This window comes from Kogia breviceps, chromosome 16 (genome assembly GCF_026419965.1).
Source record: "Kogia breviceps isolate mKogBre1 chromosome 16, mKogBre1 haplotype 1, whole genome shotgun sequence".
In the NCBI taxonomy this organism is placed as follows: domain Eukaryota; kingdom Metazoa; phylum Chordata; class Mammalia; order Artiodactyla; family Physeteridae; genus Kogia; species Kogia breviceps.
Window position 1 is genome coordinate 16,008,688 of NC_081325.1, and position 121,896 is coordinate 16,130,583.

Genomic DNA, 121,896 nt, shown 5'->3' on the forward strand with positions numbered 1-121,896 from the left:
CTTCAAAGGTCGGCCCCAGCCTCTCGGGGCCCGCACAGCCTGTTGACCTCCGGAGGGAGCCTGGCGTGATGGAAAGAGCGTGGACTGGGGAGTCTGCATCCTTGGCCGAGTTGCTTCACCTGGGCCTCCTCCCTTGAAAGTGAAGATGGGAACATCTACCTCGTGAAGGAAGTTAAAAGAAGGAAGGGTGGGAGCTCACGCTGCCCGGGACTAGACTCTGTACAGGGAGTTCACTGTCACTGTCATTTATTGAAGCCTCACAACAACCCGGAAAAGAACGCATCGTTATCTCATTTTATCAGGGAGGAGAGAAAGGCCTGGCTGGGAGAAGGCATGGGCCCAAGGTTACATACCTGTGTGTGGAGGCGCCAGGACTTGACACTGAGTCTGAGAACAGACCCCAACCCTCCAACCACTCTCCCTACCGCCTGCCACCCAGCTCCCCTCTCTGTACACAGAAAGGCCCGAGACCGCGCTCGTGCCGGGACGCGGCGTGTTTTGGTTTGTTTGTTTTTTTTTTTTTTTCGGTACGCGGGCCTCTCACTGCTGTGGCCTCTCCCGTTGCAGCACAGGCTCCGGACGCGCAGGCTCAGCGGCCACGGCTCACGGGCCCAGCCGCTCCGCGGCACGTGGGATCTTCCCGGACCGGGGCACGAACCCACGTCCCCTGCATCGGCAGGCGGACTCTCAACCGCCGCGCCACCAGTTAAGTCCGGACTCGGCGTTTTTAGGTCTACACTAATCCCCGTGATTTCATGACTCCCTAATCACAGTGACACGGAGGAAGGGGTGGCAGAGGCCGGCCTAATCTCCCTCCCTAGTTTTGTTACCAACTCTCCATGAAGGAGTTAGTTCTAGTGTCTACGGTGGGCCCAAGTCAAAACACTAGGCTCCCAGAAGATAAAGGGATATTTATTTGGCATCTAGAGGTCAACTCCTGGAAGGAGACCAATGGTAATTCATCTCTTCAGAAAATTAATTAATGGAAGGGCTGCTGTCAACAGAGCCTCCAGAACTGAATATGCAGAGAGCTTACGAGTTTACTTTTCACAGTACGTGCTGTCTCACTGCTCGAATTCTTCAAAGCTGCAGCTCTAGTCTCAGGACCCCAAGGTTAACCTAAGCCCAGAAGTCCTGCAGTACCTGATCTACCTCACAGCTGCTGAGCTTTAGAGCTGTCGTCAGACCGGTCGAACACAAGCAGAGCCAGACATCCTCCCAGCCGGCGCGGCCCTGCTCCAGAGAACCGAGTGTCATGGTTTCCATCACGCCCAGCCGTGAAGTCCCACTTGAGCTTGTCATCCCTGGGAGCCAAGTGGCTGCTGGCACCTACCTGGGTGACCCCTGCCTCTTCCCTTGACACACGGCTTCTCAGCAGAAGGACCACAGTCACTGGCTACAATGAGTCACACGTTCCCCAAATCTCCCGACCCGGTCGGGAGCAAAAGGAAAGGCGCAGCAAACAGGCCCCGCGGGGGGGCTGTCTAGCCATGACATAAGAACCCAGCACATTTCTTCGGAGGAACATTCATGTCCAAATCCACCCCCGCTTTGCGGGGGAAGGTGGTGTACGGGGGAAGCTCCAGAGACAGCGTTCCCACTGGGCGTGACAGGAAGTAGGCCAAGCCCCACACATCCCCCGGGGACACGCCAGACGTTCAGCGAACCCACAGAACCTTCCCAACAGCCCAGGACCCAGTGACTCTGTCAGGCCAACGAGCTGACTCCCAGGACGTGAAAGAGCCTGACAAGGAGATGATTCTGTCTCTGAGCAGGCGGGGTTCCACGTCACAGCAGCAACCCCTGGTACTGTGAGAGAGTCACAGAGCAGACAGTAGCCAAGGACAGAGACCTGGGGCCAGGCCTGCTTCCCAAGTGACCCGGCGCCCACGGAACGGACCCCCCTGTGCAATGGGAATCTCACCCGCCCCTCGGCACGCACGGGTCTCCCGGTCGTTCCCCCACTGAGGCCTCAACCTACACAAAGGCCTTCAAAATACGCCGTCTGTTCCCGCACACCTTTCGTTGCTCTCGAGGCAATGGGGACAGGTTCCGATGGTGTGTCCCTGATCCCTTCGGTGGGTGAAGTCTCCCCACGCTCGGCCAGGGAGTGTTCTCAACAACCTCCGCCTGGCTTCCGGCCCTCCACCTACCGCCGCGAGGGGCCTGGCCTCCGCCATTCCTCTTCGAGGCTCTGGAGCCCCAGCCAAAGCTACCCACTCACTCTTTTCCGGCCCTCTCCCGCCCTGTGCTTTGGCCCAGACTTTTAAAAGACCATCCACCTTAAAAGCCTCACCTGCCCAGCCCAAACATGCACATCGAAATTCTCCCAGACTTTAAGGCCCAGCCAATCTCACTCCCTCTGCCCAAGAAGGCACCCTGACTCCCCATCCACGTGCTCCGCCCAGGTCCATACCTCCCACCTGACGGCAGGTAATTCCATCCCTCCACCCCAGGGGGGGTGAACTGTTCCTCCTTAAACGGTGGCCCTCTAATTTACCAGATCTAATTTACTAGATCCATCAGTGGATCTTCCTACAATAATTACTATGATGATATTCTATCGGTAATCTTTATTTCCCTCATTCCTTCCACATTTATTCACTAGGATTTTTCTGTAAAGAAGGATTGTCCCTCCTCCTCACATATTTATTTATTTCAGTCACTTATATTGTACTTATCAGTATTAACTCAAGGATGCTTACTTTATATACAATTAATATTAAATATAATTGTGCTATATATTACATTATAGAATATATAATTATATTAAATTACAGTCATTATAAATTATGTATAATGTATCGTCTATAAATTATATTAAATTATATAAATTATATTAAATATAAATACTATCGTGATTTATCTTGTTGCTCAAATTGTTCTAGCTTTGGTCAGGGCGAGCTCGTCTGGATTGCTATAATTTGCTTTACTAGATTAGAAGCTTTTTGAAGATAAGAATCATGTCTTACTGGTCTTTTTGTTCCCACAGTCCCAAACACAACATCATAAATATAGTTGCTTCTCAATAATAATACTTAATATTATATACATTTCAGCTTTTCAAATGTTTTCAGGTCAATTATCTTGACTCTTACATTGTTAGAAGAATGTATAAATGAATAAGGACCAGACTAATTCATGAACGATTTTTGTGTATATCCCAAAAAGCTACCTAAATTGAACTCACTTAGGAGCTCAACTTTTATCTGTCTTTCCTTGTTTGAGTCTAGAGCCGCTATTAGGCAAAACACTTGATTATTTTAGCTGTGTCCAGCTGTGTCCACTGACTCAGACCAACTCTGTAGAGGGCTCTTACGAGTAGATCTTAGGTTGTTTTTGCTTGCATGTTTGTGCTTCAAATCAAGCTGAATTTCCCCTGCCTCTCTGCTCATCTGGACAATGCTGATCTGCTATGGTACACAGGTAGAGGGTACTGAGATACCTGTCTGAAGTGGACAGCATCCCCAGCCATCACACCCTCTTTTTTTTTTTTTTGGTGGTACGCGGGCCTCTCACTGTTGTGGCCTGTCCCGTTGTAGAGCACAGGCTCCGGACGCGCAGGCTCGGCGGCCATGGCTCACGGGCCCAGCCGCTCCGCGGCATGTGGGATCTTCCCAGACCGGGGCATGAACCTGTGTCCCCTGCATCGGCAGGCAGATTCTCAACCACTGCACCACCAGGGAAGCCCACACCCTCTTAATATTGTTCTCGATTGTTGGGCAAAAGCTTCTGGAGTAGTATACCCAGCTGTGAACATCTGGCCTCATTTTGTAGGACGGCAACTCAGATCCATGTGGACAGCCTTACGTGGAGCAGGTTCGTTGCTACCTTCTTGCTAATAAACGGGCTTGAAATATGCTGCATCATGGTTGACTTGAAGTGGCTTCAGATGAAAAACATGTTTCCTAGTTATCAAAAGTAACAAGTCTGAAGAAGAATAAGGTGGCATTCTCAGTCTCCTTGACCATATCAGAGGAACAGTCATGAAACACTAGTGATTCTTTTATTCAAGAAGAGCCAGGAGGTCTTTTGCTCAACCTGCTGACTCTAATCTTCATTCCCCCTGGGCTCACTTCCACCATTTCAGGGCTGGGCCTAAAGGAAAGTAATGGGTGACTAGTGAGTACAGGTAACGTGTCCACAGGATGTTCATCTACACCGAGACACTTTTGAAAGGGAAAGAGAATACTATTAATAACGACAACTGGGTGACAGTCATAAGTTGAGGCTATCTTGGAGGAACTGGGGTGTATCCTCATTCTATGTAAAACAGAATTCCACCCTTAAAGCAATGGAGACTGGTCAACTTTTACTAAACATATCTGTATCTTCAGGAAAGCCAACAGCAATCCTCAGTGAAGTTTTCGGGGAAAACAGATTGTCTCATAATGGAGTTAAATGTGCAAAGGGATAGAAACTGCTGGGTATGTGGAGGATATTTTTGTGGAAGGAACTCAAAGGCAAGGAAACAGAAGGAGGCACAAGCAGCTGAATACACAAGAAATAATCCTGCTCCTCGAATCAAGAAAGAGAACGCAAACCTCTCTGCCTATGACCCAGCTGAACGGTACATCCCAGCAGAATGGACTGCTATGTAGCATAAACTCATTAGTCTTTCAAATCTTAAACACTTTCTTCTTTCAAGTCAAACCCTATTTTATGTATTCTGTTTAATAATTTCCTTCAAACATCTAGTCACTTAGATCATTTCCTCTTAAAAGACACGAAGCTATAAAGAAGGAAAAATGGGGGCTCTCACCAGGGAAGGTGTGTTCTCTGGGATGTTTTTCCATATTCATTTGGGAGCAGTTACAGACCTCACCATCTACCCAAGCTGTCTCCAGTTGGTCTCTAGTAGGAAACACCTCTTTGGCAACAAGTCATGACCCAGTATTATTTTTTCCCATTCTACCAAGGAGGAAATGGAGCCTTTGTAAGGGGCAAATGATGTGTTTAAATTTCTGACTTGAATCAGTAAGCAGCCAGATTTGGGATTACTCATGCTGTAGCCACAGCCCTTCTCTTTCAACTTTAATGGGAATAGTCAACATCCTATTATGTGAGTGTTTGTCCCGAGTTCATATTTTTTCACGCAGGGAAAGGCATTTAAGGATATAAATCTTTTTAAACCTATAAAGTTAAAGGAGGAGGAAAGTCTTCCACATATCCATAGTGGAGACAGGGGCCTGGAAGATAAGAGATCATCAGATAAGTCTGTTATCTTCTGGTAGAAGCCATGAGGATCTATGAGTAACAATTTCCAACTCAGAATATCTGATGAGTGAAATGCATTGAGTGCTTAGGTTAGAACCTGCCCCCAAGGTGCTCAGCATGTAGTGATTATTATTGCCCTTGTTGTAACTATCAATACGCAGCAACTTCAGCCTAATGCCTTGCGGAAAATTTAAATCTAGTGACACAAAGCAGATAAATAACTCTAGAAACACTGGCATTCCCAGAACTACTCAAGATAAAGTCCACAGGACATCCATATCATTACTGCAGGGAAGTCTCTTCACTGAAAGTTTCAGCTAGTGAATTTAGAAGAAATGATGGAATATCACCATTTTATGACCCTACTGAAATAATCACAATAACAACGATGGTCAATGGCTGCTAACATCATACAAAAGAGACAGAATCAAACACCATATACTTCCAGCCCTATGTATTCACAGAATACTATGAAGTATTCTTGACAAAAATTGAGCCTAAATATGATCACACCTTTAGATTAGTTTTCAGGATACACAGGGGATGAGAAATATAATAAACAACCCCATGAAGATGCAATCTGCAAAATCCAAACCGTGGGACACTCTACAAGTGACCCAGTTTCTTCAACAGAGTGCAAAAAAAGTGGTGGGGGGAGATATATATAGCTTAAGAGAGATTCTTAGAAACATATAAAAATAGCAATATATGAATGTTATTTGCATTCTGATGTAAATGTCAAAAACTGTAAGGAAAAATCAGAAAATAATTGAGAAAATTTGAACAGCATGCTGACTGGATACTTAATAATATTTAAAACATTTTTATTCTTTATGTGTAATAATGGTACTGTGGTTATGTTTTTGTTATTATTTTAGTTCTTGATCCCATGTATACAACAAAGTGATTAGAAGAAAACATAAGAGAATACAGGGGACTTCCCTGGTGGCGCAGTGGTTGAGAGTCCGCCTGCCAATGCAGGGGACACGGATTCAAGCCCTGGCCTGGGAAGATCCCACATGCCGCGGAGCAACTAAGCCCGTGCACCACAACTAGGGAGCCTGCGCTCTTGAGCCCGCAAGCCACAACTACTGAGCCCGCATGCCACTGAAGCCTGTGTGCCTAGAGCCCAAGCTCTGCAACAAGAGAAGCCACCGCAATGAGAAGCCCGCGCACTGCAATGAAGAGTAGCTCCCGTTCGCTGCAACTACAGAAAGCTCATGCGCAGCAACGAAGACCCAACAACGAAGACCCAGTGCAGCCATAAGTAAATAAATAAATAAATTTATTTATTTTAAAAAAGAAAAAAGAGAATATAGAAGTAGGTAAAGATTTCTTGGTGAACACACAGAAAGCACAAACCATAAAAGAAAAATGAATATAAATTGAACTTAAAAGTACTATTCATCAAAAGACACTATCAAAAAAATAGGTAGCAGATTGGGAGAAAATATGTGCAACACACATATCTGGATGGATAGATAGATGCATAGATAGAACATCTATATCTTTTTTTTTAAATAAGTGTCTTTAAACAGTCACACACAAAACAAAGTTATGTATTGACTGGTTGAAACACCTATATCTTGTATCCACAATACATAAAGACCTCCTACAACTCAAAAATAAAAAGACAACCCAATTAAAAAATGGGTAAAATGCTTGAATGGACACCTCACAAAAGAAGACATACAAATGGCCAATAAGCAAATGAAAAGGTTTCACCATCACTATTCATCAGGGATATGAAAATTAAAATCATAATGAGATACCACTACACACATTAGCATAGCTAAAATTAAAAAGATGAAAAATACTAAATTTTGGAAAGGATGTGGAACAATCAGAACTCTTCATATCTTGCTGGTGGGAATGTAAAATGGAGACAGTCACTCTGGAAAACTATTTGGCATTTCTTAAAAAGGAAAATCTGAGAGAATCTGAGAGAAAATACATATATACACTTTGCCACACACCCGAAACTAACACAATATTGTAAATCAACTATACTGAAATAAAAAAAGAAAAAAAAAACCCCAAAACAACAACAAAAAAAGGAAAATATACCTATGACCCTGCAATTCCATTTCTAGATATTTACTCAACAGAAATGAAAATATACGTCCACAAAAAAAGCCCTGTACAAGAACATTTAGAGCAGCTTTGTTCATGCTCGTCAAAAACTGGAAACAGTCCAGACGTCCATTAACAGAAGAATGGATCAACCAACTGGCATATCTATACGATGAGACACTCCTCAAAAATAGAAGGGCTCAAGCCACTGAGGCAAGCAACAACCTGCATGAACCTCAAAGTAACAACACACTGAATGCAAGAAGCCAGGAGCAGAAAAGTACAGTATATGAGCCCATTTATATGAAATTCTAGAATAGGCAAAAAATAACTGGCAGCAACAGAAATCAGATCAATGGTTGCTTCTTCAGGCAGGGCACTGACTGAGAAGGGGCACGAAGGGATGGGGTGATAAAAACATGCTGTTCCTTGATTTGCAGCTGTCCAGCTGACTGAGTGTGGTACACAAGTTCTAAGGATCTGAATGTATGTAAATTATGTGGCCAAAAAAAAGTTTTTAACTTAAAAGAATTCTTATCTATATAATTATATACATATTTTTTAAACAAGTGAAATTATGTGATATATGGGGTTTTCTTCAAAATAATCCAGATTCAAGGGTGAGTATACATGAAACAAGTTTGGCCATGAGTTGATAACTATTCAACCTGGGTGATGAGTATGTGGAGATTCATGATACTTTTTATTCTTCCTACTTTTGTTTATGTTTGGAATTTTCCATAATAAAGAGTGAGTGAGAGAAAGAGAAGGGAAGGGGTGAGGGGATGAGGGAGAGAGATGGAGGGAGGGAACGAAGGAGGAAGGGCCCAACCATGAGATCTACCTCAAAGCACTGAGGATGAAGCCATCCATGCAGGACCCTGTGGGGCTCCTGGGCATGACAGCCTTTCTGTGTCCCCCATATCTTGTTTGTAGGGAATAGACTCCAGCTTCCATGACCTTCCCTGAGTTCCAGAGGGCAGATTCAAACAGTTGCTAATCAGGGAAGGGAGGGGATGCAGGGACAAGGGAGGAGCAGTCAAGAAACAATAGTGCAGCCTTGGGGCAGGGTCCTGGTTCCGCCTCAAGGAATACACATAAAACAATATCTTTGAGCTCTTCTACAGAACTAAAACCCCCAAGAAATGGAAGATGTTAGCATTCTTCATTCCACAGAAGATCACAATTTGATAACCTTGAGAAGCTCATCAGAAGACCACCTGAAGCCAGATTAAAGGACTGCAGGCCCTGCACCCTGATCCTTATCAGCCACCCTGCCCTTGAACCATTGCTATAAAACTCTTCACCAAATCCTCCCAGGTTGGGACACACAGTTTTGAGGGGGCATGGGCCCGCTGTGCCCCGCTTTGCCTGGCAAAGCAATGAAGCTATTCTTTTCTACTTCACCCAAAACTCTTTCTCTGAAATTCAATTCGGCACCCGTGCACGGAGGCCAAGTTTCTGGCATCAAGGACACCTCCAGACATCAACTTGGCTCAATCATAGATATGCCTGGAATGACACTGAAAAGGTCAAGCTGAATCGGATATGGTTCTTTTTGCAAGAGAGACTCATGTACTACTTTGGAGGATATTTTACAAACAAAATAGAAAAAGTCCAGGCAACCACAGAGGCGGAGACGTCCAGTGATCTGGAACTGTTCCCTTGTCTGGGGCAGAGCTCAGCCTGAGGACACCACCCAAATGAAGTGTCAAGGTGCTATCATCACGGGGGCAACTGACCCTGCCCCAGGGCCATGGCTGCTGTTCCTCACCAGGGTTTGGAAGAGAGGCTCTCCACCCTGGAGCTCTCCACCCTGGAGCTCTCCCTCCCTGGAGCTCTCCCTCCCTGGAGCTGCGCAGGCTTGGTCCAGGGGCAAGGCGGTGTCGGCCCAGCCTGGCTTGGTATTGTAAGCTCATCTCAGCGGGATATCTGGGTCCAGCTTACATTCCTTCAAAAATCTTGCAAGATGAGCTGTTTCTCTCCTGCAGCTATTAAAAAATACAATTAAATTGGTTTTTTTAAAAAAAGCTTCATTTCCAATGGAAAACTGACCCTACACAGACTGGGTTATTTTCCTCAGACCTGGATGCACTTAGCGCTGCCCTTTGGTCAGTAGGGATCAAATTGGCTGTGATTCCAGGTCTGCCTCTTGGCTGAAGCTACTTCAGTGCCACTCCACAGTGTTACTCAGGGATGGATCCTGGTGCTGGCTAGAGGCCAGACCGGGCCTGGATTTGTTAGTACCTCAAGGACAGAAGGCCAGTCTCCTCAACTAGTTTATTCAGCATGCCCTGCAGGTTAGGCAGGTAAAAGCCTTTGATGGATGTTGGAAATTTTAGAGTTTCAGAACCAGTTATCCGGCCAGTATTCTACCTGACCCCAGTAGCCTATTTTTAAAGAATACTTCATGACGTCTTTCTGGTAAACCTCACTACACGTCTGAAGAGGGTAGGAAACGCAAAGCCTCATGAAGGCAGATGACGGGTCTGTCCTGTGCACCACACAGGACATCCCAGCACTCTGCAGAGGGCCAGGTACACAGGTGCTCAGGAGACACGTAACTGCTGAATGAATGAATGAATGAATGAATGAATAGCAGTTAATGTTGCAGTATCTCCAGAGACTGGTGGTGGTTCTCAAATTTCAGTGTTCACAAAAATCACCTGGAATAATTAAAATGCAGATTTCTCGGCCATCATACCCCCCCTTCCCCCCATCCCAGATTCCTGAATACATAGGTCTGAGGAGGAACCCAGGAATTTGCATTTTTACAAAACTTCCCAAATTATTGTTGCCCACAGTTGGTAGTTTACACTTTGAGAAACACCGTGTCTTACTTCAGCAAGTTTCCTCGGGGTCTCTAGACATCTTCCCTAGTCTGTGATCCATACAGAGTGGCTTTCCTCTGCTCATTTTAATTCAAAGGGAGGCTGAGGAACTAACTTCAGCAGATGCTAGGTATGGCACATGCAAAATGCTACTAAGGGGGCTTCCCTGGTGGCGCAGTGGTTGAGAGTCCGCCTGCCGATGCAGGGAACACGGGTTCGTGCCCCGGTCCGGGAGGATCCCACGTGCCGCGGAGCGGCTGGGCCCATGAGCCTTGCCCGCTGAGCCTGCGTGTCCGGAGCCTGTGCTCCACAACGGGAGAGGCCACAACAGTGAGAGGCCTGCATGCGTACCGCAAACAAACAAAAACAAACAAACAAAATGCTACTAAGATCACAAAACCTTTGGGAGAAACAAACCTTTCCTAATAATCCACCCACTTTCCTTAATTATAGTTTTTCTTCCAGAAGTCTTAGAACTGCCCTGGAAAATAACATTGGCTCATTTCTCAGAGAAGCATTCAATTCCAACACTTTTTTTGTGCTGCTCAATGACCAGCCCTACAGCTTTCAAACACTCCGTATTTGGAACATTCACTCTCTGGAATCTAGAAGGTGGCAGGAGGCCTTCCCCTTCCCCACGTGGGCAGGCTCTCTGCAGTGGAAGCCGGCAGTTCCCTTCCCAGGTGGGGACATTTGAGACAGAGTCAGGCTTCATCTCAAGACGACTAGGTCAAAACAGCATCTTTGGGACCCAAAGCTGATTCAAACTTCTTTTTGCTGTCAAGAATATTAAGAAAGTCTAATCCCAGAGGGAGTATTATTGTCCATAATAAAGACTGAATTTTCATTCATTCAACTGATATCAGTTTCTCTGACACTCAGATCCAGCAGGGGGGATGATGGCTGGGTTTTGAGCCAACTCTTGGAGCAAAGTAAGGTAACTCAGACTCCAAAAGTATTACACAACTGAATGCCCAAGTCTGGAAACATTCCGAAGCCTTTTTTTAGTTACCCAGAAATGACAAAGGAAATTATTTACTCCCCGAAGGTTTGCAGATTGGTGTGGCTAGGGGATCCAAGAATGCATTTTTCTTATGTCTTCCTCCCTATTCCTACTCCTGCCAGTAACCAAGTGACAAGAGAATTATTGCTAGCCATCTATTTTTTTAAATCATGTGATTTTCTTACAAAAGACAAGGACAATTGTTGTTTCCAAAGAAAGGCACATGATAGTTACATGAGATTCCATACAGCTGTTAAATGCCTCCAGCCAGTCCAATCCAGGCTTTTGAGAATTATTCATGCCTTTAATGGAATATCAATTAAGACAAAGAAGAAAAGGAGTCAAAAGGGAACTGGAACGTTAAAGATAATACTAATCTAAAATACAGCCTATAGGGCTCTAAGAACTGTTGAGATCTCATAAGATACTTTCTTAAGAATAAATGAAAAATTTTCTATTCAGGGTGTGTTTTATCACAACTTCACACGTACTTCTAAACAGAATTGCCTGACTTCTCCTATCTACCAAGTCATTGTTTTGGTACATGTGGTGAATTAAGGTAGGAAAAACTGTTATCTTGTAAAGGAGAATGATTACGTTCCTTTCAGAATAACACTGTATTTCAAAAAATATTTGAATATTTCAAATTAATTTCAAAGTATTATTTTATAATCAGAATGCAAAACCCACCTATTTTGTCTAATTCCTTTCGGTAGGGGAAAAGTGGAGACAATCCAATGACACAACACCAAGGCAAAAATTACAAATGACAGTGTCTTTCTCCGGCCAGGTTCTGTGAACACAAGTCAGCAACTATCTCAGGGTGACCAGCTGGGCCTTTTTTTTTTTTTTTTTTTTTTTTTAAGTGGAGAGGCTTAGGACTGTTCCAGGATTGACACAACCTAGCCATTTCTATAGACGTACAAGCATCCGGAGGGTCAGCAGATAAACTTGGCATTCCAGTCTTGTTATTGGCAATTTTGCAGGTAGGAACTAAGCAAAGGGGACTGACCCTGGTCCCTGAGCCCAGAGAGGAGGAGTACGGAAAGGGAGGATTCAGCAGCCTGTGGGGATGGCTGGCTGGAAGGAAAGCCAATGATCCCATTCCATCATGGGTCACATCCCCTCTCTTGCCTCTGAACTTTCCTTGGTTGAAGAAAGTGCATAGCAGCTCCAGGCTTGTCCAAATACCTTGGGCTTCTTGGTCTGCTTTTAATTTGTTGGAATGTAGGCAGACGCAGACTGGCTCACCCCAGAGGAATGCCTTTGGCTGTGTCCAGTGGCAAAGCACTGACCAGTTGCTTTAGCCTCACTGGGAGCCTGGTGATGACCCGAGTCAGTCAGGCTGGGCTCTGAACTTCTCGGCAGGGCGGCTAGAGGGCTGCCTAGGGAGGACTGTTGAGGATGATTACGATGGAGCCGGAGCTGAACGAAGACACATGCCTGCATTTGGAAAAGGAGTCCCGAGAGCCATCTAGCCCACCTCTGCAAAGGAACGACTCTGATATGACGGCCTGGAAGGGCAGGAGGAGGCTTTGAGCTGTACCTTGTTGACCAGGAAAGGAGGAGAAAGGCATTCCAGACAGAATCTTCCAGCATGTGAAACGGCTGGAAGCATAAAAGGGAATGGCTGTTGGGTGTGACTGGTACATAGGGTGGAAGAGATGAGAATGCGGAAGAAGGTAGGGAAAGACCTTGTACGCCTTAGGTTAACCTATGCTATTCAGACACCAGGCCAACATTCCTTTAGAAGAAAAACCCTCCGGCCAGAGACGGCTTTTTCCAGGGCGACTCTTGGTATGTCCACTGCGAAGTGAGGGTTCTAGGAAGTAATTAACTGGAAAACAAGTCATTTGCTGATAGATCGAACATGTAATTAACCACCCAAACACTTGGCAAGAACAGCTAATAATAATTGTGCTGGGCACAGTTAACAGAAGCCTGTCTTGGCCAAACCAGAATGGCTGGTCACCACTATTTTGTGAGCCCTTTCTATGTGCCAGGCACTGTGATAGGCTCTTAACTCGGGTCATTTGTTTCCCTCAGTAACTCCAGTTGAGCAGGTGTGATTATTTCCATTTGGCAAACCATCAAGAGTCCCCAAAGCAGAACTGGCATCCTTTTGTATTCCTTTCCCAGCTCCAGAATCTTCCCCTTCCACCCTCCTGTTTCAAAAACTTCTGCTGGGGAATTCCCTGTCCGTCCAGTGGTTAGGACTCTGTACTTTGACTACCGAGGGCCCGGAGTTCGCTCCCTGGTCGGGGAACTAAGATCCCGAAAGCCATGTGGCATGGCAAATAATAATAAACTTTAAAAATTAAAAACCTCTGTCGATGCTTAGGGCATTCAGCTACTCCCCTGTGTACCTTTCCTAGCCACTGACATCTACGTGCCACTTGGTTCCTCCCCCAGATGAAAGGCTTGGGCACTTGAAGTTGAGACTTCCTCTCCACCCCGGCCCTGCAGTCTCTTTTGTTGGCTCTGAAGTCTAGTTTGCACGCCCCATGCAATCTTCAGGCTTCCTCTTCCCCGACCCCTTCCACTCTAGGGCCCCATCCTCACTGCCTATCAATCACCGAAGGGCGGGACCACACCCTGGACCTTGAGACAACTTCCTGTACTCTCCCTCTCTCACTGCCATTCCACCTGCTCCCCTGTGTCATCCCAACCGCCCGTCCTTTAATGCCTTCGTTACACCCGCCAGTGGTGCACTGATCAATGTTTAACCTGCTCCGTGGACTCGGCACGGAGCTGCCAATATAACATATGCCTGCATGCGTGTATATAAGTTTATTACGAATTTACTGATATAAAGAATATGCGGCACACAATCTATAAATAATAAAATATACAACAGCCTTTACTGTAAACTCTATCAGGCCGATTGATTTCTGGCAAACTCTTTTCATCTGTAGCCAACATACGGCGCCGATGGCGATTCAGCCAGGATTTGACAACGGGACTTGCATCCCAATCCACTAACTCTTTTCTTAATAAACGTTTTCTCTCGGTAAATTCAACTGACATGGGACTTCCCTGGCGGTCCAGTGGTAGGGGTCCGCGCTCTCACTGCCGAGGGCCCAGGTTCAATCTCTGGTCGGGGAACTAAGATCCCACGAGCTGTGCAGCACGCGCCCCCCACCCCCCCGCCAAGAAAAACACAACTGATAAGATTTATTGCTAAGCCATTTCCCCCCCCTCGTTCAAACTATATTTATTAAACTGAAACTTTGCTCCGCTTCAGCACCAACAGTGGGGGCATCCCTATCATAAGATACAACCAGGGCAAATATTTACTTCAAGAGCAGACAAGAGCCACGTGTAGTTCACGAGGACATGATGAGTTTTGAGTATTTACTGCCTTTGTTTTCTAATGTAACTTAGTAAGTTTATCTAAGTTGATTGCAAATGATGGTGCTGTCTGAAATCGGCTCACAAAACTCCTGCACACTTAAGCATCAGTGCCTGTGCAACGGATGATCGGGCCCCAGCACACCACGGGGGCCCCTCAACCTCAGCCTAGCCCTCTCCTCTCCTCGTTCCCTACCTTACAGGTTAGCCTATAAGGGCACATGGAGCTGACGTCCTCCACAGCCTCTGGGTGAACATGAGCAGGGTGAGGTCGAAGTCAAATAGTCTACAAATGTCTCTCAATTTTCTTAACGTAGGTCCACTTGTTCTTGGGAAACGAGCACTTCGACTAGTTTGTACCGGGCACATAATGGGCTTACAACTTACTAAGTGCTTCGAGAGTTACCAAGGAGAGGTTATGGACTCTCCTGGAGTTTAGGTCTGGGAAAATGTCTACCCACTCCCCTGTGTAAGAGATGGAGGCCTGCAAATGGGAATGCAGAAAACCCATGGAAATGAGCCAAGGAGCTCTTCCACTTACCCTGCGGGGAAATGCTGACTGTCCAGAAGCCCCACCAAGGAAACGAATCTCCAAGGCCTACCGTTACTTATGCTGGCACCAACTCCTAAGCTGAGGCTTTTCCCCTGACAGGGGAAGTCATTTGCAGACACTACCTCATCCTCCAACCCTCACATCAAACCGGTGAGGCACGTAGAAGGTATCCTCAACTTACCTCATCTGTGGGGCAGTCACTGCCCACGCATCAGGGAAGCTCACTGCTCTGCAAACACTCCGAGTGTCCCTGCCACCTGCACAGATTAAACAGTGGGCATCTCCGGTTTGTTCTCGAACCAGTTTGCACCCAATGTGCAAAGTGGACCGTCCTCTATCCCAATTCCCCAGAGAGAGAAATCTGTGTTAAAATGGCCCACTGTGAGCTCTGTTCTAAGCAGCTAAGGTCACTTCACTGGAGCAGCAATTTTGGTAATGTTACACTCCCCAGAATGGGTTTGCAGAAACTCCAGCAAGTGGGTTACCATCTTAGGCAATTTTCAGTTTTATGGGAACTCTGAAAGTTGCTTGTTGGGGATTGGAGCTCGTGGAAGGAAGGGAATGTAAAGAATGACTGACAAGCCCCCCCAAAAGTTGCCCTCTTTCTTCCTGGAGGATGTAAATCTCTACTTTCCACCAGTGGCTGCCAGTGCAAACAAGACTTTCACTTATCGAAGACATGAACGTGATAAAAGTACTAATGCCAAGAAGTTTCGACTTTGCCTTTGAGTTAGTTCACGGGCAGTAGGGTTGAAAACAGTACCCTGCTACCAGTCAAGCTGAGAAAAGTTGGCCTCCAGCTCCCTTTTTTCTCCTTAACAGGTGAATGCCTTCTCAAGTGTGCGGCTTCTCCCTCTCAAACAGTCACGCTGGCGAAGCCTGGGATCTGCATAGAAAGCCTCCTCTCCCAGCCAACTGCAAAACTAGCAGCTCTCTCTTGAACTTCTAGATGCCCATGCCACTCTGCAGCTTCCTCTGGTCAAAGGATCCAAAGGCCTGCCCTTCACCTGCAGCTCGTACCTCGGCTGTCTCTACCTCGCATCCGGATTACCCACCACCCCCCAGGACTCCCTGCCTTCCTCATTCTTTCACGCCAGCACAGACCTCCCTTTCCATTCCACGCTAACTTCACTCATTTTCCAGTTACTTAAACTGGAAAACATCCTAGAGACCATGTAACCATGTGATCACCAGGGTAATTTTCTACACGAAATAAGTGAGAATAAGGAAACCTAACATGAACACACTCTCATTTTAGAGGTCACGGCCCAGCCTGGCTGCAGGCTCACGACCCGTGACCCACTAACAGATGATACAGCGTTCAAGGTCTACGCAACAGTGACTACCGCCAAGCCTGCCACTTAGTGCAATACATCTCTTGGAACAGCCTTCCACCTGCCTAACCACACCAACGGGTGTAAGTTTAACCAGCACGATCACTGTCACAGTAGGACAGCTCCAACGTGGAGAAACAATAGCCGAGGCAAAGTCCTTCAGTGTGGCAGGTCCACAGGTCAAGAAACACTCCGTCAGTCTCTGGTCACAGCAGGGGCCTAGATACTGTCCGAGGAAGGAAGTTTCTCCCTCCATGGTAACCATCAAGCTCCAACCATGGGATCTGTCGCTTCCCACTGTGTTGCTTCCTCTTATCAACTGATGTTAAAACATGGGAACGGGTCTTAATAAGTGACATTAGGTGCGTGATTTTATGTATGTGGTACAGAGGGTTTTGAAAGGAGCCTGCTGGTTTGAGTTCTGGTGGTACAATCAAGGCGGTTTTCTGCATTTGGACTAGATCACTTTTCAAAGTGATCTATGCACAAGACCCAGGTCTGGGGGTAGATGCTTTTATCTGTTCCACACTCTGGGCTTCTGACTACTGTGTCTTTTTTTTTTTTTTTGCGGTACGCGGGCCTCTCACCACTGTGGCCCCTCCCGTTGCAGAGCACAGGCTCCAGACAGCACATGGCTCTCCATGGGCCATGACTCACGGGCCCAGCTGCTCCGCGGCACGTGGGATCCTCCCGGACCGGGGCACGAACCCGCGCCCCCTGCATCGGCAGGCGGACTCTCAACCACTGCGCCACCAGGAAAGCCCAACTACTACTGTGTCTTTTAAAGCAAGGGTTCCATTGCTGAAAGGAAGAAAGGAAAAAACAAAAACCTCATCTTCCAGTGTCTAAACAGACAAACATTAGAACGACCTATTTCCTTTTTCCTACTCCAACTCATTTGATGTTCCCTTGCCTAGCAAAAGAGTCAGAAGCATGGAGAGACGGGACTTAATCCTGGTTTTAATCCTGTATTTAACCATCATTAATCTAACCCCAGCTCATTCCTCGGGCATTTTCTGAAAAAAGCAAAGAAACCTCCATCTGCAGCAGCCACTGAGTGGAAGGCACGACGTCCCCTTCATGTGGCCTCGGGAAGCCACCGCTCCCACCACACCACCCATCCCTGCTCGCTGACCTCCTAGCCAGGGCCCTCCCCAGCCTGCCCTTCAGGTGTTTGTACCTTCAGCTCCACCTATTCCAACACAAGATCTCATATGCCTGGTCATTTCTGTGCCAGGTGTAGTGTGAGGCGCTCCACAGATGAAGTGCTCCAGGGTGGTTTGTTACGAGGGAGCCTACTTGCTCTTCAATTCTTGGGGACTATAGTTTGGTCCCAGAGGGACTGTTTCCACCCCCCCCCCGCAAAGAAATACCAGATTTGAATAAACCATGGCACCATGGCTGACAAAGTTTTAACTCACGTGAGAGCAAAACACAGAAAAACAGAAAAACAAAAAACCCCCCATGAACCTAATAAAGAGCTTATTCTGCACAACTAGAAAAGAATGACACCAAACCATTTAAACATAATTTATGTACATTTATGGCTTTATACAGTAACAGCAAAGATTGTTCTTGTGTCTGTAAGTACATCAGCATCATCAGGCACTTCTCAGAGGGTATGGGAACGGGAACGTGGAACCTGGTACTAAACTCGAGTAGCGAAACGTGGGCGGGAGTGACTGCGTCCCGACGGGATGGACGTGGCCGCACCTGGCCACGCCGCCAGGCTGTCAGCCCCCGGCCCCCGTCAGGGAGGAGGCCAAGAGTAATGCTAGGCTGTTCTGTTTGCATAAACCACACTGCAACTTTTACTGAATGGTTACTCCCAAACTAAAACCACAAGAGAAACTTCTTGTTTAAAAGTCAGTTATGAATGAAGAACTCTTAGGAGCTGAATGTTAAGAATTTCCAGCTGGGGAGTGGTGGGTGGGAGGGGAGGACTGGTGACATATATTCAGCAGCTGAACGAATCCAAATCGTATATTTTGGGGGAACTGTTTCCATTTTAAGTGTCTTTCTCCTCTTTTGGGGGATGCTTCACTGATTTACTGCTCACTGGGATACAACATTTGCTAATGAATTTAGACTTTGTCAGTTTGTCAAAGCAGAACTTCCCAAGTAACACATCTATGACCTAAATATATTCCATACATCTATATTACGGAAACAATACTTTATATTTAAAATATCTGAATAGCTCTATAATACAATATGCTTTTAATAACAGTACAAACCAGAGGAAATAAATCAAACAAGGCTGCATAGGTGATGTCATCTGCACATTTCACGAAGCAATCATGTACAATAACTGATACTCAGTACTCCAGAAAGTCAGTATTCTTACAGAAAAAGAAATTACCAGAGGTCACATAATGTTTGTTTTCAAAATAGACAAGGTGCCTTTCACTGGACTTCACTGTACCCCGGAGAGCTACCCAGGAATCCGGTTAGAATTCCAACACACAGAAAAATTTGAAGGAAAAAAAAAAAAAAAGATATTTACACAGACTCAAGAGGAAGCAACATCTTTTTAAAAGTCTCTCTACGAAGTAGTAAGATTTTAACAGTGATCTGTAGCTACGGCTGCCTCTTCAATGAACAAGGCTGAACAAGGCGGGGGGCGGGGAGGGGTGTCTGGGAGGCGGGGAGTGGTGGCAGGTGGGCCCAGAGGGGAACACGAGTACTCTGGCTCCAGCGAGCTCTAGCCCATGGGCAGGAGGCACTGCTCAGAAGAACTAGGGTTTCTATGACCAGACTTACTCTGGAGTGGCCAGCAATGAACATGGCTAGAGAGGCTGCTGTTTCGTGGATTTTCAGGAGCACAGGAGTCACTGCGGGAGCTCACAGCAGAGCCTGTCTCCTGGAGGAGCGCGCCGCCAGAACACCTGTGTTCTTGTTACACACGGAGGAAAAACCAAGCCAGCGGAGACGCAGCTCCCAGGCCAGACACGGCAAGCGTGAAGTGGGCTGGGTTCACGGGAATCAGAGCCTTCTCAAGAAGGCCAGAGGAGCGTTTTTGTGCACCTGTTCCTTGCATTGCGCGGATGCTGAGCGGTCCACGTGACTTGAGCACACCGATGGATTAAATGGCACGCAGAGCCAATTAACTTGATCTGTCCGTACAGGTCATTGGAAAGTATCAATATTGCAACATCATGATCAGAATTATAACCGGGGTTGCTAAAGGCAGAAGAAACTCTCCAATTCTTAACTTACGCTAAGGCTTTTAAAAATAAATTCAAATAGACAACTTACAGCTGGTTTGCTGGTTTTCAAATCCATTGCCCCAATTTTTAAGCAAGTTCTAATTCCATTTGGTAGCCATCTGCACTCATGAACACAAAACACTCTAAAAATCACTCAAGTGCCGCTTAAAAATTCCCCGCTTCGACTTAGCCTTCTACTCCTTGCCAGGCAGCCCAGGGACAGAGGGAAAGACGGACGAAGCATGAATGTGGACCTAATTCTTCAAGGCAGAGCTCACAAAACCAACCTCCTCCTAGACCAGGAAGAGCACAGTATTACGAGGGAAAACTTTTGCTGAAGCTCAACTCAAAAAGGTTAAGTTGACCAAAACCCCCCCAGCTTGAGAAAGGAGCACTGTTTTAGAGGTGGATCTCCCCTTCTGATCTACAAATATTACAAGGCCCCCCGCCAGGAGTATTTGAAACAAAGAGCATACGGGCATCAGTCAGAAGAGTCAATGCTGTGTGGTATGCTTAATTCACAGGATAGTAGAAGCGGATGGAATCTTTTAAAAACACATACATAAAAACATATCAAGTTCTCCTAAACGTGAATGTAACACAAAATGTTCAAAACTATACATCACTCTCCTGCCAAGACAGGGCCAGAAATGTCGAGTGTGCAAGTACTAATTACAATGATTGTAAGATTAGTCAGAAACGTCACCAAGTAGCATCCCAAAGAGTACAAACCAGTTAAGCACGTATAAAATTAGTACTAATCCAGTTAGAAATACAAAATGAAAATTACGGACGCTGCTTCAAATATCTGGGATTCCACAAATTTACAAGCAGACTATGTAACAAAGTAGACTCTAGTTTTAAGAAAACATTACAGTTCAATATCTATTCCAAAAATGATCTCAAGTCCCAACAATAACATCAAAAAATCATTCATTTATCTGGAAATTAGAACCATTTAAGTGTTTGTACAAATTTGCAAATAACAAAATAAACAAACAAAAAAAAATAGAGAAGACTTGTACAAGGCTGGCGGCGTTTAACCTATCTTCTATTTTTTTTTTTTCCCAAAAGAGTTCTGAGAAGTCCATTAATTCAGCAGATGGAAACAGGCTATTGGTTCTCCTGTGAATTATGTGGCAATGTGAACAGGTCCAGAGCTGTTCAATGGAGGTGCAGAATGGAGAGCTTGGTTCTTTGTCATTCATCAGTTCAGCAGAACACAGGTCGTACAAACAAAAGTTTAACTTATCAAGGACATGAGACCATCACAGTATTACAAAAAGAGTAGAAACTTTCCTTGGACCAAATGAATATTTTAAAAAAACAAAAATGCACACAAATACAATTCCGTAGCTACGGCTATATACAAAACTTGAAAGCACACCAGGATCCAAAAGTCTTTTCTGCAATTATATGGTGTAGTGAGTTTGGCACTTCATTGTAATGAAATTTCCAATGGCACGGTCCTTATCTACAGCAGCACGTAACCTGCAAACATCGGGCAAACATCCTGTACAGGAAAAGTGTCTTCGCTGCCAAGTCTGACGAAAGGAAAAAAGAAACACTTTTTTCTTTTTCTTTTTTTTTTTTTTTTTAATCAAGAAAACGAAAAGGTAGGGTGAAGGACATCTTTGGACTGCTTCTCTCAGTTCCTGCTGTCAGACAATCTGAAGTACTTTTAAGTGTAGCCTAGGAAAGAAAACACACACACACACACACTCATTGAATATACAGCCGAATTAAAATCAACTCAACTCAACATATTAGGGTGACGGACATACTGCAGGGTGGGCTGGACTTCCTCAAACAGCTCTGAAATCAATCAGTGGGAGAAAATTCCACTTTAAAGAGCCCTTCAGCATTTGATTTGTATCAAATGCATTCACTTATTGAAGAGTTACTAAAACGATGCAGCCGTCTAGTCTAACTGTCGAAAGAAACTCTTTAAAGCAGTTAGTTAGAGGAAAAGCTTCCTTATGTTTTAAGCTCCAAAGGAAAACTTATGAGCTGCAAGAGGGGCGGAGAATGAATGATAAAAGATGCCTCTGCAAGGGGCGGCCAGCTGCCATCCGAAAAGCCCCGACCATGGAAGACACAAGGCAAGGTACCGGGTTCCTCTCTTTTAAGTGCCGTTTTCAGAAGGTCTTTTGATATCAGGGTGCTCTTACCTGCTCACTCGCTCGCGCTCAGCCCGACACCCAGCTGTGTGTCGTCGTCTTGACACTGTGTGGGAAGCTTGGGTTGGGCAACACGTTGTCAAAGTTAAAATCCAACGTGTCTCCATCCATGAGGTCGTTCCGGATGATGGACTCCATGTCACAGTCCAAGCGCTCGATAAACATGCCGTCCAAGTCACTGGGCAGCTTCTCCTGGTGGAGAATGCCCATCCTGCCGTAGCCGTTGCAGCTGCTCACGGAGGAGTAGCCCCCCAGGGCATTCATCTGCATGGGGTGGGGCAGAGGCACTTGTAAAGCTGTCTTCACGGGGGCCAAGCGGCTCAGACCCGAGGTGTGGGGCATGGGGTTCACCGCGTGGGGCAAGGCACGCCCATTCACCGCAGACGTCGACTGGGCGTGTCCAGGGTGGGTGTGGGAGCTGGGGTTCATCATTTTGTTATGAGATGCCTGGCTGCCGTAGGCCGGCATGACCGAGTTAGGGCCCATCAGCACGTTCTGGCCAAGGACGCGGCTGCTGGGCTGAGCCACCCCAGGATCAACCGGCGTCATGATGTCGCTATGGGGAGGAGAGTCGGAAGTCAGTAACTCCTTCAAGAGTCCCGGGGCACAGTTATACTGACTCATGCCTCCGTAACTCGATTTGCTGTCCTGAAGCGTTTGCATAGGCATCTGGGGCAAAGGGCTCATGCTGGACTGGCCGTACGTGTATTTTTGGTAGTTTGGGCTGGGTGAATTCAGACTGGTGTTTGGCGGCGCAAACGAGTAGCATGGCGCCTGCTGCATCATGGCGCCTGGCGAAGACTGGGTTGAAACAGTTAATGACGTGGGTGATGAGAGAAGGTTGAGATTATCCAAAAGGTTTTCCATGTTCTCAGGACTGCTTATCTCAGACAGACTGGGCAGGGTGGAAGCCATCTTGGCAGCCGACGGCGGGTACACCATAGCGTGCACGTCCCCGTCTCCAAGATCATCCTGCTCAGTCAAAATGGGGGAAAGCCTCCCACTAATAGTACTAGCGTTCGAGCTAGTTCGAGGGCGAAATGTACTCCAGTTATCAAAGTCATCATTGCTGTGAGAGCCAGGGCTTGCAGGCCACTTAGAAAACTGAGATCCTGGGCTGTCCCCAGCGCCCTCCTGGCCAGATTGGAGGGATGCTTTTTTCTTGGCAGCGCGGCCTCGGCTCTTAGCAAATTTACTGTTGTTGTCCATGGAGGCAGCTCTTCTCCTGGGGGATTTCCCACTCTTGCCTCCCTCTGGATTAAGCATCCACCAGGAACTTTTTCCAGTTCCTTCATTCTGCACTCGAATAAACTTGCTGTGTAGGGACAGATTATGACGAATTGAATTCTGTAAAGCAAAACACCATGTTAGAAATACAATACTCCTCCAACTGGAAAACCCACTGTTCAATACAGACACGTATCACATGGAAGACAAGTCAAGTTTTGAAAGAGTTTATGGTATAGATTTCAACCTGTACAGTCACTACGTGAGAGCTCACATCAGTAAAGGAAAAACAGTAACGTATCTTAAAAACAGTATCTGTGTCTTAATTTAACGAGGGGACAAAGTTAAATGAGATTATAAACACCTTCTTTTATATAGCTCTATTTTGCAGGGAAATTACAGGAACTGGTTTTAAAACCACTTGGATTTGCTATGCAACTAGCATTCCACAACGAACTGTTATCAAAACCCCTTTCCACGCTGTCACGCCTATAACTACTGCAAATTCTCTTCGGATGGCACATCTGCCACTTACACAAAGTGAGAAGTTTTGTATTATGGGGCCCACATGGAAAGGAAGGAAAGAAAGGAAGGAAAGGAAGCAGGATATATTCTTAGTGAAGAATCAAAAGCCTGAAAACTAGTAAGACATAGATTCATTGACATCCTTAAAGTCCGTTAGGCAGATATAGGTGAATATAAGGACAACTGGGCTGTTGTCGTTTAATTTTAGAAAGTTGAACTACCAAAAATACAAGAGAGGAAGGAAGGGAGGGAGGGAGGAAGGAAGGGAGGGAGGAAGGGAGGAGGGAGGGAGGGAGGAAGGAAGGAAGGGAGGGAGGAAGGGAGGAGGGAGGGAGGGAAGGAGGGAGGGAGGGAGAGAGGAAGGGAGGGAGGGAGGAAGGAAGGGAGGAAGGGAGGGAGGAAGGGAGGAGGGAGGGAGGGAAGTAAGGAAGGAAGGAAGGAAGGAGGGAGGGAGGGAAGGAGGGAGGGAGGGAGGGAGGGAGGGAGGGAGGGAGGAAGGAAGGAAGGAAGGAAGGAAGGAAGGAAGGAAGGAAGGAAGGAAGGAAGGAAGGAAGGAAAGTTTAAATCCAAACGTTGTTCACAACCTTCTCCTCCCAGCAATAACCAGCAACACGCACCACCTAACTCAGCCTCTGACACCTGTCAAAGGTTACACTCTGGCCAAAAAGCCGGTCTGGGAGGGACGGAGTGGTGGAGAGGACAGAGAGCTGGTGTCTTTGATCCACTGAGTACAGCTCCACAACTAAATCGCACGCCCCCTAGGACAGTTAGTAAAGAAAATCAACTGTTTTTGGAGCACTTAGGTGGCTCTGCTACTCACTGGCTACAAACCTTGGGAAACTGCTTGGCCCCCATGTACCCTACAGCCCCTTTGGGGCTGTGCTACGGATTCCACGAGATAAGGTAGGTCAAATGCTCAGTGGTGTGTGCAACATGGTAAGCGGTCACCAAGAAGAAGGTGTTAGATCCCAACTTGGTTGGGGGGTGGGGAGGAGGGGCCCAAGGCACCGCCCATTTCCCTCCCCCTAGTCACTGGGGTGTCGGTAGGAGCTTACGGGTATCACAGACAGAAACCCACCACTCCGAACACGCTGCAACGGGAGCCAGAGACAGTCGCAAGCTCCAGCAGAAGCCGTGGAGCCAGGCGGTGAACAAAGAAGCCCGAATGCAATTCCCCTACTGGACACACGGTGAGACTGACAGCATCTGGAGAGCCTCTGGGACACGTGGACAAGGAAAGGGGGGCTCCCGAGGAGGAGGGAGCTTCTCTGATGGATTTTTTTGCCCCAGCACAGGACAGGGCACGCAGCAGACTCCGTCATCAGGGCCCTGATCCCAAGTCCAGGGGAAGGGACCTGGGGACCTGGAGCAGGGCTGTGTGCGCTGTGTGCGTGGCCCCCAGACTTCCCTGGCTTCCTCTGCCGACTGAATGCAAGGTTCAGCCTACCGAGCCCCCCGAACCGCTGCGGCCCCCCCTCCCTGACCACGGAAAGGCTCTGGCTGGATTTGTGGTTGCCCAGGATGCAGCCACGACACCCACACCCTCACACCATCGCCGTGGGACGCAGATGCCCGAGTGCCAATCACTGCGCCAGAACAAAGCCTTGGCACACAGCAGGGCAGGCGGGGGCTCAACACAGACTATGAGTTCACAATTTTCCTCACTAAAAGGAGGTAGAAAACAAAGGAAAAAAGATCTCACTTTCTAAAAGGAGATGCAAAAGTCAGAGTGAGGCCGGACAGTCACGGCTGAGAAATCCACATTTCAAAACGCCCTCTGACCCTCTGTACTACATTCCACCCAAGGATTGCAACACAGCAGCTCCGTGATGAGCCCTTCTGCCAGGCCCAGGCGAGTGTGGGTCAGCCGCGGCCCTGAATGGGGACTTCCAGGCTGGACGCTGGGCAGGTGTGTAAGTGGATGGCAGTGAGGGTTTCCTTCTGTTGCCAAGATTCTCCTCTTCCTTCTCACCTACACATCTATCCCCAACTCAAGACTGGCTCTGAGGACTTTGTGGACATACAAGAACCCCCTAAAAGAGGACGAGCACTGCAATTCCCCACTGTCCTATTTCATACCCATAAGACTCCCCAAACCCTCTGGGAAGGTTTCACTTACGTGCGCGCGTGCACACACACACGCACACAGTGTGCTCTCAATATTCCATCATGACTTGACTGCTTTGTTCTTTGAACACAACAGAAACACAGATAAGCGACGATGAAATCTCTGGAGGAAAGAAAGCTTCACTCCTGTCCCTGTCACGTTTAGTAAATGATAAAAGGGGAAGATCTTCCTAGACAGTGGCTTCCTGGCTGTCTGCACTGCCTGGGGGAGGCGGTGGCACAGCTCTATGATTCACATAATTAGATCAGATCATTTGCAACTGCAATTGGGGGACATTTTTATTTTAATCTTATTTTTGCATGGAAGCCATTCCTTCTCTTTTCTTTTTTCTTTTTGGCTGCGTTGGGTCTTTGTTGCTGCGCACAGGCTTTCTCTAGTTGCGGTGAACGGGGGGCTACTCTTCGTAGCGGTGCGCAGGCTTCTCAATGTGGTGGCTTCTCTTGTTGCGGAGCACGGGCTCCAGGTACGCGGGCTTCAGTAGTTGTGGCACATGGGCTCAGTAGTTGTGGCTCGCGGGCTCTAGAGCGCAGGCTCAGTAGTTGTGGCATGCGGGCTTCAGTAGTTATGGCACATGGGCTCAGTAGTTGTGGCTCATGGGCTCTAGAGCACAGGCTCAGCAGTTGTGGTGCACGGGGTTAGTTACTCTGCAGCGTGTGGGGTCTTCCCAGACCAGGGCTCGAACCTGTGTCCCCGGCATTGGCAGGCGGATTCTTAACCACTGTGCCACCAGGGAAGTCCCTGGGGGACATTTCTAACAAGACTGCAGAATCTGTCATGATGAAATCTTTAAAAAGTTCAGGAAGCATTCACTAGCTCGGATGGGACAAATGCTGACTTACCACTTAGATTTACAAAAAAAAAAAAAAGGGGGGCGGGGGGAGTGGGTGTAGAACAATCCCTTACTTATCAAAACATTATGCTACATATTTTCCTAAGAGGACATTTCAGGTCTCTCTCTCTCTGAGCAACAGAGCTGTCTCCTAACTTTGCCAACAATTAAAAAATTTTTTTCCGAACAGGAAAAGGTTTGCTGCGCAGGGCTTGTTACATAAATTCCTGTTTTTCACACAGCCGGCAGGACATTAAAGAAGCTATGATTTCCAATGGGGGATATCGGAGCGGAGGGTGTTGAAGAGGTAAAGCTTGTAAAAATACGCGACGCTCTTAATGATGTTATGTCTGCAAATCTCTGCCGGATGCAGCGGACACAGCCGAGGCAGGGAAAGTGCGGTTCCCCGTGACCTGTGCGGAGAGCCACACGCAGACAGCAGTGCTCTGAGCTGTTCAGTTCTTCGACCACGAATAAATATCACGTGAGGAGAGAGGTAGGGTGAGAGGACAGGAGACTCTGTGCACTGCAAACCACTTACCTAAATCCCGAGGTTCTGCATGAGACCATCAAGAGAAAAAGACCACTCGGCAACTTTCCCCTCCACTAGCCGTAGTCTCCGCAGCCCGGGCTTGCCCTCCTCTGCACACGCCCCTCGGCCGCCTGCCCCTCGACTCTCCCTCGCCTTCTGCATGCCTGGCCACCCCGAGCAGGGCAGCGGGTTCTTGGGAAGCCTGACCCAATGGAAGTCTGTGGATCGTGGGTGGTGGGGGGGGTGAGGGGGGGGCAGCCTGCACCCGGTGTGCCCTGGCTTCCTCAACCTGCTCTGCCAGCTGTTTCGAATGCTCGGGTGTTCACTTTGTGCACTCTACAGACCGGATTCCAAGCTTCTTAAAGGGCAAGGGGCTGGAGTGTGTTTTTTATCGCCTAATCTCAAAGCCCCTACTACCAGATGCTCTACACACACACGATACATCCAATGAACGTTTGTTGACTGACATCCCAAAACATCACACAGGAAGGTGTAATGCCTTCCACATCTTTTCTCTATCCATTCATGTACCAGTTCATGCCAAGTACCTTTTATTGGGACTGATTTATGCTGGGTCGAGTGAAGGACGTCAGAAGGAATTAGTCACAGAGTCTGCCCTCTGGGTGTTTTATGATCTACCTGGGAAAGGAACAAGTCCACCTAAATAAATGGCCACTCAGGACAAAAAAGGATGTACAAAGGACTGTCCAGGAGCCTCGACTTTTTCCTGCCAAAGGTCACCACCACCCCCAACTTCTGTCTCAGCCCAAGCGTCCCTTCCTTCCGGAAGCATTTCCTGAGAACCCCATCCCAGCATGCAGCTAACACAGGACCTGATTTACTCACCACAATCATGACTCTGCTATGTCTGCCTCCCCACTACCCCCGAGAGCTGCATGAGCTCGGGGACCTGGGCTGTCCTCTTGGGCGCTGTATCCTCACAGCTTCACCACCAAGCAGACACTCAAGTATCTGCTGAATGGATTAACAGGTCCTACATGTACAAGGCTGTCGTGGAGATTAAGTGAGATAACAGATGTCCTTACCTCAATCGATATCGGTGCTGTTATTATTAAGATAATGGCACCTATAAGAGAATATGTCTGTGTTTTAGAGACTCACCCACATTACAAACATTGGTCTCGTTTCTTTATAATCGTACCTTGTACTGTTCCCACTAAGACGAGGCTTTTACATGTTAGTTACTGGGAAAATAGACCAGTTTTGCGGTAGCAGTTAAGATATTTCCTCTCTGCACTAGATAGTGTCTGCTGTGGGCAGGGGTCAGTGAAGGAATATTAGATACTACAGCTGGTCTGTTAACGCGCATTCTCAGAATCTTCAAGGTGGCCGCCAAGCCTTGTGTGTGGGCTCCGCGCTCTGCGTTCAGCTGGCGTGTGACAGAGAAGCAGCAGCAGGTGTTAGAGCAGGGCCACTTCCAAGGCCACAGGCTGGTGTGTCTCCTCGGGGGACGGTTGTGACGGAGCTCTGCGGGCCCACCGCCCTCCTGGCTGCAAGAAGCCACACTCCAAGGCTGGGCCCCAGAGACCCTGAAGACACAGGGCAGGAACTGCCCCGCCCCTGGACGCACTGAGCCTGGATGACTAAAGCAATAATTGGACAGCCATCAACGTGCAAGAAGAAATCTTTACGCTTTTCACCTACTTTACATTTTTATCTCATTTTTTAAAATGAGGATGGAGAAGTTGGGTTGAGAACTAAGTTCCATTTCTCCATTCCTTAGCCACTGAATGAAGTTTGTCTGTTCCAGCCTCAAAAAAAATTAAGTAAATAAAAATGAGCAAATGCATTATACAATATGTTGGTACAGTATAAATGAATAAATGTACCATCAAAAAGAGTGTGATTTTTACAAAAACGTTTAGTCTCTTACAGTCAACTTCCAGTCTACTAGAAGCCCCAACAAACAAAGAAGACCAAGGGAGCAGAAGTAGACCTCTGTCAAGTCTAACGAACTCTTTGGTCCCCCAAGGCCTGGGCTGAAGAAACGGCTCGGGGGTCCAGCCCTCGGATCGCTCCCCCCTCCTCCCCTGCCCTCCTGTATCCCGCCTTCAGACCTGAGCTCCCACCCGGCTCCATCCAGCCCACCCACGAGTGTACGTGGAGACCACCACCTCTCAGCCACCACTCTAGCCCCATCACTGCTGCACCCTACTTTCTGCTGGGCATTCTAAGACTACTCTGGTCTTTGTGTTTAACCAAGAATAAAACAAAACCAGCAACTTAACCTGAATACATCCTGCTCAGGATCCCCTGGCCTTCACACTTGACACGTGGATTTTACCTTACAGTTTACAAATGGCTTTCAATACATCATGTCTCATTCCATCCTTGCAAGAGCCCTATATAAGGCAGGTATTATTGGCCCCATTTTAAAAACAGGATAACTGAGGCTTGGGAAATGAATCTCATGCAAAATAACTCTGCACACAACACCACTGCCAGCTGGAGAAACCACTTTTTGGCTTCACCATCGTTAAGAAGAATCAAAGGAACATACCTAAGACTGAGGTTACGTGTGTGCATCTTGAGGGAGCGGAGATAATTCCGTTTACAAACACTAGTTTAGAAAACTCGTTTTCTGCCTCAACGGGTAATAAATTTACAAAATATGACTTGCTTTTAATTCTAATTGGTTACTCCTTGGGGAAGGAAAGCAGAGCAGCTGAAGTGTTCATTTCAAATGTGAGCACCGCCCAGGGAAAGCCTGTGCAAAGGGGCTGTGAGGACCCACGAGGGAAATGGAAAGGCCCTGAGAGGTCCCACAGCCTAGAACTGCCCGTCGCCCTGTGAGAGGGTGGGTGTGAGCTACAGTCACCGAGCCAAACAAAAAGAGCTCCAAACTAAGGCGCTGGAACACGTGACTAAATGAACTTGTTGTTCTAGAAATTCTAGAAATTCTTTCAAAATGCTAGACCAACTAGGTTTTTCCAAAAGCATTTTATCTAATTTCTGTGAACTCTGTCAATGTGTGCTATGGTTTCGTAGGCTCCCAGCATAGACTCACCCCCTCCTCCTGCTTCCTCTGTTTTACACATCCCTTCCTGCAGTTCCAAGAATGAAAACAAACTAAGGAGAAAGTAGGAATAATCTCTGTTCAACAGAGTTCCCGTTAGAGGTGCTAATAAAACAACAACTTGGTAAAATAATGCATCTTGCTTGCAAACAGAAGGAAACATGTGACCTTTTGCCCGTGCTTCTTTTTTACAGGTGATGTCAAAAGACGCATGGTACCAATCGACAGCATAAAAATTCAGCTTCAGAAAGTGTTGTAATGGAAGATTTGCTGTGAAGAGCTTGATTTACATGCTTACACATTAGGCCCTGGCATCCAGCTCTTCTTCTGTAAAAACCTGATTTCATTTCCCCAAAACCTGTCCTTCTTGCCTGCACATCAGTGACCCCCCAAAGGCCACTCTCACCCCCAGTCTGTACTAGGGCTCAGGCCTCCCTGGGAACCCCTGTGGACGGAGGACTCGAAGCCTCATAAAACTTGTGAGCTGGAAAACCCCGGGAAGGTCACCTGGCCTAACACCCTCATTTTATATTAGGGAAAAGAGAGTTCAGAAAGATTAAGATGCAGGTGAAAGGTTTATGGGTGTTCATTTACAAAAAGCAGAATCACGTGGGGCTTTAGTCCTAGAAGAACAAGTGTCAAGGACATTCAATGACCCTCCCCCAACCAAACCAACACTCAGCTACAGATCTCTCCGGCAGCTACAGACAGACACACATGTGGCTCGAAGCAGCTCTATCTCCGACTCAAATCATTTCCCAAGGAAGGAAAATATGACTGCATTCAACCAGCTTCTACTGAAGAAAGCACATCGGAGACCATGCTCTCAGGCAAAGCAGAACCAGAAAGACACATGCAAGACCTCATGCGAACCTGCGTGTTTTCACGCAGGCAGTGGGGAGGCGGATCCCAAGGTCAGACTGTGGGACCCCTGAGTCGGCTGGTCTCCCCAAGCCCCGGTCTTGACATCCGTGACACAACACCAACCGTTACGTGGGATCGTTAGGGGCGGAACGGCATCACCTCCACGCAAAGGGCTCAGCGCGTCACCTGGCACAAGGTGGGCGAACACAGGTTGGCTAATTTTGTGATGGGAAGTAAAAGAGATGTATACACAGGAATTTTTTTTAGCCATCGTGAATGGTCACAAGCTGACTGAAAACCATTCATCGCACACTTCCTGTCCAACAGGCAGCCAGCCTTCCTGAGGCTGTTTCCATGTCCTCACAACTGAGCTGCAAAAACCCTTCTTTGACAGAGAAATTGTTCTCGCCCTTTAAGAGGATTTCAAAGGTTAAAAAGTCTGGATCCTTTGACTAGCACGTCCCGTCAGCTCTGGGGGCGACCCCGGTCGTAACCTGTGTCCACGAGCTCGTCCGAGGAGCGGGACGTACCCCGGTCGGCCAATGAAGAGCTGGCATCCAGGAAGGCGATCTCGAGAACGACGCACAACGCACAACGCTCTTCCTCGTCTCTTGCCACACAGTGGCCACCCGCCGCTGCCCGCTTCACAGACAGCAACCCCTGAAAGGGCCCCCGAGGGCCGGGGGGCAGTTAGAGCCGACCGCAGGGCAGAGGGCTGGGTGAAGGGGCTGCTTACAGAGTGAACGGGACCGTGGCGTCGGGAAACAAGGCGCGCAGACGGAAGCACCCCCGGCCCAGAAGGACGGCCAAGGAGGAAGCCTTGTGACGGAGAAACACAGACAGCGCTCGGCGGCTCGGCCTCACCTTTCATAAGCTCTCCTGTTGGCCAAAAGCCTCCATATTTCAGGGTAAATTTTCAGCCAACAACCCCAGACACTGAGGACTTAAGAAAAAAATCTTCAGGGATGGAAGGGAAACTTTACTTAATGATATTAAAAGTATCCCAAGCTTTTGCTTCTCAGAAGGTCGTAATTAAAAAAGAAGCACCATGTTTCCCCACGCTGTGTCCCATCGGAAAACCCTGTATCAGAGGAAGCTACATTTTATGAGAGCAAGGGCGAAGCTCTTAATTTTCAGGATGTGAAAACCTATACCATTTCGTGCCCTGTGTTTTACACACTATCAGAAACCAGGAACTCCGAAAGACAAAACCCAGAACAACGCAGGTGAGGCTGAAACAAACCTTCGATGCAAGCATCTTGCCTTCTGTTCCAGATCATGAGGCATCTGTCTGAATCACTGTCCTCGTACAATCTCCGTGAAAGTTGCTACTGTGGAGCCCTGCTTTGTAAAGTCTGGAAAACAGAAACTACCTCCCACGGCTATACACTTGGGCCTGATGTTGCCATATACTAGCCACGGAGCTAACTCTCAAGTGAATGTCATCAACCCTGGCTAGGAAGGTCCCCGTAATGGATACGCAGAGACTAAATTTCATTTAGCTCCAATTCTTTTCAATGCCTTTTTAAAAAACAAAATAAAATAAAATAAAAAGGATGTGTCGGCTGCTAAGGATTTCAAAGTGGAGCTTGTTTCTCCCGGGATTTAGCTCCAGTACGGCAAGCAGGCATCCCTGGCCACCCTTTAACCCAGTCACTCCTTCCCCAGGGAGGCACAGAGACCGGCGGGCACTGCCAAGCCCACAGCAAGGAGCCGCCACTCCGCACCCTGCCCATCAGCTGACCTGAAGGAGCCTATCCTTTGCGAAACTCCTTTTTCATTAACTGCCCAGAATACAGACTCTTTTGTGCTCTTGCCTAATGACTGCCTCAGACACAGAAGGCCCCACCAGCGCAGAATATTAAGAGGAAACTCGTTTGTTGAAGTGATTCTGCCATTTTCCTAATGAAAATCTTTGTCTATTTTACAGGCCATACCATTTTTCGAATCTGCAGTGGCTTTAGAAACACACTGCTTTACAGTGCAATTAACTTACCTTATGTATTTGGCTACCAGAATGAGGCAAAACAAACTAAAAGCCAAAAGCAAAGAACACATTAGGATTTACTCTCTTCTGATGAAGAACTTAAATTAGGCATAAAATGAAACATAGCATATATCAATAGTGTGATCCATATTCAAGTTTTCTAAAGAGAACTCAAGTGAATTTTAAAGTATTTTGTCAGAGTTAGTGATGAGCCCGTTACACCTGTTTAGTAAATGTTTATTCAAGGTTTGCAACCAAAGTGCTTACAAGAGCCACAAAAAGCTTTACGAATATGTAAAGGCAATAAGGCTGAAACTTGGACAGATTAGAATCTCTAGGATAAGATCCCACCCAGAGGACGTACTATCTATAATTGCTTTTTATCCTAAATATGTTCACTGTCTGGAAAATCTAGGGAAAGATGAATCCACTGAATGCATAAGCTATTTACCAAAAACTGCTACGCATGGTCAACAGAATTAAAAAGTACAAAGTCTAGGTTTATGTGGGGTTTGTTTTTTTTTTTTTTCCCTGTTTTGGAACCCAAATACGATAAATCCAGATTACAACAACAAATTGCAATAAAATATAACACTCTGAATTACACATTATTTGCAATGTACGGTTTTCTCGGCTATACAGAATCTTGAAACCAGCCTTCCTGGCCATCATTCTGGCTAAGGAACCTAATGCAACAATGATTTGTTAGTAAGTACACATTGTTTTAGGGCTACCCCCTAAAAATTCTTCAGAGTGTGTCCCAAGTCAAATAGTTACAAATATTCACTGACTGACCCAATACTAGCAAAACCATTTGGGCCCATTTACTTCATGATAAAGCAAAGGGCCCCCTACCGTGGGAGACTGGGCCAGCCACGGCTGTCCCCAAGCGTCCTGCAGATGGCAGGGATCCACCTCAGTGAACAGACCACAGACACAGCAGGTCTGCTGCACAACAGCCCTACTCTCCACACCTTCCTTCCAAACAACAAAGGCTCCGTCAGTACCACCGGGACACCCACGCCAGTTCAGGGACTCCAAAAGAACCCCCAAAAATGTTTCAGAAATGCAGCTTTATTAAGTTACCTAAAAGCCTGCATGTCTCTCGAGGCCTTTCAGAATGTGTCCACCTTAAAACCACACCTCCTGGGCTTCCCTGGTGGCGCAGCGGTTGGGAATCCGCCTGCCGATGCAGGGGACGCGGGTTCGTGCCCCGGTCCGGGAAGATCCCACGTGCCGCGGAGCGGCTGGGCCCGTGAGCTATGGCCGCTGCGCCTGCGCGTCCGGAGCCTGTGCTCCGCAACGGGAGAGGCCACGACAGTGAGAGGCCCGCGTACCGCAAAAAAAAAAAAAAAAAAAAAAAAAACCACACCTCCTCACCAGCACAGCCCCTTCCTGTCCCACACACGAGGCCTGCACCTCACTTCTCAAGCAGTATTTGTCCACGGCGCTGTCACGACAACATGATGCTCTGCTTGTTTGTCACCTATGCTATGAACAGCATTTTCACCTCTGAAAACGGCATCAGCTGAACGAGGAAGGAGCCTGAGAACGGCTCCCTCACTGCTGCATAGTCGCCGGCGCTCCACCAGAAGTGACACATTTATTAAGTGATGCCCACGAGGACCTGCAGCCTAAACCAGGTCTCAGGTCAAGATGAAGGCCAGCTCTGGGAGAACGTGCTTCGCCCCCATCACTCCAGGGCGCAGGGGATGCTGGAAGGCTCCGAGCTGAGTTTGCCCTGGAACCCGATTCAAACGACCTGGGGACATCTACTATGACTCCCGTGGGTTCCATTATGTTTGAGCTTAGCCCCAGGGTTAGGCTGGCCCACATTCCAGAGAGAAAGGAGGAAGAAAAGCCAAGTAGGACCAAAAGGATCCCCAGATCACCTGAGGATCCCCAACTGAGCGATCAGCAAACCTCCCCCATCTGGAGAAGTTTTCCTTGTATTAGACTTTTTACTCTAATGCTGCAGTTTGAACCCATAACCTCTTTAGAAATATGAACAACATTGCCAATGCACCGGCTACACACAACACACATTCATTGTTCTGGGCTGAGAAAACAATGAGAGAGTTTTGTTAAAGCTCTATTTTAAATCCTAGAGGGAAACTAACACAGAAAGAATGAATAAATGACTATATGAACCATGTCTCAGGATGATTCAAACCAATGGAGAATTAGAACTTCTCACCTGAGCCCAGTCTGTGATGGTACACACTGAACTCCTCTTTGGAGCTTCAGTGCTCACTGTTTTCAGTTTTATCACTTTGAATTTTGTCCAGAATGGAACTGTGAATAGCAACCATTGTGGCTGGAATCTTGCACATGGTACAAATGTTCTGTATCTCTTCCGAGCTACTGCATTCAAGGATACCCTGAACCACTGCTACAATTTCCACCACAATATATTAGTATATACATTTTGGGGTGCCTTTTCTCCACTTCCTTAAAATGATGCATTTGCCCAAATGGTTCAGTGTTAAGGGTCTTCCCAGAAGAGGAAGGGCTTACTTGGGTGACGCCCTGTGCCTCACCATCATACAACCCAAAGGAGTGCGGTGAACGCTAAGTGAGAGTGCGCTCGGAAACCACACAGCATTTTAAAAATGTGGAAGACACTAACCATTTCAATCTCTAGAAATCCTTGGTATTCTAAAACAAAAGCGGGCTTTTCTGGAAGAAGTCATTAACCCTATGACCACAGATACTTAAACAACTATGAGCAGTGAGGTCAGTCTAATTTCAACTCCTCTCACTTTGTTCTAAACAACAGGTAGTCGCTTGGGTATTAATTTATTTTCTTTCTTTTTTATTACTCGGAAAAGTAACTGAGACAAATTCTGACAACCTAAATAAGACTGTAATTGAGCATTCAGAATTGTTAGCGGGTGGACAAAGTTTCAGACAATCGTTCTTCGCTACAACTCTACCCGCAAAGCTAAGAAGTTGTACATTTTAACCATTTTTGAAGTCCATGATACAACTCTATCAAACAACTGGTGAAGACAGACACCAATATACTGTGTAACTGTTTCAGTCCTCAAAGTAGCTACAAATTAAACTGGAGTAGCATGCAATTTTAGAACAAAATATTTCCTTCTGAAGAGTCTTCAAGGCTGGGTTATTTAGTTTTTTGTTTCTTTAATTATAAAGACACCCGACTGTTCCAAAAGGACCCCGGGGTCAGTCAGGGCTGGAGCAGAACAGATCCCATCAGCAATGCCCCAGCCAGCACCAGAGACTGTTCTGGTCTTGGGGATGGAGCGGGGCGGAGGTACCAGGGATCTCACAGAATCTTGAGTCAGTCATTTTTATTGGGAATACAAACAGAAGATAAACTTTTACCCTCATTTTCATCACTGAAAAATCCATCCAAAATCAATCAAGAAATCAAGCAAAGCTCAGTTGAAGTGGGTCTAACATAAACTATTTAAATCCAGACAATCTCAGAAATTAATTTATTTCCATTCACATTTCAATAACATAAATCAGGGTCTCTTAATGAAAAGCAATCAATGTCATTTTCATTCAACGGGTACTTATTGGGCCCCTACTGTATACTAGGTACTGTTGAAACAACTAAGTAACATGAGGCTCTTTTCCTGCCTCCCAGGGTCGTATACAGATGGCTGACAACACGAAAATGAAAGGTGGCACATGCTCGAAACAAGAAAGGAAAAGACCCTAACCTAGAACTGAGGAAAGGCAAGATTCAGATCGCTGGATGAAAGGGAAGGGAATTGTCGATGTGAGCGCAGAACAAGAATAAAAGGTGATGGGTACACCACATAACGTGTTCTAAAACCCGAGAGACCTGGATTCAAATCCAAACCTGAGTAATCCTGGGCAAGCGACTTACAATCTAACAGTACTTACCTTACTGAACCACAGTACTAAATGCTCAGTGTGTACAAAGTGACCAACAAATATGAGTATCAGTACATGCAAGAAAAGTTTGTTAAAAGCACTAACAAGACGGGTCTGGAGAAGAAAGAAGGGGGGTAAGAGTGGCTGTATTTGAGTTCAGACGCAAAAAGAGGGGAAAACAAGGTGGGAGGGGACTTTTAAAAATGAGCTAGGAGCTTGTATTTTATCCCACACGCAACACTCAGGAGAGCGAGAAAAGATCAGAATAAAGTCACGATGTGGAACCTAGAGGAAAGGGCCAACCTCTCTTCCCACGAGACAGCAGGGAAAAATGGAGAGACTGTGTCCTGCTCGGAAAGCAGATATTTTCGATTATCCAAAAACTTAAGTATGTGCGATGTCTGTGTTTTCGTGTGCATATAAAGTGTTTGCTGATAAGCAAAAGCACGTCAGGGAGGTGCTGTCTTCAGTACGGTTCTTCCCCACCCTGAAAGGTGCCCTTTGTTCAAATCACGCCCCCAACAGGAGGCTGCCACAGCTTGTGTGGAGAGGCGGGTGACAAGTGTCCCCTTGAGAACTTCATGCATCTCTCGCGCTGAAAATGATGGGGTTTTATGTTAAAGCTGCTGCCGGGCTTTTGTCTCATGATTCAAACGCTACTTGGTTGTTTTGAAACTCGTGGCATCATATCTGATTTTTTTCATAGTCAGAGGAGAGCAGGAGACTGGGACCATTTGTTTTGAAAACAAATTCTAAAATTCGTGAAGTCCATCGTTCACAACAGTTGGCACACAAACCCCGTCCTTATTTTAGAAAAAGGTTTATTTTTGTTTCTTGAGGTCATTGTCTAGGCTCAACCATAACATCTTTCAGGTTGTTTTGAAAGGCTAAAGGGAAATTAAAGGAAATAATGCCCTACAATGTAACCATGGACTGTTGCACATAAACAGGGATAAAGCAACAACAAATCACTCCGTTACTCAGTACCCTAGTAGAGGCACATGAGATCCAGGGCTGAGACTGGCCCGTGGCTGGACAGCAGTGGTATGAGGATAAACTGAGATGGCATTTTCTCCCCAGTAACCGCCCCCACACACAACACTCCCTCCACCACATACACACTTCCGTCATCCTGGAAGGCACCACACACGCACACACACAGGAAAGAGGTCTAAATCTTGGGAACTTAACTTTTAATGGCTGACTATCCCATCAGAATTTGATGATAAAAGCATGATTGTGGGTATAAACCCTATCCCTCAGCAGATCCCATGGACCTTTCCTCTTCCACAGCCCAGGAGCCCTGGCCTCTATCTGCTTCCTTTCCTTTCTGCCTGCAAAATAAGTTAGCGCCCTGCAACTTACAAGCAGGTTTAAAAGTCACAGAGTTACTAGCAAACAAACAAACAATCGCAGGCAGTTCGAACATTTTGTAAAAAGAAGATCTCACAGTCTAATACTTGGTCGGATCACTCTTCCGGAGAAACGCTGAGGAAGACTTGCTGAGACACCACAGGTTATTAACCTCCCATCTATTTCGCAGTGCTTTCTCCCAACCATTGCTCCTATTAGGATCCTTCTATTCTCCCCACCAAAACAAATAAAACCCAACAAAGCAGTTCCATTAATTCGGGGAGGGGAGGAGAGGGGAGGGCAGGAGAGGACATCAAGTGCAATGCCCAAGATCAGTTCTGAGAAGCTGGACTTGCTTCCTGTTTGAGATTTCAATGCAAAATAATAAATCATTTCTGCCTGGCTGGAACAATTCACCTCAAAATAAAAGAGTTCTGTGAAGAGGTTCTGCTTCCCCCAGAGCAGAGGGCTGACTGATGAGAGGGACGCAGAATCTGCCACTTGCCCCTTCACCATGCCCCCCCCACCATAATCAAGCAATCTAATGAGAGTGACAAAAGCAGCAAAGCTGAATATTAAATATTAAACAAGAGCTGGGGGGAGGGGTGTTGATACGGACGGCCCCGCTCGGGGAACGTGCCTGCTCAAACGCCCGCCAAAAGGAAGCACTGTGCTGCTCTAGGTCCAAATTTCTTAAGTCCATCCTCGCCAAACAGCGCAGCTGCCACCCGGGCTACAGGGCATGAATCTTTACCTAACAACTCTCGACAACCGTTCCTAGAACTCTGGTCCTGTTGGCTGAGCACCTTCCTGCATTCCGGTTAAAACCCTTCTCCACAGAGCTCCTGCTGAGCTGCTGACAGTGACACAAGGACAGGACTCCCCCATGGCCGGCCTCCCACCCCACCCCACCCCCGGGGTGGTCTCTATTACCAAAGCATCTCCAACCACCACCCATGTGGATTCGCCCTCCAGGTCGCCAAAGGTTAGATCTTCCTCTAACCACTGAGGTCTCCTGGAGCAGCTCCAAAGTAAATCCAGGACAAGGCGGTGCATTATGGCCGAGGAGAGCATCTCCAACATGCGCTCCATAGAGTAACGGCTCCCTCCTCCTAGGGTGAAAGGAGTTCACTGAGGAAGTATGTTTGGGATATCTGGCCACACCGACTCAAACAGGACTCCCAACTGCAGGATTCTTAGAGCCTTTAATACACTAACTTCATGTTAACATACAAAAGCAAAAGCAAAGCAAAACACAACCCCCTTCACTAACTTAAGATGTTTCGTTCTGTTTTGTGGGTGTGATCCCATGCACCCACCACGTCTCTGACACCTCCTCACAGACCATACTGTGGAACCAACGTTTAGTGGCACACACTTTGGGAAATGCTGGTCTAATGGCAAGACAGTGGGGTCAAGAGAGTGAAGACCTAGGTCTGGCTCTATCTTTGTATGTATGACTTTGGACAAATTTTATATCCTGTGTATCTCCGCTTTCTTGCCTATAGAGTGGAAAAAATAACGCTTGTCCTAACTCCACAGAGGAGCTGTAATGGATACAACCTCTTCAAAAAGCATAAATAGAGTACTGTGCACTTGTGAGATTTCATGATTACGCCCAGGGTAGAAGTGCAGGCTACCTGAAAGCTGCAGGCCTATCCACACTTCCTACCAAAGAACACACCTGTCCCAGGTACCCTGTTTAGCCCAGGTGCTCTGTGAACCATGAACCATGCCCTCTCACTCTCTGAAGGACGAAGGAGACGCAGACTCTCCAAGCAGGTCAGGTTACTCAGGACGAAGCAGGTCCCGCAAAGGCCTCTCACCCGAGATCTCACCGTAAGGGCCAACATCAGTATCTTCAAAAATACACAAGGCAGAGTTTCCAGGGGAGAAGAACGGGCCCACTGTAATTTCATTTCCAAACCTCTCCCACCTCCCTTAACGCTTCTGTGAGAGGAAGGAAGGCAAGCAAGGTGCGGGAGGAAGAAGAAAAGGGGAGGAGAAGGTAGGAGAAGAGTGTGGTAGGTTGATTTGCTCAGACAGCGGAATGAAAAAAATGACTGTGATTCCTGAGACACCTCCTAGGTCAGGAAAATACTCCAGCTCTGGCCATGACACCACACACTGTAAGAACTGCGACGTGAGCAGGGAGACAGTTTTCTAGGGTCATGGAAACAGAGCCTGGGGGAGAAGGACCTGCACACAGGCGCTCCTCATTAGTACAATGTGTAGCAGAACCACTGTAGAACCAGACTGGGGAAAAACAGCAGCTAGGACTGGAAAGTTTACTTATATACAACATTTGACAATGAATGTCAATTATCACATTCCCGAAACCTCTAGTGCATGAGATTTGTAGCTAATATAAACGGTGACCTTTATTACCAGTTACATGGGATCTGTATGGTCAATTATTTCTTTTACAAGGCAACCTCAATGAATATAATGATGAAGTCTCTCGGTGGTGAAGGCAATGGGGTTTTTAAATTTCTAGTTGTACGTTGTCTTTTTTGCTGTTGTTAAAAGAAAGAGCACGAATAACTTTTAAAATCAGAATAAAGCTACTTCCTTGGCGGGGCGGGGCGGGGCGGGGGAGGGGGGACCCAAAAAGAAAAAAAAAAAAAAAAATGTGCCTGTTCCTCTTTCATGTGTTCATTCAAAAAACTGATTTCCTACCAAGCGCCAGGACCTGTACCATATAATACACACACACACACACACACACACACACACACATTTACATAATCAAATAAGATGAAGTTCACAAACTATATCCTGATTTTTTATTTTTTCAGGAAATAGCTCTTTCCTTAATCAGAAGTAGAAAAAAACAATAGTTTTACACAAAACTATTATGGTGGCTGAGAATCATGAGCCTGTTGTCAGACAAGCCTGGATTCTAACCCAGTCCTGGTCCTGGCACTTAGTGAATGTGACCTTGGCTGAGGCACTTCAACTCCCCATGCTTTAATCGCCTCATCTGCAAAATGGGGACAACAGTTGCCACTTTAAAGAGTTTTTATAAGGATTAAAATGAGACAATCACACAAAGCACTTATAAACACAAAATGTCAAGCAAACGTCTAGCCTCTGACTAAAGGCAAACCTTAGTTTAGGTTTAGGCAAACGTAAACCTCATGTCGGCACCCTGCACAGATTCCAAGAGAGCCGAGTGCTGGTACCATTTTTAGGCAAAACACATCCCTGGGCACTGGGTCTTAATGTTTATCCAACCATTATTAGCAGTAGCAACAAAAGATGCTGCCACTTGAAGATGAAAGTCATCCAGGGCACAATCAAACAAAATAATTTCAGCCAGAAGCTCAAAGACACACCAGTTCAAGACCGTGTCCAATGCACTTCTCTTAGCCCTCATCTACACACAGACATACAAGGGTGATGCAGTTAGGGAGATATGGGCACCAACATTTTAAAACCCAGCAGGAGAGGGTGTCGGAAGAAATAAGAAAAAAAAAAAACAGAATAAAATCAAATGCTTGGGCACGTCCTTGGAGAATACAGAAGGGAATTGGGGTTTTTCCAGGGAATAAAAGGTGTCTGGAGTGGACAGAGCACCGGTGAAAATCTCAGCTGTGTTTTGTGACTCCTTCCCTCATCGTGGATAAACCCTGAAGAGAAACCGCTTAAAGGCAAAAAAGGTGAACAAAAATAGAGCGCAACAGCCTTCACACTTTGCTGAGACACATTCCTTCACCTTTGAAAGACAATCATGAGAACTTGCGGAGGGCTGTCTTCATACAATAGCACAAACTGTGTTTAAATTGGGAAACCAGCTGTTCCTTGATCAGTCACCCTTTTATCATCAACAGAACTTTAATTAGCCCCCATCTGCTTCCTGTTTTATGCCACAAATCTTAACTTTCACCTGTCTGGAACCAAACTGCAATAACTACACCCATAGTAAATGAAAACAATGAACTTTTCATACAACGTTCAATTAATTCTCGTTGATACTGGGCTATTCAAAACAGTGCCTGATTCAGATTAACGATTTTCCCATAAATGACAAAGTTCTATACTAAAAATTCAACAGAAACTCTCTCCCACTCACATCTCCTTGCACTTTTTCCATTAAGAAGCTTTTCAAGCTGTCTGGCTTCCATTTCCTGGCTCTACAGTATGGGGCCACATCAGGTCATGTAATAACAATGGCTAAAACTCAAAAACACCACGCTGACTTTAAAACAGTTGCAGAACGACACCTACACTGACAACACTTACATAAATGTAAAGGGGCAGGGGGTGACGACAGGGGATTTATGGACCCGCCTGTATCAGCCCAGCTGGGGATGGGGGAGCGGGCTTCGCTAAAGGAAAGGAGCCCCCAACAGCCCACCTCTGAATCAGTGACTGCCTCTGGGGAGACAGGAAGGCTTCAAGCGAGATGGGTGACATTTGTTAAAACCATGTGGTAGCATGTGCGTACCAACTGTGCTCGCCTCTGTGCGCTTCTACATGTTGGGACTATTTCATAAAGCTGTAAGAGAAGACCGGGCAGGGCCCCACACCCAGGCTCCCCCAAATGGTCATGCCACACCCCCAAGCTCATCCTCCGGGAAGGCTGAGTAGCAGCAGTCCACATGCCTCAAGGGCAGGGACGCCACTCACTCATCTCGAAACTGCCCAGCGCTCACCTACGTAGCCAGGACCTGAGACACGAATATTACTTGAGTGAACCAACAGCCGGCTATCAGAAGAGGAGTTCTTGTGCTGCTATCTCGTAGCCCCATCACCAAGCACACCCGGTCAATTTCCCTTTCCTGAGGGAGTCTGAAGAGGTGAGTCGTTACCACTCCAGACTAGTGATCGTGGTCTTCTAGGAAGTGTGGTGAAAACTGAAACCCTAAACCCATTGGCTTGGAGGTTGGGGTTGTGTGGCCCCAGGTTCCATATTTTTAAAAGTCATAATAATACTGAGGGTCACCAGGTTTGGGAACACCTGGACTAGCTTCACATCCAACATTCCTTTCAGTTCTAATATTCTAAGAAAATAACTCAACTGTCTTATTCCATATAGAGTCTGACTCAACAGGAGGAGCGTGAAGTCCCAGAATATTCTTAACAAGTATCTCATCTGACAGGCAAGTTTGAGAAACACTGTGTTAGTGGTACTTGTATGGGTCATTAACACCAAATAATATAAGGCAACTTATTAGTATGATGTTATTTAACAAGTAGTTAAGAAAGGATGTTTAAAAATATAATTATAAGCGGGGCTTCCCTGGCGGCGCAAGTGGTTGAGAGTCCGCCTGCCGACGCGGGTTCGTGCCCCGGTCCGGGAAGATCCCACATGCCGCGGAGCGGCTGGGCCCGTGAGCCATGGCTGCTGAGCCTGCGGCGTCCGGAGCCTGTGCTCCGCAATGGGAGGGGCCACAACGGTGAGAGGCCTGCGTACCAGCAAAAAAAAAAAAAAAAAAAAAAAAAAAAATATATATATATAAATATATAATTATAAGGTTATGGATAAAAGCCAGTTTGTTCTGAGATCAAACTTTAAACCATCATTGTTTTTCAGAAAGAAAAACAGAAGCATCGTTAGGGAATGAGGACGTGTCAACCTCACCTTTCAGTTTCCTGGAATTCTCCTCCCCCGCTTTCCTCTTTAATATATAGTATTTCCTTTGGACACACACACACAGCCAACGTCACAATGAAGTCTTTTACAAGATCACTGCTCCAGACACCAACAGGCCAGCCAGGGACCCGGCGGGAGGAACACTACTGCAGCTTGACCCCACCAGCTTCCACTGCTCCAGCTTTGGCCGAGAAAGGATTAATCATTTCTTATCAAACACTGATAGCACCTAAAATTCCTTTACATTTCTGACAAGCCATCTGACTCCAGGGTGGAGGGAGACTTCACATCTGCTCTGGAAATTAACAGTGGCAAGTACTTCCATGGGATCAAAAGTTCTGAACACAGCTCACCGTAGGTCAGGTGAGCCTGGCCCAGATTAATGCAGAAGGAAAGGAGAGTGAAACCCCATGCAACAAAGTGGATCCAAGCAGCCGCCAGTTTTCAAGGGTCAAAAGCAGAAGCTGAATGACAAAGATGTCCAGAAAAGTGCAAAATTATCCTGGCTAGTATGTCACATAAGGCTTGGCTCACGTGGCATCAGACATCTTTGAGGGTGTTTAACTTAGTACATAGTTTTAGCAAGATCATGTTTGAGAGAGGACCAATCCAAAAAGGGTCTACTTCCTTCAGTGTGTGCCCCAGGGAAGTGTGAACCCCTCCTCCTTCCATTCCATGACTGAAGGCCAGTCTTCCACATAGGGAGGCATCCACTTCTCCCCTAACTCCAAGGTTACTGTGACACGAAGCTCTTTTAAGAATAAATGTGGGAAAGAACCTCACGCTAAAAAAAACTCTGGATCACAATCCATAAAGCAGCGAAATCCATCTAGAGGTTTGAGGCCAGCACTTTTTTTTATTAACAAAATAGAAAGCTTTCCTATTTTGTAAAACTCTTATATCACGTTTGTGCACATGTACACTGAGTCATACTGGAAAATGGATTTCTTACTATGCATCGGGCTGGGGAAAACAATGAGAAAGCCACAGAAACAGAAAGAAACGTATTACTTCCTAGAGGACATGCTTTCCCTCTCTAGGAAAGGCCTAATGACAAAGCCCAATGAGACGGAGCACAGCTCCATCCCCAGGGTTTCCGGAGATGCCCCAAAACCTTCAGGGAGCCTTCTTCTCCGCCGTCCTGTGAGGCAGATGTACTCACCACCATCCGGGACAGGGAAGAACACGGGCTGGGAAGGGGTTGTGTACTACCATGTTGGACAATTTTTTTTTTTTAACCAGGTAACTTTCTGGCCAAGTTACTCTCTCGTCAAGAGAAGAAACGTGGTATGCTAAACCTTCACATCTTGGAAGTGTGATTTTAAAGAACTATTACTTAAGTCTCCACCTTTCCTTTGGGTGGGTGCAGAGTCAGCACAAGGAAACCGTGGCTCGGGCAAGTGAGAAAAATGAATTTAGATTATGTTTACAAGCCAAGGAAAGGAGAAAAGAAGACACGTTGAACAAATCCTCTACTGGAAACATTGCTAAAGTGTTTTTAAACTGAAGATTATACCACCACTTAAGATATTTTTTCTCTACTATTTTGCCCAGCATATTACAAAACTGCATCTAGGACTGAAATAGCAGATTGCCTCAAGAGCAAATGACAATATTTGTACCAGAAATGTTGGCAACCAGCGGCACAGATGGGTTTCTGCACAGCAATCTTCAAAATGGGGCTCCAAGAATAACTCCACCTACTGCACCAATGCTAAATTGCTGAATCCAAAGTCAGAAGGGCTCATTATTGCATATTTTTCCCACCTCCTCCTTCCCAAATGCACGTGTACCTGCCTGACCTCCTCTGCCTGGGAAGCAGGGCTCAGAACAAAGAAGAAAAAGAGAGAGAGAGAGAGAGAGAGAGAGAGCAGACTAGAGTGAAAAGGTCCCCAGGCATCAACTGGTAGCCAATGGTCAATTATCCACAAGAGGCAGGAACACAAAAACAATGGAAAAGTCCAGATAAGCCCAACAGTTATTTACATGAATAGTTTTCATCTTCCCCTTCAAATACAAATTTTTAAGTATTTATCCAAATTTCATCTCCTCTCCAAGGCTGGGTACACCTTGGTCATTTTTGTTAAAAGAAAGACTCGAGCACTGAGGGGAAAACTTGTACTAACCATAAGAATTGCTCTCCTGCACCTACAGCACAGCTCAAATCTCCTTCAAGAACTTGAAGAAAACAGCCACCTTTAAACAAAGGAGTTGGCACCTCCACGGCTGCTCTCACCGCCTGCCAACTACAACGTGCTGTTCTCCCTCCGTTCCTCTGCAATTTCTACCAAATGGTCTGGAAAAGCAAATTAAACAGAAGTCTTCACTTAAGGAGACATTAATTATGAAACCCATCCAATTAAAGTGCTGTCTTTGGCATTCACAGTATCCTTTCCGTGTCTTTGAAAATGGCCAGGGGACTGGCAGTGGAAATGGGTCTTTGCCTCTGTGCTATGTAAGGCTGGCCTCCAAGCAAACCATAGGGTCCCTCCATACAAAAGAGAACAAACATACAAACTTTTTCAGGTTAGGACAGTGCTTTTCAAATTATATAATGCAGAGTACAGAACACTGCATCGTGTTCCATATCCCCACGTGTCCTAAGGTACAGGTGGTGTAGGAGGCCTGGAATCTCACAAATTAAACTCAATTAACAAAAGGTTAGGAGTTCAGTCAAACAGAGGGTCTACATTTAAACAACTGTTAATTTCATCCTCAAGAAACCAAGAGTGGAGGATTAAGGGCGTGCTAAATCTCCCACCTTTCCTCCCCGAATGATTTGTGTGTCCCCAGGACAGGCTCTGGTGGTTAATTCCCTGAACTGTACTTCTCAGTGTGAAGGTCAGATGTATCTGGAGAAAGGACCTCTACGTTCGTTATCACATCTTGATTCGGCTGAAGCTGGATATAAGCCAAGGGATGCCGCGAGTGAAACAAAGCTGTCTGCCTAGCTTTTCATTTTCCACCGAGTCATCTAAAGTCCTGGTGAAAACGAGGGTGTTAAACCCTCCACAATCGCCACTAGCCGGAGCAAGCAATGTTCACAGAATCCCAAAGTCCAGGAAAAAATACTTTTAAGCTTTAATACATATCTTCATCCTTCTATCTGAATGAGTGTATCAGGTTTGGAGGGGAATTTATTCCAAGCCAGAAAGTCACCTAAAGAAGCCCCCCCCGCCCTGCTAAAAAGGAGTCGGGAAGCTACATGCTCATTTCCCCGTTATCCATCGCCCCTCCTTACTGGTAGAAGGCACCAGCCTCATTAGAGCAGTCCTCAACCAAACCTTCTCTAGAGAATTCAGACTAAGCAACGAAGAAGCCCTCCTTGGTGCAATAAAGGGCAGGTCCTTCACAGGTCAACAAGACAGGGATTTAGAAATGTCGCTGATGCCAGCAGCCCCTAGACCGTCAGTCAGGGCAGATCATCCAGAAATGACCGCAAGAGCATCCGACACTAAAAGAACCCTCAAACAGTCCCGGTCTCTTCTCACTAATTCTAAACAAGAAGAGACTGGCATGAAATTTACATTTTCTTCCCAATCAAGACCTTCCTCACCAACAACATGGAATTAAAAAAAAAAAAAAAAAAAAAAAAAAAAATCACATAAGCACAGTCAGTATTATTTTTAGAAACAACTTTCATTTCCATTTCAATTTACTTAAAATTCAAAACTTGCTAATAATAGCAAGGATTTCAGTTGTCACTAAAACCGGAAGTTGCTGCAAAATAAAATATGGTATTTCAGAGTCAAACTCAAGGATCCGTGTTGTAAAATATTTGGTCGTTGTTACTCCCTCAGCATTCAATTTGTAAAAGGGAAACATGTTCTCGTCTGGTTAATTAACCAGTAACATAAGTCAAATAATGAACGCTGCTGCTTCCTAAGTAAATCAGAATAGATTAACAGAATCCTTTTGAGTTTATTCCGTTTCAGAACACATTTCAAAGCCATCACCACGGTGACTCTGCCTGCAAGTTAAGAAAGAAGGCATGTGCTTCTGTATGTCAGCAGCAGAGGTGTTCAGAGCTGTTCGGATTCGGCAGGAAGAGCCGCCAGACCTCTGGGGCTGGTCACCAGGGCGTGACTGGACACGAGCAGAAGTGGCAGGTGTCTGAGGGGGTGCCTGGAAACAACAAGGTGAAGATGCAAAGACCAGTAACTTGGAGAGTGACAGAGGTCTTACTCTCTGCCAGAATTTGCAGTCGAGAAGTTTTAGCAAAAGTCTGCAATTCTGTCCTGTGGCAGCAGCCATCCTCTCCCTCCTGCTCGTGGCCCCTGCCCAACTCTTCCCAGTAACAATGGTGTTATTTTACAAGCCTACAGCAAGTCTGAACATGTAACAGATTCGAAAGCCATCATCTGTCCCCGAATGACTACTCCAGGACAGTGTCAGAGAAGAGGCTCTCTCGGATAAAGAGAAAACCTGTTTTCACAAAACAAGGGATTGGATTAGACTAGTAACATCTAATAACATCTGAGCCAAAGGATGCAAACAAAACACTATGAGAGGAATTTACACCAGAGCATAAATGCCACAAATGGGGAAATCTCCTCCTTGCTGAGACTCCTGGGTCCCTTCTTACATAATAACTCCTGGCTGCTAGTGGCGCTAAAAGAGCTTTCTTTCCAAAATGACCATTATCCAAATACCCACCCCTTCCAGAATTAAAGGGACTCAAGTTTGAGAGAAGCATTTGTCTGTCGAGGGTGCAGAATGGAGACAGAGATTGCCTTCAGTCTACATACCTTCCTTTAAAAATAATGCTGTTGGGAAAATGGTGCCAGTGGACTTGTTCAACAGAGGGTTGCCACAAACCTTCAGCCTGTGAAAACGCAGTATCTGTGAAGCTCAGTGTAGAACAAGGCACACCTGTATCCCAAGTGGGAACCTAGCCAGAACTAAAAGATAAGATACTCAAAACCGGAACTAGTGAGATCGAAAGATGAACCCAGAACAGCACAAACCCAGAGAATGCAGCAGATAAAGCTGAGTTTTCCTTCTCCGCAGCGGAGGTTAATCCCAACAGTCTCAGAGTCTGGCTTTGTTAGGTTGGCTCAGATTTGCTGCGAACGGAAGTGCAGTGTGGATGAGGAGACCTGCTGAAACGCCAACCCTGTTTAAATAACACTCCAAGAACTCTATTAATGCCTTCTGTGCAGCTTCTTTTTTTTTTTTTTTAAAGAAAATCAAATTACTTTGAGGAGTGGAGTGGACTTAAATTTAACTAAACGTTTTGCCTGGCACATGGCCGTTTTTCATTTAACATTCCACTTCACGAGCTGCCCAGCAAAACGCTCTTTTACTTAATGTCCACTCCCCTCTTCCTTTTATTCCCTTCTGGTTTTCAAGGTGGTAGGTATTGCTAAAAACGCCATGCGTAGGTTCCAGAAGACCTCTGGAGGGCTGGAGCACGCCTGATGGGTGCAGGAGGAGCGGAGGCCAAGAGGACTAGAGTCCCAGGCAGAGAGGAGGACCACTCAGCGAGTTCATCAGAAGTCCATCACTTCTGCCCTGCAGACCCACTGAGAATCAAAGGAGGCCCTTCTGCCAACGAGCAAGGAGGACGGAGGGGGAACAATGAGAAATCCAAGAGGGAACGCAGACTTTGGAAGAGGGCAAGGTGGCAGCTTGCTGCTGAGGGATGGCACTGATGTAGACAGTTTCCTAGTAGCTCCCACCTTCCGGACACAGAGCAGCACTATGACTAGGTCAAGACATGGCCCCGCAGACAGTGGCTCATGTGGAGAAGGCAAGCATCACAAAAAGAAGAAATCATCGTTGGCACTGAGCTTCAGCCACACTGGGCAGAACTGCAAACTGGATGGAGGTGAAAGAACGTTGAGCAACTGAGCCAGAGACAGCCAGGAAGGAAGTGGAGGGAGTGATGAGGAGGTTAGTACAGCCAGCCAAAGGCCCGGAACAGAGATCCTCACCCTTCCGCGCAGCAGGCCCAGCACGCAGAGCACCCAGGATGGTTGGGTAGGACAGAGAGCAGAGGGGAGGAGGACAGAGGAAACCCCCAAAGGGGCGTATGCATGAGAAAGTGTAAAACCATTAAAGGACAGTCACTTTATAGTTTTACTACTGTTTCCCTGTAATAAGTGTTATATTTGATTGAAAAACTGGATGAAAAAAAAAAAAAAAAAACGAGGAAAGAGTTTCTTCTCCTTCCTTAGAGGGCAGAAAGAAAGGTACTTCCGTCCAACTGTCCCTCCAGTCTCAAGGCCAGTCTGAAGAGATTCAGAGTACCTGAGACCCCACATGGGAAGGGGTCTCTAAGATGTCACAGGCTCTCCTCCTGATATGCAGGCCCTGTGTCACCTCCTCCCCTACAGACACCCAGCTACACTGGGCCCAGGATTCCTCACCCACAGAAAACTGTGAAATAAGGGCTGTGTGTTATTTTAAACCCCTACGTTTTAGAATACTTTGTTAATCAGCAACCGATAACAAAAATATCCTATTTCATTAAAACCTTCAATATAAAAATTGAGGCAACTGAAACTAGCATTTCCTTAAGTACAAAGCCAATATTCAGCGACTTTTCCCATCTTTGGGTTCAAAGACTTCATTCGGGCCAGGATCATGAAAGAATGACATAGCATAGCCAAGAGCTGACACCATATATTCTTTTCCTGAGGATTTATTTTTAATGTGGAAATATATGTATGCGGTACAAAATTCAAAAGATTTGAAAGAAGACCTCTCACCATTTCAGGTGTTTGTGTGTTATCCTAATAAGTCTACCCTGGAACTCAGGATCTGCCCCCTCTCCTTGCCTGGCTCTTTTCCAAAGCACTTGGCACCATGACACACTTCTTTCGCTTTACTTATCTAATTACTAGTACAATTATTGCAGTCTCTCCTGCTGGGGTTGTAAACTCTGCATGGGCATGAATTTTGTGAGTATTGTCTACCAGTGGGTCTCCAGTCCCCGGGATGGTACCTGGCACATATTAGATATTCAGTACACACCAACCAGGTGAATAATAAAGGGAAACAGTAAGAAGAGTCTCTGCATATCCTTGACATGGCTACTGTCATAGGAATTCATACATGAAAATGAATTTACGATACTTTTCCTCCTGGATTTGTTAACTTTTGATCTCTTCAAGATCTCCAGAAGAAACACAACTTGTCCGGAAACACTGAATGCGGCCCTGCTGCATCTGAGTGAAAACAGCTGGAAGTGAAGGCCTTTTCATTCAGTGACCTTTGTGAAATTCTATTGATAAGAGGTTTCAATGCATACTTCACCTTAAGTCAGAATCAACACAGATACTTCAAGGTGTGACTGCGTCATCTTCCCAATCACTTTATTGTTTAACCAAGTCTTTTATGGAAGAGACTTTAAAGTTCCAATTAACAGGAGGCTGTGCACACCCTGCTGTCGTGGGCTGCCGGCTGTTTGTTATTTCCTGGGGGCAGCAGGTAACTTAAGACTACAGCAAAGACTATTTGAAATTTTCGGTTGCTACGGCTCGGTAAATAACTTAAAACTTTGCAAGTAGATTAAATGAAATAAATCATTAGGCTGAATTCTCACACACCGGCATCTTCACCCATCAACATTCCATAGCCACATACGCTTCGCTCTTCCCAGCTGGGTATATCATAGTGTGCGATCCCCATCTCATTTCATCTTCATGCTACTTTCATCTCCGCTTCCAACGGCTCTCAGGTCAGTTACTAAGCTACGGACAAACTAATTTAAGAACCTGTGTACCTGCCCTCCATTAAAAAAAAAAAAAAAATTATCAAAACTCAGGACACAGAGCCAGTTGCTTCCTGCCCACTGCACAATTTGTTTTTGTGAACTAAGCCTGCAGTGTCTTCCCGGGAATTATCTTAAATTTTTAAAAGCAGCAGATCAATTTGTATTTCAAAGATCCAGAACAAAGAACATTCTGTTTTTGAACAGCAGAAAGCAGGGAAGAAGCAAGACTAAACCAGAAGAGTGCCCTGATTACCACATTCCTCGGGAACATTTTCTGAATAGCTCCAATTCTACAACTGGAAATGCAGCATCAGGTGACCCCTGCCTTGGATGTAAGCTCCCGAGGGACTAACGCTCTGTCCGACTCTGTCTTTCTGCAGTGCTGAGCACAGTCAGGAAACGAGACTTCTAATAACTGAGAAGACTCCAAGTTACTCCCTCCTTCTTTCCAATTCCAATAACCGTAATTCCTCTTTTCCAGTTCCTTGTATTACTTTACTGCTTATCAGGGATGGCAGGCCCCTGTTGTCTTGCCATGAAATATTAAAGAAATATATTGGGGGTACTTCTGGGTCTCACATTATTAAACCCAATAAAAAGGTACATGGCTTATGATACTACCAATCTAATAAGCCATCATTTCACCACCTACATAGCAGTTATGTTTATAAAACTTAACACTGATAAAATACCAGCTATGCCCCAAGAATAGAAGGAGGCATTGTGAATGAGATCATTTAACACCTAAGACTCGGAGAGGTACTGATCCTTGGATCACACACATAATATAGTCATTAGAAAACAGTTCACTTCCGGGGTCTCAAGCCCCGGTGTACAATCGTTCCGAGGCGTTACTGTTTTCTACAGTAGGTGATATGAAAAAGCTTAGCAAGATAATTAGACATGCTGCAAAGAAAAGCTATTACCACTGTATAGTGTGCTTTCAAAATATTTCAAGTTCAAGTTTGAACTCTGGTAATAAATAATACAAACTAAACTACTGGACATGCCAACCTATAAAGCTGGTTCTAACTTATACCACAGGAAAAGAAAAGTGAAGATTTAGCTTCCTGTTGTTTGCTATTTTTCCAAACAGCAATTTATTATATAAAGAATCCTCTAGTCTCCAGTAAAATCTACCCCAATATAACAAAAATTCAGGACTTTGGATCCTTCTCTGACATCCTTCTTTGCTCCTTAATTAGATGTTTCATAGACTTTCAAGTGAAACTTAACAATTGGCTCTGAGATCATTTACATTTAGCGAGACATCGAAAGCCGCCCTGTCACCACCATAGAGCGCTGCCTAATGAGGTCCCCTTAGACAAAGGCTCACTTGACAACAACCCACAATTAGTTAATACTAAAGTGATCCAAGATTTCCTAATTCCTCGGAATTTGGAAAGGATTTACGGAACCCTCTTCCCTAAAAATGGGGGGAAAAAGAGATAATATTTCATACAGGGGTGTCTTCTGTTTGAAGGGCCCCCAAGAGAGCTGCACCATTACCAAGTGAGCAGTAATATACATTCAAATACATTCACAAGTTCACCTCCGAGTCCTTGAACAGTAAAGGGACAGTGCACAAAAAGCCCACGCGGTCACCTCTATGCTCTTCTGGAGTTTAAGGAGGCCCAGGAGGGCGGCAGGAGCCAAGCAGGGCACTCAGCGGGTAGGAGGAAGAGCAGGAAGGAGGGTGTCAAAAGTGGAGGGGCAGAAGTGGCCCCGGGTCACGAAGAGCTGGCTGCAGGCGGCGGACATGGGCTGGCGCGGACCTCCGGAGTGTCAGGATCCAGCGCCTTCATTTCGGGGCTGAGGAAACTGAGGCTGTGCTCACCAAGCCGGTAAGCGACAGGAATCAGGCCTGGGTTGCTAGTCCCGCCGCTGAGAAGGCAGGATGCGTGGACAATGAATGATGAGGTTCAAACCGCTTGGTGTGGACCACCTTTCTACGCGTTCACCTCACACTCTCCCCTCCAAGGAAGAGCACAAGAAGAACGCAGCAGAGGAGGTGTGCGGCAGGCGGAGGGGCCCGTCTGGACCACACGGTTGGTTACGAGCTTCTTCTTCGATCTTCAGTGGTACCTACGTGAGAGATCTGTAACTGGGTGTGGTTTTTATACTCTTAAGAAGCCAAGGTCAACTCCTCTCCCCAAATAAAGGAACACTAGCAACTTTGCATTGCAAATGCAGAAAACTGTGATGGAGTGATTAAGAGGATTAATAAACGTCAGACTTTGCTAGAAATGGCAAAATGTCCCTTTGGTGCTCAACAGCTATACTTGAGACTTCTGTTCTTTAGGGCCTGGCTCTAAAAATATAAGGTTATATTCTTGAAACAGGCTTTGTAGAAAAGTGGGAAAAAGCCTCTATTCAATAAGCTTAACCCTTAACTTAGGGTGGTGAGTACCATAAACTCCAGTGCTTCTGCTACTCAATGCGCACAGGAACCGCCAGGGGTCTTACCCAAGTGCAGATTCTGATTCCATAGGCCTAGGGTCAGGCCTGAGATTCTCACAAGCTCCTGGGTGATGCTGAGGCCGCCAGGCCGGTTTCTGGACCGTACTCCAGGCAGCAAAGGCCCAAAACCATGAGGTATGAGAACCACATTTCAAGGCATGTTTATCTCACAACTTGGATTGCTGGCTATAAAACAGTGACATGTGAGTCTCTTTCCTTCTGGTGAGTGACAGGCTCTGCAGAAATGTCAACATAACTTTTTTTTTCTTGGGGGGGCGGGTTCCAAGTCCAACAAGTAAACACAAAAGCATTCAGTACACAGCATTGTGATTATTTAATACAACAGGAGTGGCTCCAGGTTTGGGGGGAAAAAAAATCATAGCCTGTATGTTTGTCAGACAAGAAAGGGAGAGTAAAGGCCGGAGTTAACAGAACCTGATTTAAGTCCTCCTGGGTGGCCAAATGGACCATGTGTTCTTTTGCATGAAAGCTAATCTTCCCCATTTGCACTCAGAATGGGTCCTGTGTTACTTTCCAGGAGTCCTGAGGCTTCTGTTGTGACAACCCACGGGAAAGCCTGGGCTAAGACCGTGGAGCAGGGTTGCTCTAACCCAGGCATACAATCATTTCTCTAACACCTGACACCATTTCCTTCCATGGTCTCATGTGTCTTAGTGGAAATACAAGCTTTCTGAAGACTATCCTATAGTCTTTGTGGGCTATTCCACATTTGAGGAATCAAATTTTCAAAACTAACCTTAGGAAGCAATGTGGCTTTGGAGATCTTGGCTCAAATCCCTGACAGTCACTAGTACTTAAGCTTTCTAAGTCTTTTCCTCAACTATAAATTGAGGACAAGAGCCACCGAGCGAGGTTCCCGCGAGCTCAGGTGCTCTGAGCTCCCAGCAGCTCGGCAGTCGGCTCAGTGAGGCTCAATGGCAGAAGTATCACCGGCACCATCACGGCCACCTTCTCCAGCTGAGCCAAGCAACCCCCATCCACGCTCGACTAAGGATACACGTCACTGGCAGGCTCTGTTCTCAGCGAGCTCACGTCCTTGGCAAGCAACACGTATAGCCACGCCGATTTTTTAAACATCACCGATGACTCCTGATTTCTACGTACTCACCTAAGCACTGCGGTACACAGAGGAGAAAGACTGTAATATTTATTGTCCCCGATGCCATCTCGTCATTAAACCTCCCTGCTTCCCACCACACCCCCCTCATCCTCATTCTGTCTGAAGACAGCACAGCACCCCAAAGAGGAGGAAGAGAGCCTGTCCCCTCACCCCATCATCCCACTACGTGTCCTTCCTGAGCCAACAGCAACTGGTCTCCCCAGCAGCATGTGAGAAAGAATAGACCGCCTTTCCCTGCGAGTTCAGCACTGATCACACGGGAAGGCTACTTATGAAAGCAAAACCCTGGAAGACCCACTGTTTACAAATAAGTGCGTGTGATTAATGTTTTAAAGTCCACAGTCTTTCCATATACATTATCTCAATCGATCCCAACAATAACCCTGTGAAGTATTTAGGACTGCTGTCTTTATTACCATCATTACAGATAAAGGCTTACAAAGTCTGATAAACGAGACAAGTTCATGGCCACCTAGCCTTTGTACCTTCTCTCATTCTCTAAGACAGAGATCTCCCCAGGAAGATGGTGGTGAGGACATTCCAGAACCACCTACGTAATTCAGTTACACACATCTTTCTGAGGGAGACCACTGGAGCCCATTTTATCAGCCTGAGCTACGCCCCGCTCTTACGTTATCAGGATCTGTAAACCACAGCCTACCATCTGTGGGCCCTTAATCATAGCCTAAACAAGGTCTCCTGTGTTGGAATGTAAATGGCAATGCTGAGTCAAGGTTGAAGCCGAAACCCTACATTTTCCCTCGGTGAAGGAAGGGCCCTGCCCTCTGAAGAACCTTCCGCGGAGCTTGGGAAAGTCTCTTCTGCCGAATCAGAGCTGAAGAGAAACAGCCACAGCCTCGGCACCTTCACAGGCATCCCGAGCACCATCTGAGGGCCTGTTCACCAGTGTGAAAGCTGCTCTCTCCCTCCATCTGCCCGCACACCCTTTCTCTGGCTGAAAGGGCCTTTTCAAAGGCATCAGAGGTGCTACAAAATCTCCGCTAAGTAATTTAATAATGAGCGTCTGGTACTTCAGTCCCAAACAGAAAGGAATGTGCCCGGGAGCCAGCAGGCAGAGCCACATTCCTCCTGTCACCGGGCGGGCGGGCGGACAGACGGGGCTGGAGCAGCGCTGGGGACAAGTATTCTGACAGCACCACTTTCCCAACATCAAAGGGTCAGGTCGCGTCTTCAATTTGTAACTTGGATTTTTCTCCGTTTCAAATCACAGGCTGACAGAGGTTGAAGACTTGACAGGGTATAAAATCATTGTGTAGTGAGTCAAGAATATGACAAGCAAAAGGAAACAACAGGATAAAAGAGGCCCCTGTTCAGAGAAGGGGACGGAAATCTACCACACAAGTTGCAGAGCATGAAGTAGTGAAGCTGGCTCTTCAAATGGCACAGGGCACAGCGGCGGTAATTCCGCCAAGTACCGTGCACGCAGCAGTCACAAACAGGCGAAGGCTGTATCCTATGGTGATACTGTTTTACTTTGTCTGGTTTTTTTTGTTTTTAAGGAAGGGCATTCACAAATGATTCCGAGTTATTTCTAAATGTCTTCCCCTAAAAATTCTGGTTGAATTCACAACCATTTCCACTGATACAACATTATTTGCAAGAGGGAACAAAAACAAACTAATGAAATCAACCAGCCTTGCCCACTAGCATGAAAAAACAAAAATCCTGTAACACCAAAACTTAAAAAAAAAAAAAGAGTCAATACTTTCTTGAATGGATTCTTTCAGGAATATTTTTACACAAATGTGGCTCACGTGACCACTAACCACCCAGATTTGAGGAGTGGTTTTTATGGGCTAAGTTGTTCTTGTTTTGCCCTTCAAAATGTCACATCTCTAAACCTGAATATACCCCCTGACTCTGTGCTATTCGAAGTGTGGTCTGGGGACCAGCAGCATCGTCTAGGCACTGGTTACAAATGCAGGACCTCAGGCTTCACCCCAGACCTACTGAGTCAGAACCTATGTCTGTTTAAGATCTCCGGGTGTGTCAGATTCATAGACATATTGAAGTCTGCTAACCACCATCTCAGAAGATGGTTTTTTATTTAAAAATCATTTAAACCCATTTTAACAGCTCTGCTAAAAAGTCTTCCTTGTACTGACTTGTAATATGCCCTCCCATAAGCCCATTTATGGATGCTTCCCTGGTAACTAGAATACTCAGGGAAAGAACTCCAATCTGAAGCCTGTTGTGTGAAATACTTTCTTTTTTTTTTTTTTTTTTTTTTGTGGTAGGCGGGCCTCTCACTGTTGTGGCCTCTCCCTTTGCGGAGCACAGGCTCCGGACGCGCAGGCTCAGCAGCCATGGCTCACGGGCCCAGCCGCATCCGCGGCATGTGGGATCTTCCCGGACCGGGGCACGAACCCGTGTCTCCTGCATTGACAGGCGGATTCTCAACCACTGCGCCACCAGGGAAGCCCTGAAATACTTTCAAAATAAACTCAAAGTTCTTTTTAACTGTGTGCAATGTTTGAGGGGGGAAAAAAAAAAAGTCTCTAAATTCACTATAAGCTTTCCATGACACACCATACTGCCACTATTTCTACTGATGATCAAAAACGTACACAATAAACAAAAATGAAAGCAGATATCCACATGATATCAACAATACCAACTGAGCAATAAACATGGCAATTCAAGTGAAGGAGGTACAGAAAATGTCTCCAAGACAAAATTATTTGCCAAATTAGTCTTGCTGGGGAATATCTGCTATACAATTCAGGGCGAGAAAGACAACTTTTGCCCAACTGAAAGAAACGGGGTCTCCCCCACATGCCAGTGTCCGTCCTCAGCATTTTCAATACAGTACTGAATTTAAGCCGTACCGCAGCCTTGTAAGGTGGGTATGTTTTAGCCTACGTTTTATGGATGCTTAACTTACACACAGCCAAACACTGAAATCTGCTGCATCCAGCTCAGTGAAGTTTTACATTTGTATGCCCCCCGTGTAAGCACCACAGCGGCGGTCCTCGTCACTCCCAGCACCCCAGCAGGAGGCTCCCATGCCCCACAAAGTCAGCAGCCCCTTCCCCCCACAGATATACTAGTTTTGCTTGTTTACTGAAATTCATAGAAATGAAACTGTGCAGAATGTCGTTCTAGAAGGAGCTATCTAGTGTGGATAGGGGAAGGGAATGCCCTGCTGGGGGGACAGAAAGAGCAAAATAACCAGGAGGGAGGAGAATGCCCTAGAGCATGGAAGGCGGAGCTGCTCGAGGAGGAAGTTGGAAGGATGGTGGGCGGCTTTGAATGCCAATAGTGCCTGTGTGAAGGTGCTTGAAGGGCGGAATGATATCATTAAAGTGACATGTCAAGGAATTTGACGTCTCAGCTCACCCAGAGGGGACCGAAGGAGGAGGAAACTGGAGGCCACAAGCACAGTGTGGTGATCCAGGTACCAGATGGTTAAGGACCACAGGGAAGGGGAGGGAGGAGGAGCTCCAAGGAGCCTGCACTTGCCACTCCACTGTAGCGGCTGCAGGTGATGGGAGGAGCTTTCTCCACAGCTCCAGGATGAGACTGCTGAAAGAGTGGTAGGTGCGACTCAAATAATAAATTAGTCAGCAGGGGAAACCAGTTTTAGGGAGGAAAATAAGTGAAGTTTAAGGCCATTTGGTCACCAGCTGGTTGACAAATGAGACTAAAGCTCAGGAAAAAAAGAGGCGAAGATGTCGCGTGGGAGATGAAGAACAAGACAGCAAGAGCTAAACGGTGTCCAGAAACCCATGTCTTTGAATCAAGGCAGCTGAAGCCAGTGAGAAGAGAAGAGACCACCAAGAAACAGCATGAGGTACAGGACTGTACCTTGGGGGATACTCACAGGAAAGAAAAAAAAAAAAAGAGTACGCAAAACAAGGACAGGAACAGGGCAGGAGTAGGATAAAAACCTAAAGACGGTAGGATACCTTTAGTAGCAATTCCTGCAACAAGCACTCAATTTAAAGATCTTTTTCTCAAGTATAACCATTGTAAATGCTGAAATTAGATTCTCTAAGAAAGTGCAAGGTACTTCAGAAGCTTAATTAACTCTTTCTAGCATCTTCAAGGTATTACTTTGCAAATTACTGTCTGCGTATGCTAAACTTAGTAAATTATTGTTTGGGTGAACTAAATAGTAGCCTAGTGCTCTGAAAGAGTTAATGGGGCTTTCAAACCGTCTACTTTACTCCTAAGGTGCTCTGTCATATGCGGAACTCTAACTTGATTCACACATCACCAATGACGACTTAAAGGCAATCCATTAAACTGGGCATTCACATTTCTGTCCAAATTGAAGCTAATAGATTTTTATTTAGACTTCCTAGTCATCATGACAACCAATGCTTAGATGATTAACAACCAATCCACAGTGGTCTTTCATGAAGAAATCTACTACAAATAAAAGCTGAAAAGAGACACCAAAAAACGGCAAAGCTGAAATCAATGTCTGCAGGGTAATGGTGTTTGTAAGGATGAGCCTGAGGTGGGTCTAGTCGAAGGATAAAATTATCCCACAGGCATGGGTCACAGCTCAATCCCCTGTCTTCCTTCTCTGCATTCATCTTCCCCCTTCACCAGATAGATGACAGCTGGTAAATTTGTTTGTGAAAGCCCAGTCTTCAGGAGATATTAAGAGAGAATTCCTAAGGTAAGGTGTGTTTCTTTTCTCTAAACGATGACAACAGATAATATGAAAGGAGGAATTTAGCTTTTAATTTAAAGCTAATTTTTAGGGGGCTTTCCTGGTGGTCCAGTGGTAAAGAATCCACCTTCCAATGCAGGGGATGCGGGTTCGATCCCTGGTCGGGGAACTAAGATCCCACACACCACGGGACAACTAAGGCCGCGCGCCTCAATGAGAGAGCCCACGCGCTCTGGAGCCCGTGCACCACAACTAGAGAGAAGCCCGTGCGCCACAACAATGATCCCATGTGTCACAACAAAGATCCCATGTGTCGCAATTAAGACCCAACAAGCAAGCAAGCAACAAATAAATAAACAAATAAGATACATAAAAATATTTTTTTAAAAAACAGTACTGGGAGTAAAAGACTTTTTTAAAAAAGCTAACTTTTATCTGCTCAAGTCACTTCCAGTTAATGCTGCCAATGGTCGTATTTTACATTATTCCCTGATTAAACTTACTTTATTAATCAAAAGCAAGCTGGCAAATTTATACATAGCATTAAGCAGTGATTTTTAAAAGATACTGCATAGAAAAGAAGAGGGGAACACCGCTAAAACATTAAGTTTTCTTTCATTAAGGAAATATGGCTCTTTTCCCTATTTTTCAAGTTTTCTTTTATGATTATGTTTTTTAAGTTATAAATACAAATTTAAAGTCAAATTAGTTCTCATCAAGTCTCCCAGCAAATCCGAGCAAATCAGTCTTCTGAACTGCCCCAACACACTAAACATTAACACTTCACTAAAATATGACTTTGAAATTCCCATTAAAATTCTCAGTGGCTGAATGGTTTTTTGGTCAGACTTTCACTTTTTGGCACACGTTTTCAAAAATGTTAAGAATAACATCTTTGCTTTGCTATATAGAGCAATAACCAGGCATATCTTTGTACAAGTGCAGCTTAATCATTAATATCTTCATTTGAAAAATACTTTGAAACAGAAGTATCCCCAAAGATCCTCAGTTCAGACCTGTTATGTAATCTAAAATTAGTACCAGTAGAAGATCTAACTACATTTTCAAATATTAGAGATTAAAAAGGTAATTGGAACCCTACACAGAGGTACATATATTATTACTAATAATGAAATTATATATATATGTGTATATATATATATATATATATATATATATATACACACACACACACACACACACACACACACAGCTTTCAGAGCACACAGAAAAATTCACACAGACCTTTGCAAAAAGACAGGCATTCTGGTTTTCTTTTTAGTTACTTTTTAGTTCCATCACGGCAGGAACAAATTAAATACAGTTTCTTTCAAAATTTTTTTTTAACTAAGTGCAAATTAAATAACCAACCTATGCCTTAAGTGTAGGCAGCTTATGCGTCCTCTCCCTAACTCTCTGAAGATGAATCTGAGCAAAGGAACGGGGACATGAACAACCGAGGGGCAGTGAATCTGCACATACTCTCTGGCATTTCAATTGGTCATGTGCAAAAACCTAAGGCAGCTGTACACAGAGAAATTTTCAAAAGGAACAGGTATATGAGATAAATAAAAGCTTTCAAAGGAAATTTGAAAAGCTTTCCTTCTCTTTCTCCCCAGTCTCACTTTTGAGGACAAGAAACATTTTTTTTAAGTTCAAAGCATAAAACTCATTAATACAGATCCCTTAGGGATTAAATGTGGAGGATGAGGGAAGATGCATAACCGATGCACATGTTAATATAAGAGAATAAAATCCATACAAGCAACATAAAAGATTACTTCAAACACCAATGGAGAGATACTTACCCTTCAATTGCTAATAGAGCTTTTTTATAGAGCTTTTTTAATGCTCATGTTTTTCTACACAAAATCATTTGAATTGGGGGGGGGACTTGCTTTAATTTCACCCCAACACAGAGCATTCTATCTAGCAGGCATGGTTTACGTAGCCCCCAACACACCACACCTTTGGCTACTAATTGGCAATATCTTAAGGCTTTTCCAGGATTTGTGAGTAGATTAACAATCTATCCTTTTTAGTTGACAGAAGTAAAGATGGTCCCAAATGCAAAACAAAGCCCCAAACCGCACTACCAAACTCATCTACTTCATAAGCAAAATCGTCTGCACCTCACTCACACTACCATAAAACTGATACAGAGTTCAAGGTCCCAGTGGAGAGGCAATTTTGTGCAGGATGAGTAAGGGACGAATGTGAACAGCCACCCGCAAGTACACTCCACACACGCCCACCCACTCACTGCCTCAGTCACTCAGCAGCTACACCACTGTTGGGGTCATTTCCCCAGTTTTACCTGAAGGCATTGGCACTAATCCTTCTAGTCTCTTTGAACTTCTTACTATGCCTATGCCTTTTATTTGCATTTCAGACTTTCCCAGCACGTTCTTGAGATAATCTATCACTCCAACACAAGGTGATGAAGAGAAACAAGACATATCCCAAACAAATGTGGCTTTTGGTGGTTGAAGTTTTTAATGCCACTGACCATTAGGTTAAAAAACATTTGTTACCCAATACAATCCAAACCAGATCAAAACCCTAGCTGGCCAATTAATTTTTTAAAAGGGAAAGTTAAAGTACAGAATTTTTTAAAATTGATATACAGGGGCTTCCCTGGTGGCGCAGCGGTTGAGAGTCCGACTGCCGATGCAGGGGACACGGGTTCGTGCCCCGGTCCGGGAAGATCCCACGTGCCGCGGAGCGGCTGGGCCCGTGAGCCGTGGCCGCTGAGCCTGCGCGTCCGGAGCCTGTGCTCCGCAACGGGAGAGGCCACGACAGTGAGAGGCCCGCGTACCGCAAAAAAAAAAAAAAAATTGATATACAGGGCTTAAACATTAAACTTAAAATAAATACATGTACATGTGCTTGAGATAAGGTAAAATCTTTCCTCTGAGACAAGGTCCAGTCTTTCTTATAAACCCACAATGCATTGTCAGTGAAGATTTACAATGTTGATTTCTTTAAAGTACAGGAATCTACCTGACCACTGCATGCAGCAATCCAACCACAGAATTCTTCATGCTTTCCCCCTAATTTTTATAGGGTCTGACCACACCTAATTTATCGGCAGTTTAAGTCTTCCCAAAGTATTCAACTTAGTTTTCCTAAAGATAATTATTTCACATTCATAGTTAATGGATTCACTTAACATTTAATTAATTTTTTATTAATTGGGAAAGCAGTACAACTGCACAAACATGTCTGAAAAGACACAAATGAGTTCCAAGGAAAACACAACTAAGCTGGTGTACTAGAGGGTAGCATAAGCAGCCAGAGAGGCATTCAACCAGGAAAGGCATGTCACCGAGGGAACGGAGAGCATGTGTTCACATGTACTGGTGAAGCGCCGGTCAACCAGGAGAGCTGCTCCCGCCGATGCTGGTGCTACCACCAAAGTGTACCCTAAACATTTATCTGCCAGACAGGGGTAAAGACAGGGGAGACTACAGGATTTTTTTTTTTTTTTTAAAAAACACTTCATTTCTGTTAAGTGTGACTGAATTAACCTGAAATGTTTCACTTCCTTAAAAAAAAAAAAAAAAAAAAAAACCCGCCACCCAAGAAGTACTAATATTAACACATTAAATGTGTTGAGTTGAATGTTACTTGTTCCTACAAGTCCATCTTCTGGAAAATCTGAATAGTGATATTCTATATGTATGTGCATGTATGTACATGCTAATTAACGTGCATATATGACAGCGTGTAACCCAATTATCTCATAATTAGCTGGGTGCCAGATAATTTTTTTTTAACTCTCCTCGGCTTTTGGAATACATAGTATGGTCTTTACAGAGTTCTCTTAGCACAGTTCATTTCCTTTGTGCTCTCTATATGAGAACTGATTCAGAGGCCTTTAGCCCAGTGTCATACTGGTGGTAAGTAGGCAAGGACACCAAGACGCCCGTGTGGATGAAAAGGCGACAGACACACAGTCTACACTGCAGAATCTGAAAGGTAATGCCCCTTAATCACCATCAGCCTTTCTCTGCTGGAAACTTTCTTCTTTGGAAATGTCATAACAGGCAATGTGGCTCTAAACCAGACAGTTCCGTATTTGCTCACATACTTGCAAATATTACCGTCATCCCTAAATACAGTCCAATATAGAACAAAAAGCCACATACTACTAGGTTAAGATGTTATTTTTTTGCAGACAGAAACCTAAAGTGTATTTACTTAACATAAGAGAGAGCTAAACAGCTGTACGTTAACGCCTTCTTTCTAAAATTCAGCTGGTTCCTATTTGACACAAACTCTTTCTCCTGGTTCTTAAACTGCTTCAGGAATGCAGTTTTTGCTATGAATAATCACATTTATTAAACGCCAGAGACCTGAAGTCTTTGTTTCCAAAATTTAAAAATTGGTGGTATGTATTTCTTGATTTATTAAAAAACAAATAAAACTGGGTAGTAATGTTCTTTGTCATTTACTCAAAAAAGCGTGATTTTTTTTAAAAATGAGATTTAACATTAAAAAAAAAACTTTGAAATGTACACTCTGGGTTTGTAATAGTAAAGGAACTGGTGTCCCCAGGAAAAGTAATTATGCTCAGTTATGTCAAAGTTCTTTTAACAGGCTTAGCTAGGAAAAATTGGTAATTCAAAATTTCCAACGTGATAATTAATATACATATTGCTTGATAAACTATAATCCAGTCCTCATTTTTAGTGAGCAAAACCACACACTGTAGAGAAAAAGATACTAAAAGTCTGTTACCAACACATGACTACAGGAGTAAATAACTAAATAGAAAAATAAAACTCTTAAAATGCACTGCATGATCATATCTTTTTATTCCCTGATCAAGGAATAAGTGGGTATTTCCAGGATAATTCCAACCTGTTCGCAGATGCTCAGTCACAAATCCAAGCAGTCCGGGTTACCATACTCGGCAATTAAAAAATTAATTAACAGCATCATTGTTAGCGATACACGTATGAAAAACTCCCTTCTCAATAGCTCCCAACTGTCAATGACAAATGATGAGGACAAGGCCCTCACTTCAGCCTCATTTCCAGCAATCCATCTCCAGCTACACTACACCTCTCAATTCCAGTAACATGCCGACCCCTCTCCCACCGACACCTCTGTGTTCAGGCTGCTTCTCCCACCCTGGATCTCCTCCCTGACTGGCCCCAAAGTAGGGTCAGCCCGCTGAAATTCTACCCACACTTCTGCACTCATCTTGAGCGTGGGCCATGCTTCTCCTGGTGCTTCCAACTCGATGTGAACTTTCTAGCCCCTGAAACCCCAGTACTCCCTTCTACATTTCTCTCCAGTCGCTTGCCCTTAATATCTGTGTTATCAGCAGCTGTCTAAGCCCTGACTAGCTGTTAGCCTCTTAAGGCAGAAGCTGTACCATCACCGGCTGCACAAGGCGAAGGAATAATACCACTGGTGATCGATGGAGATGCAGGCTGGCAAAAACAACCAACTCGTGTGTGGAAGGGTGCCACAAATTACACCAACAGTGGCGCCAACACTAACCGCTAAGAGATGCCTCTTAGTATCAGTGGACGAGTGTTTAAAGCTAGTTAAGTATGAACCTAATAATCTAGAAGAGGTACATGGATCGAGCAATAAAAACATCAACAAATCTGGGACCAACATAAAAGATATTCTGACACAATGACGTGGTGGAATTCACTGAAAGGCACATTCTACTTAGCCCAAATATTGTAAAAACCATTTTTTCCCCAATGTTAGATTGGGGAAAAAGATGAAGCAAATGTAAAAACCGAAGATCAAAATAACAGCCATTACCTTGGTGACCAAGGTGGTTTTCAAACACCCCAAGTTGACGTTTTACCAAACTGAGGTTATATATCATCCTTCAACGCTGAGACTACACCACACCCATCCTGTCACCTGAAGCTATCTAGTCTAAAACAGATGATTTCAAGGCCTAGCAACACTTCAGAAGCAGTACAGCAGCTTCTGTCAGCGGAGGAAAAGGTTTTAAATGACTGTACATCATGTTCTCTATTTTTTTTTTGGAAGGGCGGGGAGAGAGGCAGGGTGCCAACAGGGACTGAGGAAGGCTGGGGAGGTGGGAGTCTGCCCCTGGGAGACTACTTGTCAGGTGTCCCCTGTTCCTCCATCATCCCCAAGCCACACTTCCACCTGAGGGTCCTGCATCCCTGCCAACGCAATTTCCTCGCGGCCACTCCTATTCCCCACTTTCTGAAAAAGCACATCTGATCGCATCCCTGACCCTGCTTAAAACTGGCTTCCTCCTTCCATCAGGTGAAGATCAAGTTCATGTAACACTCTCAGATCTGACCCTGCCTGCCTCTGCAGCCTTACTTCACCCTGCCCTCTCCCTTCAGACTTTGTACTTGGGCTCCCAAAATGTGTTGTTGTCATTTCATGCCTCCCAGAGGCTCTCCATAAAGCCCTCAAGTCTCTCCCGAGAGCTCCCTGTTCCTCCTGACCAGAGGGCACTGCTGCCTCCTGCACATCTGCCCTGCGCCACGTCCAGGCTTCTCTTACAGAAGGAGGCACGTGGTGCTGCAACTCCAGAAAAACGAGAGGACACTGACTATGTTGTTTTGTCCTGCACCCTGAGTGCCTAGCAAAATGCCAGAGACAGAGTAAGGAGTCTGAGAGTATATGACGTCTCAGCAGTGGCGCAATCCGTGGACTACTGTAACATTCCAAATGCCCCGAGGTGGACAACTGTCCATCCTAGTTACTACCTGTGAGTGCGGAAAACCCACATTCTTCCTGAAGACACTTTTGGGCTACGCCTTCACTAATTTCCCATTTGAGGCTTCTTTACTTCATCCATTTGTTTCCAAACGTGCTCCACTACATGTCAGGCACTGTACTAGGCACTACAAATGAATGAATGGATGAGAGAGAGAGAATGGGAGGGAGGGAGGGAGGGAGGGAGGAAGATAGATAAGGCATTGTCTCCACTCTCAGGGGACTGAGAGCCTCCTGGGGGAGTCTATAACCGCCCAATACAGCATTCAGTAACTAGTCCACATTTTTTAGTACAATACACATAGATAATAAGGAACTACACATTTGGTGCCTTTATTCTCATCCAGTATTTAACCTCCTTTGGCTACTTAAAGCCATTCTGTTGCCCTTGGGTGTTTCCCAAGTTCTACACCCTTATGACACATGGCAACATAAAGGTGCACTGGTGGTACCAATAAATGAAACGTGCAGTTACAGACAGGGAACGAAATCTCAATCCTAGTCGTGTTAGTAACTACAGAGACAGACTAGCCCAACAACTTCATTGTACAGAACAAGCAGCCCAAGACAAATTACATCAACTGCCTGGGGTCTTCCAACAGGTTACAGCTAAACCTGACTTAGAATCGAGATCTCCTGTCTCAGCTCCATTCTCTTCCTCTGTCTTGCCCTCACCTGACAGTAATGCATCCCCTGTGATGTGTTAAATTCAGATCACGGTCATATGAAAAGCTGAACTGGTGTTTCTTGGGGCACAGGAAAGGACAAAAGGCAAAGGCAACAAAGTAGCACCACATAATCTCATAACCAAACGCTTCCTCCAGCTGCCAGCGTTTTTCGAATTTGTGGTAAACAGAATTGTTGGTCCCGATTGTTCCGCTGTGGTTATTTCCATGGCCCCTTGCTAAAGTGCACTTCTCTCCTCCCTGACTTCAGGCTTGGCCGTATGGCTTATTTTGGCCAACACAGGCTGGAAGTGAACTTGCACTGTAAGGCTCCCCCTCTTGTGCATCTGACATCATCCTGAGAAGAACGTATCCCCTTCCAGCCTGGGCCTCAGAGTGAGCTGCCCTAGGCAACTTCATACACGTGAGCAAGATGTATAAGCACACATGCTTATAGGTGTATGGCACTGAGACGTCAGGGTGATGCGTTATGCAGCAAAGCTGGCTGACACGATGTCTCATCTATCCTTCAAGCCAAGAATGCATACTTGTGGTTATCTGTCAATAATGCATCTCCTCAGAGTGTCAGCGTAAGTAGAAAGTATTAGCATAAGTAGAAACTGACTTATTCTCTTTTACTTCCATTTTGCTAATTTCTTGAGGCCATCTCTTATTTGAATTATCTTCAGAAAAGAACCTGTCCCCAAATTAAAGTGTCACCTCCAAGTGCTTCACTGACTCTTATGGTAGATATTATATAAGTGAGAGAAGAATGTATCCTTTCAGTACAATCTCATGAAATGCCTCCTTCTCCCTTCAAAGCAGTAAGATTTGTCATGATCACCATTAATTTCGTAAAGATAATTTTCAGCTCCTATGACAGATCCTACAGATAGATGGGAAGGGAATACATGTATCTTTCAGGGCAGGTACTAAAAAAAATTTTAAAGGCTGCTTTAAAGCCCTCAGCTGGAATAAATGTTAAAAACGCTGATTTTTTTCTTAATATTTTTAAAGGCCCTCCAAATCAGGGTAACATTAAACAATGACACTCAACATAAACGTCCTTTAATTTAGGCACTTGCTTATTCCGGCACATACCCTGACGTTGTTGTTGGTTTTTTGTTATTGTTATTTATTTATTTGTTTGTTTGTTTGGTTTTGGCTGCATTGGGTCTTCGTTGCTGTGCACAGGCTTTCTCTAGTTGTGGCGAGCGGGGGCTACTCTTCTTTGCCGTGCGCGGGCTTCTCATTGCGGTGGCTTCTCTTGTTGCGGAGCACGGGTTCTAGGTGCGCATGCTTCAGTAGTTGTGGCACGAGGGCTCAGTAGTTGTGGCTCACAGGCTCTAGAGTACAGGCTCGGTAGTTGTGGTGCACGGGCTTACTCCCGTGCATGCATAGTTACTCCGCGGCATGTGGGATCTTTCCAGACGAGGGATGGAACCCATGTCCCCTGCATTGGCAGGAGGATTCTTAACCACTGCGCCACCAGGGAAGTCTCCCCGATGTTGTTAAAACTACTCCAATGTAATGAATTATCATTTGTAATTTTTAAAGCTCAGTAGACTTGAAATAAAATTATGTTTGGATGACAAAACACATCACGCAACAGAGTCATCTGGAGAGTAGAATACCAAACTGAGAATCTACTGCTTATTTTTCCTTCTGCTTGCCATGACAAGGTTAATTTGTTTCCTTTCTATATTCTTCTTTCCGTCTTATAAAATGAAAAGGATATACTTCCTTTTGAGAGGATGTAGTTTCCACTTTATAAATATATATATATATGTATAAAAAAAAATCCCTCAAGGCCAAGGGTTCTTAACCTGGAGCCTATGTATAGAACTCAAGGGATTTAAGAAATTTAGATTGGGGGTGAGGGGGGGGAGGCGGGGAGACGTACATTCTGATATTTACTAACCAATCACTGAAATCCAGCATTTGCTTCAATTATGAAAATAGGCAGTGCAACACAGTATCAGCAGTACCTGTGACTCTGACACCTATGGAAATGGATCTGTCAAAATTCAAAAGATTTTTTTTTTTTACTTGCGATGAGTAATTACCTCAAAATTACGGTGACTTGCCACTAAATCCTGTTATTGTACTGTACTGATAAAGAAGCACACGTCTTACCAAGGGGCGGCGACGCTGATAACTGTATTCGCTGTAACTGGTGTGCTCGCCAATCACACGCGCTGCATCCCCCGCCTCACCCCCCAGGCCTTATGAACGGAGGAGCCCGTGGCGGGGGGCGGGGGGGGGAGACCAGCACTCTGCGGAGGGGAGAGGAGAAAACAACCTGTATGTGCGTGCGTGGCAGGGAAATTAAAAAATGGTAGTTATGATGAGGCTCCGGTCCATCCGGCACCATCTAAAACCAGCAAGCAAGTCACTGTACACAACAAGGGGGTGTTTAGTGTGTGAGGTTTAGGACACTGTGCCAGAAGACCTGAAGCACCCAAGTTGTAAAGCACTGTAATAAGCAGGTAATCCTAGGCCCAGCGTCCAAGTTTCTGCCCTAACCTGTTCCTTATGGTTACGATTTTTAAAACATCACAGTGTCAGCAGGTTCACTGTGAGTCAGACCTGAAATAATAAATGGCTTATTTTCCATCCTGATGGAGGAAATACATCACGGCTCATTGTGGCTCACTTAACTGAGGCTGTTTTTACAGGAAAATATAAAAAGTCATTCTGCCTGACCATTTTTATTTTAATTTTTTTTTTATTCACAGAGCTCTTTCTTTACTACATCCACTTTAAAAAGAAAAGGCATGTTTTCAATATAAGCTATAAAAACAATGCCCCACAAACATCTAGAAAGGAAAATAACATAAACATCCAGAAAGAAAAGTAAGTTTTTGACCAACAAACACCCTGGTGGGCCAAGATAACCAATTAAAGGTATTCACTTCATCAAGATAAAGTGCCGCTTATTTAAACTGTCAACCATGGGATAATGCTGTTAAATGACAGCCAGAATCTTTCACCACCGTTTGCTACGGTTGCCAGGTTTCATAAAACTGCATTTATTTATACACAAATACAGACACACATTCCAGAACCCAAAGTCTTAGCTACTGCCCCCGCTCAGCTAGAAGTTAAGGGAAAGGTAACATCTTCACCAAAGGTGGATGCTTATTCAATGACACCTATAATGCATACAGACTGTAAAACCCATCTTGTCTGTGGATAAAGTAACTCCAATGAGCGAGCAGTCTATTCTAGGAACAATGAGTTTGTTCTGTCCTGCCATTTCAACACATTCTACACGACCTTATGGGGTTCTAGAGATCACTGATGCCACCACTTCAGAATGTAATCTTGCTGGTTACCCAAAATTGTGCTACAGTAGGTTCAGTATAAAAAAAAGAAAAAAATTAACAAGATGACACGGGTGCAGCTAATATTAGGGACATACGGTGTGATTTCAGGATTTGCCCAATAAATTGAGAATTACTTATAAAGTACTCAGTGTATATAATACATGTGAAGACAAACGAATTCATAGCTCTGCTGACTCAATACATGAAGAGAGACAGTAAAGCCATCACAGTTCCATTCCATCGCCTTGAAATGGTGCTGAGAGGTAGAAAAACCTGCTAGGAGTTCCCACCGACTTACCTGCCCATTCCCTTGCCACCTGTGGCCCTGAACACGGATGGGGAAGTGGGGAGAGGAGACATGAAGGCAAACAGCAGAAACTGCTTGTGTGTTGTTCTTCTGATTTTCAAATATGAGTTTTAAAAGGCAAAAACTCTACATACAGTCTGTCACAAGCCCTCCTGTCGCTCTCCTCCCATCACAGCTGTAGTGTTATCTACAGTTAAAAAAAACAAAAACAAAAACCTAAGAACCAGATTTCGCCCTGCATCCTGCAGGGATTACCAAGGTTGGTAGAGGCGTGGTGGGAAAAAAGGCACTGCACTTTGAGCGTTCCAATTCTCCCTTTTCTATTTCTTAGTTGTCACACCATGGAGACTGACAAAATCTGGCTTCACCACCTCTCCCACCAGGTCCTATAAAGCTCAAATGGGATGGAGCATGGCAAGCACACAGCACATCACAGACACTCAAATATTAAGAGATCGTGCCGTTCACGAGGGGAAAAAGTGTTACAGGGGTTCCATGAACCTGCAAAATTAAGTATCGGGATGATACCTCAGGTTTTCAACGTTAAAGGAAAAAAAAAAACAACAAAAAAAGAAGGGATTCTTTTTTATTTTATTTATGTATTTTTGCTGCACCACGCAGCTTGTGGGATCTCAGTCCCCCGAGCAGGAATTGAACCCCGGCCCACGGCAGTGAAAGCGTCCTAACCACTGGACTGCCAGAGAATCCCCCAGAAGGGATTCTTGACATATGTGTTTGCATGTGTTACTCATACATACACACACACAAATACAAGCACACGCGCGCGCGCACACACACACACACACACACACAAATACACAAGTGCAAACATACCTAAACAAGATTTCTTTCAAAAAGAAAGCTGACCCTATGATTTCTGTGGCCAAGAAATCTTAAACTCCCAGGCACAAAATTTCTTGGTTTTGTGGTGGTTGTTTTTTTTTTTAAGTCAATTCCATGACTGGTATATCAATCAATCTAGAATTTTAATGGCAACTTTTTAAAGAGGAAATGACCCACAAACTCTGCTTTCCCTTTCTCCATATTCCTTTCATCAGCAACACAGAGGCAAAGAACCAAACGTTTACCAGCCACAATTTTAAGAAACCTACTAGATGATCCCAAGTATTTCAACCTTGGATCTTGGCTAAAAAGAGCACCTAGCATACATAAACTCTTATTTCCCCATCAGGATTACCACTAGGTCAATGAAACACAGCCAAGTGTAAGAGTCCTCTTCCGTGGCAGGTGGTGGGGGTGGTATGTCTGTTGGGGGCAGGGTAGGGGCGGGGAATGGCTGTGAGTACAAAGAGAGAGTGAAAAGGTCAGGGGTCTGTCATCTCTCTCTTCCTGAGGCATATAAGGATGTGACACAGTGACAATGTGGTTTGCAAGAGGTCTCCTCCCTTTATGATCTGCTTCTCCACCCCATCCCCAATCTAAATCAATTTTTATTTTCAGTTCGGTGTTTAAACAAAGAGAAAAAGTTACCACACACAGAGGGGCTTTAAGTCTGAGACTTTAATCACATCAGAGTGTGGAACCTCAAAGTTGCAGTTTCCCCAGCAGCAGGAGCTCGGCTCCCACGTGCAACGTGAGCGTTACTGTACACGCTAGTACCTCTGACTGGAGACCCTGATGTGTGCGTGGGCAGCGTGGCCAAGTCACAGACACCGTGAATTTGAATATCCTGACTCTCCCTCGGTTGAGTTTAAGCAGGTGATTATGGGGTGTTAGCATCTGCATTTAAAACAGGTCCCCAAAGAGGAAGCACATTCAGGTCACTTGAACAAACATGCCACACCAGAACCATCTGACTGCCTGCCTGGCAGCCCCGCCTCTTCAGCTGTACAGTCTTCCATCCGGGTCCTGTGACCAGGACTGATGGGACGGCTCTCATAGGATTTAAAGCTGGACCCTCATGGCTGGTACCATTAAATGGCTCATTTTTCTAAGAGCCCGAGAAGAGACTTAACAGACAAAAGGGACAGTAAATCAAACCCCTCTTTAAAAAGAATAAAACAGACGGAGAAAAAAAAAAACAACAACTAGCATCTGACCCAGCATCTGAACTACTAGCCGATACCTTTCCTCTACCAAGCAGCAGAGTGGTTTCCAAAGGTATTTTCCAGCAGTCCTAGTTCCTGATTTCAGTAGCCACTCTGTTTCAGGAATAAGAACAAAATTCAATACAGAGACGAATGCTGGAAAAGTCCCAGAGAACTGACTTGGCGCCAGTGGTTATGTGCAAGTTCGCCCAGCCGTGCCAGGATGCTCCCCAAAGTCTAAGTGTTTGCTATAGGCTTGGGCCCCACTGTCCCCATCTCCTTCAGTGGCTGGAAATTTTGAGGCCAGATACACTTAACTACCAGGATAGGATATGAGCTAAATCCGCTTTAGGAAGGCAAGAGCGCTGCCGGGAATATGACTCTCTGTTTCGAAGCATGATCCTGCAAAATGATGGCACCACACTTGATTCATCTGAAAATGATACCCAGAAAGTAGCCTACGTGAGTCAAGGTCACTGGAATTGTAAAAGACCTGAAAATACAGTCAGTCCACCTCGTTTTGCAGACAGAACACTAAGGAACAGAGGGGACAAATCTTCATGTAGAGGGTTTTCTGTTACTTAGAATGATGCTAGAAGAATTTTGGTGTTGCACAGCCCTGGACCCTGCAGAGGAAAAAGTACAAATACAGCAATACGCCTCGTATCGGGTGGTCAGCCTTCCAAAAACCTCAACCATTCAGAAAGCATTTCGGCTCTTTGAACAAACATGAACCAGAAAGTCAGGTCAGAAAGAAAATGATGAAAGCAGAGTACTAATCCACAGAGCACAGAGACCCTCTGAGACCCTCCAGCGCCTGCTGGATCTAAACTTCGTATAAAATAAGGTCAGTTACTTAACATATTATGCAGGTTGTACTATGCAGGTTCTCCTGAGATCCTCATTCCTTCCTAGCTAGAAGACCATTTTTAAGTAGCTGAGAGACCAGTCAATGCACAGTTGAGAAGAGATGCTTCAATAGTCCCAGAAGACATGACACAGGTGGGAAGTGGAAAAGTAGATATTCCCAATGATCACCCCAAGTCACGAAGTAAGGTAGAGAGCATACGGTGAAATCAGAGGTACAGGAAAAGTGCATTCGTGCAACCAACAGTTGCTGGGCATCTACATGTCCTGGGTTCAAAGGAAGGAACAAATGAAACACACAGAAAATGCTTGTCCAAGCAGAAGCAAAGGACGGTGCCAAGGCCCTGAGGCAGAAGGATGCTTGGCCTGCAGGGAGGTCAATGTGACCAGAGGGACACGAAGGAGGAAATGAGTTCAGAGACATGACTGGAGGTCAGGCAGCGGGAGGAACCACTGGAAGAACCTTGGCTTTTACATTGAGGGAGCCAGGCAGCCGGGGGAAGGCTGTGAGCAGAGGATCACGCTGGGGCTTCTGGGAAAGGGCTGAAGGGAAGCAAAGGCAGAGCAGGAAACCAGTGAGGAGACCCAGCAAGCAACCAGGTGAGAAATTACACAACTTGGATCAAGGGGGTAGCAGCAGAGGAGGTGAGAAGTGGAAGGAAATCTGGATATATTTTGAAAGTAGAGAGGACCAAAAAAAATAAAATGAAATAAAATAAATTTTTTTTTTTTTTTTTTAGCTGCACCACATGGCTTATGAGATCTCAGTTCCCCAACCAGGGATCGAACACCTCTGCAGTGGAAGCGCAGAGCGCTAACCGCCGGACCGCCGGGGGATTCCGGGAGATGACCAAATTCGCTGACAAACTTCACGTGGGGTGGGTTGGGATGGGAAAGGAAAAAGGTCTTCTGAATTCAAAAGTGCTTTAAAGTTACTTGAAAAATTTACTTAAACGGAACACAAATATCTTCAGCAGACCACGCTGAGACAAGAAAACTGCACACGTGACATATAATGAAGTCAGAGATCTCTACAGAGGGGCTAATGTTTGAAGAAACGTCTCAAGGAAGGAAATGGAAGAACCAAACAGGTACTTCTAGAAAGTCCTGCAGAGGAGATGAGTCTTGAGGGTGAGACAATGTAGGTTTAATGAGGAGCGTGGGAAAAAGAATTTCAAACGAAGGCTCAGCAGACGGCAAGTGGGCAAGGACAAGAAGTCAGTCTATCAGTAAAATCACGGGTTAGAGGAGCAGAAAGGGCACTTGGTAACGGGAGTCACCGAGTGGGAATTCAGTTCCAGCCAACGGAGACACGGAGCCACAGGACACAAGCCTCAGCAGGCCAGCACCCCTGCTGTCCTAACTTATATTTGGGTGAAGGAACAAGAGAAACACTGTCAAATGAGTTGCTCGGCTGGGGGGCAGGGGGCGGGCAGGGATCATGATCTTTCAAATAGGAGAAAAAGAGTCAAGTTAACAACGCTGAAGAACAACTAAGAAGAAAGCAAAAACAGAAGCAGTATTTAATTTTGACTTCAGAGTTTCCTACGCAATTAAAGCAAGGGTATTCTGTGCCATACATGGACACAAGAAATGAGAAGCATTCCATGTGAAATTCTCTGCAGAGAATGAAAAGCTCTAGACGGTAAGTTAGGATTACAATGAACAAGAAATGAAGTCTAGTCCTGAACACGCTTGAGGCCACTGAACAAAAACAACCACCTCAGCCTCATTCTTTCACTGGCAAAATAGAAACCAACAGGTGACACGCCTGTCAAAATTACATTATCTGCATTTCTGGATATTCCTTCCCGAGTACTTCAAGATTTAAGAACCTTCAATGTACGTGTACAAATACTAATTCATAATAAAATAAACACTCTTCACACTTCCAGTCTCCCAAGAGCTGTGTTCCATGTGACAGGATTAGATCTGGGTGGGTGATTTTGCTAAACTGGTCGAGGAAGCAGAGTGACTGTCATTTGATTGAAGAGCTGAGTGACCAAACTGAGAAAAGAGCAGGAGTTACAACTAAGAGCCGAGGAGACAGACAGACCTGGATTTCATTCCAGGTGGTCCTTTTCATTAACTATGTCACCTGCCTAAAATAGCTAAGCCTCACTTTCCACTTGGAAGAAGGGGAACAGCAACACTGTCTACCTTATGTGGATGGAATTCAGAATTAGAATCGCGCACAAGATACCTCATAGTACTCAGTAAAAGGCAGCTAGCTGTCTTATTAGCTTGTCTCCAACTTAAGCTTGATTTTTATTTCTACTGCCATTCCAGAAGTAGAAAGCTATACGACAACGGAGTTCTTCTTACTCCTTAAAATCCTGAAAAAGAGACTGGTGGTTATCTGCATATGTTTGAGCTCCTCAAAAGATTAATACTACTCTTCAGCATTATATAAGTATTTGCATATAGTGTTACATATGATTTGTATAATTTCTCCTAATTACTGAGCTTGACATTTCTCTTATGTAACAGCCTATATTCCATTACTTATCCTTCATTTAAAAAAAAAAAAATCTCAAACATCACAACTATGGAAAGAGCTAGACTTACAAATGGGGGGGTGTTTGTTTAAAACAAAACCAAACCTTTGACTGAACTGGCTGAGTCTCAACATGACACCCTGAGCTATCACTCCTTGGGTGCCTGGTCACCTATGGGGTTTCTTTTCTGGCAGAAGGCAAATGTGCCTTTCCCAAGTCAAAGATATCTAAACAAAAAATATCCAAACCTTTTGCCAATTCCACGTAATTCCACTGTTCCCTGCGCCCATTTCTTCTACTATGAAACAGGGTTACATAGCAGGTAGTTATTTCAGGACTGTTGTGATGATTAAAGAAGATAATACATGCAAAGTGTATGCCTGGCACACAGAGTGATGAAAAACAAACAGCCCTTTGTCGTTATTATTAATGTTAATGAAAAATTCCAATCCTGTAAAAATTATTTTCCAGTTTACTCCTATTTTTGCCCATTCCCCAAGAATTCCTAGAGGTAAAAGCTAGCGTGAAAGAGGAAGGGTGCTACGTGTCCAGCTAGGAGACTCCTCAGGACACTATCTGCTTGGAGGGTTAGAGTCACAGATCTAAGCCTATGCCAATCATTTCTTATGGCTTCAGTAGGCTGATGGTTGACACATTTATTTATACAGTCAAATTCTCAGCTGAGAGTACCACTAAATCAAAACAAAACAACCTAATTTGCATTGATCCACCTTTCCTCTAATCCTCCAATGGGAGAGTTAAAAAACAATGAACTACAGGTAAAGGGGAAGAGAAACACTGGAAACAGGAAACTGGCTTCTGAAAAATAACACAACCATTATATTGAAATACATTTTTCCAACTATCAAAAATCTGACCATAAAACATTAATCCACAGGAAGGCCACTCTACAAACACAGGCTTTTTAAAGCGGTACTGGGAATCATGCGGGACATTAGCTCTTACTGGTGCCGACTTATTAATAAAGCTCTTTTTACTCTGTATGTATATCTGTGCATCAAACGATAACCCAGAAGGCAGACCAGCAAACTTGCCAATGACAAGCAGCAAAATGAGATAAGCAAGAAAATCAACAACAGAGTTAAATTACACTGACAGGGTTAGAATGCTGAGTTTAAAATCAAGATAAAATTGAAAGTTCAACAGAGCTGTAAAAAAAAAAAAGATGTGAGATATGATATCACTTATGTGTGGAATCAAAAAAAATGGTACAAATGAACTTACTTATAAAACACTAAAAAAATAAAAATCAAAGGGAATTCCCTGGCGGTCCCTTGGTTGGGACTCTGCACTTTCACTACCGAGGGCGCAGGTTCAATCCCTGGTAGGGGAACTAAGATCCCACAAGCCACGCGGTGTGGCCAAAAAAAATTTTTTTAATAAAAAATAAAAATGAATTTAAAAAGATTGAGTCACAGATGTAAAAAACAAACGTATGGTTACCGGGGGGGAAAGGGGTAAACTGGGAGATTGGGATTGACATATACACACTACCATATATAAAACAGATAACTAGTAAGGACCTACTGCATAGCACAGGGAACTCTACTCAATACTCTGTAATGACCTATTTGGGAAAAGAATCTAAAAGAGAGTGGATAAATGTATATGTATAACTGATTCACTTTGCTGTAGAGCAGAAACTTAACACAACATTGTAAATCAATTATACTCCAATAAAAGTTTTTTTAAAAAGGATGTGAGAAATTGGAGGAAATGTGTTTGGAGGTAGTCAGAGATATGTTTGCTGACTACAGGCTTCAGCCAAACTATCGGAGTGATGCAGATCCTGAATAAGCTGTTAAGATACAGGCTGCAGAACCAAAGTGTAGTTTCCAGATCACAGGAAATTAAAGTCCCATGTGCTCGGAAGAGGCCACGTAATAGCTAGAGGATAGGTGAGCTCTTTATTATCACACTTTAAGAAGGACACTGATAAATGAGAGCACATCCCAAAAAGAGAATGGAAGCCAGTTCTGCAAACTTGGGTCAATGAAGTCCCTACCCCTGGAGAAAAACAGGGACTAGGTGACCCTCTGCAGGAGATGCTGAGAGGGGATGTGACCTAGTCTCAACTCTAAAATTTCAAGCACCTGGGAAACTGTTGCCATATCACAGCCTGATAGCACCATCAACAAAAAAACAGATCAGTAATGTGATCAAAGCTGTCAGCAACGAATATTGCTGCAAAAGCAGACCACTCATGAAGCTCCTAAGACCGTACAGAAATAATGAACTACAGGAGCTTCCCCAAAACTTACCAGAACCCACAGCAATGCCCTACTTCCTAACATCTAAAACTTGTACCAAAAAGGAACAACAGCCAAATCTCATTTACCGGCTATCGCCCACCCTACCCTACCACTTATAAAATTCTAGCACTGATTCACGCTCTATCATGAAGGTGGTACTCTGCCTAAAGGAGCGGGTGGGGAATCACAGGGCCCCAGCAACCTTCTCATCGTAAATTAAGCAGGGGTTAGCCGGGCAAATGGCAGAAGGACACTGTGTATGAGTCTAATATTTTTAAAGCTTATCAACTCCACTCTAAATTATTTTTCGGAAAATGTTAAAAGTGTATGGAATTACCCACTCTCCAAATCTTTCTGCAAACATGAAAAGGAACATATGATTACAACTTTCAGTGAGATTGTTTCAATAATGGAAATAACTATCTCACTGAGTATGCATAATAGTTTTTCACGTATATAGCAAAGAATATTTCTGGCAATCCATTAGGTAGAAAATTTATACCGGTTTCAGCAGTAAAGATTTGTGTGTATACTCTAGAGTCTTTTGCCAACCAATTATAAAACATGGTTTTAAATGCTACTTGAAAAGTAACAAAATGTCTAGTAATGGATAAAGTTTTCATTGGATAAATTTAAGTCAGCAGAATTCATGAAAGCACTGTTTACTGTGATAAGGTCAACTGTTAGTAAAGACAAAACTGATTAAAGCTTTAACGCAATACAATTACCACAGTGAACTAAAAGAAACACAAAACGTAGTAAATTAATCTGGATCCAAACAAACAAAGGTCGGGGTGGGGGGATAAAAGCATTGCTGTGACTACCATAAATGCGGCATGTTGATAAACTGTTTATTATGACCTAGAACTAATCTGACATAGTGCAAATGCACTTATGATTCAGTATAAAATGTGTCACCTGAAAACTCTCACTCAAGGGGTCTCCTTCCTACTTAAACAAAATAAAATAAATATGGTGTCAGCAATTTATACTGCTTATCGTCCCCACTGTTAATGGATTACTTTCCCAACAAATCCAGCGAATTCTGACTATTACTCAGTAAGTATCCACAATTTCCCACCATTAACACTCAGGGGGCTTCCCTGGTGGCACAGTGGTTAAGAATCCACCTACCAATGCAGGGGACAAGGGTTCGAGCCCTGGCCTGGGAGGACCCCACATGCCACGGAGCAACTGAGCCCGTGCACCACAACTACCGAGCCTGCGCTCTAGAGCCCGCGAGCCACAACTACTGAGCCCGTGTGCCACAACTACTGAAGCCCGCGTGCTTAGAGCCTGTGCTCTGCAACAAGAGAAGCCATAGCAATGAGAAGCCCATGCGCCGCAATGAAGAGTAGCCCCCGCTCGCCACCACAACTAGAGAAAGCCCGCGTGCAGCAATTAAGACCTAATGCAGCCAATAATTAATTAATTAATTAATTAGAATTTAAAAACTTAGGACGGAAGAGCAGAAATCCAAATGTAGCCTAATAGAAAATTCTATAAAACAGAGTTTATAATACTTAAATTTCCATTAACTCAGACTCAATTAAAAAGTCTTATTTTCCACACAGAAGGAGAACATAGTTATATGATCTTGTGATAATTCTACACAAGGCATCTGCCTCTTTACAATACTTTAGGTGCAAATTAAAGGAAAATAATGGCTCACGATAAGTACATTGTATGGATACCAACCTTCCCGCTACCATTTGAAGACACATCTTCGCAGGCACACTGTCAAAAGCAATCCAGGACAGAAGAGATTATCATCTCTATTTTAGAGATGTTGAAACTGAAACACGAGTGTTTAAATGATAAACCTGACCAGGGATCGGGGACCTGGGTGAAAAGTCTTTTCCATCTCTACTACTCTATTTTAAAACCTAAGACTATTTTAGAAAATACCTGGTTCTATGATATGTTCTAAGGAGACAAAATACTAGAAAAATCCTAGCCAGCAGATACTCTGATTAATAGGATGTATTTTAAACTAATCCCACCCTTAAAACATTGTAAAAACTCTGAATACAGTACACTCCCGAGTCTTCTGACAAAGGAACCAAGTAAGATCACTGATTTTAGGTAGTTATGATAGTTTAACGTAAGTGACAAAAACGAGTCTTCTGACAAAGGAACCAAGTAAGATCACTGATTTTAGGTAGTTATGATAGTTTAACGTAAGTGACAAAACATTTTACCAAATGGAAAACCTAACACTGTTTTCTATAGCTGTCCTATCAAGTGAGAGATCTCCTGCCCCACCCCCGGCAATGTTCTTTGAGTCACAAGGGTTATAAAAATAATTCCTTGTCAGTTAAGATTCCCAAATTTTCCTGGCTCTACTATATAGAAAGTCCAGAGGTAACTCCTTGCACTTAGTGGACTGTTATACACCCACAGAAATGGTAACTATACTACGTGTGCTACTTAACAAAACTGTAAACTCTACCCATACCTCTCCCCCTTCGAAGCCCGTCCTCAAGGTGACACTCTCCGTGTGGTCTCAGCTGGGGAAAGATGCCTAGCTTCACTTGCAGGGCCCGTGAGCTTCCCTAAAACTTGGTACACCAGACTCAGCCTAAGATGACACCAGCCTTGACTCCTTCAAGAGGACAAACTTCCCTCCATCTAAGGCTAAAGGGCTACCAGCTACCAACGTGCGCCCAAGGGTGACTTCACTGGCACGGGCCCTTCGTGCAAAAAACTTCGATCTGGCCACAGGATCCAAAACTCCTAAGATTTCACAACCTCTTTCTAAACCAGAGGTGTCATGGTGTCCAATAAATATTCAGAAATGTATATATACAATTCAGGGACATAAAAAAATGCCTTCCCAATTTTTCTTTACTCCTCCTCCCTCCTCTTTCATTATTTCTTTAATTTTCCAGATCAAAAGCCTTACTAGGACCCTGCAATGAGCTGTGCTCTTGTCCAGTGCCATGTACAGCCAAGCAATTTTATCAGTATTACTTCCTCCACCCACCTGGCCTCTCGAAACCAAGCAACAAGGCCACTGCCCCTGACGCTCTCCGCCTTCCCTGTCCATCTCACACCTATCTTCCCAAAGGCCAGAGGATCATATTCACCCACCTGCTCAAAGCCCTGACACTCTATAAAATAGCTGTATTCTTCCAAATTGTCAATTGCATGAAAGATGAAAACTGAGGAACTGTTCAAATCAAAGGAGACTAAAGAAGGTAATGCTTAAATGCATGTGTGATCCTTCATTGGATCCTGTACCACGAGAAAAAGAAAGCTGCTATTAATGACATTACTGGGAAGCTGACAAAACTGGAACAGGGGGGGAAAAAGGGGGATAAAAAAGGCTGTATTCATGGTAAATTTCCTGAATGTGCTAGCTGTACGACAGACACACAAGAGGTTACACTTGTCCTTTGAAAATATACACTGAAACATTAAGGAATAAAGCAACGCCACTTATATAAGCTACTCTTTTTTTTAATTAATTGTTTTTATTGGAGTACAGTTGATTTACAATGTTGTGTTAGTTTCTGCTGTACAGCAAAGTGAGTCGGTTACATATATACATATATCCACTCTTTATATAAGCTACTCTTGAACAAACTGGGGGGGAAATGAATGTAGGTCTATACAAATTTACACACACCCATGCATATACACATAAGAATGCAAGCAAATGTGGCAGATGTTAAAAACTGGCAAATCTGGGTAAAGGGTGTGCAGGAGTTCTCTTTATTCTTTAAGCTTCTCTTTTGAGGGGACACGAGGAAACTTCACAGTGATGGTTATGTTCATTATCTTGACTGTGGTGAAGTTCCACGAGTGCATACGTGGGTCAAAACTCATCGAATGGGCACACTAAATACAGGCAGTCAATGAATGTCAGTTATGCCTCAAAAAAGCAGTTTTTTAAAAATACACATTCACAGCCCTTTGAGGGTTTCAGTCTTCGTGGGCTCTCTCATAAAAGCATCTCAACACACCCTGTGCCCGTGGCCCTCTCGCCCCTTTTCTGCACTTTTCATTTTTCCTTGCCACGGTCCTGAAAAACTCACCGTGCTGTCTGAGTTTGTCTTTCTTCCTCTTTTTCGTTCACTCTACTACGACTTGCTGGAAAAGGGACAGTGGAGTTTGGACTCACAAGACCTAGCCTCAAATCTCAGCTGTATCCGGTCACATGCTGGGTTGGCAGCCCAGCTCCTCACCTGTGAAGTGGGGACTAAGACCACCTACGGTCTAGGTGCAGACGTGACCTGGCCTGGTGGCTGAGGTTCAAGTTGAGTGAGGTGGGAAGTGTGAGGGTGCTCTGGAGGCTGAAATAACACAGAACGGTGTCGAGTGCCATTACCTCCTCACATCTAAAGCCTGCAGGCTCAACCTTCTTCCCCTAGTTTTCTCCCAGGCGCCTTCTCTGAAACAGACTCACCTCTCCCCTGAATTCACACAGTACTATAGAGACCACCCACGGCCCACCAGGCTGATCACAGTGCACCCCGTGAATGACGTAAACCTATCTCAACGCCCCAAGTGTAACAGCCTCATCTTGACGTGTCCTCCTTGCACAACGTAAGAGCTCAATATCTGAATTCAATAACATACTGAACTACAATGATGAGATCCTAATCACTGAAGGGGCCCCACCAATAAATGGCACCGAGCAGTTACAACAGTGAGCTCTGAACTGCCTACGGCTTCATTCACAACCTGTAGATGTATGAAGTGGCCAGACCTGGGGCGCACCCACCCGTGGCCCTCTTTTCACATGCTGAGTCGTGAGCCTCACAACCTCAGAGGAGACCACAGATCTAGTTTCCCTGCGGCCATCTGGTTCCACGTGGCCCTTCTGGGCTACTGAGTTCTGTTAAGAGGAAGTTACAGATGATGGGACTCAGCATGATTAAACCAGCAGTAGTGGGGTGAGGCCGCATCATTCTGAAACCAGGGGACCTAGAAGGCAGATGGGAACTGGCGGTCAGGAAGCCTCCAGAAAGAACAAGTAGCCAGGTTCAGGCCTCTCTCAAGCTCCGCACTCAAGCTCATCAACATACGGAGTGACAAGAACTTTTAATTAGTCACATTTAGGATTTTTAACTTAACTCATGGCCACGACTTCAAAAACATTGATAATATCGTCTACCTTTCTATCTCCAAAAAATAAGGGAGGGAGGTTTAAAATGTAATTTGCTAAACCAGGAACCCCAGACCTGGCAACATGCTAGGCATTTTGTTCTAGGAATTCAAGTACTACTAATTTCAACAGCAAGAGGAACCGAAACCCCGCGAATCTTGATTATATAGAAAATCTGCATGTAGTCTATACACGTGCCAGCCAGTGAAATCCTTCAAAACAGCCTGGGCCAGTTTTACCTTTGTTCCTACTGAAGAACAAAAATTATTTGTCAACACTAGAAAAACCAAGAAAGGCTTGTCATTTAATGATTGGTCTGGTAAACAAGAAAAGGGCCTAAAACGATCTATTTATCCCCTCGAAGTGTGGTGAAGGCTACGCGCTTTGGCAACACCACTCTGTCATTTTCTTTGTTTAAATCTTCTACGTTTATTAAATGGGAGGGAAGTTGCCTTGAGATATAACACCAAGGTTCCCTCCTGGCACCACTCTGCTGGAACGTGGTTCACAAGGAGAACAGAAGAACGGACGAGGCAGTACCTCCAACACAGGTGTGACTTCCAACTCCCAAAGAGGCCTGCTGAAGTGCAGGGGAATTTTCTGCCTGACATAAATATGCTGTAGGGGTGGATAAATGAGAAAGAATGAAGCCACGATGACGAATACAGAAAAATGAAGAGGATACAAAAATAACTACTGCCAAAGTCTTTGCTCCAGAGTTCGCAATCCCGCGGGGCTGAGAGGCCGGGCTGGGGGTCTTGCTGGAGGTGGGCGTGGCGGCGCTGCAGTGGAGAAGGGCTTCCGTGCTCCAGCTTCGCAGCAGAACCAAAGTAGACCTAACTGGAGGATAAGTTTAGAGTCCCTATTCCCTAAAATATGAATGTGACCTCACACTATATACCAAAATTCACTCAAAAGGATCAAAGACCCAAATGTTAAGAACTAATGCCATTAACCTCTTGGAAGACAATATGAGCATAAATCTTTGTGACCTAGGTCTAGGTAATGGATTCTTAGACATGACAACAAAAGCACAAGCGACAAAGGAAAATCATACATAAATTGGACTTCATCAAAATTAAAAACCTGTGTACTTCAAAGAACACCACCGCCATTTCTACATCCATGTTCACAGCAGCATTATTCGCAATAACCAAAGACCAGAAGCAAGTCAACTGTCCACTGACGGATAAACTGTACATACGTGGTACATACACAGAAGGGAATATTATTAGTCAGCCTCAAAAGGGAAGGAAATTGTGTTCTACATAACCATATCTGTTTGAAAACATGCTAAGTGGAAAAAAGCCAGTCACAAACAGACAAATATTGTATGAATCCTCTCGTGAGGCACCTAGAGTAGTCAAATTCAGAGACAGAAAATATAATGGTGGTTGCCAGGAACCGAGGTAGGAGGGTATGGGGAGTTACTGCTTAATGAATGAAGAGTCTTCATTTTGCAGAAGGAAAAGAATTCTGGAGATGGATGGTGGTGATGGTCACACAACAATATGACAGGACTTAAAGCCACTGAACCAGATACTTAAAAATGATTAGGATGGTAAATTTATGTGGATTTACCACAATTTTAAAAAGTAAAAGAAAAAAAATATCACACCACCACCAAGTGAAAAGGCAACCCACAGAATGGGAGAAATTATTTGCAAATTATATATATGATAAGGGGTTTGTATCTAGCATATACAAAGAACTCTTAAATCTCAATTTTAAAAAACATGAATAACAAAATTTTTAAATGGCTAAAGAACGTAGGGAGATCCCTGGTGGTCTAGTGATTAGGATTTGGCGCTTTCGCTGTTGTGACCTGGGTTCAATCCCTGGTCGGGGACTGAGATCCCGCAAGCCATGTGGCGAGGTCAAAATAAAAACAAAAACAAAAACCTTTTTAAAAAAATAATAAATAAAATGGGTAAAGAATATGAATAGACATTTCTCCAGAGAAGATATGCAAATGGCCATTAAGATGCTCGACATCATTAGCCATCAGAAAAATGGAAAACAAAGCCACAATGAGGTACCACTTCATATCCACTAGGATGGTCAAAACAGAAGACAGTAACAAGCATTGCCAAGGATATGGAGAAATTAGAATCCTCATACCCTCCTGGTAGAAATATAAAATGATGCAGCCACTTTAGAAAAGTCTGGCAGTTCTTCAAAGGCTAAACACTGAGTTACCATATGGCCCACCTATTTCACTCCTAGGTATATATCCAAGCCAAGAGAAACAAAAAGGTATGTCCACACACCAAAAAAATTATACATGAATGATCACAGCAACATATTCGTAATAGTCAAAAGGTGGAAACAACCTAAATGTCCATCAACTGCTAAAACGTAGTATATTCATACACAACGGAATACTAATTGGCAATAAAAAGGAATGAAGTATGTACGTACAACATGAACGAACCTTGAAAATGTTATGCTAAGTGAAAGCCAGTCACAAAAGACTGCATATTATATGAACCCATTTATATGAAATGCTCAGAATGGGCAAATCCATAAAGACAGAAGCAGATAACAGTTAGGAGCCTAGGGTTGGAAGGTAGGGGGCAATGGGGAGAGACTAGCCACTGTTACCTGTTTCTTTTGGGGTTGATGAAAATGTTCCAAAATTGATTGTGGTGATGGCTGCACTATTCTGTGGATATACTAAAAACACGGAATTATACTCTTTAAATAGGTTAATTGTATGGTATGTGAATTATATCTCAATAAAGCTATTATGAAAAAATATAAATGTGAACGTCTATCCATTCCTTACCTAAAAGATACTGAGACACAGCAACTCTCTGAATGGCAAAGGAAAGAATTCACAAGTCTCCTTATAATCAGTTATAGGAACTCAAACTACCTCAGCAGCCCCCTGGGTAACACTGGCCCGGGCACACGTCATCAGTAGAAATACCTGTTGTATGTATTAAGCCAAGCAACCAGGGTCATAAAAATAAAGCTACAGAGCACTATACCGAGTAAAGCACTTACTATTAAGATTAGAAGCTCTTGAACATCAAAGTGTTTGCCCATGCGATAGACAGGTATGACAGGATACCAAGGTTTGATATTCCACAGCTATGTGATTTTACAGCAAAAGATAAAGCCTCACTTTTCAAATAAAACTGCCCATGACAAAGTCACCTTAGAGTTTTCCCAATGACACCACAAAATCTTGCTTTGTGTTGGGGAAATCTTCAGAAGACTCAGCAACTTAACTGCTTCATCTCTACATGAATACATATTTAATTATCTTGCTATACGGGCAATAACAAATCTCACTTATACATTAATAAAGAAGTCCCATGTTCAATAAACTGAATACAAACCTAAAAAGTTGTGTAGAAAATATATATAATATATATATATATATTTTTTTTTTTTTTTTTTTTTTGCGGTACGCGGGTCTCTCACCGCTATGGCCTCTCCCGTTGCGGAGCGCAGGCTCCGGACGCGCAGGCTCAGGGGCCATGGCTCACGGGCCCAGCCGCTCTGCGGCGTGTGGGATCCTCCCGGACCGGGGCACGAAGCCGCGTCCCCTGCATCTGCAGGCGGACTCTCAACCACTGCGCCACCAGGGAAGCCCGAAAACGTATCATTTTTAAGTCACTCTGAGTATAATTACTAAGAAAAATGACTTTGGTCTTAATTTCTTTAAAAAAACAAAAATGTACAATTGCAACATCATTTTAGCATCATTCACTAAAATCTAAGCCTCCAAACCTAGCTCATGACATTTACGAGTCATAACCAACCTTATGGGGCATCTGGCATTGTTCTACATGCTTGAAATGAAATATTAGACATCCGAAAGGCTTATTACAGAAGAGCCTTTCAATCAAGAAATCTTGGGCTTCCCTGGTGGTGCAGTGGTTGAGAGTCCGCCTGCCGATGCGGGGGACGTGGGTTCGTGCCCCGGTCCGGGAAGATCCCACATGCCGCTGAGCGGCTGGGCCCGTGAGCCATGGCCGCTGAGCCTGCGCGTCCGGAGCCTGTGCTCCGCAACGGGAGAGGCCACAACAGTGAGAGGCCCGCACACCGAAAAAAAAAAAAAAAAAAAAAAAAAAAAGAAATCTTAAGGCCTATTTCCACATTAACTAACCAAAAAAAAAGTTTAGAAAAATATTGCTTCCCATTCATCCTGCTTCTTCAATTCTTCCTAGGAAGAAAGAAGGTAAGGAGTGAATTCAAGATAATATTTTTCTGTAGGCTATAAAATATCTGTAGCTTTACAGAACCATTACAAGCTTCTCTTAATATTAAGAAAAAATTTTAATTGTTTCTAATAAAAAGGCTTTTAACACAGAAGAGCAACTTTTCAAGACTTAATTTACAGTTTAATATTGCGACACATTGGAATGAGGGGGAGGCATTTTATACATTGCCAAGGTTGTTTAAAAAGAAGAAAAAAGAAATTACCATGGTCAGTTTCATTTTTACTCAGCTTCATAATTTGCTTGTCAGACACCAGTGAAATTTTTGTTAATCAGGTTTATAATCCTTAAACACATACCCTGTTAAGACTATAATGAAAATATTTTTACAACAATCCTGGCAGAGAATTTGTGTACAAGAAATGTAGAAGATGTCATGTCTGGGCAATTCCTTGGACTAGATCTCTCACCTCTAACCACTGCCCTCTACAGCTGGGCAGGGCTGGTCCCTTCTGCAGGAAGGGCCTCTGGCAGCCAAGAACACGCTGAAGAGTGTGATGGCTTCACCGAGTCCTTCGCCTTCCACTGGGGGCCCACCCTGCCCAGTCTCAGGGGCTTGAGAGTGGCCCTGTCCTCTGGGATGTGCTGCAATGTAGCTGGGGGACCCAATACGTGTATTTCGCAGTCCCACAGTAACACACGTCTGTGGAGAAAGCTGTGGGGTCAGTTATACCTCTGCCACAACAAATTACACAATCCTGGGCAAGTTCTTCGAACTCTAGGGGTCTCCTGAGGATAATACTTACCTTGAAAGGTTGCTGTGAGAACCAGATAACATCTCACAACAAGCCAAGCACAGTCCCTGCCACCGGGTACAAGCTGAATAAATTGACAGTGATTACAAACTGACATTTCTTGGACGATGGCTGTGCCAGGCACTGTTCTGTAAGCACTTCACACATATTAACTCATACAGTTCTCAAAACAACCCTCGGTCATTATTACCCTGATTTATAGTTGAGAAAAATGAGGCAAAGAGGTGATGAACTTCACTCACCAGTCAAGAAGTCTGGATTCAAAAATCAGACAGGAATCCCAATTTGACAGTCCTCAGCCCTTCCAGCAGGGGCGGGTGTATGCCAACGGCTACTGCTCCTGGTGTAAAAGCTTACAACAGGTCCACGTGGGGATTTCACCCTTGACCCAGGTGTTCCTATCTGTCACATTTTAACCAACCCCAAAATTGTCAGTCTCATCTTTCTTGATTTCTATATATACTTTGTTCTATGCTAAAGTAATAATAGCTGCCATTTATTAAAAAAACACTTCCTACATCCCAAACACTGCCCTAGAATATTTCATATTTTACTGAATTGTCACAACAACTTACAAGAGAGTTACCATTTACATTTTTCAGATGAGAAAACCACAGCACAGTGAGGCCCGGGGGACAAAGATGCTAAGTGCTAGGGGCAGGAGTCGACCCAGGCATGTGAGTAGCAAAGCTGAGCTCTCACCACTTTAGAATATGGACTTCCTCAGCAGCAATTACCTTTATGGGAACAACTGTCACATCCTTCGTTCAGATAACCAACTACAGAATTCCAGAAAGATTGTACGTTTAATCTGTAAATTAACTACAGATGAGAACAAAATGTTTGAAGCACCACACTTCAGGATCCCTTCAAGTTGCAATACACATTTTTACCAACAGTCTATTACTTAGTGAACAGTGACATGGCTGCCCGCTTTGTGTCTTTTTTTAATTCTTGGAATTTCTTTTTCTGCCAGCATAATTCAGCAGCAGAGAAGACTGGAATACTGTGGAGGACTCCGTTCCTTCCTAAATTTAGGAACAGCAGGGACTGGTTTAGGTTAGTACAATGACAGTGAACCAGATAATTTAAGGACCCGGCAATTTAAGAAGCTGCTCTAGAAAAACACGTCAAGCCAGATGAGAACCTCTGGCATCACCATCATCTGACTTACAGAGGAATATTAAAGTGACGCATGAAAATGTAATATGAAAGAACAAAAGAAATTGTTTTTCTGTCCTCATCAAGAAAAATGGAATGTTATTATTTTCTAAATGTCTGTTTCATATCCATTTATGCGGGAGGAACTATACTCAGGTGTTTCCAGGGACCAGGAAAGAGAAGGGAAGAATTCTGCCCTAAAGAGCTTGCAGCCCATGGAGAGACAGAAAGCAAGAGACAAATCCATGAGAAAGCGCACCCATCACAGGACTCAAAGGAAAGAGAGAGATCCCATTCAACTGGGAGGGAATCAGGAAAAGCTTCCTAAAGGAGGTGGGCAAAAGAGGCAGCGGGGGAGGACCAGGCTTTGCCGTCACACACGCGGGGGGACCTGGGATTTCGGAAGGCGGCAACTGTCCTAAGAAAACCCGTGCCCTCTTATGACAGTAACGAGAAGAACTGAAGCAAACTTTATATTCACACCAGGCAGAGGGCAGAAGAAGTTCTGAAGTCACTTAGTAAACAATACATAACGAAATTCTAGTGCAGGAAAAAGAATAATAGAGGGTAATTTTGCACACAGCAAGGCTTCTCAACCTCAGCAGTACTGACATCTGAGGCCCAACCATGCTTTGTCAAAGGGCTGTCCTGGGCACTGCTGGGTGTTCAGCAGCAGTACTGGTCTTTCCCCTCTAGGTGCTAGCAGCAACCCTACCCCCACCCCCAGTTCTGACAACCAAACATCTTTCCCAAATTGCCAAATGTCCCCTGGGGGACAAAATCCCTCCCGGTTTAGAACCACTGGGCTAGTCTTTTATAGGGAATGTAGAAATACAGGCATACCTTGGAGATGTTGCGGGTTCCCTTCCAGACCACCGTGATAAAGCACATACGCAATAAAGTGAGTCGCACACATTTCTTGGTTTCCCAGGGCATATAAAAGTTATCTTTACACTATGCTGTAGTCTACTGTGTAATCGAATTATGCCTAAAAAAACCATACGTACCTTCATTTAAAAATGCTAACCATCATCTGAACCTTCAGTGAGTTGTAATCTTTTTGCAATAGTAACATCAGAGATCACCGTAACAAATATAATAATGAAAACATTTGAAATATTGCAAGAATTAGCAAAATTACAAAGAGACACAAAGGGAGCAAATGCTGTTGGAAAAATGGCATCAACAGACTTGCTCCACGCATGGTTGCCACAAACCTTCAATTAAGAAAAAAGGAAAAAAAAGCAATATCTGCAAAACACAATAAAGCAAAGTGCAATAAAATGAGGTATGTCTGGAGAATTTTTTCCTTTCTCCCTTCTATCTGAAAAATCTCTCCAGATAAAATGGATCGAGGACAGAGGAAACAGTCACCTTTGTCTTCTTATGTGGCAACCCCAATCTCAGCCCTCACAAAAATCCCAGGATGTATTATTCTCATTTTACAGATGTGGCAACCTATACTTAATGTTAACTTGTCCAAAGTTCTGCTAAGTTCAACAAACTTGAATGGATTGGTGACAACACTCCAGGTTCTAAACACTACTTCTCCCAAAAGGAGCCCTTTTACTTAGGTAAACAGAAATTCCATTATCTAAATAAAATATTAATAGCCCTCTACAAAACCCCACACTAAATAAAATGGCACAAATCCTGCCCATCTATTAGGAACTACCTATTCAGGAAAAATCTAACATGCCACCACTTCACACAAGAAACATACACAAAAGCACTTGGCAGAAATAATCACTGTAGGTTGACGTGATTTTTTAAAGGCTGCATGGGAAAGGTAGGGAGGAGGAACACTATTTGGAAGCAGGACCCAAAGCCAAGCACTATTTATCTCTGAAGCCCGGGCTATCATTTCCTCCAAACCACAATACTCTCGCCAAGCAGCTTTCAAAGCAAAACCAAAAGACTGTCCCTCAACAAGCGGAATCTGGGATTATACAGACGGATGAACTATCTAGTAAGGTCCCATCCGTGCAACGGAAACACGGCCAAATGGTAAAGACGACTGACCAGCACTTGGTAAAGTTTGGGTGACAGCTTAACTAAGAATTTCACCTCATCTTGGTCCCTTAAAAGAGGGCTTAGTAGCCTTCCTGAAGCATAAGTTCACCCCAAACAAAGTCTTTTCTGTCCTAATGGGTCAGTATTTGTTCTTTCTCTTTGTTAACCCCAGAGCATCAACAGGCCAAGTCCATCTCCCTGTGACAGGAAGTACTTTTCCTCCTCCTAAGCAGTGTGTGGACACAGTGACAGAGCCCACAGAACATTCTAGCACCCACTCGTCCATCTGGTGAGGAAAACATGGGGCAAAAACTCCTTTTTGCCACACTGTGAGTCACAACTGGGTCACTGGGTCACTTCTCCCAACCTCTCATTAATCATCACCATAGAGGCACTCCTTCCTCTCCTCAGAGGACGAGAAAATTCACTACCCCAAAGGCTCACTATACAATGTACTTTTTCATCTTTAGGAGTCTACTTAACTAACTGGACAAGTCAGCAAAATTTCTGTCTTCGGATTGTCGGTATGTGCATTAATTGTTTAGATTCTGTTAATTAACTGATTATCTACCTGTTAATTTTACCTTCATATCTCCAACTTTAAATTTAAGCCCTAGTTTTTCCTCCAAGATTCCAAAGATAACCATTCTCTCTGATGTAGCAAAGTGAAGTGGTTAAGAGTCTGAGAATTAAGACCCACTGGCTTCTTGGTTCCATCACTTACTGTGTGACACTGGGCTGTTTAACTTTATGCCTCAGTTTCCTTGTCTAAAAAATGGGGATAGTAATGATAGCTACCTTATATGTTTATGCAATCACTTGCTTGAATCCAATATTCTCTCTCTCTCTCTCTCTCTCTCTCTCTCTCTCTCTCTCTCTCTCTCTCTCGGAGGAAGAGGAGGAGGGATTGAAAACCCCAAACTGCATTTTTATTTCCAAAAACTTTATACTTCTAATACAAGTGTTTGTTGCTTAAAATATAAAAAGGCCACAGGGAGATCAGCTCGGTGCTTTGTGACCACCTGGAGGGGTAGGATAGGGAGGGTAGGAGGGAGATGCAAGAGGGAGGAGATATGGGGATGTATGTATACGTATAGCTGATTCACTTTGTTATAAAGCAGAAAGTAACACACCATTGTAAAGCAATTATACTCCAATAAAGATGTTAAAAATGCAAAAAGGCAAAACATAAAGAAAAAAATAAATTACCCATATTTATAAAATCTAAGTACAACACACCAGCTATTTTCCCGTACTATCAGAAGTTCTTGCAAAACAGAAAACAAGTCTCCAGAGCACCCTCATCAAACTTGCTACAGAAGTACTAGGAAAGTTTAGGAAAGAAAGACCTAGTTAGGGGTTTTAGCTTTCTTTGGTTCTATTCTGTTTTATACCTAAATGTATTTTATATAATCAAGAAGCCCAGAAACAAAAAAAAATGAAAGCCCCAGACTCCCAGCTCCTCTGAATTTTAAGCCCAAGCATCTTGGCTAAAACTAAAATGTACAACACGGCCTAATTACCTAGCTCCCTACTGAGCACCTCAACCTGCTCTACAAGTACTCCCCAGTGGGGTCATTAACCCCATTTTACAGATAAAGAAGCTAACACAGCAGTGATGTGACTTGCCTAAATATGAATTATCAGGTTACCAATCTAGAAACAAAATCCAGGACTCCTAACACTTACTGAAAAATCACAGATCTGGGATAGGCTCACGAGGGCATTACAAAAAGCAAATGCTAGAGGGAATTCTTAGAGCTCTGAAATGACCCCAACATCGATTCTCAAACACCCTGGTGATCTAAGGGCATCCTCCCATGGATCTAAGCATGTTTTGTAGACACTGGCACTGGCTGGCCAATTATTCCCAACAATCTGTCATTAAAACAGGACTAGTGTTCCTCTCCCACCTCGGCTGACCCCAAGTGGAGCCAGGTAAGCAAAGTTTCCATTCGGACTGACAAGGAGTGGGAACTCTGCTGCCTTGAACGGAAAAGTAAAAGTTGCTGGGAGGACCAATGAGAAGGCAGTGGTAAGGGTGAGCATCAAATCCAGTGGACCCAGAGAAGCACTCATGATGTAAAAAGATCTGTACGTGAGGGATGTACCAGGCCACACATACAGTATTGGCTCAGGAGCTTCCTAAGTGGTTTACAGGAACTTAGCATCCTTAGTATTGGAGATTCCCCCCCCCCCCAATAAAGCCTGGTTTGACTGGGTCAAATCTCTGTAATCAATAGATAAAATGTCTATCTATGGAATTACTCACCCAAAACACAGGGGCGGCATTCTCTCTCCTCATTAAAGCACAAAAACCATACAACCCTGAGATTTTAATTGCTTTTACTAATGCAGAGACTTCTCCAGCCTATGTCCTCATATTCTCTGGGCCAGAAATTAAAACTTTAAACTTCAGAATGGGAAATCAACCAACACCACCCATCTCAATATTAAGTAATTTCCACATTTAACACAGACGGAGCAGGAAGGGTGCAGACTTTACTAATCCAGACTACGGCTAAAGACAAAGTTCAAGATTCAGCACTGAAAAGCTCAAAGACGCACTTTAGCTCAATAAGAAGAGCTGATGGCAATATACACCCAGCATAACACCGATATGGCTATGATTACTCACATCTTGCACCTTGGTGTGGTTCTCTCTTCCCAAAAGTCAAATATAGGCTAACTACACATCACTGAATGGGATGGCTTTGGTAGTGCAGATTCAGTAGAAATTTACATGTATACATTTGGACTATCCCACATCCAAAAAGCTGTTTGTTTCCTTCCTTTCAAAACCCTGCCTTGGGCTTCCCTGGTGGCGCAGTGGTTGAGAGTCCGCCTGCCGATGCAGGGGACGCGGGTTCGTGCCCCGGTCCGGGAAGATCCCACGTGCCGCGGAGCGGCTGGGCCCGTGAGCCATGGCCGCTGAGTCTGCGCGTCCGGAGCCTGTGCTCCGCAACGGGAGAGCCCACAACAGAGAGAGGCATGCGTACCGAAAAAAAACAAAAAAAACCTGCCTACTTACCAGTACAAACTGAAGTTTAAAAAAAAAAAAAAAAACTTTCAAGACAGGCAAACACATACTAACAGGTATTTAGCTTAAAAGGCTAAAAATACACTGAGTTCTTCCATTTAGCTTATTCCCCTCAGTTACTCTCCTCTTCGAGGATTTTCTCTTCATGCTCCTTGCTTAATGTGGGACTTGTAGCTTGTTCACCTGAATCACGGGACCACCATCCTAACCAAACACTGACGAGAATCCACACAGGCCTCTTGGCCCTGTTCTTTTACCTCTCTTCTATGTCAAAGGGTGACACAGCACCCAAAAGCTAGCACAGGCTTTCTCAAGCCACCCTACCAGAAGCATGCTGTCCCCGGACAAGGGCACTACCAGCGCCACCGTGTACTTCACTGGTCATTCCCCAGCCGCAGACAACTGGGTTTGGGGTTCTGTGTTTCGACAACATACAGAAATCTTCAGTCCCTGGAAGGGTTTATTAAGGAGTTAGGACTGGTTAGCTGGGAAAATAATTATGGGAATTGGCTTCAGGTACTTGAAGGGGAGATACATTAAACTAATTCAATGTAGCTCCAAAATCCAGAAGCAAGCCGGGGGCAGGGAGAAAGGGAATTACACGTGAACACACAGGCTCGATATAGAAATGAACTTTTCAGCAGCGTGCAAGGTAGTGATTCTCAAAATCTCCAAGTGGCCAAGCGGAGGCTCCTACACCAAGCAGTTTTAAAATCCGTTCAACTAAAAACTTCATGATTCCTCATACCTTCTCTTACACACAGTTCAGTAAATTTTAAAGGCCTCAAGCCAAAACCCAAGAACTAGGAAATATATGGGAACGCCAACACTTTAAGATAACTCCTATACAGACAACTTGTCAGACAGAAATCTCCTTGTAAATACTTCTTAATGGGATCAGATCTATTAATAATTTAATGACCATCTCCAACAGCAGTCGAAAATACAATCGGGTAGCTGTAATGAAGTAAAACACACCAGTAACCAGCAACAACCTTTAAAGAAAGATCTCACCTAATTTACATTAATAAGTTGGAGAAATGTATTCAAAACAAATAAATGAGGGGGCTGAAAATGAGAAGGAAAGCAAAGAGGAGATGAAAAAGTAGGGAGCGGGGGTAGGAGACAATCAAAAAGAAGTGCCCTTTTAATACAGGCATTTGGATGTGTGCCCTCAAAAGCTCAGAAGGCTGCATGGGGCATTCTTCATTTACTGGATAATTGAGAACAGAACAGAGAGACTCCCTACAATGTACACTGCTAACTAGCCTACCCCGGATATTAACCTTAGATGGGAAATGAGAAAATTAACACAAAAGCAAGCCTATTAATGGGTTATTGGGAGGCAGTGGACACTGATTATGACTTTCTGTTTAAAGCACTTAAAGCAAAAGGTGACTTTTGCAACTTTTAAAAGGAAAACATTGTAAAACTCTGGCTTCAACTTTTCTCTCCGCTTGACCAAATTTTAGATACTAAAATTTCATGACAATTCAAAGGGGATAATTTTTGACAGCAGTTTTGACTACATTCAGGAAACAGAATCACACACGTAAACTTTTAGTCAGTAGCAGCAAAACACTCCCCCCTCAGAGAGAGGTGCAAATATGTTCCCCCTTTGCAGTTTTCTTTGCAGTTGATGGCATACTTAGGACTGGCAAAGACATCACAAAAACATAAGAATTTTAGTTCTTTTTGCCAAGTGTACTTAAATGAAAAACAGTTCAAAGACCCTAAAATGTCAAACCAGTGATAAATTTAAATCCAAATCAGAGAAAATAAAACTAGGGATGAGTATAGCATTTTCCGAGTATTCTGCACTAACTACTTGCATAGGCTCAGACTCCTAATAAAAGGCATGCCAACTGAACCACACCCAGCAGAAAAAATTAATACCCTCTTTGTGCGTTCCAATTCTATTTTTTTCCTGTCTTCCTCCACTTCTGTTGAAAAAGCCAAAATGCGTATTCCCCCACACTATCACAGGAAACGAAGCAAGGGAATTCCATCTAAATTGAAGGACGTCAAATTCCCAAGCACAGCCAAGCAGGATCATGCCTCTTATTTGGCCAAACAAAAATGCTACTAATATAATTACAGCCAGAATGAGTAACTGTAAATCCAAAAGCTATAACCTGATGAAAGACAGAAGGGACATTAAATTCAAACGTTTCTAAGCCTACGGGGGTATGCTGTCCTAGTGACATTCAAGTTCATCTGCACAATAAATGTGGTCTAACAAGTCATTATGCTCTTATTTGTGGGCCGTGAGGTGGTGTTGTGCCCTTGTGCAGGTCTGCAGAAAGCTGGCTGCAACCTTGTTTCAGGCCTGAGTAACAAGACAGCAGCCCAGGGGAGCAAGGGTAGCTCACCAGGAGAGGTGAGCTTTTGTGCAAAAGGCAGGTGGTGGACTTGAACGCTTGCTTAATAAAATTCAATGTCATTTTTTTAAGTGAGTCCCTGAAAGTCTCAGCAAGCCACCCAGAAACGAGCTTAACGGGGCACGTGATTAAAGGGAGGGGGGGTGTCTCCATTTCCAATCCCAGGGGTGTATTCACACAGTTAAGGATCACAAAGAATTTAGTCATGAAAGGAATCCCTCTGAAATGTTTTAAGTTTTCATGTTATCCCCTGACTTCATTAATTCTTCCTTCCAGGACTCTTTTAAGAGAGTTATTTGAAACACAAATGGAGGTGGGGAGTGTAAATGAGGCTTAATTGCAGGCCCCGAGTTGTCAATCGCAGTGGAATCGATCTCAGCTCAAGACTTCCAGGATTGAACGTGCTTTCCCTTTTCTCTTCTTGGCTTTTATATATAAATACAGGCAGAAATAATGGTTAGTCTAAGAACATAGCCATCAACAGCTTGCCTTTGATTAAAATGTCTCCATAATTTCATCACAAAAGAAATTAAGCAGGAATGTATCCTTCTAGGAATACATTCAGCATTTGATATAGCCCAAGATCATTTACATTATTCAATGGGAGCACACTAATCAGTATTTTTAATTTTTTTCTTAGAAATACAATTTATAAGGCATGCAATCGAAAGGTAAATTCTGAAACTGATTGATTTCAAACATGCACCCTCCCATTGTTCGTGGAGAAAAAACACTCAGTGTAAATATGGGTTGTATCAGTATCAATATTCTCTTCATTTTATTCTCTACCCACCCTTTAGCTCAAAATAAAGCAGTCACACTAAGAAATGCAATGGCACAAACTTTGATATTCAAGCTACTCACTAAATGGCTTGTAACTTAACTAGGCTGAACAGATTACTTTAAGAATATTTACTTCTGAGTTAGACACCACAGTGAGAAATTCAGGCTAAAAAGATCATGAAGAAGGGCAGTCTCTGAAAGGATGGTGACAGACAGTGGGGGGGGGGGGGCACTAGTCCTCCAACACAAGGACTCGCCTAAACACTGAAGTGTGGGGAGAGCAATTCTTGAAGCTTTTGACAATCATTCTTACAAAATTTTAATGTGACTTGTGCTTTTTAAAAATCTGTTCTCGGTATAATTATCAAAGGCGTCAAAATGGCATTTCAAGAAATATAAAGCACCTTAAGGAAGCACCTCAGAAATACTGGAATATAATAATACAGGACCACTACAGAGCAATGTGGTCACAGCTGGGGAAGTATCCATTACAGAAGCAAAAAAGAGGATGTAAATCGCATCAAAACATGCCTAATTAGAGGAATTTTTAACCCTAAAAAATTTCTTTAGCATTAATTTTTTTAATTATCCCACGTATTTCAGAAGATAATAAAAAACAGCAATAAAAACCATTATGGTGACCTCTTCTAAAATGTAAAGCCATCAAAAATACTGTGTTTAAAGTCATTGTTAGATCACAATCTGAAAGGCTGCACGTTAATGCAAATATATATAGTAAATATAAATCCAGGCCCTACTTAAGTAATTCTATTTCATGAATTCTAAAGGGGTCAAGAAACCCTCTGGGCACACAGGTTAACAGAAGAGAATGAGCATATAGGAATCTTTCACATTCAATGTATGCAAATGTCATAATGGGCCACTAAAGAGAAAGTTAAATTCCAAAAGGCTGAAGGAGAGAGACCAATACAGTCACACAGATTACAAAAAGGTCTCTCAGTAGGATGGTCCACAGGAAGCTTTCACATTCATTGCATGTAAATTTCATGATGGCATGCATATCTACCCATCCAGAGAAAAAACGTTTACATTCAAGTTTAGGGAGATGCAACCAAACCAGTGAGGTACCAGGTACACAAACAACCTCAGTTGATATTTACAAGTTCAACAAGTTCCCCTCTGCAACTACCTCCCCTCCAACCCCTTCAGAGCTGGCCCTGCAGAGCAGACAGGTGATGTAACGCCTGCCTTAAGGTAACTGGGTTTCTCCAGTATTCAAATCACAGTTTGGCAGGCTGAAACTTGACAAGGAACACTCACTGGTGTGACAAATTGATGATTCCAGCAAATTAAGCATCACAGAATAAAGAAGCTATAACATCTCAAATGCACCTATCTTGATGCAACCCTACACTTAACAAGTGAAAAAATTCATGTCAAAATAGAAGTACAGTAAAATACACTGCCTCAAGAATCTGCCAAAGTAAGAGCCTCTAGCTAAACCGTATGCAAACCATTTCCTTTGACCTAGCTTCCAAGCAACCAAACTGCCTGAGGTATGATATATTTACTTATATAGACCATTTCCAGATATTTATGTGGTTATTTTGTTTTCAAGCTTTGAAGGATACACAATATTTACAAGTCTAGGAATTATGTAATTCAATCATAATTTATCTCTCCAAATTGGACTTGAAATTCAAATGCATTTCTTTTCAGACAGACCCTTTTCACTCTTACCCTCAAACACCACTGCAAAGATACCACCCCTGCCCCCAATTCTGCGCACAGGCATTTTCAACTCAGACAAGATGGGTCTTCCCTCAAGCCACCTGCATGGTGGGCTTCTGAGACATGATATTGGTGGAGGAAAAGCACTAATTTTCTAACTAAAATAGAAAAACTGATTTGGGGGTGGGGGGGGCAGTGCTAGAAGGCGCTAAGTACCTCCAGACCTTCCCACAAAACCCAAACTGGTTCTCCTCTTCCTCCTTCCTTCACTAGGCCTCTCTCTTGGCTTGAGTCCAAATAAGACTGAGGGGGTTCATCACACTCTTTGAGACTTTTTTACTGCAGGTACAAAATGCAACCACTGCGGTGCCCTCCCCCTTCCTGAAGCCAGGTTCCTTTAGCTGCTTTCAAAGTTTTAACTCAGCAAACCAGGCCCCTCACTAGCAGTGCAAAGGCAGCTGTGTAACAACTTCAGGATCGTGGCTGTAAACAGAAAAACATTTTTCTCAACCCTGATTCTTAGCATATCTCTAACATAACAAAAGGAGAGATTCACAAAACCATGACCCATTTTCTAGATTTGGGAGGAATGGCAACTGAGAAATATCTGTTTGACTTAAACAGAGGAAAAACAAACGGACACGGGCCACTGGCTCTACCCACCCCCTCTCTCCTTACAGTTTTGCTTTTAATCAGGTGAGCTGGGCAGCATCTCCAGAGCTGTTAAGGTCATGGAGTTTAGTATTAGGATCAGCTCTGTAACTTAAGCCACACAAAGAATGACACTGTAATTAAGACAAATATCATCTAGGGGGAAAATTAATCAAGGCAGAAAAAGATTTTCTTTTTAGGTCAAAGATCTACACAGAGATTTTCAGAACCAAGTCACACTCAAAAAAGGTGGCAGCCTCGGGATTTCCATGCACGCATTTCCATTACACACCCATGGCTAGCAGGGTGTGTAAATAAGAGGAGCAGGGCTTGTTGCAGGTAAGAGCACAGCCCAGGTCACAAGTGCACAGTACAGACCAGTGGGCCACATGCTTTAGAGGTGACATTCTCTTCTCAAAAGAAGATAGTGCCACCCACGATCACTAAGAGTTAAAGAACTCATATGACTTAGTGTCAGCAGGAATGGGGCTACCTTGGAAGAAATGACCTATCCTCTCCCAGATCTCTACACTGCTTCTGACTCTCCCGCCAGAGGGAGGTAAAACCCCTCGCAATGAAGAATGAAGATGCTTTACATCTCTCTCTCTACTTATGGAATGAAAAGACCAAAGACACAGCCTGCAATTTTGACCCTCACTTAATCTACAAACGTTAATAGAGGGAAAAAATTAGATTGGCCAATTCCATATCGTTTCCTACCTGCGTTTGACTAGTTTACCCTGACATCACTAGCAGTCACACAACTGTGATGGCCTGGCGTGCTTTGAAAGCTGTTTCATCCACGTGGAAGGTAACTTACTCATTTAACAAAACCTCACAGTGGTGAGCTTTGCAGTCTATTTTTGCTTCACTGTCCCCCTCCTCCCAGCAGGGTATCTTTTGAATGAAGTGCTATCTGCTACTATTTTACTATTTACAATAGTAAAATAGCTTCCCCCACATTTCTTCAACACCTGTCATTTCTAAAATGGCTAATAAGTTTTAATAAATCTGTATTTCTGCCTTTTGATGTGCCACAGTAGAGTTTTTATTGTTTAAACCTTTGAGTTCACTGAAAAGCTAATCCGACTCATTCCAAGTATTCTGAATACATGCAGTTATGTCTATCTGCTTGGCATCAATTTGGGGTTTAGCCTATCCAAATTTAACCTCCTCTGGATCTGTTGAAACATCTCATTATAACCTTCATCATCCTGTACTTGGGTTAGTGGGTAAAGATATAATACAATGAGAAAGCTATCAAGGATATCTAATATTTAGCTAATACAATATGAGAACTGACATTTAAATTGTGAAGCATCTTTTCAAATCAATATAACTTTCACTCATAATTGCCCTAAGTATACTTAGAGGTTGCTAACTTCAACTTCAAGATTTCTCACTTAAAAGGCGTGAAAGTTGATTTTAAGGAACAGACCAAGCAAAAATCTAAACATTTTATAAATGTCTACTAGTAGCATTAAGTCAATTATGTAATCTGTTCCCTGCATTACCAAATTCTGTATATCAGTTTTAAATCAAATGCAGCACATTGCCTTTACACTGCATTCCATGCTCTATATTTACACATGAACACGTTTCTGAGAAACTGCATTTAAAAAACTAAAAATAAATCCTATTTTCATAATTTCTTATATTACAAAAACAAACATAAAATCTCATAGAAAAACTTGGTCTATAACACAATATTATTTTCATAATGTATATAAAGTCCAAGTTCAGTATGACAATAGAAACTCTACTTCCTATACTTTTCAAACCTTCTCTGTGTTGCATACATCCATCACTCAGAGAAACTGTACTTCCCCTATTTTCATGCCTTTATGAATGTCAGTCCACCATTCCAAAAATAAATTTTAAAAACTAAGAGGGACTGATGGGAAGACTGATGTGCCAATGGAAAACGCAAGTACAGCAAGATGGCAGAAGTAGAAACTAAGTGGTCGGCATATGGGTGTTCAGGGGAGAATTCTTCCAACTCTGCTAAATGTCTGAAATATTTTACAATGAAATCTTGGGAGAATAACATCCCATTTTCAAGGCCCACCTAAATGGCCAACCCAGAACTCCATTTTTCTCGAAGGCACTTAACCATGCTACCATGTGTCATAGTTATTATGTGTCACATCTAATCTCCCTACAGGATCCACACTTGAGTCATTTTTCTATCATTCAAATGTATCTAATACAACTTATACACAACAATCATTCAACAAATGAGAAGGAAATACTTTGACTATAGACTGAAAATAATCACTGTTCTTTAGTAATACTACTAATAAAATTATCCTCAAGTATTACAGAATGTGATCTTTTTTACTGAAGTGTGTACAATATCTTTGATGTACAATATCATGTAAGTTATTGTACAATATCATGTAAGTTATAACCTACAGGCATACAATATAGTGATTCACAATTTTTAAATGTTATACTCCATTTATAGTTATTATAAAATATTGGCTATATTCCCCATGTCAGAATGTAAGCATCTTGAACATAGAGGAAGCTGAAACATAAAAGATCTATGTTTCAAGAAAAAATTTTTTCCACCCATGTATTTACAATATAACTGAGCTGCCAAAAACATGCAGATGTTAAAAAGTTAAATTAAAATACGCAGTAGCATGAATTAAGAGGTTACCAGGTATTCACTCAGAGAATCGAAAATGCCTTCAGACACAAGCCAAGGTTGGAAGTTGATGGAACTGACTTGAACTTTGCAGACTAAGCAAAATTTGTGGAAGCTCCAGTAGACACCCAGGATGCTCCAAGTCCTGGGGATAGGATGGACTGGGCCTGATATAAGAGTTAACCCGGGACTGGTTAGAAGCTGGGAAGTGAGAGTCTCAAGAGACCCTGAGAAAGAAGAGCTAACAGACCTGGGGACACTAACACCATTAGAAGAAAGTGCTGAAGAGGACATCCAGGAGTGAAAATGAGGGAAAGGGCTGAAGACCATTAACCAAATCAGGGAACTCAAGATGGGGAACCTCATCTGAGAGGAATAAGAAATATATAGTATGCTTGGGTTTAGACATGTCGAATTGGAGGTGAAAGTGGGACACTTATGGCCTTAAGGTAACTGGAGACTTGGACAATAAAAGGGTAAGTTATCTAGGAAAGAATCAAAATAAGTCTACACCTAGTCCTAGGCATACTTACAACTGAGCGCAGAAGGAAAAATGAACCAACTGGAGAAGCCAGAATGTGGGTAAGGATCAGGACAGTACAATGTAACTGAGCCCAAGGTAAGAAAGGACTTCTACAGAGAGGTCAAGGGAAAACTGAGAAAAGGGAAGAACTTAAGACCATAAACAGTGCAGCTTCAGCAATCATCAGAAACCCAGACTTGGGGGCTACAGAAGCTCATCACGCAGCTCTGTCATTTTTTTTTTTCTATAAGGAATATGGTCTTAAAAAAAAGGACAGAAGTTGAATTTATGTCCTTATTTAAGTAATGCATTAAGGTGAAAATTCACTAAATAAATTGAAAAATGGTTGCAGATCTAGCTTTTCAATTTTATGCGGTCCAATATCAAAACTAGTTTGCTTTTCTTTTCTTTTGGTTATATCAAAGCTATACAAGGATGGATAAAAGAGCCAGGGGGGAAGGGGTAAGGAAAGTAAGATTCATTATTCGCACTGCTTAACCCACAAGTTGATAAACCATAGGCAGACTGAGTGGACTAAACTAGGATGCCAGTGGAAAAAAAGTTTTCCTTAAAGGTTGAACTGTATGAAATCAATAATGTTCAATTATTCATCTGTATGTTTCTTATGTTCTATAGAAGACCACAGTTAAAAAAAAAAAAAAAAAAAAGTAGTAATACTCTGCAAACAACTTCTGTGCCACTGACTTGAGTGTTGCTGGTCCTTATCAGGAATTAGCAAAAACAGGGACTCCTTCTACACCTTACTGTGCATTGTATACGCTGTACTTTCGTATACAGCATATCCGTTAGAATACAAGCCTTTACTCCTCAGACACCAAAATAAACACCTTCAAGTTCATCTGGTCTTCTCTGGTTCACAACTGAGGAACAACTGCATCAACTTCAGAACTTTGTGTGCCCCAAGAAAAGCTGGTCATCTGACCCACGGGGCGGGGGCGAGTCTCTGCAACTTGTTACTATGAAGGCCAAGGCAAGTCCTGAGGTGCAGAGAAGCAGGGCTGAACCCACTCGGCTCATTCCATGCAGAGTACAATTGCAAACTCCTTTGCTCTCTCCCATCACCATGGGGTTTACACTGCCTTTCTAAGAGGATTCCAGGAAGCCCCAAAGTGATGGCACACAAAGACAAAAAAAAAAAAAACTGGCAGAGTCAATTCCCATGATGCCAGGGTACTGGGTAGTTTCCAAGGGCAGAGCCGTTCCAGAAAAATGCAAATAGTTAGGGCTTCCCAAAGAAATTCCAGGCCAATACAGACAGATGTTCTCTGAAGAAGTCACACAGAACTGCAGTTTAGAAGCTTGGATGAAGAGGTTAGAGTGCAAGGGCAAGCAGCAAGCTGGCACCCTATGAGGGATTCTAACCAACCACTGAGTATTCGCGCTCCTCCCTCCCCATTTCATACACCCACTTAGAAGATCCCTGCGCAGCTCGTGATAGCTGGCGATACTTGTGTCCATTGCCAAGGTGATGGCCTTTCAGTAATGGGGGAAAGGGGGTGTCTCAACAAACTTTAACCTTTTTTGAAGTTTACATGAGAATTAAAAATGCCTTCTTTCCAGTATTCAAATGTCTGCCACTTTAAAAAAGAAAAACAAAGCTATCATTCAAAAATGGAAGCCACCCCTCCTGCCACATCTCCCCAAGGATGTGCCACAAGACCGAAAGTAAAATAAAAATAAAGTTCTTATGAGGAGCAATTAACGTATTCATATTTGACAACTATATGGGAATTTCTAAACAAAATATCTCAGCCATGAGACATGGTCACATCAGTCCCACGTAACTTTCAGCCTTAGAGCATACTTCGCTGTATTATGCCCTTTCCCAATTCTCTTTCCTCATGCTCCTTTCCCCAAATACATATATTGAGATTTTCACCCAACTGTAAAAAAGGTTTTCTTTAAGGTGATTTCAGTAATCCTCACCAGGATTCTGTCAAACGTAACAGTGCAGCAAGAAAGCAGCCACCATCCCTGCCATGAAACCTCTGTGGCTAAATACTCACCTGCAGGTTGCAAACCCTAATAATAGAATAGATACGAATAGGAAATGCACTCTCAGTTCACAGACCAAATTAAAGAAACCTTATTCCAAAATAAAGAATATCTGTGTTATCTCATAATAAAACAATTTAAAATTTTAACAAGTGTTAAGTTTTACTGTTGAAGCATCCTTTTAATCTACATTGCGTTCCAAATAATTTCAAAGCATAAACAAGAGTCAGCGCAAAACAACTATTAAAAAAACAAAAACACAAAACACAGAGCCAGAGCTCACAATATTACTTCCCAACCTCTAGAAAGCTTTCTATATGGGGGGGGTGGGGGGGGGGAATAAAACAGGTCAGGGAAATGAAGTTTCACTATGTATAAATACTGCACATGGTTTAAAAGCTCCCGGGATTTCCAAAAGTCTCAGCTTCCACTTTGGGTGTAACCTTATGACATTTCTAACCAACTGTAAAGCAGATTTAATATACCATTCCTACAAATACAAAATGCATACCCCACAAATACTACCAGTGTTTAAGGAACTAAAAGGTTTTGAACTTTTGAACAGCTTTCCAACTATTTTGTCCCATGCAAATGACTTTCAAATTCTCAGGCAGGCCCCAGGAAGTAAAGCACAAGAAACTATATTTACTTAAAAGATTCAGTCGAATTCCCTGTAGTAAATCACAGGAAATAATTTAGTTCCAAAGCAGCCTCTCCTCAGTCCTCAAACAGTTAAGTTTTGGTCGATTTGCATTTTAGAACTGAATTTTTTAAAGCTAAAAGTCATAGTAAAATTTGTCCTTTTTATGAATGTTTAAAACAAGCAAGTTTTTCAGACCTGAGAGTGAAACTTAGTTTTAACAAGTAACTCATTTTTATGAAAACTCCAACCAGAAGACTAGCTATGAGTTAGAAACACTTCAGGTTGTTTCTTTTCTTCTTAAAATACCCTTTTACTCAAAGTGAAAATGCGCTTGCCGTAGTCTGACTTGCACCAACTGACTCTGATTGCACCTGAAACATTTCCTCACTTGAGAATGGCAGCCTGCTCTCTCTCCCAAAGCTCCCACCTGGCCTCCAACTCTGGACAGACAATTCTCACTAACATTTAATAGATCTTCTAGCTCTGACCAGTAAATTTTTTTAAAAAAATTGCAATTGCATTTGGGGAAAAAATTAGAACAAGTAAAGAACCTAATAAAAATGGCTGGGGGAGGTGTGTGATTTGGCCTTAGAATCTATTTTTACAAAAAGCACTAAAGCTTAAACGTTTAAGTTATATTCCTACAACAGTTGAAGAATACCTTGACTTAAGGCCATTTGAGAGGCAAAACTAAAAATAATCCCCAAACTCTGCCTTTCCCTATCTTTAAAGAAAGTCACTCCAGCAAGCTGAAGCAGGCTGTATCCATGTCCAAGGACATGAGAAAAGATGTAAGTACACCTTTCCTGTACTTCGAATGCCCCCCCAAAAAAGTGGGTTTTTTTAACTGCAAATGCTTTGTAACAGCTCAAGTAGGATTGATAAATAAACAAGTCAGTCAAGTACCTAAATTCAAATGTTAAAGTAAAATTGGATTTGGCAGGCAACCCCGATTTTCTAACTTAAAAGCATATATACCTAGCTTAAAGGAGGCACTTTACCTTTCTGAAGCACTTGGTAAAACTGCATGTAATGCCTAGTAATGAGGTTATAAGTGATGCCTTTACTCTAAAATACACTTTGGAAAAAATAAGATCCTGACTCCTTCTCCAGGAACTTAAATACGACGTGATTAACTTAACCTTTTTTACACACATCAACCACAAGGACGACAAGTGTATGTAAAACCACTTTGGTGTAACAAGTGCGCAGCAAAGGAAAATCTGTATTATGCTGTACAGTTCGGATGAGTGGTAAGGAAGGAGTTTAGCTCAACTAGAGAACCTTCGCATCTATCCTTCCACCTGTGACAGTGAGAAACTGGCAGCTTCGGGCAGCCGCAGGGCGAACACACGGCCGGTAAGCCTCTGCCCCCGCCCCCCCCCCCGGCCCCGAGCCTGACCTCCCAAGGGCCCCAGGGCCTTCTCCACCTCGGGGTAGGGACGTGCCTACCCACACAGAGTTTCTCCTCGGGTCTGTCTGTCTCTCTTAGAAAGGCAAAAAGGGCGAGGCACCTCCTCTACAGGCCTCCATGCAGGCAGGAGTTCCCTACGGTTTCCTATATTCGAACCTCCACTCCAACACCCCCAAAACACTAATGTCAAAGCCCCCCGCCTTGTCCCTCGGATCCGTACCTCCATGCTCGATGGCACTGAGGTGGCAAAGCAAGAGAGAATACACGCCCCCGGCCCTGGTCATCCGGGGGAGCCTCTCCTCGCCTAATTAAAGGCCTTGAACCTGGGCGAGGCCAAGTTTGGGGGTACCTCCCGGCGCAGATAAGAGCTGGCCGCGCTGCGCCGCGGCCGGGACCGGAGGCACGCAAGGCCAGGGCGCGCTGGCCCTTTAAAGGCACTCGCTTCCTGCGCCCGCGGCCCCTCCCTCACCGTCGCTAGCTCCCGCCCCCGCCGAGGGTCACACTTGAACTTTAGCTCGCCCAGCGCGGCCAGGCGCCGGCGCTCCGCAGGCGGTGGACGCCCCTTCGCACGTGTCGGAGGCGCTACCTCGGGCTGGGCGCTCCCGGCCCCCCGCACTCGAAGCCACTTCGAATAAAATCAAAACAAAACAAAATGCACACCGGCCTCCAAAATCTGCGCGGCCATCCCCGACGGGCCTCCCGACTCACGCCCTGCCTGTCCCCTCCACCTGCAGCCCCGTACCCGGGCGGCGGGGCTCCGAGGCCCCTCGCCGCGCTCTCCCCAGCCCAGCGCGGCGGAAACGGCTCCGCGGGGCGTCCCGGGGCTAGGAGGACGCGCGCCGCGGGGGCGGAGGGGAGCCGCCTTCACCCCCGAGGTCCTGGAGGAAAAGCAGCAGCTGCACGAGTCCGCGCGGGCGGTGGCAGAGCAGCTCCCAGTGAACCCCCTTTCCTTCCACTGGCGAACTTTTCTGCCCGCTCGGAGGTCCACTTCTTGGCGTACTTTTTTCACTCCCTTAGGGCGCAACGAGCCCCTTCGCCGTCCCGCTCCAACTCTCACTAGAGCACGCGCAGACGCTTATTCCGGTCCCCCGACGGGTCCGGGGCAAGCCCACGACCCACCCCTGCCGCTTCTCGCCCGCTCCCTTCACGCGCTGCCCGCGTGCTCTGCACTTTCAGGCCAAGAAAACTTGCCCAGCCGCCCCCTCATCTGCCCCACCGCGACCTCAGGAGGAGGCAGGCAGGCTGCCCGAGCCCCCCTCCCGCTCCGGCCATTAGCCCCGAGGCCACTCACCTTCCAGCCAGCCGAGCTGTTGCTGTCGCCCTTATCCTTGAAATAGGGCACGCTCTTGACCATCCACTCGTAGATCTGCGACAGCGTGAGCCGCTTCTCGGCCGAGCTCTCGATGGCCTTAGTGATGAGGTCGGCGTAGGACAGGTTGCCCCACGCGTTGCGGCGAGACGAGCTGCTCTTGCGCGGCTGCCCCGCGAGCGGCCCGGCGGCGGCGGCGGGGGGCACGGGCGGGTGCTGCGAAAGCGGCCCGGGCGGCGGGGGCTGCGGCGGCGCCGGGTGCAGGCAGCCCGCCTCCGGGCCCTGGAAGTCCCCGCACAGCCCCCCGGTGGCGGCAGCTGCGGCCGCCGCCGCCGCCACCGCGGCCGCCGCCGCCGCCGCCGCCACGGAGCCGGGCGCCTGCTGGAAGTCCCCGCTCTCCTCCAGCAGGCTCAGGTTGCTCATGAAGTCGGCGCTGACAGCGGCCGCCGAGGCCGAGGGCAGCCCCGCGGCGGCGTCGGGGTTCGCGGCCGCGCCGCCCGACGGAGCTGGGCTGGAGGTGGCCGAGTTGGACTGGCTAAACTCCGGCCTGGGTAGCGGCCAGGTGCACGAGCGCGGCCGGGGCAGCGGCTCGAAGTCCGGGTCGATCTCCACCACCTGAGGCGCTTCGGCCATGGTGACCCCCGCCCCTCCCCCAGCCGCTGGACTGCCAAGAACTGAGAGAGCGCAGCACCGGGGGCCGAGGGGAGAGAGCAAGAAGAGCCGGTCCGAGATTTGCCGGGGGCGGGGGGGGGGGCGTTGATGTCGGTGCCGCGAGCGGACGGAAACCGGGAGGAAGGCGCGGCGGCAGAGTGGAAGCGCGAGCCCAGAACTTAACTTCACAGGTCCATCAACATCTAAGCTCCTCCGGGTCCGCTGCACGGACGGGACGGCAGGCCAGAGTCGCCGGGCCCCGGCAGCGCCGGCGTCGCGCTCCTGCTGACACGGCCCGCGGAACGAAGGACGGACGGACGCCGCGGACCGTTCACTCTCCCGGGCTGCGCGACCGTGGCGCTGCTGCCTGTTGAATGTGGCGGCGACAGCTGCAGCTGCAGCAACTACGCTGCCGCCCGACTTACTGGATCTGCCGCCGTCCCCCGCCCGCGGCGGCGCGCGCGCCGGCCCGCCCCCGACTGACAGCCCGAGCAACCAATGAGCGCGCGGCGGCTCCGCCCAGGCAGCCAGTGGACGCCGGTCTGGGCGGGGCCCGATTTTCCACAGGGAGGCCGCGGTGGGTTGGTGGGGGGTAGTGGGGTGTTTTTCTCTCCCTCACACACACACTCTCGTTCTCTCACTTTTTTTTTAAAGCTCTCTGTTATTATTTTCTGGTAATTCTCAAGTGTTTCTGTGAGTCTCTCGCCCTCTCAGTGTTTTGATTGCTAGGAGGAAAACCAACGTGGAGGCGACGGCGACACTTTGTTTACTACTGAGGAGCAGAGAGTACTCGAGAAGCCCGAGTGGAACGAGTCCCTCGCTTCGCCTCGACCTCGCTCCGGGCCCAAAGCGGGGCCGGGCGGGGGCCAGGGACGCTCAGCGCTCCGGGGGCGCTGGTGGGCGGGCGAGCAGGAGGAGGCGGCCTCGCTGCATTCTGCTCAATCGCCCCCTCTCGACTCTGCCCACGATTTCTTTGCAGAGAAACGTGTGGAAGTCGGTGGGTTTTGTTTTTGTTTTGTTTTGTTTTCCCTGCGACGTGTCGAGTCCTCCGGCCCCCACGCGAGCCGCACACGCCCCCCGGGGCAGGGCCTCTGACGGTAAAGTCCGCGCGGAGGACGCAGTCGCTGCAGCTTCCGCGCTGGGAACCCACCTGTCCGCACCCGCGGGCTGAGCCTCTGCGCTTGGGTGTAGACGGGGGCCAGTTGTCCAGCCCAGCAGCCACCAGCCGGGTTCACTCCATTCTTGACTTAACTAGAAATGAGGGAAGGGGGCTCGGCGCGGGCCGAAGATGGTCCTACCTCACACGCACCTTCGGGCCCAAAGGCATCCTTATCCTCGTTCCCTCTTCCGTTGGGCGGGAATCTCAGACTCTGTCCACTGAGTCAGTCCGGGGCGACGGGGAAGGAGAGCATTTAGTGAGAGCCTAGTCACTTTATTACTCACCCTAATTAAGTTTAACTGTTTGCTTGCCATTTCTTTTCTATTTAGAATGGAAGTGCTGAGTCGTTGAGAAGTGAGAATGGAAGAGGGGAGAGGACCAAAGCCTTGGGGTGCAGCCCTGGCCCACTCCCAGGTGTTCCTTTAGGCCACTTGCCCCGTGCGTCCGTCAGCCCACCCCACCTTTCCCCATCTGGGCTCCAGGTCCAGGACGTCCTGCTGAGATCGGTGGGGCAAAAGGTAGGAAGACAATGGCCCTTGTGTCTCAGAGAACAGAAGAAACAGTCGTCAAGTTTTGTTTTCTTTTGCCTTTTTTTTTTAGGAGGAATATGGAAGGCATTTCCTTTCAGAGGGATGGGATCACTTAGATGGAAGATTGATCGTAGGGTTTTAAATATCTTGTCCAAAATGACAACTCCCAATTCCAGAAAAAAAAAAATCCCTTTTTCTGACAGGTGGTTCTTCAGTTGAAAAAGTGGCATCTAAAGAAAATGAGGCCTCGTTTACAAAAGTTTGAAAAGACTGAAAGATTTATTCCTTCTTGACATTCTCACTCGTCCAAACTCCTATTTCTTCATAATCCGCTTATCACAACAGCTTCCCAGTGATAAGGGGGCTGGGTGGAGGTTGTGAGCCTGATAGATTGAAGCTTGGGTTGGTTCCCACTCTCGTTTTGCGGTCTCTGCGTTTACTATCAAATTTGGACTGTTCCGGCCTCCTCTGCCCGCCGCTAGGGGACCTCAGTAACCCAGACGAGCTGAAAGGAAGGCCGTAATGTAGAACTACTGCTTCCCTCAACCTTTGCCACTGCACTCTGCAGGGGCAGCCCCCATTCAGACGGTCGCACCCTGCGAATAGGCGGTGCCCTAGTGGGTCATTCTTGGCAAAGGAAGCCAGCTGCAAATTTGGCCTTGCCTTCATTTCAATTCCGGTTTTTCAGGGCCTCAGTTGGAGGAAAGTATTTGGTTAAGAGGGTTTTCTTACAAACTTTCTCCCCAGATCCTTGAAATCTTCTGAGCTATCCTGCCTAATTGTTTCTGTAAGTGACATATTTGCTTTCGTTTGGTCTTTTTTTAAAATTTGACTTGAAGCAGGACCAGAGTACCTACAAGCACCAATGTCCCTGACACGTGGTTCCAAAAAATTAAAAACATATATTTAAAGGTTCTTATAGCTGCCTAAATACCGTGGTATGTATCAATCTACTCATACAAGCTGGTGGACGTTTGGCTTGTTTCTACTCTTTAGCGGTCACAAACCCTTCTGTAGTGAATAACCTTATATAACTCATTTTGCATATGTGCAAGTATGTCTATAGGAGGAATTTCCAGAAAAGAGATCACTGGGTCAGCAGTTAAATGCATTTGTAATTTTGAGACACTGTCGAATTGCCCTCCCTAAGGGTTGTATCAAGCTGAACTTTCTTTTCAGCTAGACCTAGAGAATGATAAAGTTGAAAGTAAACTTGGAGATCATCCTGGTGGTCCCTTTAATTTATAGGTAAGGAAACCGAGGCACAGAGAAGGTAACCGATTTGCCCGACTTCACACAAATAACAGTGGTGCTGTTAGAACTAGAGCTTCAATTTCTTGCTTTCCCATCCATAATCTTCTCAACACACAGATAGAAAATTATAAATACCCTGTAATCCCAATATGCAATAACCACGATAAAACTGTGGTGTATTTCTCTCCAGGCAATCCCACAGATTTTAGTAATTTTACTTAGATTAACTCCACTGAGCTGGAAGTTTTGATTTAAAAGATTTTTAAAAAGCAGACACACACAAAAATGATAGTGATAGTAAGATAATAAATAAAAAAGATTACAAACGAAGTGGTTTGGGCTCTTTTTAGTCAAAAAACGTAAACGTTTTCTTTGAAGGATGGCAAAGGATTTAGGTTGGCACTAGTTCTGCTTAAGAGAAAAAGGTTTATGTCTTTTCTCCTTCAGTATTTTTTTTGTGGTAGCTGTTTGCTTAGAAGGGTTTTTCTAATGATTCTCACTGATTAATAAGTAAGTGTGAATCATTATCATCGGTTCATGGGGCCAAATTGGGAAGAAAAATGTTTCATGTCAGGTAAGGACAATTAAAATGAAAAAGGAAGTTTATCCTCACAAAGCCCATCTCACAAACCAATGTGGTCTTCTTTCCTCTGCCTCTTTTCAGGGTAATTATTACATCATCCTTGACAGGAAGACTGAGGGAGGGTTCCCTTTGATCAATTCCCCGGCAGAAATTTCTATATTTACCCCTCATCACCAACACACTGATCTCTGGTTTAAACTCTTACTTATCAAAAAATAGGTAATTTAAGTCCAAGTTAATGAGTAAAAAGCCTGGATGCTTATTCTTCAGTCACAGCACTTAACTTCATACTCCACCTTCCCTTCCCCAGGACTGCCCATTTCCAATATATTGTCTAAATCATTAGGAGGTATTGCTATCAACTTAAAACAGGCTTTCTTCAATTTGCCCATAGAAAATAATGATATGAAACAACACAGCTTCAGCTTCTTAAACCAGTGTCCTGAAACCTGGCCTATTAAGTGGTAGTTATAGCAATATCAGAAGTAGCCATTTATTTTTCTCGAGGGGTAATTTCCTTCGGATTTTGTCATTCATTCAGCAGATACTTGTAGAGCACCTCCTATGTACAGGCCAGGTGCCATGCATCACACAGTACATTGGTTTTTCTTTTTTTCTTTTTTTTTTTTTTTCAGAGTACATTGTTTTGATGGCAAATTCCTTGAGGGTCATAAATAGTTTATTTTCCTTTATATGATATTTAATGTCAGAATTAAGACTGTGTCACTCTCTAAATAATGAGGAATGCATAGTGACAGTATTTATTTGAAGGAATTACACAAAAAAAGTATTTGGTAGATACAAGGAATGCTAAGGCAGAAAAGAATTGATGTATTATCATAGTCACCATCTTGAAGAAAAATAATAAGATGAGGTAGAAAAGCTGAATAAATGAACATCCGCAGGTGTTGGGAGTATGACCTCTGGCCGCCAGGCCTTGGAATTGGGATGATTTGCTCCAGATGGACAAAAAACATGGGATATGTCAGATTATTTGTCTGTCACAAATAAAGGTGATGCTTACTAATCTGTAACTGGAGAGAAGCATTGGGCAAATCATAAACCAGAGATCCACCATTTTCTATCGTGCTATGAAGATGTGTGTCAGCTTCGATAAACTCTATTCCTTTGCTTTGTTAGTGAGAGACTACCTGTGGGTCCCTACAACAATACTAAAAATGTATTTGGAGATAATCTAAATGACCAACAATAGAGAATGGTTAAATGCCTGTGAGGTAGAATCATATATAGTCATTTAAAATAAAGTGGACCAAGCATACATAATGGCATTGCTACAATGCTGGTGATACAATATTTAAAAGGTTGGAGGTACCACTGTCAGCTAAAAAATGTTGGCAGTGGTTATATCTGGGTGATGGATTTATAGGTGATGGTTACAGGTCTCACACAAACCCCTCATTTTACAGGTAAGAAAACAGACAATGAGAAGTTAAGTGATTTGCCTGAGGCTGTACAGTTAGTGAAGAGCTGGGCCAGAATTCAGACCTCCTAGCATTCAGGCCAAAACTCTTTCTTAGTATTGCATTGCTTTTCACTTTACCTTTCTAACTGGAGGTTTTCAGACTATTTAATGAAATTCAGCCTATTTTAAACACTAGGTCTTTGACTATCTTTGAGACAATAAAATTACTCTCCCAAACTCCAAACTGCCTGCACATTACAATTAAAAGTTTTTCTAACATTAAGGACTGAGAGTTGCCATAAAAATTAATGGATGGCACATGAAATCCCAAATTCTTTGAATATCACAAATCTGAATTTTGCACTCATGCTTGAAACACAATGTGTTTTCACTATTTTATTTCTGTTTCATGTCATATTAAAGCTCTTAACATGCTTCCCAAAAAAGGGGGGACATATGTATTAAATAAGAAAAAGCTGCCATGTAGATCACAGATGGTAGTACATTTTTGGCAGAAAGGAAGTTTAACAAGGCGCTCTACTTATTTACTTGGAAAACTAACATGTATGAATGTTCAAGTTAAGTGGTAAGAATTAATTGCTGTTTTACTATAATCTGTTTTTTCCAATCAAATTGCCCTATTTCCATAACATTACAGTACAGAAAGGGCGTCAAATGTGATTGTAAACCCCTGGGAGTCCACAACAGTAATGAAAGAATAGAATGAAGGAAGAAGAAACAGCATTTTATAGTAACTAACCATGTTGCTTGTCATTTGTTGAAAAAAATCAATAACAAGAGGTAATAATGACTGTATAGTCAGAGTACATGTGTTTTTAATACGACATGTATAGTCACTGACTGTGTCAGTTATGGTGTAAAAACAGGAGGTAAGAGTTTATCAAATTTCAGATTTGGCTGACTCAGCACAGCCCACCCATATGCAAAGTCTGCTATGCCAGAGAGTAAACATAGATGAATAGTGAGTATTTCTCCGGAATACCAGGTTTTAATTTTGTGGTAAATACAGCCTTTAAAACACATTGGAATATTCTATATTCTAAGGTTTAACATTTTAAAATGGAACTTCCAATTAGCTGATCACTGATATCATGCTGGAGGAAAAAACTGATTTGTCTCATATGATGCCGTTATATACTTTAAATAATTTTGTGTTTGAACAACAAACTGAAAACAGACCATTTGACAGCTACATTGCATGCCTGCACTCCAGAAGATTACAACCTGGATAAACTCTTCCCACAATCCGAGACTAGGCTTGGGGCGATCTCACCCTCCTATTTTTCAGATTTATATATCATCTGAAACAAGATGATATGTATATTGATAAATGTAAATATATATCTCTCGTTTCAAAATGTTTTCATTTCTAAGCCATAAATCACTTTGTACTCAGAAGCAGAATATACACATTTTCTTTATGCTCCAGTGTTAATAAAAACTACTATTTTTCAACAGTAATTATGGACTAAGCACTATATAGCTATTATCTGAATCAGTCCTCAAAGCCAACCAATCATGTAGGAATTATTATGATTCATATTTTACAGAAATTGAAACTGAGGTACAGAGAGCTAAGAAACTTACTTAATGTTGTACTTTAGAAGCTTACCTAATTGTAATCAGACTTGACCCTACTATTATCAAAATCCAGAGCTCATCTCCTGGTTAACAGACCTTCTGCCTCTGTAAAATGCTGGGATTTTTCTAGAGCCCTAGAAATTAACCAGAGGTTAGTTTGATGATTCAGTTTTTTTTCCAGAAAATTGACATTGGAACATTTTGGGAGGTGGAGGGATCTTTGTCAGCAATCAGCTCTGCCTGAAACCAGTTTAGTTTATGTTAATGAAAGAAGCCTAGAGATAGAATATAAATGACAGTAATAATGCTGACCTTTGCATTTGTATAACACAAATGATGTCAGGGATTTCAAGCCATTAGCACTTGCTTATCTGAACAGGCAGCCTCAGACAGTGAGAGCAGCCTGCCCCTCCAGAAAGGCTGGCTCATCTGGAACTCTTTCCGAAGCCCTCCTTATCCTCAATAAAACACATCAAACCAAGTTCACCCGCTCTACTGAGCTCTGTCCCCACCAAAGAAAGCAGTTAGCTTTGGATCTTTATCTAAAAGCCATTCCTCATATGAGTTTCAGAAGCTCAGATTTAGCTTAGAACAAGTGAACATATATTTTACAATTCAAATGAGGGAGCTTACGTTATTCCAATACTACCGAATCCAGCTCTATCGCTGAACGAACGTGCTGGGGATTGATCAAAGCCATAAGGTTTACTTTCATGAGACAGTAAACAAAATTAAGAGCAAAACAAACAAAACCCTTGTGTTCCTCTCCACCTCAAAGTGGATTGGAAAGTGCCCTCTCCACCACCAGGTGAGCATAAAATAATCAGGAATATTTGTAAAGCACCTTTAGAAAAACTTACCTTGGGAAGGGGATGGGATCCTATCTTAATGCCCCCAGTTTTCATAAAAAGCATGAATAAAACACCCTTCAGCTAAGAGTTTAGGCTGTGTTCTCCTATCTTCAGCTTCCCATCACGGAGACATATTGGCAGCCTCTACCACCCACAGACTACAGGCCAGTATTAGTCAGAAGAGCTTATCTGTGGCTACCTTCCTTTCAGTCAGTTTAAGTTGCCAATGAATCACGAAAGGAAAATCACCCCTCCATGCTTTCCCATCCTCAGGAGATGTCCTAGTTTTAATTAGCCAGTGCATCCAGCTGTGAGAGTCAGCAGATAATCATAGTTTTGTATGCTAATCAAGTAAAATCAGTATAATAATCCAAATATATTATCTCTTTTCTTCAACAGTTGTATATTTGATACTTGATGTTTTACTTTTTATTGTAGACACAGACCGACAAGGCCTGGGGAAGAAGGGTGGAGAAAGGAGCTGAATGCATCCACCTGGATAGGAAAGCAAATCCCGTGTGTCCCTCGCTCATCTCCAGCCAAGGCTATAGTGTGAGTAGAAAGCTCTGGAAACACAGTGGCTCTCTTATTAATCACAGTAGCTGTTTTATCAAGTATGCTGTGATGTTGGCCCTACCTGCAAAATATGATAAAATGAAATCACCAATGGCTCTTCCAAGAAAAGCAGAAAATCAACAAAGCACAATCAACTGAAGTTCTTTTATTCCCTAAGTAGTGTTCAATTTATTCTGCATTTTGAAATTTTATCTTCATATTACTTTCCACCTACATACCTCAAAGAGGTATTGTAAGGATTAAAATAATGTCTTAAAGTGCTTTGAAACAGGGATGAAATGTTTGTTCTTTGACATCGGTACAACCTCGTGGGTAGGTTTTTGTTACTATACGAATGACTTCAGCTTAGGTAAACACATGATTTCTAAATCACTGATATTTGTTCTAAATCCTGCTATGGCTCCTTCATGTTCAAATGTTTTGCACGTCGGTTGCCCAAATCCAACTGATTCTTTGTGGATTCAGAGATAGTATGTATAACATCCATGGAATGTCATAGCAAGAATTTAGGAAAAGTCTCCAATCTCAGGGATTTTTATTACTTATCTGTGCCCTACAGCTGAGTTTTAAAAGGAAAAATCCATGGAAATGACTTGAGAATTCTGAACCATTGATGCACCTTTTTATATGGCCTGATATACCAAAACATTGCTATAAAGGCTTTAAAAATCCTCTTACATTATGCTTGATAGTCTCAGCAGGCAATTAAAAAGCGGTTAAAAATAAAGTTAGCTGACTCATTTTGGTAGTTTAGCTGATGATGATTCTGGCAGCTTCATTTAACAGATAATGTTATCACAGAAAGCAGCACAACTTTAACAATAGAGCAAATTTCTCTAAAACAATTGTAGAAGAGAATTGATACAGTGTATTCTTTGGTTTTCTGTGGCTCTTTTTGGGGGGCAAAATTCTTAAAAAGCTGAACCCACTCAAACACCACAGCATGTTTTGTAAGAGTTAGATGTCTCCGAGAAACTTAACGACTGGAGACACGTGACTTCCTCATGAAAACAGAAAAGTCCTACAATATTAGCACTCTCAAAAAAAAAAAGAAGAAAGAAAACAAAAACATACAAAACAGAAACAAGAAAAAGTATTCTACTTAAAGGGAATTGGAATATAATGGCTTCTGGGTCCCATATTTTTTTTTCTAGGTCTGATTTTTTTTTTAAGACTATTGAAATACTTATTTAGAAACTAGCTTTTAAATGCTTGATTAACTACCTGTTAAGACAATTGATTAAGGTTAGCTTTAGTAATTTTAAAGCATTCTTTTAGATAAACTGCCTTTCAAACTTTGAACCATGAACTGTTTTTATTTAGGAAGTCATGTGAAGCGTAATTCATGATGTTTTTTCCGGTCTTCTCAGGTTTAATGCCTTACGTATGAGAGAGAATAAAGTGATTTTGATAGTTTAAAATATATATATATTTAGGAATAAGACAGTAGCTTAATTTTAACGTTCACTTTTATAATTAAAAAGAATTCATGTCTGTTCATGTAGACAAATTATTTTAACAAGAAACACCACCTGTATTATCAGATTCTGCAGTTATTCCTAGATTAGTTATTCTTGGCAACGGTACTGTAAAACTGTCACCGTGTGTGTGTGTGTGTGTGTGTGTGCGCGTGTGCACATGCGTGTGCACAAGCCTGAGGGCATACATGCTCACGTTCCTATGTGTACACACGAGGATTCTATTAAAATAGAATAGGGTTTCACAACCCGATTAAAACATACAATAAATTTAGTCACTGATAAAAGTTGATGAGAACCGTGGAAACCTCTTAAATTAGGAATCAGGAAGACCTGAAATTAAGAAACAAAAGAAGTTGCTAAAATTACACAGTCAAGGTAAGGATTTGTAATGTAAATGTTACCCCCAAACACTTAAAGGTGTGAACGTTTTTTTATTAGGAAGGACCTTCATAGCTACATTTGCTGATAAATTCTTAAGCTGGTCATAATGGAAAAATTATTTTTAAATGGGTCGTGATGAAGAAATTATTAAGGTGGTCATAATGGATAAAGTACTCTCTCTTGTTTCCCAGAGAGATTCAAAGGCCTTTCTTGAGTTGGACCCAGGTGAGGGGACATCTGTCTTCCTTAGTCCACACTCCCATCTGCTGCCCTGCACCGCGTTCTTCTCTTAGGCAGCTGAGAACGACAGCAGGAGAGAGAAGCTAGGGGAAATTTTTTTTAATTAATTTATTTATTTTATATTTATTTTTGGCTGTGTTGGGTCTTCGTTTCCGTGCGTGGGCTTTCTCCAGTTGCGGCGAGCGGGGCCCACTCTTCATCGCGATGCACGGGCCTCTGACTATGGCGCCCTCTCCCGTTGCGGAGCACAGGCTCCGGACGCGCAGGCGCAGCAGCCATGGCTCACGGGCCCAGCCGCTCCGCGGCATGTGGGATCCTCCCGGACCGGGGCACGAACCCTTGTTCCCTGCCTCGGCAGGCGGACTCTCAACCAGTGCGCCACCAGGGAAGCCCTAGGGGAAATTTTTAAATCGTGATATCCTATTCAATTTAAAATCCTCAGTGTGCTGTGATACCCATACATGACACTCCCGCTGGTATCTACCAGTCATCACACTGCTCCCAAGCTCACAGCTTCTCCCTTTAAATAGGACCTGTTGCAATCTTAGATTGAAGTTAGTGCATCTAGATTTTGGGGGTTTGAAGAACCTGACTGTTATGGGCTACATTGCATCCACCCCTCCAGATTCATAGTTTGAAGACCCCAGAATCTCAGAATGTGAGTGCGTTTGGAGAAAAGTCCTTTAAAGAGGTGATTAAGTTAAAATGAGGCCGTTAGGGTGGTCCCTAATCCCATCTGACTAGTGTCCTTATAAAAAGGGGAGATGTGAACACACAGAGAAACACTAGGGGTGTGTGAGCCCACACAGAGGAGAGATGATATGAGGACATAGCAAAGAAGGAGGCTGACCGCCAGCCAAGGAGTGAGGCCTCAGGAGAAACCAATCCTGCTGACACCTTAATCTTGGACTTCTAGCCTCCAAAACTATGAGAAAATTAATTTCGGTTGTTTAAAGCCAACAGGTCTGTGGTATTTTGTCATGGCAGCCCTAGAAAACTAATCCACTGGCTAAAGGATCAGTTTCGTTTTTCCAAAGGTTAAGGTAGATTTTTAACATTCCACTGAGAGACTAAAGGGCCCTAACCCAAAAATGCAGTTAAGCAAATAAAGCACTAACCTGAGAGCAAAGTCTCAACAAAATCCACGCTGCTAATGCATGGTTTATGAACAAGAAGCATGGTCAGCATTAGAGGAAAACATGCATCTAGAACTTACTATGTCCCAAGCACTGTACCATATAAACTCATTGCATCTTCACAAACCCTATGGCGGAGTCGCTCTTTGACAAGAGAGGGAATGGGGGCCCATGGAGGTTGAACAACTTGCACAAGGTCACCTAGCTAACAAGGGTACCCACCCAACAGTCTGCTCCAGAGTCTTTGCTCTTAAACAGTAATCCATGTGGCTTCTTTAGTAAGTAGATCTAATACTTGTGACCCCCTCGGCCACCAACCCAACAGAGGGCAATGAAGTGTGGTGAGAGGATCACTAGCCTGGAAGGTTGAAGGACCTAAATTCAGATTCAACTCTTATTCCTTATTCCTCCAGGCAGTTTCCTTATCTGAATAATGGGAATGATAATACTTGCTGCTGTGAGGCTCCACTGAGATAATTATTTGAAAGTGCCTGCAGGTGGGAGTAGCCCCAGGCATTGCAGACTTGTTTACAGGGCCTGAGATTCCTTTTAAAGAAAATTCAAAGGGGCTCTCTGCTGAGTGGCAACCCACCATCCACCATGGCTTTTCCATCCATCAAAGGCTTACTTCCGCTTCCAGTTAGTTTTACATCTGTAGTGCATGAGGGCTCAACCATGCCCACCCGTACAGGTCCACTACCCCTTGCCCTCAGTAAACCATGTGGACAAGTAAGAATGGCAGGGAAAAGAGGGCCTCACTCTCCCTTCCCTAGCCCCTGGAGGTCTCCTCTTCCACCTTCACTAGGCTTCTGGAGAGCCCTTAGAAATATCACATTTAGGAAAAGCAGCCTTTGGGTGAAAGGCATTTTTGTGTGTGGCTCGTTGAAAGCATGGGAAGGCCAGCCTATTGAATAAGGCAAGGAGGGCAGATCAGATCGTCTGGTGGTCCCCTCAGGAGCCTACAGAACCTGCATGAGGTCCCTCCCTCCCACAGCCAGCTACCCAAAGTGTATTCAAGCTCCCACCACCACCCCCCAACCCCTCCAGGCCCATGTGGCTGAAGGCACCCTAATGCCAGACCAGCCTTTCCTGAGACCAGCCTCAGATGTTGCGATTGGATCCAGTCCACCCAGATCGTAAATACTGGCCATCCAGATAACCTCTGTGGCTCCCTTGCAGGCCTTCCGCAGCCTGGGCCTTTTGGAATCACGGCTGATAATGTGAGTTGTCAGTCGGTCACCCCCATCTCTCAGACTC

The 121,896-nt window shown here is 44.4% G+C and overlaps 2 protein-coding genes across 2 annotated transcripts; one reads left to right on the forward strand and one right to left on the reverse strand.

Moving 5' to 3' along the window:
* Positions 1–17,881: 17,881 nt before the first annotated feature.
* FOXO1 (forkhead box O1) lies at positions 17,882–109,842 on the reverse strand. Its single transcript, XM_059041627.2, has 3 exons — positions 108,755–109,842; positions 21,743–23,098; positions 17,882–21,263 (listed from the first exon to the last, which is right to left on the reverse strand). The coding sequence occupies exons 1-2, from the start codon at positions 109,403–109,405 to the stop codon at positions 21,761–21,763; spliced, it is 1,989 nt and encodes a 662-aa protein (XP_058897610.1). The 5' UTR covers positions 109,406–109,842; the 3' UTR covers positions 17,882–21,263; positions 21,743–21,760.
* LOC131743161 (uncharacterized) lies at positions 109,798–117,669 on the forward strand. The gene is made up of 4 exons (XM_067016892.1): positions 109,798–110,000; positions 110,138–110,420; positions 110,912–111,100; positions 117,264–117,669. The coding sequence occupies exons 1-4, from the start codon at positions 109,798–109,800 to the stop codon at positions 117,537–117,539; spliced, it is 951 nt and encodes a 316-aa protein (XP_066872993.1). The 3' UTR covers positions 117,540–117,669.
* The last annotated feature ends 4,227 nt before the right edge of the window (positions 117,670–121,896 follow it).

Excerpts from the sequence above, each read along its gene's own strand:
- FOXO1 (XM_059041627.2), bottom strand. The coding sequence starts at position 109,405 with ATGGCCGAAGCGCCTCAGGTGGTGGAGATCGACCCGGACTTCGAGCCG. Across the intron at positions 23,099-108,754 it reads ACAGCTCGGCTGGCTGGAAG|AATTCAATTCGTCATAATCT; the intron begins GTGAGTGGCCTC and ends TTTGCTTTACAG.
- LOC131743161 (XM_067016892.1), top strand. The coding sequence starts at position 109,798 with ATGTGGCGGCGACAGCTGCAGCTGCAGCAACTACGCTGCCGCCCGACT. Across the intron at positions 110,001-110,137 it reads TTTTCCACAGGGAGGCCGCG|TGTTTTGATTGCTAGGAGGA; the intron begins GTGGGTTGGTGG and ends TCGCCCTCTCAG. Across the intron at positions 111,101-117,263 it reads TGAGATCGGTGGGGCAAAAG|ACACAGACCGACAAGGCCTG; the intron begins GTAGGAAGACAA and ends TTTTTATTGTAG.